At 44.0% G+C, this 144179-nt stretch overlaps 1 protein-coding gene across 6 annotated transcripts; it reads left to right on the plus strand.

The window, feature by feature from the left end:
• Positions 1-14561: 14561 nt before the first annotated feature.
• On the plus strand, positions 14562-118479 carry PIK3R1 (phosphoinositide-3-kinase regulatory subunit 1). Of its 6 annotated transcripts, none has more exons than XM_086960709.1 (15): positions 14562-14988; positions 81386-81478; positions 86666-86740; positions 90188-90319; positions 91022-91223; positions 91344-91423; positions 105772-105874; positions 107522-107620; positions 107726-107906; positions 108331-108456; positions 110028-110170; positions 111194-111370; positions 111478-111546; positions 112303-112473; positions 113782-118479. In XM_086960709.1, exons 1-15 carry the CDS (start codon positions 14643-14645, stop codon positions 113969-113971), a joined length of 2187 nt encoding a protein of 728 aa, XP_086816835.1. In that variant the 5' UTR covers positions 14562-14642; the 3' UTR covers positions 113972-118479. The 6 variants fall into 6 exon arrangements, with proteins under 6 accessions (XP_086816835.1, XP_086816834.1, XP_086816836.1 ...); XM_086960708.1 differs by lacking the exon at positions 14562-14988 and adding an exon at positions 77561-77795; XM_086960710.1 differs by lacking the exons at positions 14562-14988; positions 81386-81478; positions 86666-86740; positions 90188-90319 and adding an exon at positions 90574-90913.
• The last annotated feature ends 25700 nt before the right edge of the window (positions 118480-144179 follow it).

Below are 144179 nucleotides of genomic sequence, written 5' to 3' on the forward strand. Positions count from 1 at the left end.
AGGATCATTGTAGTATATGTATGACCAGTGTTTATATAATAATTTATACAGCTTTACGCTTTGCTACGTTTCTTTTATTTAGCATATACAAGTCACCCTGAGACTTAATTATTGTTACTATGTTCATTTTGGAGGTACACCGATTTTCTGCTTTTATTTGAGTTGGTTTTTTTCAGGTATTTCGAATGGAGAATTAGATCAATGTCTGCCACGCATTGTTGAAATTTAACTTTGTCAATTTTTAACATTGTGGTGATGGAGTCATTGATTGCTGGGTAGCCTGTTGACACTGCACACCATATTTCTTGTACCTGTTAACATACTTTTTTTGTGTTGTTACCCAGCTTGCTATTTTAAAATGCAAAATGCGAATATTCCACCACCATTTTTAGCTGAAGCTGGTATTCAAAAGTATAAACGGTGTCAGTGGTTTATATTTTTTTACAGCTATCTCATTTCTATTGATGGGGATACATTTAATGCAAGGAGGAAGCTGACTTTACTTTATAATTGCTTTGGGGCTGAGGGACAACATATATTTGACCATTTTCCCACTGCTATTTGCCCTCCTGACACAGAATGGGACACATATATGGAAGATGTTAATAGAATCAAATAGCATTTAAAAGATTACATCAGAATTATTGTAGAAAAGCATAGGTTTTTACCAGGACTCAATCGCAGTTCCAATCTATTGATAACTTTTTGGCTGAATTGAGGGTGTTAGCTTCAACATGCAAGTTCGATGGTAACCTGGATAATTATTTCAGGGATCAAACTGTGATCAATTGTTTTTATATACGTATCCAGCAGAAACTGTTATGCTGTCGGAATCCTATTCTCCAGGAAATACTAGAGATAGGAACTGAAAGGTCAACTCAGGCTTCAAAAGAATTGAACAAGGGCAAAGAAAATGTTGCTGCTGTACAAGGGCATGCAATTACAGTCAAAGCCAAATCTCACAATTCACTTGAGAAAGAATGGAGGAAAAGTGGAAGATCGGTCAATAGTTCCAATACATCCTTCAGGTGTGGATCTAGCAACCATTTGGCTAATTAATGCTAAATAAACACTGCCCTGCGGGCAATGAGCCTTGTTCTAAGTGTAACAAATTGTGGCATTTTCCAAAGGGGAGTGGGAGTGTGCAAAAGGTGGGGTTTATAAAGGAAGAGGAACCTCATTTGTGCTTTGAGCTAGAAAAGAACTACTCCACGGTTGTGTTGTCCATCAATATGGTGGAAATAAATCAGGGCAATGCGAAAGGTGGGAATCCCGTGTGTGATGTCTGTATTGGTAGGACAAAACTTAAAGTCACAGTAGATTCAGGGTCACCTATCACCATTGTTACCGACAAAGTTTACTATTTAGAGTGGCCTTCAATTCCATTGTTGCCTCCTGACATACACATTATTGCTTTTGGTGGTCATATATTGACTTAATGGGCTTCTTTGAAGGTCAAGTCATTGACCTTCAACACACAGGCTACAAGGTGTCAGCGACCTGCTTTGGCCTCCTTAGCATGATAAAAAGAATCCTTCCACTTCTTCCCTTTGAGGTCAAGCAGATAGTGATACAAGGCTTAATTCAATCTCGCCTTGATTTCAGTAATGCCTTGTACCTTGGGGCACCAGAGTATAGTCTGCAAAAACTCCAACGGACTCAAAATTGTGCAGCTCGCACACTGCTTGGAATTTCTTGTAGAGCCTCAATAAAGCCTGGTTTAAGAGCTTTGCACTGGCTTCCCATTAGGGAGAGAGTTAAGTTTAAATCTATGTGTATTGCTCACCAAGCATATTGGAAATCTGGCCCAGAAATCAGTCACTCCCTGATCTCACCCTACCAGCCCAACAAAGCACTTCGTTCTTCAAGTGCCTTCCTGGCTAAAGTCCCCAGGATTCAGAGAGCTAGAGCAGGAGGTCGATCTTTTGCCTATAATACCTCTAAATTATGGAACGCACTTCCCCTTCATCTGAGAACCAATTCCAACCTGTTGAGCTGTCGTAACAGCTCAAGACCTTTCTTTTTAACTAATCAGACCATCCTTGGATTGTCTCTCTTGAAGGCACTGTTCTAGTCTTAGCGCCTGGACGCCTCAGGGCAGCTGTAGCGCTCAATAAAACCCTTTTTCATTTCATTCATTTCAAATGTTGACATTTCTAGGGAGAACACTAGACATACTATTAATAACTGAATCATCGTCTGGCGATGATATGGCTCCAGTCCTGCATGAAGCCATTCCTCTAGGCTATCAAACGATCATCCACATCGTATAGGCAAAAAAGAAGGTAGCCTAACTGTTGTGTCCAGGCAAACATTACATATCACCAAAGTTGGCGACGTCTCCATAAAACATCAGAAAACAAAACAATCATCACTGGCCTAGACGGATGTATGACGGTACAACGTGTGGTATTACCACGCGTACCGTTACAACGCAGGTTTTACAACGCAAGTCGTTACAACGACTTGCGTTGGGGGGCGCTGGATAGTGAAGAGTTATTTACTATTCCAACTCCAGTCCCCGTGGATAGTAGGGAAGGTGTTGGATAGTAAATTAAACTATTCCCTATCCTAGAGCGCCCTCCAGCAAAAGTCCTTGTAACGACTTTCGTTGTAAAACCTGCGTTGTAATGGTACCGCGTTGTTAGAGTTTCGTTGTAAAGGATGTTCCCCGCCTAGACGCACTGAACTTGTATCAGATCGTCTACAAACCCACATACAACGCTGGACACATCCTAGATGTCATTTTTGCTAATACCTCTTTTGCTAATACCTCTCGTTCTTTTATTCGTTGCTGCCACGTCCCTTGGTATCCTGCCTGCGACAGCCTCATTCCGGCTGTTGGTCTTCTGTTCGTTCAATCTTATAATCAATTTACGAGACAATAGTTTGGGATGTTTTCTCCGTATTGTCGTGGCCTTAGGTAATCATGGAGGCAGATATTGTTTAGGCTTATTTTAGCCTGGTGGAGCTGCTAGTCCTACCTGTTGTCCTTTTTGCATTCTCTTGGTGTACGTGTTCTAATTCTAGGAATTCGCACTCTTTGATGCTATCCAATTATAAACTGCAAGATTTGGATGTGAACTTTTAGGTAAAACATTACTGCGGTGATCAACATCCGAATTCTGGGATCCTCCTACTACCCATCATCTCTTCGTGCTCTTGATATAGATATAGATGACTCATACCTTTGACAGTATATAATACTTGAACGGGGAACCATTTACAAGCAACGAAGCCTGCTACTCACTAACCTTTGGATGTGTTTGACCCACCCAATATTTAGTGCCCTGAAGAAGTCCTGCACTAGGACGGAATGCGTCAGCTGTACTTTGTGAAAAGTCATACAATTTGACTCAGTTTTTTAATCTACTGAAACTTTTAAGAACACCTGAGTTGGATATGGACCGATTACAAATGGAACTTTCCTGGACAAACTGATAGAAAGAGCAGCGTTTGTCCAGAAGGCACAATTCAATTAAGAGAATGCCATAATTTCAGACTTCCAAACGGGATTCAATCTAGGAAGAGGCACATAATCTGCCCTCCTTGTCATCTGGGATGACCTGAAGAACACAGTTGACCACAACGGGGTTGCTGCACTACTTCTCTTGGACCTCTTGGTTTCCCTTGACACGGTTGACCAAGACACTCTGAAACAAAGACTCTACAAAGCTGGCATAGAGGGGAATGCTGTTCACAGGATCGCATCATACCTTCGCAACAGAACTAATGTAATCAATACCCCACCTTTCTCATCTTTTTTACTTGAGTTTTATATAGCGCTGGCTAGACCTGGAGGTCTCAGAGCGCTTTACATAAGGACACAGCGAGTTACAAGTTACTGAAGTTTCACAGTAGTTACATAGCGGATAAATAAACAATACAGGAGTAAATTAGCGAACAAGAAAGTCAGGATAGGAAAGGCCAGGGACAGTAGGTAATCCACAGGGAGGAGACAGCAGTGGGGAAGAAAACAAGACAAATGTCAGTAATCCGGATGGGTACGGTGTGCCAGAGCCAATCTCCCCTTTAGCTGTCGGTGCAGCTCCACCGGGAAGCGGCCATGTATGCGTTTAGGGCTCCGCCAGAGAAGAGTGAGGATCAGAAATCTAGAAACCAAAAACTGGTGGTAGGCGCTGGCGAGGATGGTAAGGTAGGGGAAGAAGTGTGGTTTTGGTAGCCATCTTAGAGTCAGGCACGTCGAGTCTATTAGTCTACACGGCTTAGTGGCTAGTTCTAGTTGCCACCAGTTCTAAAGTTGGGTTACAAAGCACAGTGCCAAAAATCCTGGACGAAACAACACAACCCTAGTCTCAGAGAGGCGGCTGGAGGGGAGCCAGTGTAACATTATCAGGCAGCAACAATGATCTGGGATTACAAGACGCTTCTGTGAGGCGCTGGGTGTGTGCTGTTCTTTGCTCAGCCGGTGAGAACCAGCAGCTCTGGAAACCCAGCTCTGAGACACCTTGGAGTGGGTGGATCGGCAGCCATGCACCGGGCAGCAGGTGATAGCATGGGGAGCAGCAGCGTGTCTAGCAGCATTTTAGGGGGTGTTCGCCGTGCAGTGGAGCAGCACACAGCCAGTGTCTGTGTACTTTCAGGCCATGGTCATGGTCCCCACAATGGGTCTGGCCGTGAGGGAAGCTGCAGGGCAAATTCGCTGGCCCCTCCACCTCCCTAGCCGCACCTGTACCTCTCAAATGGCGCAGGCAAGCAAGGTCAGGGGACAATGAAATCCAAACCGTACTCCACAAAAGCAGGGGTCCCTCAAGGATTCATGTGTTGAAGGAACATGGCGGCGGCAGGCTGACGCCGGTCGCGGGAGCTCACAGCGGTACAGCACACAGCGCACGCAGCGGACAGATAGCATGGAAAGATGCAATGCTAAACTCTCGTAACTTACGCGGTGAGAGCATGATGCTTTGAACTGCATCTCAGAGAGATACGAGCCTAAGTTCTGTTTTCCTGTTTTCTCTTTCTCTCCCTATACACGGCCCTTCACGACGAAGCGCTAGGCCCCTGCAGTAGCGGATGGGCTGAGAGGCGGAATCAGCGTCGCAGGAAGCCGGCCCCGGCCCCGGCCCCATTGCAGTCGGGCGATCCGTGGAGCGCTGCAGTAAAGAGCCTTGGAGTGGTCTCTGGTGTCGGCCTCGGGCTGCCCTAGCTCTCCATCATTTTCGAGGCCTGACGAGCAATGTTCCCTCTAATTTTTTACCTCTGTGTGCGGCAGTTTAGGGTCTCTGTGTGCTGCAGCCATGGCTATGTGCGCCAGAAACCAGACCGCGCGTGTGAGCAGCACCAAATAACCCTCCAAACTTTTATCTTTTGTAAGTGCCTTCTCTTACTGGCTTTTCACATAACCCTTTTTTAGGTCTCGTGACATGCGTTGCACTGCACAGCAATGCTCGCGCAGGTCGAGGGACCTCTAGTAAGGGGGGAAAAAACGGGGTTTGGAAAGCTGCCCTAGGAATCGCACACGCTTGTGTGTGTGTTTTTCCTTTACTGGGCAGCTATTGGCCTTTGTGTGCGTCTTTTAATGAAAGACTACATGCAACAGGCCACAAGAGGGCGCATAGCTCCGCCCATGGCCTATTGGTGTCTATTACGCGCTTCAATAGGCCATGACTCGCAGTAGCGCGCGCACCACTCACAGGCTTTTTCTTTTTTTTAATCCGCTTTCCTTACAGCTGTGCGCTGGTTTTACAAATGGCTGGCTCTCTGCCACTCCCGGGCCCCCAAGAGCGCTGTCTCCAAATCTCTGGGCATCCCAGACCAGGGATTGTCCTGTAGGAACAAGCCTCGTTCCCCTGGCCTGGCTGTAGCCCAGAGGGAGAAGACACTGCAGACACGCCGCGGCCCGACCTCACAAGGCAGGTCAGCGAACTGTCCACAGCCACCGGAGTTGCGCCGCCATTCACTTGCGCATCGAAGTATGCACAGCCGGCAGAGTCAGGCAGGTCAGTGCCTCCATCAAGGGCCCAGCAACTCCCGTGACAGGGCCGTTCCCGGCCCCCTCTTCTCCGGTCTTCAGCCCGGCCCTCCATCGGCCACGAAATAACGGCCCGGGGGCAGCTCAAACATTATGAAGGTTCCGGCTTGGCTTATTGCTAGCCCCCGCTCACCTCTCGGCAGGGGCTCTCTGGTGCCCCATCACGCCTCCAAGTCACCCCCCCAGGCATCTCCACCAGCTTCAGGCAATAACGGTCACAGTCAAGGGAAAACACTCTAAGCCCCACAGACCATTCTAAATGACATAAAGAGATTCCAGATGACAGAGAGTCATAGAATGACATGGGAAGGTTCCAGATGACATAAGGAATACCACAATCTACATCAGCCCAATCGAGTCAGTTACCCTTATCACCCTCCAGGAAAAACAGAAACAGGTATTAACTTAGATCTCAGCAGGAGTTGAGGTCTAAGGGAGTGTTGGATTGTTTGGAGGGGGTAGGACCGACACCTTTAACCCCATATAAAAGAAAGAAAAAACCTGGAGACATAGTAAAAAATTAAAAGGCCCTATGGTAATTCAACCCTCTCAAAAGAGTACTCCCTCTCTTAAAACATATTTTAAAATCATGGAGCAGGTCGTGGGTCCTGGCACATGATCTGTCAGTGGAGGAGATAGGGCTTTACCTGTTCAGGAGCACAGCCCCCCACCCCTGGCACTTGAAAATCGTTATGCACCGCTAGGAAGCTTGGCAGACCCTGGGGTCTCTGAAAGCGCAGAGAAGGGACATGAGGTCTCCACTGTACCCACTGTGAGTCCGTCAAGGGATTTTTTCAGCACTCAATCAGGCCGATTGTCCTATCGGGGGGCTTTCGCCTTCCCTCACTCCCCACACGGAGAGCAGCTCACAGGTCCTCAGGGGTGCAGACTCAGCTAATAAAACCAGCGATAATGACAGTCTAAGTTTCCTGCTGCAGACATTAAGGGGTGACCTTATGTCCAAATTTGAGATTTCAGAAGTAAATCAGAAGGGCATTAATGATAAGTTTGACGCCCTGGAAGTTAAATTGGAGGACACGTGTGCACGCACTAGCTCACTCGAGCTTAGAGTCACATCACTAACGGAATCAATCCAAAGCAATTCCAAGGATATTGACTCTCTAAAAAATCAGAATCGGTCCCTGCACACGGACATCGAGAGGTTGGAAATACACGCCCACAGGAACAATCTCAGGATACTTAAGATACCAGAGGGTGTTGAGATTGAGGAAATTAAGGGTTCCGTATGCAAGCTGTTACGTGACGGAGTCCTTAAGGATCGACCAGACATAGATTTAGAGTCCGAGATACAAAGAGTCCACAGGGACCCTTTCAGACTGCATCCGGATAGAAAGGCCCCTCTGAAAATATTAGTAAACTTCCAGAGCTATAGTATTAAAGAACTAATCCTGGGGAGATGCTTAACCCGGGGCACTCTCCACTATCAGGCTACCCAATACCAAATCCGCTCGGACATCGGAGGGAGAACAGCACAAAGGCAATGGGAGTTAGGCTCCAGAATGCCCGAACTGAGATCACTTTGAGCACAGGTGCAAATGAAATTTCCAGAATTATTGAAGATAATGTGGAAAAATAAAATGCACCATTGCAGTCAGCCCGACGATGTTGATGATCTTCTGTCTCAGATGAGAGGGTAGATGACACACAGGGCATCGAATTTCATAAAGGGGGAAGGGTGGAAGACAAGGTAGGAATAATGGAGATGGGTGGCGGGTGAAATGCTTTGTCCTGATTGGGCATGTCAATCGGATTAAAATAGAGGTGAGGAGGTGAGAAAGTATAAAGGTTCAGGGGAAGGTTTAAGGAGAGTGGGGGTGGAGGGGGGAAAGGGAAAGGGAAAGGAAAAAAAAAGAAAGAGAAGGGAATTTTTTTTTATATATATATATATATATATATATATATATATATATATATATATATACAGATCCGGTTTGGATTTTTTTTTTTTTTTAAAGGAAGCAGAGGAAAAAAAACCATTTAAACACACACACACGACAAAACTATAGTAATATGTGGTACTGGTTAGATGGCTGTTTTTCTTTCTATACATCTTTCCTCTTATTCAAGGGGAGGAGGTGCTGTGCCGCTTGAGGGTTCCCAAAAGGCGGTCACAACGCCTAAACTAAGGGTGGGTTCCTCAAGGGAGGGAGGAGGGATGAGTGTGAGAGGAGGGGTAAAATTTGGAAAATTGTCCTCATACAAGACAAAAGAAGGCCTTTTTGTCTGTTTAGCTCTAGATGGAAGATATATATGGTAAGGACATGCTTTATTAGGAAATGAGTGGGTCACTTAGTACAAGATTCCTCTCCTGGAATGTTAATGGACTGGGCGGAAGCAAGAAGCTATCCCGGGTTTGTGATTTTTTACAGAGAAGTGATGCACATCTCAAGTTGCTACAAGAAACTCATCTTGAAGCTACCGAGTGTAAACAAGCTTTCAGTAGAATAAGCTGGGTGCAGGAGGTGGTATGCTCCAGGCAGAGAGGGTGTACGAGAGGGGTTGCAATAGTGGTAAGGGCAAGTAAGGGGATTAAGATAGAGAAATAGGATACTGATCAGTCAGGCAGATGGTTGGTAGCAACCGTAACTGTGGGTGGTTCTCCGATCACCTGTGTAGTGTATTACGGGCCTAACGAAGATAACTCTGGCCCGCTTCTGAAACTCCAGACCAGTCTGCTGCACACCTCAGCCCCAGTTATATTAGGGGGAGATTTTAATCTTCTACTTGATAAACAATTAGATCGGACCTCTAAAACAAGATATATCGTTCCAACTAGAACATTTCAAGTACTTAAAAATATTATGAAGGAATATAACCTGTCGGACATCTGGAGAATCAAAAATAATTTGGGTAGAGAATTTTATTTTTACAGTAAAAAGTATAAACAGTTCTCCAGAATTGAATATTTTTTAATAGATCAGGGTCTGGCTACAGTAGTAGGGTCCGTCAGTCATATCCCAGCAATTATTTCAGACCACTCCGCTGTTGAGTTGGTTCTTAGTCTCGGGTTAAAAACACAGAGAAAAGGTGGACCTTGGAAAGGACCCTGATGTTAGATGAAAAGGTCAAGGTGGAGTTGAATGAAAGAGCAGCCGATTTTTTTAGTTTTAATATTGGTACCTCCACAGAGCAAAGGGTTTGGGAAACCTTTAAAGCCTACTTAAGGGGGGTGCTGAGCTCCATGATGATTTATAAAAGGAAGGCCAGTAAGGAATTTGAACTAGAGACCCTCAAGAATATCAAGGAGAAGGAGACTGAATTGCAATCAGCGGTTTTATCGGCTACGGGGCTTATCCCTCAGCTGGAGAAGGAGTTGGTAAGTTTACAGTCGCAGTTTAATGCCAGGACAGATAAGATTACGCATGATAAGTGGGAGGCAAGCAAACTACAGAACTTTGCCAATGGAAAGAAATGCGGTTCCCTCGTGGCCTGGAAATCAAGATCAGAAAGGATAAGGAATAACATCAAGAGTCTGACACAGAGGGGGTCAGCGGTTTTGTTATCTGAGGATGACAAAATCAGAGAAGAGGCAAGGTCTTTTATGCAGGATCTTTATCAAGATGATACTACCCACAGACAAGGTGAAGCCAGGGCTTGGCCAGATAGCAAAGATCTACCTCAATTGTCCGACTCGGACAAGGTTTACTTAGCCTCTGACATATCCGAAGGGGAGATTAGGGACCAGCTGAGGAAAATGAGCAGGGGTAAAGCCGCCGGATCTGACGGTCTACCAATAGAGGTCTATATTAGCCTCGTAGAGAAGGCGGCGCCTGTACTGACATTTTTTTTTAATAACCTACTCATACAAGGCGAAAGCATTCCTCCATCCTGGTCAGAAGCGACAGTAACACTTATACAAAAACAAAATAAGGACCCTCAAAGAATAGAATCTTACAGGCCAATTTCGCTTTTAAATTCAGACTTGAAGATCTTCTCGGGGATACTGGCCACCAGGATGGCCAAAATTATCAAAACAATTATTCTCCCTGACCAGAAGGGGTTTATACCAGAGGCAGCTCAATGAGCTCACCTTTCAGGTGATCGGGGCAATTGATTTTGCGGAGGATAGGAAGTTGCCACTTACCATCATTGCCATTGACGCCGCTAAGGCATTCGATCAGGTCAATTGGGATTATCTATGGGCTACTATGATCAAGTTCGGCTTCCCATTAAATTGTATAGGAGCTGTTAAATCTTTGTACCAGAACCCGAGGGCGAAAGTTTTAGTTAATGGTGCCCTCACTGGGTGGTTTAATGTACACAGAGGTACTAGGCAGGGCTGCCCTCTGTCTCCCCTGTCTTCAATGTTTATATTGAACCTTTTGTGTGCTCACTTAGAACAGATGAACTCATTTCACCTTTTAAAATGGCAGATCTGGGTTTAAAAACAGCATTATACGCAGATGATCTTCTCCTTTACACCTCTAACCACATCACGGCAATCCCACGGCTATTTGAATTAGCGGAGGAATTTGGCAAAATATCAAGCTATAGGATTAACAAAGAAAAAACTGAGGTAATGGGGTGGAATAACACCAATGCCATACAGGGAGCTAAAGATCAGATGAGGTATTTAGGGATTCATATAACCCAGAAACTGACTGATCTACCAAAGGTTAGCTGGCAGGAAGTCTCAAAGGAAGTGTGCAAGTTAATATTAAAATGGGGGAGCCTGCCATTGAATATCTATGGGAGAGTCAATCTTATAAAAATGACGATACTCCCAAAAATAACCTTTTTGTTCAACACAATACCACTATCCTTCAATGCTAAAGATATTGCCATTCTTCAAGGGAAGATAGGATCTTTCATATGGGCAACAAAAACACCCAGGATAGCGTGGAAGAAGCTAAGGAGAGGGCTGAAGATTGGAGGTTTAGCCTTACCTGACCTACTCTCCTATTGTTACGCCTTCCATTTTAAGAATTTCAGACTATTGGCAAATAAGCTAGATTCATCCACGCTGGGCATGCTATTTAGAGCAATGCTACAGGACATACCACAGGGGCAGGAATTTTTCCTATATAAGTTTGGGGATCCCAAATTCTATAAAAAAAAAGTCTGGTTGAAGATTTTGTTGACTACTCTCATAAACTGGGGACATATTAGGAGAATACTGGGGATTCAATATTACACCCTACAGGCTCTGATTTGGGATACCCCGGGGACCCCTGATTGTCTGCTAGATCAACTCTCCCAGCCACTTAGGTTAGCAGGTATCAGACTGTGGGGAGATTTAAGCCAAGGACCATAGCTTATGAGCTGGGAGTCCCTTTCTAATCTTACAAATGGGACTTTGACGAGGCTTAAATTCTATCAGCTCACTGGTTGGTGGGCGACACAATCATGGGGCAGTGTAGAAGACACCAGGTTTTCTGATTCTATCTCCAGAGTAGGCCCATGGAAACGGGAGGTGTCCTTCTGGTGTAAAGCTTTCACAGAAGTAGGGGCCTGCCTAGTCTCTGAGCTGGAGAATCTTTGGAGTCAAGTCCTGACAGAAGACGGGGAGGATACTCAGAAAATCTGGTATGATTCCTATACCCTGTCCCAGACAGTGATTAAGCCAGCAAACCTTAGGAGGAATCACCTGTATACCACCTACAGAGTCTATTGGACGCCGGGGTAACTATCCAAGATAAGTACGGTGCCATACCATTGCCCTAGATGTAAAGAACTGGCTGCGGATGACCATCACATGTTTTTGGGTTGTCCAAAGATTGTTCCATATTGGGCCAGGGTATGTGGCTTCCTAGAGGAGGTTCTATAAAGACCAAATGAACTTACCACTACCCTGGTCTTTTTTGGCCTCACACAAAATTGCTGTATAAATTCTCACGCCACAAAACTGCTATTCTATGTGATAGTTATTGCCAGGAGGGAAATCTGCAGGGCATGGAAATCAGAGACCCCACCAACATTTACGGAATGCCTGAGAAATATTATTTTGATAAGTCAGTCCGATATGACCTGTGATGAATCTAGTTGAGATAAGGTCTGGGCAGCCTTGGAGACCTGGAGGATAAAATAATCTTAGTCCTATGATTATGCCAGAGGTCCGTTGTCCAGTCCTCCCTAGTAACTTGCTTTCTATCTAGTCAAGAAAACGGGAGTGGGACCAGGAGACAGCCTTTCCTCTGGGCGAACTCTGTTTGCCAGGCACAGACATACCCAGGGCGGCCATCGTTTTTGTCAGTGCAGATGGCATGGAGTGACCCCATCTAAAGTTTATCAAATCTGATGGCATGTATGAGGACAAAAAAAATGTAGAAAAGAAAAGATTGGGAAAAAAAAAGGCTCTATCATCTCGACCATGCTTTTCAACATCTACATGAAGTCACTACTGGGACTGATCAATAAATTTCACCTCACATGCTATAACTATTCAGATGACACGCAAATACTCCTTCAACTGGAATGCCCAAAGACATTGGAGACTCGACAATTTTCAGTTGTCTCAGAACGTGGATCAATGGATAACGTGGAGCCATCTCAAATGTATTGCTTTCAAAACAGAAATACTCATATGTGGGGATTGGAAACATTATGACCCACTCGCCGCCTTGCCTGAGGATCTGGGAACACCGCCAAAAGTATTTAAGGAAGTAAGAAACCTCGGAATGACCATGGACTGAAAGCTACCAATGAATGGCCAAGTGGACAAACTAGCAAGATCAAGCTTTGTTACTTTAAAAACTCTGCGGCGAATCTTCCCCAATTTAGGATTTCCACACAAGGTCCAAGCTACCATCTCCTGTGTTCTGTCCAAACTCAATTATGCCAATAACATCTACCACGGTTCTCCTTTACAGACCATGAAAAGACTACAGTGGAATTGGAGCTTGGCTACCAGACTAGTCTTACATATACAACTGCAAGATCACATCTCCCCTGCCTTGAAAGCCCTGCATTGGTTACTGGTTGCCAGTAGATCCACGTTCAAGCTGCTTTGTATCACCCACAAACGGGACCGCTCTTCATCAGGTAAAAACTCGCCAAACACATTCAACAAAGGAACCTCCGCTCTAGAGTGGCACCTCGCCTCAAAATACCAAGATACAAGAAAAAAACCATGGATGGCACACCCTTCTCTGATCAAGAAGCCAAACTATGGAACTCTTCACCCTCCAACATAAGATCCACAGATAATAACCACCTTGTCTTCGGAAAACTACTCAAGAAATGGCTTCGCCACACATAAGTAAAATACGCAAACAGAAATATACAGCATATGCTTCGGTATATAAGAATATACCTCTATCAATATATCCTCTACCTCCGCTCTCTCATTCATCCCAAACCCCATACCACTACTATGATCCCCAAAATAACCTTTTCTGGACTATTCCCTACTCTACCGCTCCTTGCATCATCTCATACCTCTTTTAGTATTCCAATCTCCCAAAACAAGCCTTTCTAAACCTTTCCCCCTGACTCTTCTTCCTCCACATCCCTTTAACTCATCCCAAGCCCCCTCCTACAGCTATGACCTCCAAACAAAACACAAAAAAATGTCTAAATCCTTCCCTAACGCAAGCGCTATGTAACTGCAAACCTTTTTTTCCCTCTTCTATCCCCCCACTATGCTTATAACTAACATATCCACCACTCAAATTACTTTCATATTTCACCACTAATCTTTTATGGTTTCCAGAGTAGCGTGCTACTGCCGAAATAGCGATTCGACGCTTCGTCAGGGGTATTAAGCACTATATTAATGAAATTACAATACAATGCCATTATGCTCGCTGTAGTTCACGTTATTTCCCACCAGCCCTCCTACTTCTCTTTTGCTTGGCCTCAGGACTCTGCGTGCGCCCCTCCCCCAACCCTCAGCCGCCACTTAGGCGCCGAAGCCGGTCAGTGAACTTTGCGCGCAGTCGCAGAAGCGATCTCCGTGTTCGAACAAGGACAAGTTCGCCTTTGCCACCCTGAAAGGAGCCTCTCGGGCATGGAAATAGAAGAAAGACTCCCATGGCACGTAATCTTCCGACCTCTGCCCCTACACGATTTCCATCGTGAACTTAACTCTTACCTAAACTATTAAGTAATAATTAAGAAGGACGGAGGTAGATCGTGATCTTAGTCGTGTCGAACGAAAAAAACTATTTTCATCATGTTGGTTTGTGCCATATAAACGAAAACAATATATAGACGTTAAGAACATTCTGTAAATAAGGGTTTGGTCTAACGAAGCAGAACTAAAGAGATACAGACATGAAAACCTAATATTCCCACGCAGGTTGAAAACGAAAAAATGAATCAGGAGATTGGAGTGCAACGCATGCAGTGCATTGAAGCAGTGCACGATATCCGCCCAATATACTTTGGGTAACACACACACCCCGCGAGTTTCTTGCCGTAATATTTGATGAACATATACACTCCGCTTGCGGCACGCTTAGAGTATTGGAATAGACCGGTCTAATGCCAGCGGTGTTGCCACGGCGCCTGCGGTGACGCGGCGGGAGGCTGTCCTGTCCTCTTTCTATGATCATGGTGGTTGCGTGCCTGGCTGCCGAGGGAGCGTGCAGCTTGGGCTCAGCGAGAGGCAGCGGGGCGGAGCCGGCGCACTTCCCTGCAGCAGTGGACTGAGCGGCGGCTGGGATTGAGCGGCGGCCACGGCACCACCATGAGCGCCGAAGGCTACCAGTACCGGGCGCTCTACGAGTACCGGAAGGAACGCGAGGAGGACATGGACCTGCGACCCGGAGACGTGCTGACGGTGACGCGGGGGGCGCTGCTGGCACTGGGCTCCGAGGGCTGCGAGGCGCGGCCCGAGGACATCGGTTGGATCAGCGGCTACAATGAGACCACCGGCCAGCGGGGAGAGTTCCCTGGGACGTACGTGGAGTATATCGGCCGCAAAAGGATTGCACCGCCCACTCCTAAGCCTCGGCCACCCAGGCCCCCGCCCCAGGCCCCGACGGGAGCGGCTGCCGGCGGCAAGGGGGACGGGGAGAGCTGCGAGCCTCCAGGTGAGACCAGAGCCCGGTGCTGCAGAACCGACTACAGTGCATGGAGGAGGGGAAGGGTGGCGGGGAGCGTACAGTGCAGTCAGTGGGAAATCAAGACACTGGAGCAGCAACGGTGAGGTTTGGTGGACGGGGGTGACGGTTCGTGGGGGGGTTAACAATATTTTTTTAAAGTGCAGGGCAGGTTCTGTCGAGTTCAGTAGTAGTTTGATAATCTAGCATTCCACCGACGGGAGGTTAACGGTTATTGCAAACGGCACACAGGAAGATAACTTTAAGTCCCGTTCTTCCAAGGGCCTGCTGGCTGCAGTTGTATCATGTGACAGACACCCTTTTATCTGCTGCTCCTTAACTGAGATCAGCTGGCTCTCAGGTGGCATCTGCTTCCTGGATCTCCCTTACCCTCCGGGGTCACGCTGGGGCTGTCCAGTGCTGATCTCTGCAGGTGGCTGCGGTCACCCCTGCCGCTGCTGTCAGATGGACACAAAGGGAGCTGTGTCTGCTGGCAGCGTGCAGCACAGCGCCCCGAGCAGTGCTCAGGCGTGCATGCTTCAAGAAGAGCGCCTCATTCATGTGAATTAGTGGCGAGCGTTGTGGGAACAGGTGTCCAGGGATCGTAAATGTATTCTAACTGTACATGTGTTTGGTTGTTCTAGCCTGTGTATGTTCTTAACGCCATCGGTTGGGTTTTGAGTGTTGCTGCTATCGCCTCCTGCATGTGGTGTCATTTTTAGGTCTCGCCCTGGAATTCGCATCCGAAGGATGCGTCCAGGGCGGAGACTTATAGTCGGCTGACACGGGGGAATGAGGGACACAAAACTGTGACGAGCGTGGATTGAGCTGCGTGCACGCGCGTCAACATTCACGCATGCGCACATCACAGCCACACGCATACACAGCACTCACGCATGCGCACATACACACGCATACACAGGCACACCCCCGTCACCTACACGCATACACAGAGACCCCTCCACACACACCAGCCCCTCTCCTCTCGGCTCCACACACACGCACACGCATTTACACTTACACAGACACGCAGGCACCCAGACAGGCAACCCCCCCCCCTCACACACACGCATACACACAGACTCCAGGACACATACACATACACACACACATGCACGCTCACACACATACACAGTCCGCCGCCGCGCGCGCGCACACAGATGCCCCCCGCCCCCCCCAACAAGGCGACGCCCCACTCACCGGCATCCTCAGTGCAGCGGCTCCCACCGGCAGCAAGACTCTTCTTCCCTTCTTCGGCACCGGGGCGCAGGGTAGGCTCCTGCCTGCTCCGGTGCGCCAAACAATCGCGGCTCTTCCGTGGGAGGCGGGGTAGGCTCCCGCCCTCCTACTTCCGGTTGTCCCGCCCGGCCTGCCTGACTTCCTGGTAGAAGACACGGAATGTTCATGGCAAACAGACAGACAAAAAGTGTCTTAAGAATCTTTCGTGCGCCGGTAAAGTCATCGCGGTGCTGACCAGCAGAGGGAATGCACAAGGTAAGCGGCTCGCAAGGAGGTGGTGGGGGTGTGAGGCGAGGGACGTGATCTCGCTTAATTTAGTTTCGAGTAGAGCCCCCTGCCTCCCTCAACCGTGCCCCCTCCCCCGCTTGAAGGGGCCTGTACTATGCCCCTGGTGCCCATTTGGTTTGTATTGTAAGTTCGCAACTCATTATATAACACACGTTAGAGTTGCTCCCTGAGCCTATTCTTCAGGACATTGACACAGTTTAATTCCCTCACAGGTGGCCCGTGTGTGTGTTAATGTGTGTATATGACGTTGCACCTGTAGTTGTGAATGTACGCACGTCTGACTGGCGCGGAGGTGTGCATGCATACGTGTGCATCTATCTCTGGATGCGGGCAAGAGCAGAAATGTCCTCTCTCTATGTGTGCTTCAGTGGCCAGCCACTACTGCCTCTCCAAAGGACTTGCGGATTGCCTTGTGTTGCGATCAAACTCACTTCCGGATTTCAGTAACGCTAGGTGTTACCTGCGCATTATCAGGCAAGGCCTTTCAAGGGATGAGCTCCGGAGCTCATCTTTCTAACAACACGATCCGGCTGGAGCAGCGGGGACGGCTGAGGTGCTGAGAGGACTCGGTGCATCAGAACACTGATGCTGCAATGCAGGTTTTCTCTGAGCACTTACAGTCACTGTCACAACCGGCTTTCGTTTTCACTGTTAACAGCACATATTTCTTTTACAAGTGGGATTAAAGGAGGTAGGCAGAGGACCGTGTTCAACAAAAAGAGGGGACACGTATTGCATGCAATCCTCCAGAATTGGCACCGCTTTTACAATATACGCGCTGCTGTGATTTGAGGCCCTGTTGAACAGCTCCAACATTCACCAGACATCATTTCCTTCATGTAGAGACATGAAGAATGGCGGAGAGGGAGTTTTGAATATGAGGGACTATGTTAATGTAAAAAGGGCATAAAGTACACCCTGCCGTAATTCTGGTGCAGAGTGACTGCAAATCCTCCAGTGAGCCCACACTGAAGGCCAAGATTTGTCTGTGAGATACGGGAGACTCAGGGGCCCTCTTCAAATTCTGCCTGTGGGCCCCCTCCATTTTGCATTGCGTCATAGAGTGTAATGTGCTGTAGGGCACAAGGCGGCTGTCTGCTGCACATGGTACCTTTGTATATTTTCTTGTCTAGAACCAGATATTCCTTAATACTTCCCGGAAAATCTGTTCTTCTCGGAGGAGCTAGTGTGTCACCGAACAGGATGTGACACAGGGGTATCGGAGCTAGGGGAGTCAGAAACGCTAACATCATGGAAGGGCCTTTAATGGTGCAGGTTTGATGATGGAATACCTTTCTGCTCTTACATTATTTAAGGAAATGTGCTCCCTGTGCTTTCCAGTGAGGAGTGTTGAGTGTCCGGTGTAGTACAGAAAAATGGACATGCATCCTCGGATCAGATTGTGGCAGCTAGACATGCAGCAGAAGTTCGTTGTCACTCGCTTCCATTTCTGCACATTCAAGCACCTTGGACCGGAAAACGTACGCTTGTCCCTAATGTAACAAGCGCGAGGCCAGGTGCTGCAGCAACATTACAGTACTCCATTGCCGTGGGCCCAGAGCCATGAACTAGGTTTAAACCTTCTCTAATCTCAGTTCCTTCGTTAATCAGATGCACCGACCAGAGCCGTAGCCTCCATTAGCGCAGCAGGAGCATTGGTGCCGGGGTTCAGAGGCTCTATGTAGACACCCAAACACACACACACGGAGTGACAGTGAGTGCGAAGTGACAGTGAGTGCGGAGTGACAGTGAGTGCAGAGTGACAGTGAGTGCAGAGTGACAGTGAGTGCAGAGTGACAGTGAGTGCAGAGTGCGTGCAGAGTGACAGTGAGTGCAGAGTGACAGTGAGTGCAGAGTGACAGTGAGTGCAGAGTGACAGTGAGTGCAAAGTGACAGTGAGTGCAGAGTGACAGTGAGTGCAGAGTGCGTGCAGAGTGACAGTGAGTGCAGAGTGAGTGCAGAGTGACAGTGAGTGCAGAGTGACAGTGAGTGCAGAGTGACAGTGAGTGCAGAGTGACAGTGAGTGCAGAGTGACAGTGAGTGCGGAGTGACAGTGAGTGCAGAGTGCGTGCAGAAACAGTGAGTGCAGAGTGCGTGCAGAGTGACAGTGAGTGCAGAGTGACAGTGAGTGCAGAGTGACAGTGAGTGCAGAGTGACAGTGAGTGCAGAGTGACAGTGAGTGCAGAGTGCGTGCAGAGTGACAGTGAGTGCAGAGTGACAGTGAGTGCAGAGTGACAGTGAGTGCAGAGTGACAGTGAGTGCAGAGTGCGTGCAGAGTGACAGTGAGTGCAGAGTGACAGTGAGTGCAGAGTGACAGTGAGTGCAGAGTGACAGTGAGTGCAGAGTGACAGTGAGTGCAGAGTGAGTGCAGAGTGACAGTGAGTGCAGAGTGACAGTGAGTGCAGAGTGACAGTGAGTGCAGAGTGACAGTGAGTGCAGAGTGAGTGCAGAGTGACAGTGAGTGCAGAGTGACAGTGAGTGCAGAGTGCGTGCAGAGTGACAGTGAGTGCAGAGTGACAGTGAGTGCAGAGTGACAGTGAGTGCAGAGTGACAGTGAGTGCAGAGTGACAGTGAGTGCAGAGTGACAGTGAGTGCAGAGTGAGTGCAGAGTGACAGTGAGTGCAGAGTGAGTGCAGAGTGACAGTGAGTGCAGAGTGACAGTGAGTGCAGAGTGACAGTGAGTGCAGAGTGACAGTGAGTGCAGAGTGACAGTGAGTGCAGAGTGCGTGCAGAGTGACAGTGCGTGCAGAGTGACAGTGAGTGCAGAGTGACAGTGAGTGCAGAGTGACAGTGAGTGCAGAGTGAGTGCAGAGTGACAGTGAGTGCAGAGTGAGTGCAGAGTGACAGTGAGTGCAGAGTGAGTGCAGAGTGACAGTGAGTGCAGAGTGACAGTGAGTGCAGAGTGACAGTGAGTGCAGAGTGACAGTGAGTGCAGAGTGACAGTGAGTGCAGAGTGACAGTGAGTGCAGAGTGCGTGCAGAGTGACAGTGAGTGCAGAGTGACAGTGAGTGCAGAGTGACAGTGAGTGCAGAGTGACAGTGAGTGCAGAGTGCATGCAGAGTGACAGTGCGTGCAGAGTGACAGTGCGTGCAGAGTGACAGTGCGTGCAGAGTGACAGTGCGTGCAGAGTGACAGTGAGTGCAGAGTGACAGTGAGTACAGTCACTCAGCACCACCACATTATCAGTCAGAACCACCACAGCATCACTCAGAACCACCACAGCACCACTCAGCACCACCACAGCATCACTCAGCATCACTCAGCACCACCACAGCACCACCATAGCACCACTCAGCACCACCACTGCATCACTCAGCATCACCACAGCCCCATTCAGCACCACCACAGCATCACTCAGCACCACCACAGCACAAATATGTTCTCTCAATGTTTCAAGCTTTATTACAAATGTCACAAAAAGATGTTAATATTTCACTTCTGTTCTTGGATTTTGTTACAATAAAATACACTGAACATAATCTTCACAAAAGTTATTTACAAAAGTTTAAGCTATTGCCATTATAAATTACAATCACTTTTATTAAGTATTAAAAAAAATTAAAAGCCATTGTTATTTGTAATATCAATACATCTAAGTCACGTAAATACAAATGTTGCATTACAAATGCTATAGGTGTCACATTTGCGAAAGTTATAACTACTGGCATTGTAAATGACAAAGCTATTAATTTAGCTATTTTCAAAACCAACACATAAATGAACGTTTGGTGAATTTCCATTAAAATATTTGACTTTTTTACTAAGATATTATTATACTGTTTTATGCAAACAAAATTTAGATACTGCATAAATAACTTTAATAAAACATATTTTATATGAAGCTTTTTATGTAAAAAAAATATATAGCATAAAGCAAAAAACAATTGCCATTTACAATGCTAATAGCTCAAACTTAAATAATGCGAGACCTATTGCATTGCAAATGCTTGTTTTGTTTGCTTTACGACAGTAGCTCTCCCTGCTCAAGCAAGGCTTTCCAGTCACTGTAAATCTACATTAACGGGAAGCTGAGCTGTGCGGGAACGCATGTGTTTCTCATGGTGCCAGCCTGTTCTAGCAGGGCGTGTGATCTTGTTGGTGTATGTCACGAAGGGTAACCTTTCACGAACGACTAGGCAGTTTCGAAGTAAATTATGCATGACACGAAGCATCAGGGGCCCCGCTACTCCGGAGCGTGACAGCTTCTGAACGTTCCCTGTAACGCAGCCTTCGGTTTTCGGACACGCATTTTAAGTTGTATGGACTCTTCCTTGGAGATGCCTGAAAATCAGTCATTTCGCTTCAATTGATAGTTGTAAAATTGTGAACCTAACTGCCTATTATAACCCATATGCTTCTTAATGTAATTATGTACGTTTTCGTGAGAGCCTTAGGAGGTTAGCACTATAATAGGTTTTTTAAACCTGTCTGTCTGTCGTACATAAGCAGTGTTGTTTTCGAAATGTGGACTTTTTTTCGTTTTGCTGACTTAAATTCCGGTCAACATTATGAAACGAATTAATTAATCTCATGGAATTTTATGTGCATGGACATGTGCTTTGGATATGAATTCTAAGTGCCACCTAGTGGAGAATTATTGCACATGTTAATATGCCATAAAGTAGGTGACGGTGTACTGTTAAAAATCGTTCTTGCTGATATTCGTTTTTCAAATACTACCTTCTTTTAAAACCCTTTCAACCTGAAGGTTGGTATTACATCTTACGTCGCTAATAAGGAACATCCCAGACAGAGCTGACAGTAAAGGTGGTTGGTGGCTTATATTTGTTGAAGAGGTCTCAAATGGTCACAGGTTTGAGTCCCGACTGGTCAACTCATCATCTTTCCTAGGTTGATATTGAGTACCATAAACCTCGATTATTCAGCTCCAGGATATAAAAAGAGGTTATCCCAAATATACGTTAACTATGCCAGTATTGCCTCATTTAGTTTGTCGTTGCATATCAGTGATGTGATGAGTAATTATTTATATTTATTATATATATATATATATATATATATATCTAGTCAACATGTTGGAGAAACAGCTTGGTGTGGCCAGAAGATATCCCGTTCTTTTAAATTGTGACACAAGATAGAATCGCCCAGTAAGCCCATGAAGATGAAGCTTCTTTCTTGCAATGTTGCAATCTCTGTTCGTAGACGTTTTTGTCTTCATTTCAATTGCATAACTAAACAGAGCCTATGTTCAGCTGTTTTTCTTTCTTTACCCACGATGGTACCAGATAGTGAAATTGGTAATAGAGTATGAGGTGCTGGGATTGTGTATGTTACAAATCGGTACCTAATCTAATGACATTGTAACTCCATTGCATAAAAGCAGTGTCCAAGCTTGAAATGGAATGTTTCCAATTGAGCATTGGAAAGATCAGCAACCATTGGAATTCTGCACCACCCTGCTCTTTGGCCAAGCTCAATCTTTTTATAGCTGATGTTCCCACTCTCATAACTTATTTATTAACGCTATGAAAATACTTTCCATAATGGTTGCAGATTTAATGTGTGCAGTTAGATGTACAAGACTGCCAACCAGGGACCTTTTAAAAACATTTTGGATTTAGGAACGTAAGCAAAACTCTTAGAATGCTTTACACATGCTTGTCATTCAGGTGGTCGAGTATGAATCCTTGATCTATGAGATCAGCTAAAACATCATAAAGATAGGACTTTCTAAAACATAATAGAGCTAGCCCTGCTAAAACTGCTGATTGTGGTGCACAGGATCAACACCCAGGACATTTTCAAATGTTTACTTCTAGCTAAGCCTCAAACTTGAAGGTTTCCTTAGTCAGGTCATTCTTTTGGATAAAAGCTGATCTGTGAATTTCTGGTGTCGATTATCGTGGCTGCCAGATTAATATCCAAAGAAAATGTTTTCTGGCGTATTTGCTTCAATAAACTGTTGAATCGGTACTATATACACATACAACCCTTTGACAAAATAACTTCCCTTGATTTTAGCTTGCATCCAGTTGCTAGCATATTTAACAAATGCTTACGGCGTATGATAACTCTTCATTTGTTCTATGGGAAATCAATTTTCAGTGGGAGATTGTATTGCCTTATAATTCAAGGGTTAGTGTTTTGTTTGGCTTTCTAGCCAACAGTAATGTGTCAGTGGTTCGAAATTTTGATGCAAGCTTTTAGCACATTTTCATGGTTTACGTGTCCCCTAGCAGTGCGTCTGGAGGTAACCCAGCAGGGGCTTCCATTCCTGAGTCTTACACTTTGTCAAGCTGTGGTGAGCATTTAAGTACCACTCAACAACATTTGTAGCACTTTTCTAAGGTTATTTCTGCATGTGGGGTGAGATGACAGTGTCAAGCAGCCTGTTACTTCCTCCTACCCAAGCGCACTGGCTGAGAGCCGTAAAGTAGTAGGAAATACTTTTAGGTCGATCCTATTAGACAATTTATGCACTGGCTGTTGCGAGGCATATTGTGGCTTACCAATAATATAGAAGGTCTTTGAGCCTACCCATTGCTTACCATTGGTTGGCTTTCAAGTCACTCATTTGCCTGCTTCTGATACACGTTCCAGCGTGTCAGTCTCATGGTTGACCCTCCTGTTGTGTATTCCTGCTTTACCATCTATTTTATTGCCTGTCATCCCTATTTTCACTGTTTCTATTTCAACCACTATTTATTTTCTTCTTTTAAGTACTTTTAAGTGTTTTCAAGCTGTTTCCCATGTGTACTTCTCTCCCTTTGCACTCTGTGTTGCCAGAAGGCTTCTCATTGCCCCCTCTGTGTTTTTGCCCCACCTGCGCCCCATTCCCCCCCACTTATTGTTCGACTTTCCACCCACACCCTTGTATTGCTGTTCCCCAATTCTTGTATTGCTTTTGTACCTCTCGCCCCCCCATGTTGCTTTGGTGTCACCCCCCCCCCCCCCCCCCCCCCCCCATCCACTTTTGAGTTGTTTTGGCGTCCACACACTCCAATGTATTGCTTTGGCACTCACTTGTGTTGCTTCCACGTTTCCCTTCCTCCTCTGTGTTGCTTCTGCACCCCCATTTGTTTCTCTTAAACCCACCAATGCTTGCTTAAAAAAAGTTTTTGTTTATCTTTAGTTACCTATCTAACTCAGATCGGTAACAAAAAAAGTGCCCATGTTTATCTTTTCTTTTAACTTTATTCACAGTGCCTAAATACCATTGGCTTAGCCAATAAAAAGGTCACAGGGACGAGACCCTTTAGTTTTGTCAATGCTTGCTTTAAACATGACCCCCTGCGCTATTGCTCTTCAGCCCTATAGTGTGTGCAGTTTTCGGTTCACTACAAATTCCATCACCCAAGTGCAGAACTGGTCTTTCCTTGTACTCCCCTGATGCTTAGAAGGGCTCGAATCATGTAGACTGCTTCGTCTGTTGGAAATATTGTATGATTGGCTGGTACTACTTTTATTTTTATTATTGAACCAATAGACTTTTGCAGCCATCTTGTTTTGTTGAATACGTATTGCTAGCTTTTCCCTGTCAACCAGGAACATTTACATAGAAATTCAGTACATGGGTTGCATCCACAGAAGTCTGGCCACAACTTGAGAAAATCTCATCGTGGCAGAGTGAGTATAAACGTTTGGGCGATAAATCACATGGTGTCTCTCGCAAGGGTGCAGTGCAAGAGCTAAAGTCGTAGCATCACATATTTGCAGTCTCTGGGAGTCTTCACATCAACAAGGTAGTTTGGCTCTATTATTTTAACAGTCTTCCAGGCTCAAGGCACGGGAAGCTAGTAATTGTGCTGTTAACTTCTTTCACTGAAGAGTTGTAGAGCGTTGTTGTTCTTTGTAGGTAAACTGATATTGTTTATTAAAGTGACGGTGAGCTCAACAAAATAAGATAAAGAATGGTTGGCTTCCACATCCTGACCAATAAAATGAGTTCTCAGAAAGCACAAGTTACAGTAAGAACCCCTGGTACTTTGTGTGTTGGGTGTACTCCTTGTGGAAAGAGCAGTATGGCATAATTCACAGGAAAGTTATGCATTGGCTGAATTTGTCTGGCTGCCACTGCCCTCTCCTGTAGTGGGAGGCATTACGGTGTGGATAACACAATAACCGGCCCAAAGTTGAAGATGGCTGGCTGTAAGACCCTAAAATGAATGTACATTACATCACACTATTCAGAAGGTCTTCACTAATCCCAAACTGTAAAAAATATTGCCTGCAACCCCCTCCCAACACACAAACAGAAAAAGCCTTATGTGACATCTACAGGCGTCAATTTAAACATCTGTTTGAGTGAAGTTCCAGGTAGTTCAGATTATTTTCCACCTATACTCGGTAAAAAACCATTGCTAATGATTTCCTCATTTTAAAATCCAGTTCATTATTAAGGTAGTAAAACCATTTGATCACATGTTAAGCACAGATAAAATATTTATGTATGGTTTCTAAAAGCCATCTTTCAGCTACACTAGGGATTAAACAGCGGATGCATAATTTGTAAAGGATAACTTTATCCTCACACGACAATTTTATAATCTCATTGTGTTACTGATATGTACTTTTGTACAAAGTTCAGGATTATTTTGGGGATGGGGCAATGGTGATGTTTAAGAAATGATCTCTACTTGGTTGATCTGTTTCTTTTGTCTCAATCACAGAATTTGTTTCTGATAGACGTTAAAATCATGATCATGATGTTACTTCTTTCACCTTCCGTGCATTTGCTTATTAATTGGGATCCTAATTATTGAACGGTTTTGTACTTTTAATCAACAGAAATTAACATTGCTAGCTTGCTTGTTGTTCCCCTTTAAGGAGCCTTTGGTTTTGACAACAACAAAATTGCCTTCTTGTAGAATAATTTGTGATATGTAGCGGTCCTGTTGATCCAGTTGGGTTCGAGCTGTTGGTCAAGCTTGTGCCTGTAGTTTAGACATTTTTTTTGTGCCTTTTACTATACAATTTTTAACAGCAGTAAGGTGTTTATTGTGTATTTTGTAGTGTTGCCCGATTGTTTTCCATTTCCACCCTGCGCTTGATATTTCTATTCAGAGAAGGAGATTATAGCGTTGTATGCACGCGTCTCCTAGTAAGGTACATGCGCTACAGTGTCAGCAGTTATTGTGAGGAGCGAATCATTGGATTAGTAATACATACTTGCCCTTTCCATATACGCCCCCTTTTACCATTTCAGATACATTGGCATCGGTCTGTGTGCCCTCGGAGTGGACTTGGCATGGTTACCGCTTTTTACCTGCCTCTGAACGGGCGGTGTTTTTGCCCAAGTGTAGCTCACTTTTGTGCAAGCCCTTACTATGCAAATCACCAATCAGTGTATGGCTGATCTACTAAAAATCAAACTCTAACAAAAAACGCCCCCAGTTCTGCAGATGAATCTAATTAATTGATCAGTTATTTACACTAAAAATAGCGATTCTTCTCAGCCACATTTCTTTAACCTTTCTGAGTTATTTAACGCTCGTGTCCTTTCAGAACGGTGGTGTGGCGGATACCTCTAGCCAGAACAGTTTCATTGATTTTTGTTTCGAATATATTGCCTAATATTAACTGTGCAGACTATAAATAATTCATAATCAGTCGTTTTCTCCATTTGAAAATGTTTTATTCCATTTTGCTTGTGCATTTCGTATAAGAATCCACGAATTTTACCACTAGCAAAGCATGTAATGTCTCACACATTGTATCAGTAACGCCTCCTCCAATAAGCACATCGGATCCTGTTCACGTTCCTTAACCTAATTTTTCGTCTGACTCACTAAGGTGCATCAGCGAGATCTCTGTGCAAACTCACTCAGCTGTACTTGAAATAATGTTGGTATAACCTCGCCATGCAATATTTATTAGGGCGGTTCAGGCAGGAGATTATTCTGGAATATTCTGCACTAGTCCGAGAAACCAATATTTTTCGTTTATACAGTATAGTTGTTTCTCCTTAATAGCAAGCCAGGCGCTGTCTGTATTCCAGTTTTTTTCTAGTGTTGTACAGTTTGACAACATTCAGAGCATTGAATAAGATATCCACATTTTGACTCCAGTACCAACTAACTTCGCTTCCACGAAGTACCATGTGTGCACACCTTTTCCCTGTATAGTATTGCATAGTATCTAAGGCCTCTCTGGTCTGAAAGTTTGATGGCCATTCAGTGGAAGATTTCCATATAATGATAGTGTAGCATCACACACGCCACCCCAAGTGACCTCTGTTCACCAGCGCTGTTGATAACCTGTTCCTCGGGTTCCTAACCCAACTCTCCCCTTTGGTAGTCCGCTCACATTATGTATCTGAGCTATGGGTCACCTGTGTGGTGGTGTGCCATGCTGTATGAAAGTGGGCCTTACTAATCATGATCTTTTGGTTTATTCTGGCCTGTTCTGAGGTTGCTCTACTTTTGCCCCTGCCATAATAAAGTTATTTGCACTCGGTTAGTCGTTTTCCCTGTGCTCTAATGGTACAGTTCTTGTACAAATACTCTTGTCTTGGTTTTACTTTTTCATAGTGGGCAATGATCATCTCGTATATTGTCTTTGCAGGCCGTTTCGTCTCTTTTTTTTATTGAACGCATGAATTTGCACTGCAGCTGTCAGCTGATTCTTTTACAGCTGCCCGCGCCTATTGTATGCTCTACTTGCAGAACAGTGTCATTTGTGTTGCCTTTTGATTTGCTAGCCGTCAAGCCCCGAGGTTCATCATGGCTTATGCAAATCATAGCTGCATTGTGCCTGGGGTGAGCAAGCATTACTCCGTATTTTCTTTCTTTTGTGGACGTATCATTCCCCACATAATTTTGTGTCAGACTTCTGGAGATGAGGCTGCCTCAGTGATTGTATTCAGTAGTTTGAGACGTCAACTCTCTCTTTTGGCTTAGGTCAGTGAAACATGTATCTGGGTGAGAAACATCGACCTAAACAAGTTTATTTAATGGTAGAAGATCGTTAGTGGTGTCTAATTCCAGTCTTTGCAATGATGTTTACATTCACTTCTATGTTTTCAAAAGCGCGTTATGCCGCCAGGATTGATATGCATGCCCACTTCAGAGCAAGTCAACGAGATGCGATAACTGAACCCAGGAGTGTAAAATCGCATTGAGTGAGATGTTATGGTTTTGCCTGGTTTGAAGGTTTGAGGTGCAAAGTGAAACTTTCAGATCCGTTTTGGTTTTTGCCAAAGTAATTGTGTAGCTTTTCTCCATTGATTTCCAGATTTATGACATTGGGACACAGATTTATTGCCTTACGTGTAAAAGTGTGCTTGTGTGAATAAGTATATGATCATGTTGTACAGCTTCTAAGAGGACGCCAGTTCTGGCTTTAAATTAAGTTCCAGTGCAATACTCTTAAAGTGCTGTGCTAATATATTGGCCTTCCAGTTGTGCAAGTCGTATAATATTCGAAAGTGAGGGTCTATGCACAATTTACCTCCACGGTTGGATCCACTTGACCTCCAAAAATACTAAACTGAGGAAATCCACTTCAAAATGTACAGTAGAATATTCTCCTATAAAGTTGTCTAACCTGTTGAGTAATTTACAAATGTTTTACAGTGTTCTCATTAAGCTTCCCCATTGTCAGTTGACTTCTGACCAACATGTATTAAAACATATCAACTTTATTTGCATACACAGACTGACCTATGAGTTCGTGGATTATCAAAGAAAGGTTCCCAAATTTGCTAAAATGAGCCAAATTAGACTCATGCTGAAAAAGCCAATCAATCATGAAAACCCACTACACGCTTTAGACTGGTCTAGTACCTCAGTAAAGCAGCACCAATCGGCTAAAATCAATCAATCAATCAATCAATCATCGCATTTATATAGCGCACTACTTACCCAGTGGGTCTCAAGGCGCTGGGGGATCCTGTCATGACAAGGAGAAGGTCTTGGGCGACATTAAATATGTCTTATCAGATAGAGCATTGAAACTTTCCCTCCTAAAATTCTGCATCACATCCATGGCTCCTTGTCACTCTTGACATTTCTATTGGTTTGCATTTGAGAAAATCGACCTCCAAAAACCAGCTAATCTTTTGGAAACGTGATATCAAGTGATTTGATTGTTTTTTTCCTTCATTCATCTCTCACCAATTTCAGTTGTTCAGATCAGGATATTCACTTCAGCAAAAGTGTTGCTAGCATATGGTGTTTATGAGGCTTAATCACAGCACCTACTTTTGAATCTTAAGCCTTTGAGCACTTTTATAGAAGTTTCTATTGCACTGCAGCAATACAGACTTCCTTACAAATGGCTTGCTGAAACTTCAATTCAAATGGACAAACCGCCAAACGTGCAAGTCAAACAACCTCCAATCCCTACTTCCACAAGCAACTGAATTCTTACTCATTAAACAGAGGTACAGAATAACTTCGCTCATTGAACGTTCTTGACTTCTCACCCTTTATATGATCCCTTACCTTAACACTAGACTCCACCCTGGCTTTAATCACTAATATAAATAATGTAACCAGGTCGGCTTGTTACTACATATTCTGAAGAAGATTGAACCTATTCGTTCATCATTTTCTACGACCATCGCATCTTTATGAAACTCCCTGAAGCTTGTGTCACTGAGGCTTGCAGCACGGAAGAAAACCATGAAAGAAATAAAATACACCAACTGAATTTGAATACAGTCAACTGATAATCATGCACACACCCAGGGTCACTTAAAGTAGTTGAGCAAATGTGGACGAATAGGCTGATATTATATGGTTATCTAGAATTAAGGTGGGTGGTAAATGGCAATCTGCAGCTTCATGAAGGAAAACGAATGGATAAAGATGTTAGATTATCGTAGTTTAAATAAAATAATAGTTTTCTGAAACACGAACTTCTGGAAATGTGAACTATTGGGTTTCAGAACGTATATGCAAAGAACTTTGGTCAGGAAAGGTCTTTTAGTTATTAAGCGTAGACCTTAAACGAAACCAACTGAAACATGTGCTTTGTTCTACTAAATTTTCTGACCAATGTAACTGGCAGAGACTCCATATGCACAAATGAAGTTGAGCATAATGAAGTCTGATAATATCTACGTCTTAGAGAGTCACCAGCTAGGAGACTATTTAATATATAGATAAAAGACTGTGCAGTAATATTTGTAGCCGGTTTTATATCCACACATTGAATCCTGTAGTAATGCTGTTCTGGCTCTCAGGTCTATACGCTGTGTGACCTTAATACAGTAGTTACAAAAGACCACTTGGGCTTGATTGTAGAACTTGATTATTACGTACCTGTGGGCGATTATGTGTTCAGCCCTTGTGTTTCAGTGATAACTTTTACAATGATTAATGTGTGGGTTTTACCCACATGTAATCTTGTTCTAATAGACTTTGGCAAAGTACTCCAGGGTTACCCACGGGGCTAGGGTATAATTGCTTGAGCATCCGTTAAGTCATAGGGATAGTTCCATGCACAGTTGTCTTCTCCAGTGAATTGTTTTATCTATTGACAATTTGGATATAAAACTTTTTTTTAAAAAGGGGATTGAAACACACAGACCCAAGATAAATCATTGGATGTGTAGATAGATTATTTATCAATATTGGCCAGGATGTACTTTATGTTCCCCTAAAGATGAATAGGCTTTTGTGATGTAGCTCAGTGTTGTGCCATGTGATAGTTTTTTCAAGGACACGGTGACCCAGCACAACTGTGGATTGTCCTTAAATGTATGTACGTAACATGTACATTTAATAACTTAGTGTTGCGTTTATTCCCTTTCATTTAGGTTTTTGGTTCAATACAGAGTAGTGCAGCTTTCTGAAGATGATTGTATTTATGTATTTATTTTAATTCTTATGAATTAGCGTTAGGAGCCGCACATGTTCTCCCACAATATCAAGCAGTAAAAAACGACGCCCCTGTTCAAATGTCAGGCAAAAAAGGGTCTCTGTTGATTCTGCCTATTTTCTCGAGGGAGATGGAGCTGGCTGTTGAGTTCTTTTTGCTTTGCCATGACTTTAATTTATTGCCTTTTGGTTGGCGGATTACACCTTTTTTTCTTCTGCTCTGCTCAGGTCTGATGCTTCATTTCGCTTGGGGCCTCAGTCGCTGACCAGCACTTCAGTGTAGTGGTCTCTGAACCTGTACGCTTGCTGATGCATGTTTTTTTGATTACTCGTTTCATCAGTTGTTTAATGTGATCCATCTGCTAACTTGTGTGTTTAGGAGTGCCGTATGTCTGTGCGCGTCCATTTAATCTTCAAACAGCTGACCGTGGGTTTCCGTTGAAGGGACCGTTCGCGCGAATTTTTAAAGTGGGATTCGTTTCCTGAACTGCTGGCCTCGTTGGCTCATGGGGACGGGACCTTCTGTTGTCTGGAGTTCTGCTAATTTCTTTACCATGAACTTAGGAGAAGCCAGAGGCACCGACAGAGAGAGCGGGGTCTCATTTACCTGAGTGGTTACCGGGTGTGGTGAGGCTAATTCCTTGTGCAGGACAGGTATGAAAACCACTCTGCCTGTATTGAGTAAGAACAAACGAATTTGACGCCGCCACCGCCGAGAGTCACTTACCTGCAGCAAAGACACCCTGCTGAATTGCCGCCACCGCCAAGGGTCAGGAAGGCACTTGACACCGCGCCGCCGCTCCGGGGGACTACAGCTCCCGGCAGGCCACGCGGCGGCGCGTCTTGGGTGACGCACACGCGCCGGGAGAGCGCCAACAGGGGTAATAAAGGTCGAGGAAGACCCGCGTCGCGGGACGCGAGCGGGACGCCCGGGGCGAAGCCCGCGCCAAGGGCGGGCCCGTTTTAGCCCGTTCTAGACAGTGAGAGACTGGACTGGGCCATCCCTCTTACTTCCATCCTCTAAATTGAACAGTGGCAAGGTAAAACACCTTTACATCTACAGTGTAATTGGACCATTTTTTGCTACTTATTGCTAGGGCCTTGTTGCCAACCATTGTTTGTTTACTATGTCCAAACAAAAAACGCCTGTCACCCCGGCTAATACCATGCATAATTACCTGGTCCAGGTAGTGACAAAAATTAATAATAATCGGAGGTCCTCCCTAGGTATGGGGGATTCGCCACCTTGTGCCCAAATCAACCAATCAGGGGTGTCTCAGTCTGTAATTGATGATCTCATTGCCACCGACCCTAGTGAAGACCCAATTGAGCACTTAGATACTAATGTTTCAATGACCTCTACGGACCAGCAACTTGACCCCCTTACAGATCTGATCAACTTAGAAGACCAAGATAAATCTGTAACAATTGAGGAGTCAGTTATAGAAAGCAATACCCCCCCAACACCGGTCCCTGCTCCAAGAGCAAAAAAAGGGATCACTAAGGCGCCACCTAGAAGAGGCGGCCTACGCTCTTCTAAAAACAAACCTGTAACCCACCTAGACGAGCAAGAGAAAGAAAGAGGATGGGATAAGGGAGGAAGAGTATGAAAATGAAGAAGGGGAGGACACCCTTTTAATTAAGCTCATGGGTACACTAGAGTCCAAACTGTTAGGTTTAATGAAACCCCTCATATCAAAGGTTGACCAATTAGTTACCAAGGTCAACAAGCTAGAGTCCCTGTTAAGGAAAACCAACGAGGGGGTGGGGGAAATACCAAATCTAGTTGCATCTAAAATTGAACAAATGGAGACTGCGGGGAAATCACTAGGGGTGACCATGAATACTGGCCTACAAGCTTCTTCAGATCAAGTCCGACAAACTAGCCCTAGGAATGATAATACCTCTGACATGGCCCTAGTTTCTGATGCAGCCCAACTAGTGGGCAACAGCATTTCTGAGACCCTAAACCCAGAATCTGCCCCAGTTGAATTAATTGTTGAAGCCTCGCCCCTTATTTTAGTACTAGCAAACACACCCATGCTGAAAACTGGTCAGATCGAGTCTCCAGATTCCTTAAGAAACAAGGCTCTCCAGTGGCTGAGTAGTAACATGCATATATCCCCCTGGGGCAAGGAAAAACTATCAGACGATCTGCTTACAGCAAGAAGAGTTAGGTGGATAGGTACTAAGCCAAAGAAATTTCAAGGGGATTGTGTGGTCTTGAACTTTAAGGGCCCCGAGGTTCTGCCCGATGTCCTACGGAACATTCTCCCCCCACAACGTAGGACAGCTGAAATAGTTCCACTGACACTGGATTTCTTCTATAGTAGAAGAGGTCTAGTAGCAAAGCCGAGTATATTAAGAACTAAATGGACAGTAGTGGGAAATAGAAGGGCCAGAACCAACCCAGCATGTGAGTGGGGGCTAAGCTTGGATAATCAATATTCTGTGTTAACGGACTTGAATGAGTGTGATTGACTCGCATGTGTCTCTCCTGTTACCCTGAATATGCAGTTGGGCCAAGGACATGTTAAGATTTCCATGTTAGACGAATCTACACTAGCCCCAGATGTATTTTGTACTTCCTTCTTGGAAGAACAAAATAGAGCCCAGGTGGAACAGGAAAGAACATTGGAGGAAGTTGAGTTGTCCTCGAGATTGAATAAAAATGTAATACTAGGAGTAGACCCTGCAGAAACATTAAATATTCCTGATATTGTTCAGACATACTCTCAACAGGCTAAACCGCAATTATCAATTATTTCATGGAACATAGCTGGAATTACTAATAAGTTAAACATCCCAGATTGGGTTGATTTTATTAACCAGTACGATATCATCATGTTCCAAGAAACTTGGTCGCTTACACCAATTTTCAGGCAAGGGTATCTGAATTTCTTTGTCCCGGCAATAAGCAATAGAGTGGGACGTCCCTCGGGGGGCCTGATAATTTGGGTACGCCAAACTTTGAATTGTTCGGTTAAGCAAAGGTCTATACCCTCTAACGACATTTTGGCACTTGATATTACCTGGCAAAATGGTCATCAGTTAGCCCTGTTTAATCTGTATTCAAGGGGAGTAGCCAGGGGTAAATCATCAGAGACCCTATCGTGCCTCGAGAATAATATTGAACAGCTACTAGACCCCACCCATATAATAATAGGCGGGGATTTTAATACTACCTTCGAACCCTTGGGTGAGGAGGATAAAGTCCTGGCTGAAGATGAGGATACCAAGTGGGGTATACCCCAACTAGATATCCCTGTAATTAGGAAATGGAGCACGGTAGCAATACAACTGAAAAGTTTTTGTCTTTCAAGAGGACTTAGAGCAGCAAATGGTCGGACAGTGTCAGATTCTATGGGGAAAAATACCTTTGATAATGGCAGATCGGCCAGTAGGATAGATTACATACTCCTGGACGTAAGGTTCTGGGATAAATTGATAGATATGGAAGTGAAGGTTAAGATTGAAAGTGATCACAATCCATTGTGCCTGACACTACATACCTACCACGACATATCTGAGTATCCTAGAGAGGATCATATGGTTACGCAGGACCTAGTAAGTTCTAATAACTCCCGATACTTGAAGTGGAGTATGCTCCTAGAAGATCTCGCTAAAATAGAGACTCTAAAGAAAGTAGTGGTGGGTGAAGTTGCTAAGATTAAGTCCCATTTTGGACAGACTGATTTTATTGACTATATGATGGCTGCCCATGAGATACTTTTTACCACAATCCAAAGTTTTTTCCGTAAAAAAATCTCCACAAATAAAATGAAGAAAGCACAAGAAACCAGGGGGTGGTATGATAAGAGCTGCAGGGCAGCTCGAGACAACCTTAGTAAGGAATTAAGACTAGGAAGGCCTGAAGCAGTAAGGCTGGCGAGAAACCAGTATAGGCAGGTCCAAAAATCAGCTAAGAAGCGTTGGGACGAGGATTGTTGGCAAGAACTTAAGGAGATATGTGCCTCCAAGGACTCTAAGCGCTTCTGGGCTTCAGTAAAATGGGCAAAGGGTGGTATAGCACCCCAACCTGTTAATAATGTCGCAAAGAACAGTTGGATAGAATACTTTCAACCACAGTATGCCCGTAACCCTATGTTTAATAATGTTAGCCTTCCTCCACAAGTTTACTACAAAGCACCACTATTTGTTGAGAGGGATGTGAGTGTTGTACTAGACTGTGTAGCAGGGGGGAAAGCTCCAGGTATGGACGGAATTCCGGCTGATATTTTTCTATCTGACCGGAAGTCCTGGTGCACCTACTTTACAATGTTGGCCAATGCAGTGGCTATGGGAGGGAAAGTGCCTGCCTCATGGAAGGGAGCCGAAATAATTCCCATATATAAAAAAGGCGACCGATCCCTGGCTAAAAACTACAGACCCATTAGTTTGATCGACACAGCTCAAAAGTTAATGGGCCGACTAGTGCAAAATAAACTGCAGCAATGGATCGACGAAAATAACATCTTGTCATCTTATCAAGCTGGGTTCAGGCCCCTAACTAGTAGCGTCGACCAAGTCCTCCATTTTCTAACAATTTATTGGAGAAATGTCACCTTGAAGAAGGGGACATTGTATGCAGTTTTTGTAGATTTAAAAGCCGCTTTCGACCTGGTCCCCAGGGAAAAACTTTGGCAGACCTTGGCGGATGCAGGCATAAAACAGGAATTGCTCACACTCCTTGTTCGCCTACACGAAAACAATTTCGCAAGGATACGATGGGGCAAACAAGGAGAGGTAACTGACTCCTTCCCGGTTGAACGTGGGGTAAGGCAAGGGTGTGTCCTAGCGCCAACTCTCTTCTCTATCTATATAAATGGTATCGTTAAACATCTAGAGAAGATTGCTAGTGACGCCCCTGTAATAGCCGGCTCTCGTGTACCAGTTCTCATGTTTGCGGACGATACATTATTACTTTCCCGCACCCCTAGTGGGTTACAAAAAGTAGTTGATGCCTTTGGTGTATATTGTGACGAAAGGGGCCTAGAATTAAACACTACCAAAACGAAATTCATGTGCCTCAATCAACAGTCCTCTTTTAAGGGTGTAATAAAATACAAAGGAACACCCCTAGAAAGAGTGGACTCTTTTTCATACCTAGGTATCACTCTGCAAGAAAACATGAGCTGGAAGCATCACATAACTACAACCCTTCTAAAATTTAGACAGCTAGCAGGTGCCATCTCGCTAAAACACCGAACCTCACTGACAAAGCCTGTGAACTGTGTTATGGAAATTTATTCTATGAAAGTCCTGGGGGCTTGTTTATATGGTTCTGAATTATGGGGTTTCTCAAACTTGACCGAACTGGGCCGAGCTGAGAATAGGTTTCTAAGAGGGGTCGTAATGGTCCCCCAAAGTACACCAACAATTCCGTTAAAACTAGACCTGGGCAGAAAATCAGTTGTGGATATAGCGAGGCTTCGGCCCCTCCTATATTGGAGGCGAATTATGGTGACCCCAGAGCTAGGCCACTATGCAGCAGCATTGATGGATGTCATCAAATTCGATCGTTTCCATACTATCCCATGGCTAAGGGAGTTGCGGGGACTACTCACAAAATTAAAATTGGACCACCTATGGGACAACAAAGACCCAACTTGCTTTCCTTCTAAGGAAAAGCTAAAAGATCTTTATTGGGAAATGATATATCTTGCAATGTTTAGTGACAGTACAAGCGCAAATCTAACATCTCGCTTTTTAAATCTAAAAATGTACCCATCATATGAATGTTTTTGGGACCTAATTGAAAAACCGTATGATAGAAAACTTTATTTTCAATTTCGCATTGGTACATTACCTTTAAATGCGTTTAAGAAGCATTGGTCCCAGACATGGGATGAACATTGTCACCATTGTAATGAGGAAATTGAACACATCTCCCATTTCCTGTTTTGTTGTCCACTGTATTTGACCCCCAGACGTAAGTGGCTAAAACCGGTATGCTTAAAGTTGGGAACCCGAAGCCAATCTGAAGCCCTTAGGATACTTGAATCAGACTGTACAACATTATATGTGGTTGGTGTAGCAAAATATCTGGCGTGGTCGTGGCTAATTCGTACCCGATCACTATTGGCTACTGTATTATAATGAAATTATGTATATCCTTAAATTATCTTCTTGCGACATACAGCATGTTTTTTTAACCTATGGAATGTGTCCTTTTAAATTGTAATAATGTGTTGTAATTTTATGACCTTTTACTATGTATTATTCGACATCTAATGTTTAATATGTATTTTTAGAAGTATTTTTATAAGTAGTATTTATTGTATAGGGCTAGGTGAATGCTTTTATGACAAAATGTCGAATAAAGCTTACAAATTGCAATTGTTTACCATGAAAAGTAATTTATTTTGTGCATGTGTGTTCATACACGTTTTCCTGTCGTGAATCGTTGCTGGTTTGTACTGGTTGCAAGTTAAGTTGCTGGCATTTGTAACGGCGCACAGTGTGCCAGTGGAATTGCATTGTAGTGATTTTGGTGCTACAATAGTGATTTTTCAGTTCATTCTCTGCTACCGCAGAATGAAACCCGAATTGGCATGTGAAAATAAGCTTTATTGACTTCTAATCTATTTGTCGCCTTTGTCTACCGTGACAGCAGATTTGTCACTTACCTATTGTTTGCAAAATCTTTTTAATATACGTGGAATGTGCTTTGACTGCGCCCATAAGAGTATTTCTCGTGCTTCGTGCTATTGGCAGTTTGATCTATCATTCTCAATTATTGCACACACAATTCTTCAGCGTATGTGCTTTGTATAAAGTAATAATTTATTTATTTAGTGTTTTCACTGCAAAAAGTAAAACAATATATATTTTATTCAAGACTTTAAATGCAAGCCAGACCTATTGTGTTTGTCAGTGGTTGTTTCTCACAGATACTGGCATACAGTTGTTTGAAGTTTTTTATTATTATTATACAAGACTATGTTCACCAAGCTCTCGATTTATTGACCCACCTGCAGATTGATTCCTGCTTACCGTTATGCTCCTGTAGTTTTCTTCCCCAAATGTTGCTTGGCACAGGTACATTTCACAAGTGTTCACCTTTCTTCATATTTTCTTGCGAGTACTCGAATACCTCCTCACACTAGTAACTCGTGAGCATTTCGCTTAGATGGAATCCTTAACATTTCCACCCACGTGAAGCAATAAAAAATTCAAAACAGTTGATGTCTAGCTTTGCCATAAACCACTCCGTGATCACCGTATTTCTGCTAGAACGCCAGTGGTACTCGCAGTGCATTGATTGTACTTTAGTGTTCACTGTTTTATATTCGATGTATAGGTTTACCCCTCTGTCCGCATGACCTCGTTGTTAACGATGATACCGTTTACCAAGTAATAAATCTCAAAGAGAAAAGCAGGATTGGCAGCTAGGTCATCACCTCTCTAATCTCAATCAGGGCACATCATCTCTTTCACTCTGAGACAGCCTTGCTCCGTCGTCATTTCATGTATAATATTTATACGTTTTAAGACCAAACTAGTATTAAATATCGATGTATAGGTTTACCCCTCTGTCCGCATGACCTCGTTGTTAACGATGATACCGTTTACCAAGTAATAAATCTCAAAGAGAAAAGCAGGATTGGCAGCTAGGTCATCACCTCTCTAATCTCAATCAGGGCACATCATCTCTTTCACTCTGAGACAGCCTTGCTCCGTCGTCATTTCATGTATAATATTTATACGTTTTAAGACCAAACTAGTATTAAATATCGATGTTGCCTTACATTTAATGGGGTTTGTATTCTCGTTTTATGTTTTTTTGTCTTCTTTTTTCTGCTCTTTGCCACATTGCAGTACTTTTTTTATACTTCTGAATTATATAAAAGGAAGGTGAAAGTAAATCTGCCCATCTCTAAAATCATCCCTTAAACCGCTTCTTTGCAGCGCTCTGCTAAGTTGGTTTGCTGAACGTTCACACGCCCAGCATCGTTTGATGAATTCCCAGGACACTATGTCCAGCTTGTCCATGGTCCACTCAAAGAAGTCTTTGTTAAACATTGGCTGGATGTCCAGTGCGCTCTTAGATGAATATAACCCAAGAGCCAAAGCGCTAGTGCCAAATGCAGCTGCAGTCTGAAACCCTGCCTGATAGTGGTGTCCGTTGATACAGGCCAGGCGGATGGATGGGTGGCGGGGGACAATTTAAACCAAAAATGCGATGGCCATTGTACAGCTCTACTCGAGATTTCTAGAAATGTGAGCATTATATTTGTAGGAAAAACTTCAAAAAAGGCAGCAAGCCCCCAAAAGTTTTTTTTGTCCAGGAAAAGGTCCTCCTGCAGTTGCTTCACCAGACTTTGGCCTTTCATTGTCATTTTAATACGTTTAGCCATTAAAAAGCCAGTCTGTAGGCTTTCGATGTTACTTTTTTGATCTTTAACCTTTTTTTGAAGTGCTTAGTTTTTGTTCTATTCTTTTAGATCACTTTCTTGCTAACAAATCTAGTGTGTTTTTAGACCAAGGGTAAATCTCACATGTAATGGTTTTAGTCCAAGCCCTTACTTAACCTTGGCATCAGTTGGTAAATTTTTGTTTTTTGGCTGAAAAAAAAACCACTTTGCTCTTTAAGTGTTTTATTTTTTAGCTTCTTTAAGTGTAGCTGGTGATTGACTCCCTATTGATTTACGACCCCTAATAAATGTTTAGTCTTAATCCTGTGGTGCTCCATAATGTAGTGTCTAATCGAGGGCTGGAATTCCACACTATTTCATTTTATATGAAGGTACCGTTTGATGTTGTTTTGAAGATCTATATTTTTAAAGAACACTACATCAAACTAGTAACAGTCCGTTAACTCACTGGTTGACTATATGCTTGCCTTTGACCCTGTATCGCACGCTGTTAGGATTTTTACTAGGTTTGAATTATATAAAGTACCACATACAAACATATTTCAATGCATGTCATGCTTTAATGTATTATTGTTTTCATTATGACTGTAAAATAGGACATTGAAGCTGTATATTTGTTGACAATGTTTGTGAGTAACATAAGTACAAAAACACTCTGCGGGCCGGTGACGTTTTTTGTTCCCAGAAAGCAGTTTGCCTGACTGGGATTTCAATAAGTAATACGTTTATGCCTGGAGTTTCCTTTAGTTTAACTGTCTGTCCAGCTATAAATTACTCTGTGGATAATTAGACCTACTGCCCAGGAATTTTTTAATGTTCACTTTATGGAAAGCGGTTTATTTCAAAACTAACTTAAGATGGATTTACTCGAGTGTGATGGCATGCTTCTCACTAAATCGCCCTGATTTGCCTGACCTTTGTGGTGTTAACACAATTAGAGTGGCGATCAAGAGAATTCATGGTCCTCTTACTCTGCTAGTAAGTTGGGGCACTTCTAGGCTTAGGATTTAGACTGGTTTAGCAGGCTGAAAGATTCTCTTGTCAATAATTTTTCCACCACTTAAATTAATTAGTTGGGTGTAAACGCACTTTCCTACTAGGTATTTACATAAACTGTCACTGGTATTTTCTAACCCTGGGTATTGCATAGACGTTTCACCTCCTCTTAATCAGCCTACCCCATTTGGACCATACGAATCGCACTGTAATCATTTTACCCTCTTCCCAATTCTAAAAGCTTTACCTAGGCTTCTTTTGCTACTGTTTATGACTTTTGTTTCGCTGTTCCCCCCCCCCCACTGTTGTGCCCCCTTTTGCCCCTTTCCTTTCTGTGTCCCTTCCCGCTTCCGCCGCTGCGTCCCTGTGCCCCCGTTGCCCCATTTGCTGCCCGCTTCTGCCTTCCAGCTGCTCCTCCCTCCCACAGCCCCTCATATGGAGGTCGCGCGGCAGTGAAGGGAGTGACCTTGGACCCTGTCATCAGGCAGGTCGCCCCCCAGTCGCCACACGGTCCTCCTGTGATGCCTGTCCCCGCCTCGCTCTTGCCGCTGCCTGGGTTGTTGTGTGAGTCCTGTTACCTTTGATTCTGCCCGTTTTTACTGTTGCACTGTTTCTTTTGCTACTGTTTATTTGACTTTTGTTTCGCTTTTTCCCCCCACTGTTTTGCCCCCTTTTGCCCCTTTCCTTTCTGTGTCCCTTCCCGCCGCTGCGTCCCTGCGGCCTCGCCGCCCCGCTCCCGCCTCACAGCTGCTCCTCCCTCTCACAGCCCCTCGTATGGAGGCCACGCAGCGGCCGGGCGCAAAGGGCGCGCCGCTGGCAAGCCAGTCTGCACCCGTCTGCGCCTGGACCGCGCCCATCACCAGAACCCCTGGCCCACGCCGAAGCCAGGGCGCCCGACTGAGATACGACACCACTACCCTCAACGCACTCAACACCGGACGACCACCCGCCTGCTACCGAGCAACCCGGAAGCGAACTCACGGACCCTTCACCTGCCAAGCCTGCAAATTCACCTGCCTCCCAACCTACACCCCGCCCGTCGAACCCAGCAACAACAACCACCACCTCAAGTGCATCCTCCTCAACACCTGCTCGTCCACAAACACGCCATCAGACTCTGAGACCTCCTCCACACAACAGCACCGGACGTCGCCTTCCTCACGGAAACCTGGATGAACGCCTCCTCGGCCCCCGACATCGCCATAGCCATCCCGAACGGCTACAAGATGACCTGGAAGGACCGCGTCAACCAAACCGGAGGAGTAATCGTCATCGTCTACAGGAACACCCATCAGCGTCATGACCAAAGCCGAAGACACACTCTCCACCGCTGAACACTTCCAGATCCGCACCGACCCCAAAACCACACTCCGAGGAACCCTCGTTTACAGACCCCCGGGCCCGCGCACACAATTCAGCGAAACCATCGCCGACTTAGTCAGCCCGCACGCACTAACCTGACCAGAATACACCCTCCTAGGGGACCCGAACTTCCACCTAGAGAACAACAACGACAGCAACACTACCACCCTGCTCGACAACCTCGCCAACCTCTGACTCGAGCAACTGGTGAACACCCCCACCCACTATGCCGGCCACACTCTGGACCCCATCTTCTCCGCCAGCAACCACGTCTCCTTCAGCCCCTCCACCGGACTAACCTGGACCGACCACAGCTCCATCCATTTCACCTACAAGAACTCTTCAACACAACACCGCACGCTACAGATCCCCCGCAGATGCTGGAGCAAAGTCACCACAGACCAGCTCACCACATCACTGAGCCAGAACCCACCAGCTGACACCCCGACACCAACGACGCAGCTCACAATCTCGCACAGTGGATCACCAACTGCGCCGACAACCTCGCTTCGCTGAAGAACCGCCCCAGGCAAGACCAGCAACAGGAAAACTACATGGTTCACCTACGCCCTCAAAGACTCAAAGAAATCATGCCGCACGCTCAAAAAAACCTGGCACCACGAACGGGCAACAGAAAACATGACCGCCTTCAAGAACGTCCCTCGCAAACGCCACTAGCTGATCCGCACCACCAAAAGGACATCATTCAAAGAGCGGCTGGACAACAACACCCACAATAGCAAGGAACTCTTCAGCATTGTAAAAGAGCTCTACAACCCCAACGCCAGCCACAACGACATCACACCATCACAAGACCTCTGCAACTCCCTCGCCACGTTCTTCTACCGCAAGATCGCAGACGTACACAACAGCTTTGGCGCCCAGACTCCGCCTCCAGTCTCCAAACCAACGACCCCCACCACCACCCCAAGCGACTGGACCCCCATCAGCACAGAAGACTCCACCCTCGTCATGAACACCATCCACTCCGGCTTTCCCTCTGACCCTTGCCCCCACCACATCTACAACAAAGCAGACGCCATCATCGCACCCCACCTCCGGAACGTCATAAACAACTCCTTCACATCAGCCTCCTTCCCACAGAGCTGGAAGCACGCAGAGATCAACGCCCTTCTGAAAAAACCCACAGCTGACCCTAAAGACCTCAAGAACCTCCGCCCCATCTCTCTTCTTCCCTTCCCCTCTAAAGTCATCGAAGACTGTCAATAAACAGCTGACTGCATTCCTCGAGGCAAACAACTCGCACGACCCATCCCAGTCCGGATTTCGAGCCAACCACAGCACCGAGACATCCCTCATCGCAGCCACCGACGACATCAGGACCCTGATGGACATCGGGGAGACAACCGCCTTCATCCTCCTAGACCTCTCATCCGCCTTTGATACCGCCTGCCACCGCACCCTAATAACCCGCCTCTACAACACTGGGATCCAAGGAAAAGCACTGGACTGGATCACCTCGTTCCTCTCCAACAGAACCCAGAAAGTCTGCCTACCCCCCCCCCATTCCGCTCCACGGCCACCAAGATCATCTGCGGCGTAGCCCAAGGCTCTTCGCTCAGCCCAACCCTCTTCAATATCTACATGAGCCCCCTCGCCGCCATCACACGCAAACACAACCTCCACATCATCTTCTACGCCGTTCACACCCAGCTGATACTCTCCCTCACCAAAGACCCAACCACTGCCAAAACCAACCTCCTGGAAGGAATGAAGGACGTCGCGGAATGGACGAAGCTCAGTCGGCTGAAACTGAATTAAGACAAAAAGGAGGTCCTCATCCTCTGACAATCCCCATTCGCCTGGGACGACTCCTGGTGGCCCACTGCGCTGGGCACCGCACCGTCACCCACGGACCACGCACGCAACCTGGGATTCATCCTGGACTCCACGATGACCAAATAAGTCAACACCATCTCATCCTCCTGCTTCAACACCCTGCGCATGCTCCGGAAGATCTTCCGGTGGATCCCCACCGAAACCCAAAAGACGGTCACGCAGGCCCTCGTCACCAGCCGACTGGACTACGGGAAAGCCCTTTACGCAGGAACCACAGCCAAACTTCAGAAACGACTGCAGCGCATACAGAACGCCTTCGCACGAATCATCCTCGACATCCCTCGCCACAGCCACAAATCGGCCCACCTGAAAAACCTGCACTGGCTCCCTGTCCGCAAGAGGATCACGTTCAGGCTCCTCACCCACGCACACAAAGCACTCCACGACATGGGCCCTGAATACCTCAACAACCGCCTCTCGTTCTACTCTCCTACCCACCAGAGGATGATCGTTCTCCTACCTGGCCGCCAAGACAGGGAACTCCCTCTCCGCTCACCTTCGACTGACCCAGGACCATCTCACCTTCAGGAAACACCTCAAGACCTGGCTATTCGAGCAGTAGCCCCCCTCTCCCTTCAGCGCCTTGAGATCCTCGCGGGTGAGTAGCGCGCTCTATAAATGATTGATTGATAGGCTTTCATGGGTTCTCTAGCATTCACACCAAACTCTTTATTCAACCATTGTTCCTTTCCATTGACACCAGATACAATCGTTGAGTGAGAAGTATGCTTTCTTAGCACAAAGTTCCTAAAGCAGCAGCTTGGTGTTGAACCATAGAAAAACTTTGCTGCATAGAAGTTCTTTCCTGTGCACCATTCTCTATCATCCATGAAAATGCCAGCTTTTAAATTTTTTTTTATTGTTTGTGTGTCAAGTGAATCACTTGCCGCTACTTGGTGCATCACTTTACAAATATCTCTTGTTAGAATATGTACTATATGTAGAATTCTAGATGGGTAACTGAATTACAGAGACGTTTTTCACTGAGGGTTCTGAGCAATTCGCTTTTTACCTATCTTAAATTTTATGTATGTCCTAAAATCATCTGCCCTGGCTTCCAACTTCTATGCAGGGCAGAGAAGTAATGGGGGAGATATGCCCTCTGACTGTATCCTTGATCAACCCCCACCCTCTTCATATTCCCACCCTTCAGCAGTTATGTTTTCTGCTTTCAGTCAAAGCAGACTAGCAGAGCTACGTTGACCAGCTCTCAGTGAGACCTGGCAGTGGACGGACTTTGACATCACAACAGTGGTTTACCTGTTTTGTTATCAACTGTTGCTATGTCTTGTCAGTGGGTTATGAAATTCACACCCTAAAATAATAAATAGAGGCTCTCTACGAGAACCATACATAACAAGAAGACTTGTAACCTGTATCTTCACAAATACATTGTTAGTACCATGTTAAAGCTGTTCAGGTCTGAACGATGCAGGCAATACTGGAAAAATATGAATGCGGATGGGACATAAATATAGTTTATGCGAACAGGAGGGAAACCATAGTAAAGACCACAAGCAAGATTCTGTGCTTGTTAGTGTGTTGTGGGAGCAGAGCAGCTGGGCCCTAACCATGTTTTTGTAAACATCCTAGCACCAAGCAAAATTTTTTGTAAACCCCTAATGTGCATATTAAGTGTCTTAGGTGTCTAATCATCTAATTGGTATTAACACATGACAACAGTTCAAAAGAAATGTTGAAATCCCCATCAAGAAAGAAGTGCATCGTCTAACTTTCAAAGCAGCTACACTATACATTCAAGTGCATCACATACAAGACAGTTGGCGCAAATAAACCTGACTTGCTAGGCACAAGTGGTAACACGCTCTAGCGGCTTACGCCCCGATCCATGGCAACCGAAAAGATCTGAAGGCTCACCATCTCTTCTTAAATTTGAGCCTTGAAACTACCCGTTTGAAAATAGTCTACAGCCAGACATAACAAACAAGAATGGTCCACACTAAACGAACAAGAATGGTCCACACTATGGAGCTCGGTCTCACGTAATAAGATATTTGTGGTCCTCTCACAAACAAAATATTGGCTACTACACAAGGCTTTTTGGACCCCTTCCCGATTATTCTCATTTGGCCTACGGGATGACATGTTATGTTGGAACTGTAACAAGGAAACATGGGATTTAGCACATCTTATCTTTCAATGCTCACTACTCAAACCATTCTGGGAGAAAATCCTTGACTTTATAAATGGTTTGTTTGGTTGTATGCTAACAAAAGAATTTTGCACCCTACCCATGGAATTTATGAGCACAGACGTGAGAACTGAATCCGATAAAGATCTACTCGACCTGCTACTAACAGCAGCAGTGAAAAGGGTCCTTGCCAACCGGTAAGGCACAAGTAAGACATCTTACAAAGGCTGGATCACCCATCTCAGAGGAGCGGATAACATAGCACTGCAGAACTCTCCCTGGAAACCGGAATCCAGAAGGATGTGGAACTCTCTCGACACGTACCTAGACTCTTATGAACCTCCATGAAAATAAGATAAGCAGGTGTTACACAACCTGGTACCCCCTACGGACGCACCACTGAGACAATTGTACTTAACTGGTTTAACCACTGTTGCCTACTCTAGGCTGCCGCATGGGGGGAGGCCTACCAACACCGGTCTGCCTGTGTGCCAACATCTCCATAGAATGCCAGAAGTAATTGATAGGAAATGTAATTCTCTCTGCCCTTCTCTTACCTTCTCTTTCCTCCTTTCGCTACCTTTTTCTGTCTGACTCTTTCTTTTTCTCTTATCGATATGGGGGTTAGCTAAACAAATGTCACACACTGTCTTAAGACACCGATGTATAAACTTCACCTGGGACAACCTATGCTAACCCTGTAACAGAATTGCTACAGTGTTCTTGTATAACCTAAATAAAACATGTTGAAATTAAAAAGAATATGTCTTGCCCGTAGCATATCCTCACTCCTCATGTAGTTCATGGCGTTTCGCTTCTACTCCTCAAGCACACACTCCAGTTGTTCTGCTATGCCTTTGTATTACTGCACACAACCTGCTGTATACCATATGTTGCTACTTTCTTGCACAAAAAGTCCTGATCCTGTTTATCTGCTGTGTGTCTCTGCTCGTGTACCTGAGTCCCTTGAGCGCTCTGGAGCTGGGTCCATGCCGTATATATCACTGCTTTCTTAGTCATAGTACCGTGTGGGAAATAAACAGGTTTCACAAGTTGGAGGCTAGCTTATACAAGAAATTAATGGACACTGTCGGCTTATGTTTCTTGCCTTCACTACATTGTCCCTGGAGTGTTCAATTTATGCTTTTTGTAGCTGATAGCTGCCTCTATTGGTTTTTGGTTGGCATAAGGTGGCTTTTGCCATTTTGCCAGTCTACTGATGGCTAGTTGGTTTTATATTTCTACCACACTTCAGAGCAACCGAGTAGGTGTTGTTGCACATGCATAGTAAAGCAGCTGTTGCTTAACAGGGTAGGCGGAGTGAGTGTGCTGCAAAATGTTCACACTATTGGATAATTGGATATGTACAAGTTAAAATCTAATGATTGAGTTCCTGTGCATTGTATTCTAATTATTCCATTCCTTGTTCATTTACAAATCCCCATACTTTGATTGCTTCAGTGCAGTCACTATTTCTCGCAGCACATTTATTTATTTATTTATTTTATACAACTTGTTAAGCGCACAATTACCCGAGGGTGTCTTGGCGCTGGACAGAAGATCGAAAAAAGAACTAGGGATGTAAGTGAAAAGGCTTAAAATTATTGATTAAATAACCAGGTTTTTAGCTGTTTCCTAAAAAGGGTTAATGTGGGAATGCTCTTAAGTTGATTGGGAAGGGCATTCCATATTTTTAGACGTGGAAATTGCAAAGGATCTGTCTCCCCATGTGGCCTTTCTTGTTTTAGCTATCTCCAAGAGATTTGCTTTTGAGGATCTGAGAGAGCGACATGGTCTATAAGGACAGAGAGTGTGTTTTAAAAAAGTGGGGCCTTTTTGATGGATGGATTTGAAGGCTTTGCACAGAGCCTTAAATTTAATTCTTTGCCTCACAGGTAGCCAGTGAAGTTTTCGGATAACATTTGAAATGGGTTTAAATTTAGGTGTTCCAGTGGCAAACCTAGCGGCTGCATTCTGTAGCAGCTGGAGTTTGTTTAACACCTGTTCTTGTGCATTAAGCAGGAGAGCATTGCAGTAATAAACTCGAGACATGAGTAGTGTGGAAATCAAGGTTTTGGTAGTATTTACAGGGAGATACGGTTGTAGTTTTTTTGATAATTTTTAATATAAAAAATGAGGCCGAGACTATGGAAGTTGCTTGATGTATGTAAGAAAGTTTATTATCAAAGATCACTCCTAGGTTCCTGACCTTGGTGACAGGGACGGGCGAAGGTCCGAGTTCTTGGGGCCACAAGGTGGGGGACCAACTAGGAGTGAGCTTATCAAATACCATGACTTCAGTTTTGTCTGAATTGAGCTTTAAACAATTTATGCTCATCCAATTACTAATGGCCAGCATACCCCCTTGGAAGTTATTGGCTACTTCCAGTCCGTTGTTGTTAATGGCCAGGACAAGCTGCGTATCGTCAGCATAAGATGTAACTGCTAGACGATTAGCTTTAGTGATCCTCGCTAAGTCTGCCACATAAATGTTGAAAAGTGTTGGACTTAGCGAGGATCCCTGGGAGACACCACAGGGAAGATAAAAGGAGCAAGATGAGTATCCGCCCATGGCCACCAATTGTTCCCGGTTAGATAGAAAAGAGGAAAGAAGGGAAGTGGCGGTATCAGATACTCCTGATTTTTTGACACGGTCAAGGTTGGTAATTTGAGTCTTCCATGCCAGAATTCAAACTGATTACCTGCATGTCATCCCATTTGCCAGCTGTGAAGGTTCAGCTCACTGAGTCATCCTCAGTTTTTATTTTTGTAAACTTTGTTAGACCTCACTGCTGTTAAGTACTCCCACCTTACAGTTAGTTCCATTTAATGGGTTTAATGATATGTATTTTTATTTAGCATAATTAAAAAAGTCTTTATTACCAATATAGTTTCCTTCCTAGCATTGCTATGGGCCGTGGTACTTTTTATAATTGTGATAGGAATTAACTCACATTCTCCAGGTAGAAGATGTGTCCTTCAGTTACATTTGGGGCCTTTGTCCCCTGATGCCCGCATTGTTTGGTACCTTTGCCTCTTGTGCCCAGCACCCTGGTGAAATTAATCAGTTGAAGCTGCCTGGGGGCATTCTAGGTGTCTGTACCAGAGGAACGCTGTTTTGGTTTCACAAGAGTTGGTGATCCTACTGAGGCTTGCTTTTCATCACGAGTCCTCTAGGGTGGGCCCACTGGCTATAGGGGAAATAACTCTTTCTTAATGGAACTCCCACTGAATGTTATCCAGTGAAATGCTTCATTATCAAGTTCTTCCTGACCCCTGCTGCGACTTCTTTCCTTACAAGGGAGCACTTTTTAAGTAAAAGGGTTGTTTCCCTTTTGCCTCCCTCTCGTTTTTTGTACATGCTCTTGATTACATCAAGTATTAAAGTGTTTCCATATACTGTCTTACTTTGCCTACATCATCGGACAGTGGACTCCCTATTTGAATCCTCTTGCCCTCAGATTTGGTATATTTTTGCAGTGGTATTGCCAGTTCCCAACCATCTAGAATGCACTCGGCTTGTGCTATCTGGGCACACATTATCTCCCCTGTTGTCCCGACTGGGTCCACGGACTGTACGTGATACCAGGCCTCGGAAAATCATGCTCTGGGCAAAATTGTCTGCTCGTCCGTGCCAATAAGGTTGAGTTCACGTTCGAATTACAACGCCCTAATATAATTTCAAACCCAATGCAGTATGTATGTAATGTTAAACTAGGATCTTGTCAATTTTTAAACGTACGCACTATTGTTATAAGGATTTCTGGGCTCAATGGTAAAAAAATGTTTTGGGGGCCCCAGATTGGAACAACTTGACAATTTAGTACCCCTTTTCTGCTAATTCAAGAGCCAATATGGCAGACTAAATAGAATTATATGTTGAAGTTTGAGATGGACAAAGGGATAACCGTTAACGTTCTCAGGGCTCTTTGGGCAGTTGCCCACGCCTTAGCACGTCTGTGAACGTACGTATTTATCATAGATTGTAACATGCACACAGAAGGTAGTGGGTTTATATCTTTTGCTGCGTTTAGTGTTGACGTGCCCACATTACGTTTATTTTCTGTTACCTCGTTAACAGCTTCCATAGAAGGGTTAGCATGTCACAGGTTCTTTAACTACCTCCTTCCCATTTATGCAATCAAGCGAATTGTTCCTACCGCCTATACTAATATATGCATCAGTGGAACTGGTCTTCCCCTCCCAGCGATTGAACTTGTTGCTTCTATAAATATCCGTAACCTTGTCGAGCCTCCATCCGTGTGTAGCACATTCTTCCTGTCGGCGCTTGGCTGTTGAAGGAAGTGACTCTGCAGTGTGGTGCGGTGCTGGTTTTGATTGTAGAGCAGATGTGGAAATCCCCGCAAGCCAGCTTTGGGCACGGTGGTGACATTCTGCATGCCTGCAACCGTCCCGAGGCCGCAGCCGGGTGGGAGATTTCAGCCTGGTTGCTGTCGCAGTGTGTTTTACATTTCTTAAACCGTACATAATCATGGGGGCGGGTCTGCCTGGTGATTTGAGCTGGCTGTTGCAGCAGGATTCCTTCCGTATCGCTCTCTGGTTAATGTGTTTGTAGCTTTGGCGAGAGAAGTTTGTAGGGAAACTGTTCTTTTTACATTTTGCCTAGTTTTTTCTTAATTTTCACGTTACTTTTTGGCATTTTGTGTTAGTTGTGTTCCTTGGTCATCTCTGGTACTCTTCATTTTTGGCCTGGGGTTTTGCTTTATGCGCGCAGTCTTTTTTTCAGCTTGTGCTTTGCAGTGGTACGTGCTGTTCCCAAAACCGAAATCAAAGATGAACTTGGGTTCCCCTAGGCCACTTTCTGCTGGTTGCGCAACCTTTATCCTTGTCGTTGAGGAAATCGTAGCTGCTACTTACTAGTTATCTACTGCGATAAAACGTGTGCTTATTATAGTCATGCACTTCAGCGGCTCGGGCCTATTCGTATCCCTAGGTCCATTGAGAGAGCAAGAGCTCCACCTAGCGACAGAAGTGGCAAACGGTCTCATATCGACAGTAACTAGCCCAAGGAAGTACATACAAATGGGCATTTGCTGAGAATTGGAGGAGCTGCCTTTTTTTTTTGTTTCATTTGACTCCCAGTGATACATCAACAGAATCTAATGATGTATGTTCACGTTCTTTAGAAGCGCATCAGCCTTTAGATGGGAATTTTCGGTTTTGCGCTCCCTGCATGTTATAAAGTTATTAAAATATCCTGCTAGTCTTTCTTTTTTTGTTTATTTCTTTAAATCTGCCTGCTACCGCCTCCCTCCGCAATGGCTGAGGAGTAAGCTATACTATGTACCTGGACTGCTGTCCCAAATTCATACGTCAAGGCGTATTTTGAAAAGTAATTAACAGGCATAATGTTGGGCAATTTATACCAACTTTTTCGCACTATCAAAAGGAACCTTACTGCACTTGTTTAACGATTTAATCTTTTGAGCATCATTTGCTCCTCTAGAAAAATTGTGCATATCTGTCATTTTTATGTTAATCGATGTGAAGAGGGCACTGTTAACTATATGGGTGTACTAGCGCTATGAAACTGCATTAAAAGACTGGCAAATAAGCCAGATTATAGTGTATGAAGCCAGGTTTTTAGAGCCTTTCTGAAAGCCAACAAACCGTGTGCAGCGCGGCGGGAGGTGGGGGGCGGGGGAGTCTAATGAGAGGTGTAGTATTCCATAAACTGACTGCCTTTACTGAGAAGAGTATACCCCCTGGGCCGAGGCTCCTGTACTTCGGAATGATGACTAGGATCCCTCCCGAAGAGCTTAACAATCAGACCGTGGCATAGCACAGGAACTTTTGTTGCAAGTAAAGAGGTCCCGTTTCTAAAAGGCTTTGTGCACAGTACAGAGGGATTTAAACATGGACCTCCTCTACTGGCAACCTGTGCATAGCATCCAAAGCTGCAGAAAGAGACGAGAGCCATTGTAATACCAGTCTGGCTACTGTATTTCGACTCTGTTGTAACATATTCAAAATTAATTCAGGCCTCAAAAAATCTACTCGCCCATCAGGTCGAGCTACTGTTCTGGCGAGTTGACAAAGAACATCTGTTCTGTTCAGTTAGAAAGTGAGGGAGCAGTAAAGTTGCCTTTAAATCTTGTTTGTATCTTGTCACATTTGTTCTGTGCTCAGAGACAGAGGTCAGAAGTCAGTTTACAGCAACTTTTGCTTCTTTGACTGCAGAGTTCCAGGATTTTGTAAAGTGAACTGTTTGACCTGCTGTCCAAAGTGTGACATGAAGGGATGTAGGGTCCAAAGTGTGACATGAAGGGAGGTAGGGTATCAGGTTTTTCCTAACACACATTTAAATAGCTAATAAGTCAACTGTACAAACATTTCAAAATATATTTCAATAGTTGTGAAAGCCCATTTTTTGTACATTTGTCTAATGAAACACACTTTAATAGGGCGCAAAACAAATCGAACACTGTACTTGGTGATGTGCAAATGATAAATGTTTTTCAGAAACCCACTAAAACCTAATTTTCACAAATTGTTGTTGATATACTATAGCTGCATGGTAGTGGGATTTTATTTTGCCATTTCTTGGAAATGTCCTGTTTTAAATAACAGTATGCCACCACATCATGCTTTAATAATTTATTTATTAAAAAATAGTGTTTAAATATGAACAGATAAATATTCCTGCCCTGAGAGCAATGCTATTAGTAAACAGATAGGCACGTCTGGGATAATATGTACCCTGTATGTGGGCTAGATTATTACACATGGACTAAAAGTTTAGTCTATTTAATCAAACAAGACGTTTGTTAATCAGAAATGCGGAGCTCAAATATTTGAAAGTGCACTTGTATGTGAGAATGAAGAAAAAGGCGACTCTATATAATATTTGCCAATGATTACACAATTTAATACCAGTTTACTGGTCAATGACATTAGTTAGGTCGAGTAGATTATTCAAGTTACTCGTCCTGCAGTTCATTTTTTTACGATTTCCCGAGGCCTAAAAATATATTCAGGGCCTTAAGAATAGAGAGTTGCAATCATCCATTCAACTTAGAACGGTTGGCTCAACAACTACTGTTGCGGCAAGTCAGGCAGGAAAGGCAAGATCTTCCACAAGACATGCAAAACATATAGCTGACAGCTCATTAGCATGCCTGATAGACTGTTTTCTCTTCCAAGTGGAAGCCTAGATTCTGAACTGACTCACTTGGCAGAAGTCCAAGGATAAGGCTCGTGCACGGCCCTTGTTCATGCCTCACAGTGCTTCCATTTGGCCTGCATTAAATTTCAAAGAATAAAGCATGAGGCAACTGGGAACATTTCTCATGCATTGGTGGAATACGCCAAATGGGTGAGGCACTGAGTATTCAATTGAAATAATCATTTGCCCATCATCTGCATAGTTCATAAAATTCACTCCATGTGATCTTACGAGCTGAAACAAATGTACAAATTAAAGAGGGTGCGACGTAAGACAGAAGCTTGTTTTATGCCCTGTTACAATGCCTTAAACTATACAATGGAGTGTACACCACCTGATGAATGTCCTCCAAATAAGATCTACAATCTTGCAAGACAGACCCTCCAATGTCTGCCTTAGCCACTCGAGAGAGTAAGATGGTGTGGGCCACCGAATGAAATGCGGCAGAAATGTTAAGTAATAAAGGAGCAACAAAGTGACTCTTGTCAGCCAGCATTCTCAAATTGAGTAGTACAGAAATTAGTTTGGTCTGTCTCATGGACAGGGAGAAATCCAGACTGGAATGGATCCATAAGGTAGTCACGTTTTATAAAGTAAGCTGCCTGTTGACATGTTTGTCCAAGATTTTAATAGAAATATCCAAACCTGAGAGATTGTAGTCACATTATTCTTCCCCCTCCTCTCCTACATCCCCCGCCACTCCTGCCCGGTTAGTTACCAAAGTCCAGCATGTGCCAGTCTTTAAGTGCAGTCCCAGCCAGATTCAGTGCTTCAAGAGTGCTGGTCAACTGTGTTTTTATCCACGTCTGCCCAGATGTTAGTAACCCAATAGCAAGAAGACTGCATGTGATAGTAAATAAGGCTTAATGGAATCAGCCGATGAGTTCATGAAATCGGGGTAGGAGCCTGGAAGACTTGCACAGAAATGTAGCAGCAGCTGGGAACATGCCAACAGAATACAATTACGTCATTCTTTTAATGTATTTTGTATTGTCTTAAAGGCAATCGGGAAAATGTACAATGCGTTCGGAGTTATTGTCATCAGTCGTCTGCCCTTTTGGGGTAATGCTAACTTCAACCCCTCACTATTTCTCTGCCATACCAGCCTTTTGGCAGGAGGCGTTCTATTGGCTTTCTTGGCTGTTTTCTTACCTTATTTACTGAGGACGACGTTACTCCATGTTGGTTTTAATTTCTTCAAGCCTTGTACCCAGATCAATTCTATTTTGAGATGTTGCTAGTTTAGTCTTCAGATTTGCTTGCACACTCCACAGCGTCTTTTTATACGATTTTAAAATAACTTGCTGCTGTCTAAGACAGTTTTGGATATATAAGGGTAAGAAAGTGAGGTAATCCTGAGGAATTTAAACACAGCCACAGTCTCTTTATTTCTTTCTCTCTGTCGAGCTCTCTCTCTCATCGCAAACCTGGTTGTTTCACATTCTGTTGTGTTGACTGTGACTCGACCTTCGGAACAGGTAGTCCTATCTCACATTTTGCCGAATGTGTGCAGGTGTGAGCACACATTACTGTTTGTACAACGCTTGAACTGCATGTGGATTCTGGATTTATTGGAGCATATTTTTATGTGCATTGAGTTTTTAAGTGCCTTGACCCCTTAATTCCTCGTGTACACAGTTTCCATGTAGTCGTTTGGATTGAAACCTGTGGTAATTTGGTTCATTTGGAATTTTATACTGTAACTTTGTTTTTGCTGTTAGGCATTTGTTCTTTTATTGTGAACTTGCTGCTTGCTGTTTTATGTACTTTAGCTGCTTTTTTAAAAACGCCCCTACACCCATTGGATATAGTTCGCAACATAGAAAACCCCATGTAAATAAACAGTGCTTGCGACATAAGGCGCAGCAATAGCGTTGCTTTCTCCTACAATGTAGTGACCAATCTCTTTAAAAAAGTGTAATTGCAAAATTGTATGGCCAGATGCATGCCCCGCAAAATCTTTCACCAAATGAGAAATAAATACACTAACTACGGCCTGCAATATAAATATTTCCAACTTTATTTTACTGCAAGGAAACATGAGGTTTTTCACAGCCGCAGTGTTATGGAAAAAAAAGAATTTCTAGCAGCATTCTCTCGATGTTTTTAACTTTCCCGTGACTGACTTTTGTGCATTCCGACAGGTTTTGCACACCTGACACCTTTTTCTCCAACTGACAAAATGGCAGATAGTTCCCTGGCTTGAATCGAGTTTTGTGGGTGTTGTGCAATTCATTACATAGCAATGTAGAAGTGCAGGTACTCTCTAGATGGAGTACCTGTTTTCTCCCAACAAGTGCCAGTTCTCTCCCATTAAATGTATTGAAACAGTGCTCCGAATTACAGGTATTCAGTACTGGACAGTACCTGCCCGGTTAAAGGACTGGTTTTGTGACAGTTAAGTTACTTCCCTCCAAATGAGGTTTTGTAATTGTATACACAGTGTCAACAGGGTATATCCCAAGTGTGTATCGTGGAGCAGTCAGATGGAGTTCTAAATTTCCATAGATTCTTATAAAGTGTTGTGGAAAAGACCACAAGTTTAACCAAACTGGTCAAATTTCCTACAGTTTGCAGGGCCTCAAATTCCCATTTAGTCTAGAGCTTCAATCTGATCTTAAAACATATGTTGCCCTTTGGGAATGATAGGCTGCATCAGTGGTTCCCAAATGTTTAAGAATTGCAATACACTTTTTAGAACGATAAACTTTCACAACCCGCCTACCTTTAATGGACAGGAGGAGGGGCGATTTATTTTAATGTAAAGCATCGTGTAGTAGCGCACTGTGATTTGCAGGCAGCAGATTTTCTATTGAAATGTCCACTAACTTTGCAAAGACATAGAGTTTTATTGATAAAAGTATGTAACATACAACACTCAAATGATAATGCATGGAAATGGGGTTTCTGTGATTATTTAGAATTTGCGCATCACCAATTAAGTGGGTTTATTTTTTTTATCCTAATAAAATCTGTTGCCTTCACTTTTAAGAATTACAATAAAAGTGTACTTCATTTTTGCTTTTTTAACTGCTAAATAAATGCGTTTAAAATACAGGTAATTAATTTAGTTGTTACAAAAATATGCATCCTAAGATTATCACACAATTCACTTTAAAAACTCCTCATACTTTGCAGTTTGAGAAAGAAAAGTAAATGCTAACCTCGTGTCAAAAGAATAAGCGACTGCTTTTTTGAAGCATTGCACATGTGACAAGACAAACACAGAATTTAAAGGCTTTTTTTTCTGTTTTGCTTGGACTTTCATGGCCCACCAAAAATCGTCTTGCAACCCTGAGTTTGGGAAACGCTGGTCTATATGTATTTTTTTGCTACCACCACCTTTCTGTTTACATACTTTACATTTAAGATCATGCTTTAGTCCAGCAGTTTTTAGCAAGGTAATTCACACTTGGCTCTCATTAGGTCACCTAAATTTCAGTTACAGACCAACCCTTGCCAGAATTGTGCTCTGTCCCCTATTTGTGGGTAGGTGTCTTAAATAAGGGGGTCGTTTTTGAGGTTTAAGTCTACTTGGTTAATAATGTTAGACATCATCTCTTGCCTCTCCTTGCACATCGTCCCCAAAAGGCCCTTTATTATGCTGTAGAAGAGTTCTGTTTCTGGACAGGATAAAACGAAAACTTCTTTGTGTATTGTAGGTGGTTGCATTTCTCACTTTTCAATGCTCTGAAGCAATAGCTCCCAGCTATGTTCAAATTAAGGTTCTTTCTTTACCTGGCAAACCATGGTGGCATTTGTTCTCTTTACAGTGCCTTGCCACTAACCAAGTCGCTTCCTCTGGTTCACTCCTCTCTCCCCCAAACGCTCTTCAGTCTCCTACCCTCACTATGCAGTTCACTGAACAGGAAATGGTTTTAACGCTTTAATCCATTCTTGTATCTGCCCCCACAATACCAGCACTGCAGTACATCGTTCTAAAGGTGTTACCAGGCAGGTTTTATTAGTTTCTCTAGGCTCAATTTATCTTGCATTCCTGTTTGCTTTCTATATTGTCTGCAGTCTGCACAGGGTAGAGTTTGTACTGAAAGAATCGTTGCGCTTGTATCTTGCCCACTTTTAACCCCTTCGATGCTGATGACGAGCTCAGCTCGTCATCAGCCACGGGTGACGTGTGCGGATGACGAGCTGAGCTCGTCATGTATCGCGGTAAATGGAAAACAGCCGCACAGCGCAAAAATCACCGCAGCAGCGATGCGGTTAATAAAAGTGTCACTGCTGCTAATGCTTCGGCGGCTCGCAATGGGCTAAAATGCCAGGTATTGCCAAGACCGGAGAGAGCACTAGAATTCAGCGTTGTGATGTAAAATGACAAGTCTTACCAAGTAAGTGCTGTATTGGTGGTTTCTGGTATGCTATTAGTGGGGGATGTGAATATCCGCATTTACCAAGGAGGGACAGCAGTTTTGGGTCTACGCTAGTAGACCTCTTAATTATGCGACCCATAGTTTTGAACAGAAGGGCTCCCAAGAAGGAATATTACAACTTAATGGCACTTTCTCACCTTCCGATTTGATCCCACTGCGTAGACGTCTAACTGAATTGTGTGCAATCATACACAATCTGTCCTGTAATTTTAATAACCATTCTCTGAGGTGAGCCTGTGTGTGTACCTCAAGATGCATACTAACTGCTTCTGTTTGGGTTCAAATCACACTCATTTGATCATTGCCCTCAACATTTTAACTTGTATTGCTGTGACCAGAAATGATCAGAATTGAACTAGTATTTATCAAGAAATTACACTTTTTTTGTGTATGAACAGTTTTGGGGGTAGGGGGAAAAAACACACGTTGTCATTGCTGCCCCATAGGAGGCGTGCCAAAGAAGCAGCAGTGCCCGAGTGGTTAGGGCTAGAGGCCCAGACCCAAAGAGCAAGAGGTCCAGACCATACTCTAAGCTGTCAGTCTGGATGCTTCATTGGGAGCACGACGCCAATTGGACTTTTGTAGACCTTCATCATATTCTGCCAAGTGGAAGACACATACTCATTTTGGCAACACCATTTGGTTTACTAATCAACTTTTCCAAAATTCTTGTTTTGATATATTTTGTCAGTTCCACATTCTTTTATGTATTTTGTCCTGTTTACTGAATAATTCGGTACCTCTAGTTATAGGTTTAAAAAGTCTTTGATCTGATGATGTGTTGATGTGTAAGGTCTGTGTACAAAAACTTCAATTACGCAGCAGCGTATCTGGGTTATAAGTACATATTTTAACTTTCTTTTTGGCTCTTCGCCTTGTTCTCATGAGGATGTGCTGTCATATGCTTAATTGTGCAAAAGCAATATGGTTATTTCTTCTTTTATATTAAAATATATCTGTAGTTGGTGGTTTTTGGGTCATACGGAGTGATTTCTTTCAACCTCACCTCTAAACTGAAACCGTTTTCTATTTCAAGTATCCATGAAGATGCTGAAAGTTGCCCAGTTGCAGAAAGCTTTGCTTGGACCTCAATGTGCTTGTATTAGTTTGTTGTGCTAACGTTTGCTTTTTCCTATGTTTTTTCCTTCGCTTCGTTCTAATAAATATACTGCCCTACAGCAGCTGAACTCCAGTCCCCTAAGTTATTAAAAAAAAAAAAACGTCCACCGGAACTTGTTTGTCCTTGATGTTACGTTGATCAACATTGCACAGCCTCTGATATGATTTTTTACATTCGAAGAAGGAAAATCTTAGAAATAGTCGTTTCTCTCCTTCTCTTTAGATGTCTTGAATACAGTGCGAGTCACAGCTTGCTTAGGGAGCAATAGATGACCCCATTTCATGATAAAAAAAAACTAGTACCTGGGTGTATTGTGGTCGACACTTAAGCCCACCACCAAATATAGGAGCTGATCTATAAACCTGTCGATGAATGAACTAAGGTTTGACATGTCACATAGGTTGAGGTGCAGAACTGAGGAGGGATGTGCATGCAACCTGGATATAAAAGTTGTACACCCATTCTTTGCAGGGATTGGCCAAAGACCTCCTTTACCAGCCTTTGTACTTGAAGTCTGCTCGAAGAGTTTTCTCTCGTTTGACCCTATTTTTGTTAATTGGTACATATTTTCTTTGTCTGAACTGGTTGCTTGATCAGGAAATGATGTCTAGAGGACTTTGTCAGCTGAGTAAGGTTACTGCTTGGATGAATGATGAAGCTGGTGAATATGACCTAACAGTGTCGCCAGTATATAGCAGTTGTTCAGGAGACCATATTTAACGATTTTTTTTAATTTAGTATATTTTACTATTGATTTTTTTTTCCAGCAGGAAACTTTGTGCGTACTCTATAGTACTCGGGCAAAGCTCTTTCAGCAAGTGCCACCAGACAGCAGGGCTGCTTACTTGTGTACTGGTAGCGTAGGAGAACCTGCTCCAGCACCTTCTGATTGTGTTAATTGGACGCCTTAGAGTTAGGTTTGTTAGGACGCCTGGTCCCAGTCCAGAGTTTCCTTTCATTTTCGCCCAGAGGTTCGTCCTAAAAGTATTCCACGGAGACTAAAGATTGTAGTGAGGTTTGCTCTAAGACTAATGGGTCAGTAGAAAGCTCACCATTATCCTCTTTTAAAGAAGCTGTAAGGAAGGGCAGGGGAACCTAGAGCAAAAACATCACGTTGTTGAAACGTTTTTTGTCTTCCGCTGAGGGAATTGCATGTCCTACGCTTGTTCCTCATTAGGAGTCCATGCATTTGATAACAAGATGTTTTTTTCTTGTTCATCTTCCCCTCGTTGGTTCATTATGTGCTGCAGTTCAGGGATCCAGTGTGGTCCAGATCGTTCTCATGAATGGGCTTTTGATTGTAGGACCTCCTTCTTTTTCCTTTGAGGGAGCTCTCCCGATCCAAGGTAGTCATCTCTTTGATACTTCATCACACTTGGGGGCTTGGCAAGAGAAAAGGGGCTTCATTGTAGTTAGCAGTACCAGGTGTCTATACCAATGTGCTGTTGATTTTTCATTTAGTGTAAGGATATACTGGTGCAGTCTTCCCCTGATAATTTTAAGGGGTATTTTAAGTTTCCTTCCTCAAATTAATAAATCACATTTTCTTACCTCTTGTTCCTTTTCAATCGTAAAACCGGCCCTTTGTTAGAGTAGACTGTTGAGGAATGTTTTCTTATAAAAAGCTACCTTTTCAGTCCGATTCATTTCCAGTGATGAGTTATGTTGTAGCAGACAAGCCAGTTTTTTTCTGTGCACCTGAAATGATGCATGTGCCAGATTCCATCAGCGAAGTCAGGCTATTTATTGCTTTAATCAGGCATGGCTTTGCTGGTTATCGAAGTATTTGTGGCGCCACATCAGTTGACGCTGTCATGCCTACTAGTGCAATGGTGACCTGGTGGCTTGGTCACTCCTTAAGCCTTGCTGTTTTTGGCATTTTCAAAGTGCTCGCCTGGCATGAATTATCATCGCGTTGAATGACGTAGACACTTAAATTGCCTTTTGAGAATTACACTTTGAATGGTGGATGGGGAAAGCATTAGTGCCCTTTTTGATGGCTCTCAAATACTGTAAGTTACCCTTTTGTGAAAGCTAGAAGCAAATAGGATCCTATCCTTACCACACAGTTTTACGGTTGTGACTGTTTGAGATTTCTGACACAGGAAGACAAAAGTGCAGCCTAATGTTGATCATCAGTATCCGAATGGAGATAAGGAGCATGTGAAATATGAACAAAGACCCGTTGTTTTCCTCGGTCTTGTGACTAGTGTCAAATGAGAGAAGTTTGGCCTTTGCAGGAAACTTTATCTTGCTCATAACCTGCTTGCTTCAATGTTGGGTAACATGCGCCCTTCTGGTCTGTGGCGCAAGTTGCTTATACAACACTAAATACTACTGTGTATACATATTTTAGATACGTTGGGCAATGATGCGTATTCTTAACCGTGAAGTGTGTAAGTTCATTGCATGTGGTATGCGCAAGATTTCTATTGCACCGAGCATTTGGCCTCTCGAGCCAGTCTGTCCAGGAGAGCCACATTATTCCAGTTGTTTTCAGGAAATCCTCTCCACGTAAATAAGCGCTGTTTTTATATTCTTTTAATGTAAACTTATTTAGAGTTGGAAATCAGTAATCATCGGTCCAGACCCTCTGGAAATGTAGTGGATACCCAGCACTTTAAATTAATAAATATTTGTTGAGGTGAATTAATGCTTTACAACTCCATATCCATTCTCACAAAAGTAGAATGAATTAGGTCTTTAGTCACACGTATTGGTGCGGAACCACTGAGTCCAGTTCAGACAGTTGATATAAAGTGATGTTTGTGTATTATAGCTGTGACGTAGTTCCGAAGGTTTGTTTGACCAAATCTCGCGCCAGCTCTGCAGTCATAAGCCTGCACTTCTGTCAGTGCAAGCACGGTTGTGAAGCGTGCAAGCAAGGAGTACGCAAGAGATGACTTTTCTGTATCTAGACAAGAAAATAACAAACCTTCTCCTTCTGAAACCTGCAGAGGTGGTCTGCAACCTTCTCTATTTATTGAACGAGCATTGAATATTTGCTAAATTAATAGTTCTGTTTTTAATGTAGGTCTTTGAATGTTTTTACAGTTTACGTATCCTGTTCAGGTCGAGGCATATAATACTGTCTTGTATTGAGATACATTCAGTGGCTGCTGGGCATTTACTACCTTTCTATCCTAAAAAACAAAATAGTGCACAACCTGCTAAGAAAAATGTGAAACTGTCAGTATTTTGTTCAGAGAAATGCATCTGCAAGTTTCAGTGCAAGTATTAACATGTGTTTCATTATTAGATCGCCTGGGGAGACTCCTGTATAAGTTGGCAAATCTTCTTATTAAAAGCAAAGCTGGTCTGCTGGCAGGATTACAGCATGCCAGAAAAAATGGGCCTGTGCTGAAGGAGGAACACTATACTGATGTGTGCCTATATGTGCAGGGAAAGAGAATCAAATGTGGTTTCAATTTGATGTACTGGGCCGAGGGTGATAACATTTCGAAAGTGAAGTGTCTTTAGTATTACGGGAGACTAATGGAAAAATATCGCTTTTGCAGTTAGTTCTGCGTAGTTCATTATTAGCTGGAGCGTATTTCGTGTTGGGATTTCGTGAAATGTTATCCTTTTCAGTATTTTTTTGAGCATAGCACTCCATTTGGAGTAGCATTTTTTCAGTTGTAGAACAGTCTGTATATCTGCGTCTTGCCTGCAAGCACATTAATTTCTTGACATAGATTTGAATAGAGGTGGCGGCACCTATCTTAAGCTGTGTCACAAACTAAGACAGGCCGAACCAGGTACACTAGAATCTCTAACCTGGAAAGAAATCAATGAAACCAACCCAGGGGGAACATTCGGCCGCCTCTTGAATGACTATATTCTCCAAATGTCAGTTGCCGAATTCTGGGCCCTTAACCCCAGTCAGACCGTTTTTTTTAGAGGTGGGTGAGCCACTGAAAGCTAGAGCCAGATCCCTGGCTCAACTCGAGCTCCTCTTAGAACCTCTAGCCCAAAATGAGCCGAACTTTCACTGGAGATTAAGTGCATGGTGGTTAGAGCGGTCGTCCATGTTGTAACATGGGGAGCCAGGCCTGAATACTGGCCTCGCCCCAACATCCTGCGAATCCCAGCAAATGCCCCTTTGCCGAAAAGACGTTTAACTTAGTCTCTGTTTAGTTCGAAGAACTCTCATGTCCGTGGGCAGGTTAAATGCTGTGTCAAACTCCCTAAAATAAAATGTGGACTCTGCTTGCCACCCACGCTCTAACCTAATCCTAAAAAAAAATAAAAGACAAAGCATTATGCTTTCATGTCATAAATAGATGACCCATCTAGTGGCTGAATTGCATATTGTGAAACTAGAAAATCTGGGATCAATCCTGGCTTGAACCAAATTGCGTGATCTAAGGCTAGTAATTAATTTCTCCTGGCCTTTTTGTTCATTACCACATAAGAAAACAACTTCTAATATGCGAGTTCAAATGCACTGCCCAAAACCCCTGTTTGATTTAATTGCCATCTATAATAAGAATCAAGGTCACATATAGGGTACATGTGACAGTTGGATTGCCTCTTACTTAACTAATAGCATTGTCATAAGAGCAGGGGCAATAGTGTTGCTCAGTAAATGTTTGAAATCTCACATTTCATAAATACTTTTCAATGCAGAGGATGTGATATACTAAGATGAAATACATCCATGTGTTAAAAGAAGTAACACTTTTTGCAATTTTGAAGACACCATATCATTCTCCAACATGTATGTTGCATGATTTAAATACCAAGTATATTCGGGGCTCGGCTCCTGGAGCCAGAGCTGACCCTTTGCTTGGCCCTTCCTGTTCTTTGTCTTCTCGCCACCTCTAGATTTGATGAGCACATGAACGTGCACACTCTTGAGATCCAATGAAGCTGTGTACCTACTACTTGCAATGTCTGCTGGTTGGGTTGCCACACTAATTGTCCTGGGCCCTCCCACCACATTAGCCGCACCTATTTAACTTGTATGTCTTATCGCATCCAAGCCGGCCTGCCAGGTTAACCCCTTCCATGCTGGGCCGTTTCTGCCGCTGTGCGGTAAACAAAAGAACAGGGGCGGGCCATGGCGAACCCCAGCCGTCATCAGCACACGAGCGCCGCAGAGCGTGACGGCTGGGGTTCGTCACCAGCATGGAAGGCGGTTAATGTCAAATCTGTGTTTATCTCTTCTGTTTGGGTTGGGAAATGGCCAAGACCCAGAAACCATGTCCTCTCCCCTCTCCTTCATTTTATATCGCTACATAATGTAGTGCTCTGCTTGTCACAGACCAGTGTATGCATTGTGCTACACTTTCAGCTGCCTCACTTTCATGAAACGTAACTTCCTAAAATGTTGCATTATGTAAAGCAATCCACTATCTGACTTTAGCATTCTACCGGTGTCACCTTTGTAATACTATGTTATTTTCTGTGAAGCGAGTGACTTGAAACGTTCATTTTTAGAGACCTGGAACATAGTGTTTGAGTAGGTAAGACATTTAAACAATTTAAAAAAGGTAATAAGCACTGATCTTGAGTGCAGGCACATCCCACTCGAAAGTAGAAAACCTTCAAGTTAATTGTTAGTGATGAGTTTCCCAAAGTCATGGGCTGGGCTTGAGGAACAAGTGTCTTTGGTGTCTGAGAAGAGGCTTTACACTATGTCTTTTTAACCTGGAAAGCTAATGCTTTCCAGCTCCATGCGAGTATGTTTTTCTTGTTATTGTAATTCTAATAGTTGTGTTTTACTACTGTGTATGATTTCACACTTTGATGTTTGAACTTTGATCAGATTGCGATGCACCTTACAGCTATTCGGTTTGCTATTTTTATTTGTAACTTGTTGAACTGCTATTTGAAACCAGAGATGGCATTTGATTGATCAGCACTTAGCAAACTGTGGCAGTTTTGTCCTCGGGTGCACTATCCAAAAAGAACGTTTTCTGTAGGCTCTTAAAACTGAATGTTAGCATGTCCATTGGTTGTGGTGGGTCGCAGCAGCTACATTTTGTAATTGAACATTTCACGGATAATTTCAGTGACCTGGTGGTGCCCGTTGACTTTATAATGCATGTTATGTGACTGGAGGGCCTGGCCTGACCTGTAGGAGTTTAGTCTAGCCAGCAGACTATATTTAGGTTCTGTACCCTGACCGTCTGGACACCTTTACCACTCCTCCTCCCCCCGCTCGGCCTTGGTTCGTTCGCATGTGGGTTTCTTGTTGCAGCCTTGGCATCTCGGAAGGCAGCCCCTCCTGTCAGTAACCGAGGAGGCGCTGCCTGTGAACACACAAGGCCCCTAGAGATCGGGCCCAAACCCTTTAGTACCTGGCGAACTCAAGAAGGAACATTGTGTCAACGAATGAGGCCACTGAAGTTTCAGAATGTATGAACCATTAAATGGGTTTATTGCCTCTCGCTGCTTCAAATGAAATGCAATGGATTTCTCAATTTCCCTTTGCATTTTGTGATTTCTTCTATTTCATTGAAGTAATTTGCAAAATAGGACTTTCATCATTAAAGATGCCAGCAGCTTAAATACTAAGCCAGGCAGAAAGGAGCTTCGGCGCTAAAGTGACCATTTCTGGGTCGGCACTGGCCTTTGCCACCAGGCACAGACTGTGGCACATTGGGGTAGAATATTTTGGGTAGAAGGTTGGTGAGGGATACTTTTGTATGTGGAGGATGGAAGGTTGGGAAGTGACAGTTGCAACAATTGGGAGTGCTGGCTGGCATCGCTCTCTATGTAGAAGTATTTTGTTTTCGCATTTTACGAATAAACCCTGTTTTTGTTACAACTGATTTGACCAGCGCTTATCAGACTCCACTGAATCCTGAGTATAGGCATTGCACAGCTTTTATAACACATGAGGACATGCTCTGTTTCGTGTGGCAAGTGCATCTGCTGTGCTCCAGTTGGAGATGTCGAGGGTTACTATCGGACATATCTGGTGCAAAGGTGTATCAGGACGACATTTTGATATTTGGGAAGGCTCAAGATGAGGGAGGCTTTACATGCTGTAATGAAGAACGGTCTATCAGTCAAAGGAGAAAAGTGTCATTTTGGAAAAAAGCACGTGGAATACCAGGGGCATGTTCTATCCAGGGAAGACGCTCGTCCTAAAATCAGCCATGAATGCTCCAGAGCCCAAGAGTAAAGATCAACTCATGCCTTTTTTTGGAGTCTAAGTTTTATTATCGGTTTGTGAAGAATTAGACATCAAATGTGGAGATCTTCCGGGCCTTGCTTAAAAAAAAAAGTTTCATTTTGTTGGGGCTGGTGCACAGTGAGGAGTTTGCAGTGATCAAGAAACATGTTGTCAATGCACCATGTTTAAAATTATTTGTAATGAGTGTGGATAGTACACTATCTGTGGATACAAGTGGTTACGGGGTTGGAGCGCTATTGTCTAAGAAGAAGGATGGTAATGAGTGGTAATAGCATATGCGTCTTGTACTCTGATTACACCACAGTTATCACGTTTAGCTTCAAAGTTGCACATGTATCATCATGGTATTGTACATGTTCCTGGCAAGAATAATTGTGTTGCTGTTGGTTTACACACACATGAAAAGGATGAGAGTGGGTGTGGGGTGGAGTACAAGTTTTAGGATGTGACATGCGGTAGGCGAAGTGATGTGTAGAATGGGTTGCAGTTGCTTGAGGTGAAATGGATGAAATGGGAAATGATGTAGTTCTTTTGGGTGTTAAGTTAATTTATTGGTAATGGATGGCCATCGGAGCGGCAATTACAAGGGGAGTACAGCACATTTTTGGAAGGTAAAAAGGAATTATGCAGTGGTATTGCCCTGAGCCGAGATAGGATTGTACCTCCAATCGGAATGCATGGATGTAGTGGTAAGCTGGGTCATGAAGGCCCTGGGAGGGTGGAGTGGTGGGGAGGGTGTCAAGTACCAGGAGGAACATTAAAGAACATTTTTGGTGGCCAGGGCTGGATGGTATGGTGGATCGTTGGGTGAGGGAGTGTAATGCAGGTCAAATGAGCAACAGGGTGATTAAACCTGTGGTGGTTCCTTTACGAACAATAGATTTACCTGAGGCTAATGAATGCAATTGATTTTATGGGGCCATTCGCCATGTTACCATCTGAGGAGCTATTGTTCTCATTGATTATTATTCTAAGTGTCCGGAAGTACATATGGTTGGTAGTGTGACCACCGAGGTGGTTTTTTATGGAGGATGTTTTTTCAAGGGAACATGTACCAGAAACGTTAGTATCTGATAACGGTGTGCAGCTCAGATCTGGTAAAATGAAATAGTTTCTAGAACAGTGTGAGATCAAGCATGTGAGGGCGTCATTGTATCATCCCAAAAGTAATGGCCAGGTTGAGCAGGTCAAAGAGGCAATACAATTGGCACCTACGCATGGGTTGTCATGGAAGAAAGCTTTACAAAGTATGTTATCATACAGGAATATAGGCAAATGGAGTATTTTGGTAGGTCAGTATGTGTGAGTGAGGAAACCCGGCCTGGTGTAAAAGGGAGCATCTTGTTGTCTCATCCGTTGGGATTGTAAGTGTGTTGAAAGGCGCAGTAAGACTTGTGGATGGAAGTGTGCACATTTGGAGGCCGGGGAAGGTGAAGCCGGCCCGACCCGATGGGGGCCCGGGACAAACGTCACCCAGAGGTGGGAAGCTGCCCTCCTCCCCCCCATCCCCCACCCCCCGCCCCCATCCCGGTGGCGCAAGCCCGCGAACATGGGGCGACCGCAATTGGTCGCTATAGGGCAGGCTCTGCCTCCCCACTCAGGGGGCGAGCTTCCAAGCCGCGATGGAGGTCAAGAAGGTGGCGACTGGCCCCACAAGGCACATACTCCCCCATCGCACAAGGAGAGTACCAGTCGTTAGCAAGTTGAAGCCTACCACTGTGGAAGCAGTAGCACAGGTATTTTGGGCCCCTCCCCAGATATTGGTCTGCTTGAGAGCAGATAGTAAACAAGAACGGACTAAGGAACTGTAATTGCAAGGACAATGAATGTTTAAGCGGATTGTTATGCATGACCATGAAGATTTGAATATGTATAACCTATGTTTTTAATAAACTGCGATCTTTTAAGGCACCAAACAGGTTGTCACTGGTGTTTGAAGGCTACGAGGGATGCAGTTGCTAAAGTCTACGGGAGGGGGAGGGGACTCTCCTCTTGGGAGGGGTTTACGCCATGTCCGTTTGTGTAAGGGGGCTAGAGCACATGGTGGTTAGGAGTGGAATTTTCAGGAGAATGTGAGTAGATACTTGATCGGCCAGGGAATTAACCCAATGTGAGGGTGAATGGGAGGTGTTGGAGTCATGTGGTGGCAGGTGGTGGAACTTCAGTGTTCCTGAAATGTTGGTACATCGGAGTGTGAAGGAGGGGAAATTGCCAGGGCATCTTAAAAGAGTTAATGACTGAAAAGAGAAAATTGAAATGTCTAGTGATTCTATTAACTTGTCTTAATGATATACAGGGGCTTAGTTCAACCATTGTAATGAACCTATGTGTGTGTGATTGTATATTTCTGTATCTATATTTCTATATCTATATGTATCTATATATTTATCTGTATATATCTATACCTATATCCCCTTTCTTTCGATTTTGATTGTTATGTGTTGGGGGAAAGGTGTGTGGGACATTGGGGTAGAAAGTTGGGGGTACGAGGTTGGTGAGTGATAGGTTTGTATGTGGGTGGCGAACGTTGGGAAGTGACAGTTGCCAGAAGCAGCAGTTGGGAGTGCTGGCTGACTATGCAACTAGAGCCACATTTCGGGGGGAGGTATGGGGGTGCAGGGGGTTCTGCTATCTAAATGTCGGGGTGGGATGCTAATTCTTTCAGTGATAGTCAGAGTGGAGATGCAGGGGCTCTAAAAAGGGGTGAAAAAAAACAAAGCTAAGTACTGAACCTGTCTCAGCCCGGGCTGCCACACACGACGCCTGTACAGTAGGAGTTTGTTTTCGTATTTCATGAATAAACTTTGGAAGGACGTTCCTGCCTCCGTTTTGTTTGAGCCCTTCTTAACACAGGCCCTTCGATAGTAGCACCAGAAGTCCCCGACTTTTCTAGACCGAGCGCCTTCGTGGAGGTGAAAGCGAACTTTCCGTCACATGGCTTTCGTGTGCGTTACTGTTTGGCAGTGTTGTCGCAGCCGCTTTAGCAGAGAAGACTCGCTCTTTTTCATCCACTAACGCGTGAAATCAGTTATCCCAGCCCTGCCAATACTGCATTCTGAGACTGCCCGGAATGTGCCCTCTGCTTTTCTGAACGCTCAGTTAACGAGCAGCGTTGCTTACTTTTAATCCATTCTGAAGTAAAAGTAGGAAACGTTAAAAAAGAAAATTAATTCTGTGAATTGTTAGGTTTCCTTACAACGCAGCATTCTTTCTGCTTTTACTTACGGGTCTTCAGCTAGAAGCTGTTAAAAGTCGGCTCTTTTAGAAACAGAGCGTTGTTGTATCCTGCCTGGTCAGGATGCACAGATCGCCATCAGTACAGTGTTTAAATGGCACTGCTCCAGCCATACATCCCTGGCAGAGGTTGCTCAGTCTTTGAGGGCTTATTTTTGGCCCAGGTCCTGCCTTTTCCCAGGAACTGCCCATGGCCTGTAGGGGGAGGCATACCATAATCTCGCTGCTGTCTACCGCAGATTGCTTTTTAAAGATTATATGGGCTCTGATTGGAGCCAGCGGAAGCCATCTGTTGCCTTATTTATAGCTCCTGTTTCTAAGAAGTATATTCCTTGGCAGAGGGAAAAGTGTGTCTGACAGCTCATAATTCATAAAGTTACTGTGCACAAAACTCAGCTTCGCTGTGATTCTTGAAGGGCCTCGCTAAAGACCGAATGGTCTTTACAGGCACTTGAAATCAGTGAGTGCAGTAAGGTACAGTGAGTTCTCTTCTTGGCAATGGAGCGTGTGCAGGGCAGTAGTATCACGATAGCGGCTTATCACTGTTCGGAATGTCCATTTTACAAAATCCTAGTTCTCAGGTTTTAGGTTTGACTTCCCTTTTATTGCCTGATTGCTCATACGCGCCTTAAACCACAGCCTTAAACACAGCCCAGTAGGCGCTTCCGGCATAAGTTGCTTCCTTGCTTTTGAATAGAAGAAGGCATAACAGACAACTGATTAAAATGCTTTTTGATAGTATTCTTTACTTTGAAAGTTAATAGAGAAAAACTTTTATGATAATTTTTATCGAAATAAAGCCTTTTTGACTTGAATAGAGAAAAACCTTGTTTACATTTGTATTATCAATTTGTGATCACCGAGAAGGACAAAATAGATTTTTTGGGGGGCAACCGTAGCATTTTTGGCTTGTATAGCTCAATCTTCCTAGCTTTCTTCTACGGAAAGATTTCAGTATGCATGTCATAGTGTGGCCTTCAACATGAGATGGAAAAAAAATGTCATACACATGTGGAAGTGTTCTAGTTGGGGGTATACTAAAATATGAATAGTGTGGAAGATTTTAGTCTCGGTAAGTCTTTTAATGCTGTGTGCCAGCAAGAAACTCCGTAATAGAAAATATAATAAAAATGTAAGCCTCCTCTTCGTAGCATCTTCGACCAAGATCTTCTAATGTCTGTGAAACATACACACGCATAATGATGAACTGGCAACTGTGAAGTGTGCCTGTAAAAGTGAGACTGGATTTTAAACAATGTGACCAGCAACCTTACATGGCTATTACCTTGGTGGCTGAACTGTCTGTAGTAGACTTGTATAGAGATGTAAATTGTGGGTTAGAAGAGTAGGGTCAACGATGAAAGGAGTGCTTTGTACGGGAGTAGAATCCAGCACAGACCATTCTGCATGGGAGAGAGACTTGTGCCTTACTGTATGCAATCTGGTGAGACATTTTAACTCTCATGGTTTCAAGTTGGCTCAATTTGGCTAAACTGCTTTGAAAAAGGCCAGGAACATCACGTGGTAAAAATATACATTGTATATAATCAGTAAGAAAACTCCGGTTGCTGCTAGTCCGCTGTGGTATCCAGAATGATCATACACGAGGTTCACTTATGTATTTAGTCTGATATTAGCAGAAAATACATGGTCTTCGGCAGCAGGCCCTTCCAGTGGTACAAGAAACCTTTACGTTTCCTTATCCAGGACCCCAGAGGGCATTCTTTTGGGACTTCCAGAATGGAAAGTTTTCCCGCTATATTCAGGGAGAAGAAAGGATAATGGTTTCAGCATGTTTCCCGCAGCAGTACTCAGAAGTTGGACTCTGAAACATTCAAGCTTCTCTAGCCTGTTTGTTGTCTGTCTATTAGTATATAGTCTGTGAGGATTAGATCTAGCTGAATCGCTTCAGTGCAGATATTGGGCTGTGGGCATAACCCCTACTGTGAAAAAATGTGTGGTATTCTTAGTTCAACCCTTTCGAATTTTTGTACTGGTGCGTTTGTGCAGATCATACCTGTGTATTGCCTGCTTCTGCGATTCAGTTGTAAATATGTTTAGTAGCTCACGGATTTTTGTTGTTGTTGCTATATTCAACATTTTTTTTATTTTTTTATTTTTTTTTTTATTTCCATGCTCTGAATATTCATGACCTGCACTATCTAACACTTTCCTTGTAGGTTAGGTCACCATAAACCTCTTTTTCATGGTACGACTTTTTGGTTCTGCAGTGCAGTGGAACCTGAAGAGTACATTTGGTAGGCAGCGAGACATTCTTCACGACCAAGTGCCTTTTTCATGATAACCAATTCAACCCTTTAACTAACTACTTCAGTAAAAAAAAAGTCTCATTTCATATACTTGTGTGCCAGCACAAACCCATTTAATCCATACTAAGCAGTAGTTCACAGCTTGAGATTGGGGTTTGAAATACTAGAACTGAGTCTTTACAGAAACCAAGTGACAGAATAAAAGTTTGTGTAAATATAACCATTAAGACAATCTATTGAATCCCTTGTTGTGTATCTTGTTGCCTTTAAGCAGCAAGATCTGCACTTAGAAAAAGTGATTCCTAAATGTACCGTGTGATGAGATGTGATGATGAGTAGTGAAGTAGTCAGACCCTCCTGGATTTTGCGGTTTGCCGCGAAATCAGTACTTTAGCAAAAATGCCGCTATTTTTTGCAAAAATGCCCGCAAAATCGTCAACTTTGAAAAAAAAATCCATCCAATTCTGCACAGTTCTATCTTATTGATTTGAGGGACTCCTTGGCTTTTAAGCTCTCCCATCTTGTTGACTAATGTCACGGGAAATGCCTTATGCTCCCTGTTAGGAGCCTGAAATGGGTCCGTTAGTTATCTTCGGTGCAGAGTGGGTCACCTGCACCTTATTCAAATAGTATCCTCGGGAAGGGTAGGAAGGGTGTTAGCCAATCACCACTGTTACTTCAGTGGGCCAGTGACTCCCCGTAATAATCTCAGGCCAGATACAGTAGGCCCCGCCTGGTTCTCACCCCCCCCCCCCCCCTCCCCCCTCCCACACGCTCGGAGCACTTTGTTCCTTTCTCAGGCGCTGCCCCTCGCAGCCCTCAGTCATACGGCCTGCGCCCTTTCAGGCCTTACCTGAGAAGTACCACGCCACAACTTTACTGTGTCAGGCTGTTTGTATCGGCATTTGCTTAGGGAGAGGTCATGCCAGTCCCTTCAGGCCTCTCCGCTGTTAAATCTCCAGAGCTGAGTCTCATGAGCAGCACTGTTGCCGGCTCGTCACTCACAGCGCGCCCCATAATTGCCTTTCATGGTCCCAGTGACTGCCGCTCGCCGAGCCCGTTTTCAACTTCGCCACCTGCCCAGGCCTCCTCTGGGCATACCAATCGGAGCGGCCCCCCTTGACGTCGCAATGTCTGCTCTGGTCTCTGCTGCCTACGAGTCTCCTAGGTGCCACTTGTCCGGCACTTGGTGACCAGCGCCATCCAACCTCATAACGCCATCCAGTACAGGGTTTACGCAGCAGCCTAGTCCCAACTCCTCTGATCCGCTCGCCCGGCTGGGTCAATTCCTTCTGCTTACGGGGTGATCATCAGTGTCGGGCAGCTGTCTGTATGTTCCTTAGTCTATCCCTGTGTTTGTATCCCATGGTACTCGTTTCAAGAGGACGGATTAAGGGGTTGGATCCCCAACCGAGCAGATCGCAGCTCTTTCTTGACCACCAGAGCGCCTTAGTCCAAGGGCCTCATTTCAAAACTTTCATTATTATTATTTATGTTGTGTTTTAGCCGGTAATCCAAGGATTTCGCCATTTCAGGCTGAAAATGAATGATTATGAGTAAAATAAAGTGCCGCAAAAATGCTGCAAAAATCCATATTTGTGCCGCTAAATTTCCAAATTTGTGCCGCTAAATTTGCGAATTCATACCGCTATATCTTGGGGGGGGGTCTGAGTAGTGCAAACAAGCTGTTGCCTCTGCCCTTTGACATTACTCTGTAATCCACTGGTCTAGTTTTGCCTTTTCTAACTTTATTCCATGCCAGCCTTCATGTGCTACAGACGAAATACTTGTTAAATTCTGCACTGCAAGTACTGATATCTATATTTTAAAGAACCTTTGCACAGCTCTTGTAAACCCAGTCAACTGAAAGGGTGTTGAATTCTTTACCTGTGTCGACTTTGTACCTCTGAAATCATCGGAATCTTTCCCTGCGGGTTCCTGCTTGGAAGTATTATTTTGGACATTACACAGAAGACTAATAGAACTGTTCATTTAATGTGGTTTACACCTTTCTGCTTCTATTTTGAGTTTACCTCCTAAGGTCATCGCCTCTGATCTTTTATATTACACAAACGAAAGAAAATGGCTGTCAAAAATGCAGTTTGCATTTAACGAAAACTCGATTTAGTGATACAATTTGGAAAGGCGGCGGGCCACGTCTCCCGCAAGGTGACAATAGAGGGGACAGCCTCGTGACTTTTTCCATCAGCCAATGAAAGCAAAGTTTTGTCTTTTGGGGCCATTACAGAGCAAATGCTTCCCCTCGGAAGAAGCACAAGTCACACCTGGGTGCTTCCACTGGATTTGGAGTGGGGCCTGTTTGAGAGGGCTCATAGCTGCTGCGCACCCTCTTTCCTCCCGCTTGGCCACCCATATACCGTCCCAACTTTGAGAGCAAGAAGTTATTACTTAATAATTCATTTTTTCAATGTTGTAAGCAGAGTTGCAGGGCTTACCTAACGTAAGCAGTACAGTATGCTGCAAAAAATGGAGTAGGGGCCGCAAACTTGATAGCCTCTGGCCATAGAGGATCCTGAGAGGAAAGGTAGGCAGCCCATTTATCCTTTTAAGGACAGTTGGTACCCTGACAAATGGGGGTCTGCTTTTAATCTCTCCTGATCTAACGGCCGCACAAAAGAAGATTTGCAAGGGGGCTGCAGCCCCACTTTAGAACGAGCACCAGATGTCGGTGTGCTACGGAAAGTATTGCATTTCCGGCTCTCTGGCTTGGTATTCGATTTAGTGTCAGCGGTTAGATTTTGACACGGCGTTGAATACTTAAACGGCGGGTAAATGAATCGTACCCGAGTGCCAGTAAGTTTAATAACCATGCAACTCTTTCTCTTAACCAAGAACTGTGTGGTTTATTTTTATGTTGCTTGTAGAATCATCAATGATTGGGTTGCAATAACCAAGGCTTGGTTTAGAAATGCAAGGAGTTGATAGCAGAGATGGCAGGATGACATTTTTTTTAGGTCTCTGCCTGACGTTCGCATCGCATTCACTGCTCTAGTCATACAAGCCTTCTTGGAATCGATACGGTTCCAGAAGCCTTGTCCCAGCTCTGCCTTCAGCTTTCATTCGTGCTTGTCGTTTGGCGTCACGAATTATGCCAAAGGCAGTGCAATGATTGCACTGAAGGCATCCCAATCATTCCTTGTTGCCACCATGTCTCCTTTTAGGCACACCAACCGGGATTGGATCTTTTACCCGCAGCATTACACTATTGCCTTTAATTACTGGGGAAGCACTATTTGTTTTCCCTTCCATCTGTCTATCTCAGAGACACGTTGCTTAAATGTTGCTGTCTACCAGAATACCAATCGCTTGCCCTGTTTCGACCTTCTTGCGATTTCGCCTCTTTCCCTTTCAGTTCCTGTCACGCTGTAATGTCGTCTATCCCCCTTCCCTCCACATCATTCCCACAAACAGTTATTTTATTAGCGTGTGGTATGCATTTTTTTATTTAAAGTTCTGTGCTCTTTTTAGGCATTTCCTGTTGCTGACCAGACCGATAGTTGGTTGCTGTGTCAATGATGTGGCTACAACTGTACATGGTGCTAGAGCACATAAAGGTACCGTTGTGGGGCTTTTGTGTTTACTCCTACGCTGCGTCCTTCGACGTAAACCCCAGCCAAGGCACAGTTGTGCTCAGTGAAAGAATAGCCCCCCCCCCCATCTCCTCCCCGATCCAGTAAGCAACCCTGCCCCTCCCTTTGTTGGCCTCGCTGTGCCTACACTTCTGCTCTTTTCTTTTAGAGCTGCTGCCCTGGGGCAGTGACACAGATGTCCCTCTGAGACAGAGGTGTGGTTTTAATCTTCAGAGCCTGTCTCTCTCTATCTCCCTCTCTCTAATACTCACTCTCTACTATTATATTCTCTTCTCCTCACTCTCTACTACTCACTCTACACTATTTTCTACTCTACTACTCTTCTCTACTACTCACTCTACACTACACTATTCTCTACTCTACTACTCATCTTTACTACTCTCTCTACTCTTTCTACTACTCACTCTCTACCACTCTCTCTACCACTCTCTACCACTCTCTCTCTACCACTCTCTCTCTACCACTCTCTACCACTCTCTCTCTACCACTCTCAATCAATCAATCATCGTATTTATATAGCGCACTACTTACCCGGAGGGTCTCAAGGCGCGGGGGGGGGGGATCCGCTACTGCTCGAACAGCCAGGTCTTGAGTTGCTTCCTGAAGGCGAGGTGGTCCTGGGTCCGGCGGAGGTGGGTGCGGAGGGAGTTCCATGTCTTGGCGGCGAGGTAGGAGAAGGGCCGTCCCCCTGTGGTGGCTCTGCGGATGCGGGGGATGGCGGCGAGGGCGTGGCTGGTCGAACGAAGCTGGCGTTTGAGAGCGTAGAAGTTGAGGCGGCTGTTGAGGTATCCTGGGCCTCGGCTGTGCAGGGCTTTGTGTGCGTGGGTGAGGAGACGGAAGGTGATTCTCTTGTTGACCGGGAGCCAATGCAGATCTCTCAGGTGTCCGGAGATGTGGCTGCGACGGGGGATGTCCAGGATGAGTCGTGCTGAGGCGTTCTGGATCCGCTGGAGTCTCTTCTGGAGTTTGGCGGTGGTTCCGGCGTAGAGGGTGTTGCCGTAGTCCAGACGGCTGGTGACGAGGGCCTGGGTGACCGTCTTCCTGGTCTCGGTGGGAACCCACCGGAAGATCTTACGTAGCATGCACAGGATATTGAAGCACGACGAGGAGACGGCGTTGACTTGTCTGGTCATGGAGAGGGAGGAGTCCAGGATGAAGCCCACTCTATACTACTCTTGTTACTGCTCTCTACTTCTCACTCTACACTACTCACTCTCTACTACTCACTCTACTACTCTACTCACTCTTTACTACTTTACTCACTCTCTACTACTCACTCTACTCCTCTACTACTCACTCTCTAATAATCACTCTACTACTCTACTCACTCTTTACTACTTTACTCACTCTCTACCACTCTCTCTCTACCACTCTCTCTCTACCACTCTCTCTCTACCACTCTCTCTCTACCACTCTCTCTACCACTCTCTCTCTACCTCTCTCTCTACCACTCTCTCTCTACCACCCTCTCTCTACCACCCTCTCTCTCTACCACCCTCTCTCTACCACCCTCTCTACTACTCACTTCTGCTACTCTCTATCTACTACTCACTCTGTTACTCTACTTCTCACTGCTACACTCTCTTACACGCTCTGCTACTCTACTCACTCTCTACTACTCACTGCACTACTCTCTGCTACTCTCTACTCACTCTACTCACTACTATCTACTACTCACTCTATTACTCTCAATTACTCACTTTGCTACTCCATTACACACTCTACTACTCTTACTCACTCTACTACTCACTCTACTACTCACTCTACTACTCACTCTACTACTCACTCTCTGCTACTCTCTACTCCCTACTCTCTACTACTCTCTCTACAATGCACTCTACTGCTCTCTACTACTCACTCTATACTACTCTCTTTACTGCTCTCTACTTCTCACTCTACACTACTCACTCTCTACTACTCACTCTACTACTCTACTCACTCTTTACTACTTTACTCACTCTCTACTACTCACTCTACTCCTCTCTACTACTCACTCTCTAATAATCACTCTACTACTCTACTCACTCTTTACTACTTTACTCACTCTCTACTACTCACTCTCTATTACTCTCTACTACTCACTCTGCTACACTCTCCATTACACACTCTACTGCTCACTCTACTACTCACTCTCTGCTACTCTCTACTACTCTCTCTACTACTCACTCTCTACAATGCGCACTACTGCTCTCTACTACTCACTCTATACTACTCTCTTTACTGCTCTCTACTACTCACACTACTACTCGCTCAACTGCTCTACTCACTCTACTCACTCTGCTACTCTAATACTCTCTTCACTACTCTACTCACTCACTACTACTCACTCTACTACTCTCTACTACTCACTCTCTACTACTCACTCCTACTCTCTCTCTGCTACTCACACTACTACTCAACTACTCACTCTCTACAAATCACTCTACGTATGCATATATATGCATTTATATATATGTATGTGTGTGTATATATATATACATACATACATATATAAACATATATATATATGCATATCTATATAAATACAAATATAAATGCATGCATACATATACGCATACATATGCATGTTATGTACTTGAAAGTTTGAAAAACACTAATAAAAGCAAAGCTAAAAAGCCACCTAATTACAAACAGAATTGCTTTAACTTAAACGAGGGCGAGACCTATTGCATTTTCAATGCTTGTTTTAGAACGTTCTAGGATTCCAAGCCCAGACCAACGTTTCCTATAGTGCAGGGAAATTCCACTCGTGCTAAGCTGATCTCCTTTGAAGGCTTCGGCATTCTACAACCCAGTGTTGGCTCGTTGGTGGGCGCTTCAGGCCGTCGTCTGCGCTGTTGTCTGGAGTTGTGATCCTGCCGCGCTGCTCACCAGACCCAGGCTTTATTTGTGCCTGTCCTGGCATCGGGCTTTACGCCCGGGGATTGTTCGGACACCAGTACCCGCCGCCGCCTCCTTGGTTTCTTTTCAGTTTGTAGGACAGGCAGCAGTGGTGGGACATACACGGCCGTAATGTTCGTGCAATCATTTAGTATTCCCACACAGTACCGCATAATTCGAACTAGGGTTGGCGAGCCACTTGAGCCCAGCAATGAATTCCGCCCCTGCCCCACAGACCCCATCTCTCAGCATCGAGGGTGCAGCCCGGGGATGAGCCTTAAAAGCATCACCGATGCCACCCGTGGTGACGAGGGCCGGCTTCACATACCCGCACGCAGCCAACTGGACGATCCGATAGGCCGGCCGCTATTTTTTCTCACACCTTTCATCCATCAGTGATAAGGAACCGGCTCGGGTGTCTTGGAAACAAATATCCAAGCTTTAAATTTCCACATGATGCTGCCAGGTACTTACTCTAAAATATCTCTTTCTACCGAGAAGCGGCTCCTCGGAAAGGTGCAGCTGTGCGCGGGTCTCATCTTGCACTTGTGAGCCCTGCTGGCAGCACTTCAATGCCAGGTATGCTGTGGCCTCCACACGCCGCCGTTGCCGTGGTGCCGCGGGGCCTGCCCATTGGTCGCCTCTGCCGGGGTAAAAATAGAAAGGCAGGGAGGACGAGCCGCCATTCGCGCCTCTCGCTTGCAGTGCAGCTCACAGACCCTGCCTGGCCAGTGCGAGCCCCCCGCTTCTGAGAGACCATGATCACTTTAGGCGAGAAACTGATCCTAGATTGTGGGAAAGGAATCTGCAAAATGTCCAAGCTTCTGAAAGGTGGACTCTCCGCTCCCAAACTCTGCACCGCCGTGCAGCATTCACCAAAGCAGAAAGGCCTTTCCAAAGCAGGTACCCAGGCGTGCTTGGCGCTCCGAAGTGTGCTTGGGGACAACGTGAACGTGCTTCGTTGCATTGTGCCGGTGACTGCTGCTTCCTGCGGGAAGCTAAAGGCGCAGAGGGGACTCCATTTGTCATGGCTTTAGTTGGGGATGTAGTCGAAGTTCATTCACTTCGACGTTTGCCAACGGAAGGCTTGTTTTCCTGCTAAGCTGCCGTCGTTTCCTGGCTGGTTTGTTTGCCGGTTTGTTTGTGTGTGTATGTGTATGGGTGTCATTCACAGACCCACTTTTGATGCTGTAAATCCGCACTTTTGGAGTCCAACTCGCTGATTTTATGGAGTGCCACTCAGCTTGCCAAAGGGGGAACCTGTAAGGTGCACTGCATCTGGATATAAGAAGTTCCCGATTCAAAGGCATTGAATTGAAATGAAGGATGCAGATGAATTGGATTTAAGTTAAATAACGAAGAAACCCTACTGTTGTTAATATGCTCCTTGTTTTACTGTTGTAACCTATGTTAGCAAGGTGTTTTCAGCACCCGCCCTCCCCCAATAACCCAAGCCGATTACATGTCCTGTAACTTTATCATAAGTTTGAATAATAGTCTCTTCTGTGTCGTAAGTTCTGCTGTATATTTGTAATTATCAGAGCAAGTAACCATTTTGGATTCAACACGGTCAACAGAATGTCTTGAAAGCTACTCCGACTGTGTATGTAATCTGATCATATTCTTATGTGACTCTACTTGTGCTGGAATCCCTACCGCCTCAGTTCAGAACATGTTATGTGAAATCTTCGTGTGATCACAGAATTTGTAATTGGTTGGAGAGGCGTTTGAAGGGGTTTGGTTTTGTATGGGCCATTCCTGCAGTCCTGTTGAATTGAAAGTATTGCTGTTCCTGATATGGCCCCTGACATGATGGTGGCCATTGTTGCCCTTTACTACATGAGCCGCTGATTATAATTTTGCACATACTGAGTGTAGCAGGGTTCTGCATAGCTGTTCTCGTTTGCTAGTTGCTAGGGGGCCCTATTTGTGTGGAGACCGTTTTTTTTCTCTAACCCTGCAGGATTGGTCGCACGAGATTTGTCGACATTTGTCGAGTTTATTGGGTTTGTCTGTAGGTTTGTGCAGTGAACCGAGGTTTGGGGGCCAAGTGAGTCTCGGTTTGCTGCTTGATTACAAGTTATGTGACCAATGGGATGATCCAGTTCCAGGCACCTTGGAATCCTAAGGTACCTCTGCTTGGGCAGGCATGCTTTTATTATTAAATGGGGCGAGGCTCTTTTGGGGGTTCCTTTTCCCACTAGTAGGGTCCATTACTACTTCAGTTGGTTTACATCATGTTCATCACTCAGTTTGTAGTTGCAGCAATTCACCCTTTAGACTGATCTCCTTTAAACCATAGTCAACTTCTTGGGTATCAGTGGGTGATGGAGTGCTAATCACTGCTCTGTGCGTATTAAATGTGAATTCTTACGGACTGTTACCATTTTGAGTTTTTTTCCTTTTCTATTCCCACAATTCTATACTTTCCCAGTTCCTGGCTTATAACATTTCTTCGCTTTTCCTCTCACAAGCCTGAGTACATGTTCCCAGTCCACCCTCTGATGTGCACTATATTATTTCTTAAGCTTCCGTCCTTTTACTTCATAATGAAATCTCCTTGCTATCTCTCTGCATATTTTCCATGGCCTGGATGACCTGGTGACCTCTTTCCTGTGTTCAATTGCATTTTACTCGCTTGTTGGGATATTGGTATCACAGTGGTGGGTTCATACACTGGTAGCCTTCTAGAAAGAAGTCCAAAGTCCATCAATGTGATTGGCTCGGCAGGATGTGTGACGTTTTTCAATTTCTAATCATGCTCGGTTTTTACCATACTCCTTGACGCAATATAAATCAGTAAGCATTTCTTGCAATTGAACTGCTGATAATCCTTATGATTTATATTGCCTGTGATCACAATTTTGTCCTAGCATAAAGGGAGGCTACCACTTAATTTATTTAACTTCCCCAACTTTATCCTGGGTCATGTATGAGACATTAATTTCGTTAAATTCTGCATCCAGTTCGTCAACTTGACGGTTTTATTGAAGCAAATCTTTGCTGCATTAAATACAGCTTTTAGCAGGTCCACGCAAGGTATACAGCAGTGCTATACGTAACACTGTTGGAATCGCAAATGTTCATACTTCTAAAGATTCAGACGCAGTTAACAGCATTGCACTTGCAATACGTCCCCATGAACTCAAGATATACGTTTGTTCCCCTATAAGACTAAAGCAGAGGTTTGACACTATTTATTTATTTATTTATTTTTTAAATTTCTAAAGCGCGCAAATACCTTTCGGTGTCTCGGCGCTGGAGTTTGCAGATTGCAGGGGTTCCACTGACGTCTTACTGGTTAAAGAGCCAGGTCTTAAGGTGTTTGCGAAATGAGAGTAGTGAGGATTGATTTTTGACAGAGGAGGGGATCAGATTCCATAATTTTGATGCTGCCACTACAAAACGTCTATCTCCCCATGATACTTTTTTTGTGCATGGGATTTGAAGCTGTTGGGCCGAAGAAGAACGTAGTGTTCGGCTGGGTTTGTACAGTTTGAATGCTCTTTTGAAAAAATTAGGTCCATTATTGTTTAAGGCCTTGTGAATAATACACAGCCTGTGTTGACGTTGTATTCCCGTGGACAGGCCATAGCCTCTTCTAGACTGGCACATCGTCTTTGCTACAGCAGACTAATGATTTTAGCGTAGCTCAGCCCCAAGTGTCCTCCTTGGCTAATGGCAGCATCTTGCAAAGGTGTCAAGATTTGCAGCTCTCCAGTGTTTCTTCGTGTAACGTTCTATGCTGCACCTATATAAATAAAAAACGCACAAATCGGTGAAAAGTTTGCCAGTCTATACCATTTACCTAGTAACCCCAGTATTAGAAATACTGCTCACGTCTATAAACTGCCCGCCCCGCCCGTTCCTTGTAGGACCAGTGCTGCTGTTTCTTTGCGTGGACCTTTCTGGTAATCCGCAGACCGCCTTTTCCCAAAGCCACAATGCCACAAAGTCCTTGCTAGCCATGGTCGGTGCGCGCTCCTGCAATACGCAGCACGACTCTCCGAAAGCTGCCCTTTAATTGGTTCAAGTAGCACAGGCGTGGGCCCAGCACCAGGGCCGCATCAGTGCTTTCATTGTTCGGAGTGCTGCTGCGCTGTGAGTGTACGGAATGTGTGAAGAGCAGAGACCCCAGCAATCTTATATTTAAATTGAACCCTCATCAGGACAACATACAGTGATGTTTCGCACCACACGGGTGCTTTTTTTGTTGTAATTAAATGAAACGTTTGTACGGGTGAACAGCAAGCTAAAATGACAAGTTGCCTGCCTTGTGGCCTGTATACGTGTTTGGCTCCCTCCAGCGGCCTAATGGGGAAACTGCTTTTTTGCTAATAGACACAAGTATCAAAAACTGATTTCAGTTTTCACATTTGCTTAGTCTTCACACGAACTAAAGATTACACACTTTGTAAATATGAGGTTTCAAGTTGTTTGTAAATGCACTTGAACATTATGTGATTTAACTTGTTTTATTTTTTATCCTACAGCCTTTTCGTTGCTAGATATTACGGAACAGTTTTCGCCCCCTGAGTGTGCACCTGCATTCCTCATCAAACTGTTGGATGCCATTGAAAAGAAAGGTAAATGCACTTTGAATTATGTTTTTTAAAGTTATTTGCCTTGAAAAGTTAGCTCCCTAGACGCTGTTATTTTTTGTAGCATTTAACTAGAACTATTCTACTGTCTAATTGTTATTTCAACTTTATTTCGGCTAACATTAGCCATAAAAGCACAAGATAAAAAAAATTGTAATCTGCTGTTCTTTGGCATATATCAGAGCAGAAGAAGGAGCATCCGCTCTTTTTTTTTAATACAAAAACCTTTTTCCTGGTGCGTCTTTTGAGAAGTTGCTAGGTGTTCTTTTTACCAATAGATTATTTGGTACCTATCCTCCATCCTAACCTGTTACATACACATTCTCGAGAGCTCATTCCATACTCAGTAGCACTCTGGCTTTTACCACTTCCAGCTGCTTTTGGCCTATATTTTGTATGCAAGGGTTGCCCGACGAGCACCTGACCGCATGGGTGGCCTCCCATCTGGGAGTAGTAATCGACAAGGACCTGCCTTTTTTGCAGAACACGTTAAACCCAGCTGTACAGCAGAATTCCCAATTCTACATAGTCGGGAAAGGCCCCCCTTTCATAAGATCTGCTGCTAGAAAAGGCATAATGCAAACGCTGGTTCTATCCAGGATAGTTTATTATATTTCCTTATAGTTGGCCTACCTAAATATCTGACCCTCTGTTTGCAAATGTTGCAAAAGCAGGCCGGGGTGGAAGTGACAAAAAACTCTGCGAACTTCCGCAAGTGGTGGAGTGCAGGCGAGCGAACTGCCGCTCACGCTGATCTTCCTGCCGCTCACATAGATATTCTACCTGAGCAGCAGCTCATGCTCACCAACTTACAGTTGACGAGGCTGAAAAAACTCAGCTGCACTACGCGCATCTCCGTTTTCTGCACTCCACGATCTGCGCAGACTGCAGAAAACTCTGTGAATGGAATGGAGTTCACCACCCAGGCCTATTCCAAAGGCAGCTGCTAGTTTGATTCGGGGATTATGGAGAAGCTCACATATCTCTCTGCAACCTCGATCTCCCGACTGGTTGCCGGTGCATTAGAAATACGGCATTTGTTTACATGTGTAAACCTTTCCACGATTTAAGATCAACGTGTCCATCGCTAGTCAAGACCTAGAGATTTGTGAAATCTAGACAAGGGAGCCAGTCCTTAGTTTAGCCATGATGACACTGGAGGCTTGGAGCTGTTTACCTTTACGTTTCCATCCCAATCTTGTGATCAATAGAAGGCAACCCAAGGCCTTCCGATTTTTACATCATCTTTAATCGCTGGATCGAGTGATGTACAAGTTATTCTTTGTCCCTGTTTTCTGTCTCTGCTGTGTACGAACGCGAGGACTTCACTGCTTTCCCTCAGAAGCACCTGGACCCATCTTTCTTAAGTACCTGTTTGCGCTCTATGTATGGTTCCAATCAATCCTTCTCCTTAGACAACCATGAAAGTATGGTGTTGAAATTGTAATTACTTTTCAATTTTCCGTGGCCCAAATGGAGTGACCACTTGATATTAAAAAAATATATTGCACATAAAAAATGTAGTGTATGCAGCTACTCTTTGTTACTGTCATTGGACTAGTTTTCAGTCTCGGAAAGGCACCCAACCTCATAAAACCAAAAAGCATCCAAAAGGGAAGCAGCCATTCTTTCCTAAATGCTGTCATTTATACTCATTCTGCCCTTGTCAGTCATTGTACCCGTTCCTTATGGGATACCAGGCATGCACACTTTTCCCTCTGCAACGAACCTCTTTAGCATATGTGAGATGTGTAGGAGTAGTTATGTGCATAGTTTCAAATGTATTTTGTGGCATGTGTGTGTGTGGGGTGTTGACAAATGGAAGCATCGTGACGCTATGTTCTTGGTTGGTGTATGCTCCGTTTAAAATCTACTTGGTTATTTGGATGTTTGTTCATTGCCTAAGTTATGGTTAGTGACGCGTCATCTACTTATAAAGCAAGTGCATGTTGTGACACATATAAGCCAGAACTGGTCTTGTTGCCCCTTTTCTGTCGGACAATGCAAACTTCTGTTAGGCTGATGCTTTAAGCGATGCCTCTCAGAACTGCCTTCAAAGGCACTAGTTCGTTGATAGAAAACCGGTTACTACATCCCTAACACATCTGCATAGACAAGCTACATGTCTGAACAATACATGCATAGCCATTGCATTATTTGGGTGATCCAACTTCGGTTGTATTTTTAACATTTGCTTGCTTCATCATTTACAAATGCCAGATAATACTGTACCGTTCCTTTCACATCAATGCAAAGGAGATGGGTGAAGTATTGGGAACATCATCAAGTCTTGCCTGCAGCCGTGGGGTCAGAGAATCCAGCATGCTTCTGGGTTGCAGCTTTTGGTGGTGCAAAGAGTGACGGGTGGAGTCAGGGGTGACGAGACTGTAATGCAAACCTACAACATGTGATGAATGGTGAGAGGTCCGATCACCAAGTTCTCTTTAGTTATGTAGGCAGCGTAAGAGGTCCAGCATCAGGAGTCAAGAAACCTGTAAACCTGGGACGGGGCTGAGCCATGGGCTGTGGCAGGAAGAGAGGTGTGCCCTCCAGGGTGATGGGAGACGGAAGCTTGCTAAGGGCTGCGAAGAAAGGTACCAGTGGATGATGGACAAACACTGATCTGGGGCTCACTGCATTTGTAACCCACTGCTGCAGGCCTGATTTTTGAACTTGGTACAAAGACATCTGCGTTAAAAATACAATGTATATAAAATATATGGCTGCTTTCCACTGTTCTTGAGAGGGCTCTGGTGCTTGTGGGTGGGGCAGTAGAATGATGATAAACAAAGTTGCAAGGTTTGTCGTCTAAAGGTCTACCATTATGACAGGATGGTGGGTGGACACTTTCCCTGCGGTGTACCACTTTAATTCTGACGCATTCTTATAGCGTGTGCCACTTTAAAGTATACAATAATATACTAAAGCCTATTGCGATCCTCCGAAGATGACCTCTTTTTCTTACATTTAAAAGCACACAAAAAAAGAAAAATGCAAAAGTGTGGTAGATGTTGATGGGCTAAACACTGTCCACTACTTTCTACCTTGAGTCTTTTGTCGCAGCTGTCAATGCCCCTTGATGTAGCAGTGGCGTGACTCCATCAGAATAACGATTTACAAAAGGGGGTGGTGATGAACAGAGTGTCTGAGTTAAACAGACCACTCTTACCCAGTCCAAAGATCAGGGCTTGATCCATCACCGTTATTTATCTCACTGCCCCATCCCAGCTCAGAACTTGGCTATATGCAAATCAGTCTGTCCCTGGCCCAGTGCATCATGGGAACAGGGCAGACTAAACTACCAAGCCAATTCTTCACCAGAAAGGAGACAAGCTACCGGGGACCGGTTTCTGGCATTTCAGCCTTCTTCGGCCCGGCTTGCTTGAATCCTGATGGAGCAGTGAGAAAGGGACTCATGTCTGAGTATACCCTGCCACACCTATAGTGGCCAAAAACGATTTACAAAAGGGGGTGGTGATGAACAGAGTGTCTGAGTTAAACAGACCACTCTTACCCAGTCCAAAGATCAGGGCTTGATCCATCACCGTTATTTATCTCACTGCCCCATCCCAGCTCAGAACTTTGCTATATGCAAATCAGTCTGTCCCTGGCCCAGTGCATCATGGGAACAGGGCAGACTAAACTACCAAGCCAATTCTTCACCAGAAAGGAGACAAGCTACCGGGGACCGGTTTCTGGCATTTCAGCCTTCTTCGGCCCGGCTTGCTTGAATCCTGATGGAGCAGTGAGAAAGGGACTCATGTCTGAGTATACCCTGCCACACCTATAGTGGCCAAAAACGATTTACAAAAGGGGGTGGTGATGAACAGAGTGTCTGAGTTAAACAGACCACTCTTACCCAGTCCAAAGATCAGGGCTTGATCCATCACCGTTATTTATCTCACTGCCCCATCCCAGCTCAGAACTTGGCTATATGCAAATCAGTCTGTCCCTGGCCCAGTGCATCATGGGAACAGGGCAGACTAAACTACCAAGCCAATTCTTCACCAGAAAGGAGACAAGCTACCGGGGACCGGTTTCTGGCATTTCAGCCTTCTTCGGCCCGGCTTGCTTGAATCCTGATGGAGCAGTGAGAAAGGGACTCATGTCTGAGTATACCCTGCCACACCTATAGTGGCCAAAAACGATTTACAAAAGGGGGTGGTGATGAACAGAGTGTCTGAGTTAAACAGACCACTCTTACCCAGTCCAAAGATCAGGGCTTGATCCATCACCGTTATTTATCTCACTGCCCCATCCCAGCTCAGAACTTGGCTATATGCAAATCAGTCTGTCCCTGGCCCAGTGCATCATGGGAACAGGGCAGACTAAACTACCAAGCCAATTCTTCACCAGAAAGGAGACAAGCCCTGTTCCCATCATGCACTGGGACAGGAACTGGGACAGGAACAGACTAATTTGCATACAGCCAGGTTCTGAAACTGGGATGGTGCAGTGAGCTAAAAAACGGTGTTGGATCTAGCCCTGATCTCTTGACTGGGTGAGAGTATTCTGTTTAATTCAGAGACTCTGTCCCTCACCACCCCTTGTTGTAAATATCCATCAGAATAAGGCAGCGCTCCTTAGTGACACGCTGTACGCATGCACATTTGCACACCAGTTTGACGAGGGTGTAAACCTTCGGAGCCCCCGAGGTTAGAACAGTCTGGTCAATGAGTGTGGGCATTTCTACGCCTCCCTCCACTTGCGAAGCTTACTGTGCCTCAGTGGACCCCGGGGGATCCCAGCTTTACCCTGCTGATAGGACTGGCAGAGGGCTCTAGAGAGATGCCGCGGATTCCTGCAAATGTAAACATTGGCCCAGAAGCAGCTGCCCGAGTGGGTGCGGATGTAGAATCGAATAGAGGTGGCTTTGCTCGACATACTCTGATGAGTGGGTGTGAAATGGTGAGGGATTTTTTTAAGGTAGGAAATAGGCATAAACAGTGGTTCGTGTTGCACGTGGACTGCACTCTTTCCCTACAAAACCCAGCGACAGCAATCTGGGAAGAAAGGGGCCTGGGCCGCCGTCTGCTTCCAGCTACTGCAGCATTGCTCTGATCTAAGGGCGGCTCACATGAGTGTTCCTGGTTTAAACTGAATAATACGACGATTGTATTGTTTTAGATCCCGAAGGGTCTCTGAAACCCCGTGTTCTCTTTTATTGTATAGGATGGGACTCGCCAGCACTTTACAGGACGCAGGGGACGACCAGTGTGGCAGACCTGAGACAAGTTCTTGAATGTGGTGAGTACCTCTGCTTCTCTTAAACTTCAAGGCGCTCCCAGCAGGCTGCAGTGCTTACAGTGTTGCATGTTACAGTGCTGATTTGTGATTTATTTATGACCGGCTTCCCTGTCCTTCCTTGATTTGAAAAGTGGTTTAAAATGCTGTGCAGTCTGGATTATTGTCGGTAGGTGGCAGCGTTGTGCAAGGATGGGATAGCGGTAGCAGCAAGCGACCGCATGTCACGGCTCTAAAGGCCAGCATGCTTTTCGCTAGAGAGCTAAGGCACATTCAAAGTAACAGGAACATAAAATGTCCGATGGCGTGAAATTAAAGAAGCCTTGTATTTGTTGAAGAAGCGTCACACAACGGTGGTATGCAAGTCGTGATTCAGTGAGGCCGCCATTCATCCCTGATTTGTTTTCGCCCCCGAGCCCCATAGCTGCTTCTGGTGGAGTCCTGGCTTCCGGGGTGCTTGCAGAGGGTGTCCGCTGGGCGCCGCTCTTGCACTGGGTGCACGACTCTCCAGGAGCTCGTGTCGTGGGTGAGGGTGCCGGCTGCTTCTAGTATCTGTGTTGGTTCATAATATTTACACCTGCAACAGCGAGCTGTCAAAGGTCGCGCCACTGCTGCCCGAACGTGTGGGCCTACACTCGATTGTCAGCACTGCAGCAAGTGTTTGTTGTGTCCACAGGCTAATGACAGATGTGTGCAAGGAAGCCTGGCAGCCACGCTGCATCGTGGTTTCATCTCACGTGGCGCTACGTTTTCACCTTGGGCGGAACAAGTGGAATTTGCCTAGAAAGATTTTAAAGTTCACAGTGAATTAATCTCGAAATTGACAATATTTCTAAATTAAGTTGAATTTTTGTTTTTAGTGTTGGAATTAATCCGGGGTTGTGTTGGTTAACTGGAAGCCAGTATGCCTTAATCTTGTTGGTTAAAGTAGTTAATAAAGTACACTTTGAAAATGCGCATTTTTTTCTTGAAGTGCATAAATAAAGATTAAATATTGTTAATTGTCCCAAAACAAAATATGAATTCGAGTCTCTATCGCTGCATGGTGGAAGTAGCATGCTTGCGATGGTGCTCTGCAGAACGAACATGTCTCGGATCGGGTTCTGTGTGTTACTGCCTTATGTATGTATTATACATGTGTTAAAACAGAGCCAGGCAGAACGTTCTCCAGTAAATCGCTCTTAGCAGCTCCTCTGTTACCGTACAGAATCCCACACTTCCTAGATAATACTCCAGAAGGGCCACAGGTGGAATTGAAGAGGTTGGCTCTACCATTAACCTCCAGCGCAGCCTATTGGCTGCACTTGGTCTGCTCAATCCAGGGCACGCCTATGAAACCAGAGGTGTGCGCATCCACATTTCTAACGAATGCAAATGGTATAAAGCAGTGGGTGGGTCTTGGTCTGTTGACTTCTGTGGAGACCCCACTTAATCATTACTGAAAACCGGGGACCCCCTCTGAATCTTTATGGGAATCCGGTACACCCCATCGAGTCATTAGTGGAAACGGTATCCCCGGCCTAAGCAATTGCCATGATTTGACCCGCAAAAGAGTACATAATACAGGAGCAGGCATTTTTCAAAAATACACGATGGAATATATTAGTTAATTCAAAAATCTACTTTTTAATTTTAATGGGATGGTTGGTACTTTCCTAAATTAAATTGAGCCAATCCTTTGTCCATACTGTTTTATTTGATGCAATTGCACCGCTGCTCCCACGATTCAATCTGAGGGTTCCAACTTTTGTTTTAGCCCTCCATATCAAATTTATTCATATTTACTGGACTTTTTTAAAACTTTGACATTTTGCTTCTTTATTTATATATCCTTTATTGATCTATTAATATGTGATATTCAAAGCAGTAGCAGAGCCTCTGAGTAGGCATCATGGGTCACAGGTTAGGAACTGCTGGCATAAAGCATTTGTTAAAGTATCTTTGGGATCGGACTTTGTGTTCCCAATTACAGTAGAAACCTAATGGGTTTTACGAACTTCTCGCCGCTTTAGGAACCTCGATAGGCCTAAAATAGTCAATCTTGCTGGATGGCTGTCCAACTCGTCTTAAGTGAGGCGTAAGCGTTTATTAGACTGTTCTCGAGTTAATGTGCTTAATTAATAATTTGGACGCCAGTTATGCAAATACCATCCAAGTACAAAATTCACAGATGTTCGTTGGTGGTCCCCATACTGTAGCCTTTTAGTTTCTACAGCTGATGTATTGTTAATCATTTCTTGTTGTAATGTATTTACACTCAACACATTCAGCCTGAAGGGTCTCTGGACACTGTTGACATATATATCGCTGTTTTTCTTATCCAACTTGCACTTATTTTATTAGCCTTGAAAGAATAATCGGATGAGTGTCCCTGCTAGGATCAGTGCAATCGCTATCAGTAGTGCAGCCGCACTGGAGTCCAGGAGTGTGAGGGCTGACCGTTGTTGGCATTAGGGCTCATGGCACACTTATTACACCACTGGTTGGATTTTGAATTTGTCCTTGGGGGTGAAAGATCTTCATGTTGAATGTTTTGGTCCATTGAGGCACATAACCTGCCTCAGAAAGTTAAGTTTATTGTGATTCACAAGGTGTGTCTCAAGGCCTTGCATGGGTTTTGGAAGTACGCATGGTAGCTATTTTGAAGCCTGCAGTGCACCCTGATCCGCTGAACACAGCAAGTACACTTACAAGGTAAAGCTGAGCTAAAATTGAGATGAAAGGAGCATCTCTCCAGACTGCCCAAGATTCAGTTGTTTCAGCCCATCTGTATAATGTCTTCAAGCACTTGTGGTCATTACAGCAATACATCCTAAAATTGGTGACCGTGGTCAAGAACGGATCCTGGTGTCACTTGGATACCACACTTCAGTACACCTGGCCTCTGTGTACAAGAGCATCCTCTGTCCGACTGGTCCAAAGCCTAGGGGATCCTGTTGTGTTTTGATAACCAGTACACCTCTTCAACCTGGGCCACTACAGTAGGCCAAGAGCAAACACCAGGAATCAAGGTTGGCATCTCAGTGGCACAGACTTTTCAGATTGGGGCCCTAAGGTAATTACAAATGCCCATGTGCACTGTAACTGTGTACAGATGCTCCCTCCTTAACACCTGTTAACGAAATATGGCTTTAATATGGCTCTTTTTAAGGGTTTACTACTTTCCTTTCTGTTTGTTGTCTGATTAAACCTCTTGTGTGGTATGAACTATGGGGTACTCAACTCGAAGAACATCATGTGTTGTCACTGCATGTACCTATAGGACAGTAAGTAGCTGAGTAAGGTGATAGAAAGTTGCTGTGACTTGCATTGCAATGCTTCTGTTGAACGGCGTAGTCTCATTGATGAGGTAATTGCAGATCTCTCTTCTTATTGGGACCGTTTGGACAGATGTAATCTCACTGAAGCATTTTTTGTGCCTATCTTGACGTCTTTGTTCCTTAATTCCAGATTCTTCTTCGATAGAGTTTGACCAGCTTGACCTGCCAACTTTGTCAGACGTTTTAAAGCGGTACCTCCAGGACCTGCCGAACCCCATCATTCCAGCCGCAGTTTACGCTGAAGTCATCTCCACAGCCCAAGGTACCTGTGAGGGAAGAGCCGTGTTCCTTCTCATAATCACGGTTTTAGCAATGGCGTCAAATATTGTTCTGTGCTTCTCGTCTTGCTGCGGCTGCTGGCTTTGACATGGGCAGTGCTCTCCTTGGCTTTGAGGACGTTGAGCTGCCAATGGTTAAAGCTCTCAAGGATTTGTATGCAGAGAAAGCTAATTGGTAACGTTTTTATCAGTGCTGGCAAGGGCGATGCCTCTGATGGGAACACTCTGTTCTCGGGATCTGCAGCCGGCCTGGGGACTGGTCCGGGGGCCTGGCCTGCTGCAGGCCCGATGGAGGCTTACCTTTGAGAATCGAGGCCGCGAGCGCGCATTTTGTCACATTTTCAAGGAACAGGTTATAGTGGTTAATAACCTTCAGCGAGAGAATACATCCTGTCTCCTCTATCGGCTGCATCTCCGAGCTGACCAATCCCACGTGACATGAACCAGAAGGCAGGCGTCTCTGAATATTTTGTGGTTTACACCAAACGCCTCTTCTGTTTCCATCTGACCTATTATCTTTGGTGTCTCTTATGCTGAGAGGGCGCTCTGTTCTGGGGAGTGGCTCTACGAAGATTAGGGTATTTTCGCTTTCCAGATTTAATAGCCTATAAAAGAACAGTGATTAGTTTCTGCAGATCGCTGGATATTATGTGTCAAAAACTGACCTCGTGCCTGTTTGTTCGCAGAACTGCAGAACTCGGAGGAGTGTGCGCAGCTGCTGAGGAAATGCATGCGGTCTGCTAGCGTCCCTCCGCAGTACTGGCTCACCCTGCACTACCTGCTCAAGCATTTCTTCAAACTGTGCCACAGCGCCAGCAAAAACCTCCTAACAGCAAAGGCGCTGGCAGACGTCTTCAGTCCTCTGCTGTTCCGACCCCAGACGCCAAGGTACGTGCAAACCCTGATGTATCTATGTAGTGTGTCAGGAATGCTTGGGAGTGAATCTTGTTGTATCATTTGATTTAAAAGGATCGATTTTAATAGGGGCTGTTTGTTCATGTTTTGCAGTCCTGAAAATGTTGAACACCACACCAAAATTCTAGAAGTTCTAATTACTAGTGAATTGAGTGAGGCGCAGTCTGCACCAGGTAATTTAAGCTTTCCATATAATTGCACATTTTTTTCTAAAATATTCATGCATTTCAAGAAAGTTGAAAGTTTGAGCTGCCAGGGAGGTTCGAGGCAATGCAGCCGTTTTCATTGATATGTCATAGAAGATCGCTTATGTGATATATATGTTCAGAGTAGGTTTGGGGTGCAGGAGAAATTGTTCAGTTACCTCTGTCTGTTACTAAAGAGGACATAGATGTATACGTTTTACCGGCATTGCTATCAGAACATTGATTTTATGTTGAGCATTGCAGAATTCATCCCGTTTTGTTCTTGGCTTGCATCGACAGGCTTTGCTTGTTAGCAGTGCTGTCGTTTTAATTACTAAATAAAGTTTAGAGAACCACATGTCTATGCAGTTAAGATCTTCCGAATGAGATAATGGGGTTTGAAAGGTGCAAACATGCAGGATACAGACTCTTACCTAAAATGGTACAGAAATGATGTTTCCGCTGACCAAAGGGTTTAATTTTTGTTTATAAGAAAGCCCTCCCAGTGACCTCTGAGCTTGTGTGTTATGTTTTTTCAGTGCTTGCTGCACATTTTCCAAAACGTATTTCTTTCTGGTTTGGGAAGTTCAAGCGCATAGTTCATCTGTATTAATGTTAAATGCCTTTGTTTTGGTAACTTGTGCTGTGTACAAAACTAAAGCGTCTACTCTGTGCTCGTAGCCAGAATTGGTTAATGTACCTATCCACACATGGAAACTAGAGCTTGCCTGTTTGCAGGCTTGGGGCAGGAAGTAGCATGATACCTGGTTGGTTGTAACTTAGTTTTCAGATAATTGGAGTATTTTCTTTAAACGCGAACATGTTTAATGTATAATTCTGCATGCAGATGTGTTCTGTGCCTATAACACCAGCCTTCGTATAATAGTTGATTTAGAAAGTCACCTTGCTGACATATCCAAGCCTTCGCACCGCAATAAGTTAGGAAGCAACCTGAACAATACAGTTGGTAACTTGTTTTAAACGTACGGAGATGAGGCAACCTATGGGTTGTGAGAAGACGTTACACTCTAGTGTATTCTTTTCACTTCTGATTTGAATAGTAGGTGTAGAAGGAGAGCGGTAAAGTAAACTTGGCATCCCAGAGTGCTAGTGTGACAACCTATCCCGAGTGCTGGCTTATTCTTCTTCCTCCATTTCGAAATGTTATTATAAAACAAGGGATAGAGGCCTGGGGAAATTGCCATGCATAGGGAGAATTTTAACCCGCAAACAAAGAAAACCGATGAAAAATTGAGTTACAGCATATTTATTAGGTAGATTTTCTGAAGTCACCCCAGGCAGCTCTGTCTTGACGGCCTTTTTAGAAGATGACAGAGAGGGCATGAGCCTTATGTATAAAGACGGGGCCTTGCCTTCCAGTAAAAGGCAAATCTCCTTGTGTCGTTCAGGGGTCAGGTGGATGCCTGCCTAAATGGTGTCAAATCAAGAGATGAGCTATACTGAACCACATTCAAAAGATGAGAACAAGTACAGCATTCGAACCAAAACTTTACACTGCTCCAACATTAAGGTTGAAGCCAACTTTGAATTCGTCCCAGTGAGCAGCGATCCAAGTACTTTTAGTATTGCTAACAATACATGCCCAAGTCCTCATCAAGTGAAAAAAAAATGATCATTATTTCTACTGTTCATGCATCGGTTGACCCACAGACCTACATAGAAGGTGCTGTTCGAGTTCTGAACAGAAGAGTGCTGTGCACAGGGACTCTACGGAGGCTGTTGCGTGGACGCAGGCATGCAGAATTAGTGCCCTGCCCTCATGCTTAGCACTGCTGTTTCTGGTGTACCGCCCAGTAGCAAATGCTAACGGAAAATTGCCTGTAGACTAGCATTACCATAGCTGTTCAGCTGAGTAAGCTTTTTGAGACTAATTTGGTGCTGCTTATGTTGCATATTAGAGTGCTTTGAAAAACAGAAGATCTATTGGGAAGTGGGCCGCTTCAGCCAGTCAATGACCGTACTGCTGAAATATTGATTACTTTACTACTGCTTAGATTACGTAATGTCTAGTTTCCTGCCGTCTTCATATTCTATAGCTTTTCTCTTGTCTCTGCATCTGCCTATATATTTGTTCGAAACCACTGCACTGTCTTGTGTGAAGTACCCCATTTGCTGATACATATGACCTCAGACTAATAGAACAGTCCGTTCCACACACAGACTCCAATATCATTGCAGCGCGTGTTAAGATTCATTAGTTGTAGCCCCCTAGCAATCTGGTTTGTAAAGGGTGTATATATATAAATTTCGATATAGTGATCACTTGTTAATTCGTTTGTTCAGCCCATAAGGCTTTTTTCCCAGCTTTCTTTTTTTGCAGTAGGAATTCCTTACCTGATCATTCTCACCACTCTACTTAAAGTAACAAACCTGCCAACCTTTGTTTTATTTGTGTATCTTACTGCAAGCCACTCAAAATGCATCTTCATTGCTTACCTTTATCCATAGTGTCTTTCTCATTGCTAAAGATCTGTTCCCTTTTCACCCCTTCTATAAACAAGAATTGCAAAGCCTACAGGTCTGGTGTTGGCGCCTGTCTTTTGCCTTTGTCATTGCTTATGTTTATTCATAGTTTTTGCAAAACTTCATTGATGGGAAGCTGAGGGCCTCCTCAGTCTTTTTATAAAAACATTTGAAGTCTAAAAGCAAAACTAAATGTATTTCAAAAAGTACACATTGCCCTAGTAGTCTCTAGCATTAAAGGGAACTACTTGGTGTGTGGATGTGCTTCTTATGAAAGAGAATAATGCTGTCACTCATGGTGTAGTTAGCCAATGGCTGAAGTGGGCTGACCCCACCGCCCCATGCTGTAAGCAGCATGCTGTTGTGGATGGAAGAAGAATATAAAGAACTACAGGCTAGTGGATGAAGGTGGGTGGCCAAAAGCACATATAAATGAGTATACGATTTATATTATGTTAGTAACACAAGACCTAAAAAGCACACTGCTTTAGCATCCATGTCTGTTTTGATCTGTGCACATGCTAGGCTCTTTTTCACAATCCCATCACTATGTAGAAGTCATGGTAGAACGTGATTTATGTATTCAATATCGCCTCCTGTGCAGAATGCATTTTACACGCATACTGATCTGCATCACGCAGGTAAGCTGTCTTTCAGCACTGCACAGTCACAGGGAGCAGAAGGTGATGGCCCTTCAAGCCCACGTGGAAGGGCTGAGGTCACTTTAGCATTAAGATGGGTTGATATTTCGCAATTCATTTTCCACAGACACGTTTTGCTAATTCACTGGAAGTTTAGTAGGGCTGGTGCAATGCTTTGTGCATTTCAAATCGAAATAGTCTGTTTTATGTCCGTAATATATTCACTATTACTCTGATTCAAATAGCTGCCCCGTCACACCCAACTTCTCTTTTTTCCTCGAAAGCAGGGACCGGAGTGGCTGACCTAGTCACTAGGAGCAATTGTATTGCCCTCTCACCCTTATGACATCAAGCAACGGAGATCATAGAGTGAAGGGTCGGTCTGTACACTAATGCCACTTCTAATCAGACCCCAGTATTGTAGCTGACTATATGTTGCATGCAGACAGTTTTTAGGGCATCATAAATCCAAACTGAGGTGTAAGAAGGATGTGGACCACTGGGTTGGATCCCAAAACTTAACAGAGGTGTTGGTTATAAACTTGCAGCACACCTAAGCCTTCTTGGGAAATGTTGTTTTTAAATGGTGCTCAAAGCACCTTATGGTTCAGGCTATTATTGTGAGAAGGCAATGTTTTCAACTCTGACCTTGGTTTCTTGATAGGCGTGCAGTCCAGATTGTGACCTGGCAGTGTTGTCAGCTCTTGTTTGCTTCATTATACCTTTACAGGATTCGAACTCTTATTTGACCTGCGGAACTAGATCATGTATTGGTACCATACCGTAGGCATGAGCGATTACACTAAAGAAGTTGCAGAGAGCCTTGTAAATGCACTATAGGTAAAGGGGACATTCATTAGATTCTCCAAACTTCCATGTTGTCTTAACAGAATAAGTCCATTATGGTCTCAAAAGATGTCTTCCAAAACGATGTTTGGATTAGTTTGAGAAACTCCTCCGATGCACATAGGTATCAGTTTCTGAAGAGCGGTCCACAGTAAAATATCCAATGCAAGAGCGGTAAGCAGTGGAGCCGGGCACGGCTCGTGGAAGTCATGCAATGTGTTGAAGTGCTGCTCTTCAGTGGACCACTTTTCAGACCCCAATATCTCAACGCTGCACGTGCATCTGAAGCATTTCTCAAACTATTTCACTAGTGGGTCCAGCCAGTTGTTGTTCCTGCGGTTGGCGGGAAGGTGCTGTGGGCTACCACAGGAGCTAATTTTGTATCCAGGACAATATTTAACTGTGTTAAGGCCTGGTTCCAGTTACTGTTTGTAGTCTGATACTGACTGTTTCTTAAGGAATTCATGTATACTGATTTCTAGGCATTCTCTCAGGCATAACTTGTGTCCTGATAATGATCCCCCTGTGCTGTTAGGGATCGAAACGTCGTTGACTCTAGTACCTTGACTTAAATGGTTTACTCGTTATTTTAATATGAGCATAGGTACTATGTTGTTGTGGCTCACCCACTGTGTGTACTTCAGCCACATACTGTTCAATGCCTGAGTTATGATAGTCTAAATGACTTATTTTGACATATATTTCCCACTTCTATATTTCTTATTAATTTCCTCGATTCTAACAGATACATTATTCGATTGTGACTGTAGAACATAGAGACCATTGTATTTCTTTGTAGTATTACTTTATATGCCTTCTTGTTATGGACCCCTGTTCCTGTAGAAATTTGATGTTTTTAAACAGCAAAACTCTAAAAACTCAAGCCGAAGGTTTCAAACAGACGTCAGTTTTACCGTTTAGCCTACAGCAGCATGTAAAAAGATTAGGATTTGAAAACTGGGGGAGAGATCTTGGATGTACTCTTCTTAGAAGAATCAATCTCGAGTGGGGCGCAAGTGAGAGTATGCTCATAGTTTGGGGTAATACATTTGTGCATTGGACCTGGCCTTTAGGCTAGGGATGTCAAGAGTATGGCCTGTACCTGTTGTAATAAAGGGGTGAAGATTACTTATTACACATTGAAGCAATCAGTTTGCCCCTTGTGTGACTAAATGAACAGATCGAGATATTTGGCCTTGACCTGAAACTTGGGGTAGATGTTTTTTTTTGTTTTTTTTTGTTTCATCTAGCCTTTTCTTCTAAGCAGGCCCCAACTTCATGAGTTACAATGCAGAATTAAATTAGAGAAAGAATGTTTGCTCCAGAAGGCCTTGCTGTAGTTGATGGACTACAGACCGGAGTTATTAGGTGAATACTCTTCTGAAATCATGAGTCATTGCAATATTACACTCCCTGATATTAATTAATTTTAGAAATCTCAGCTACTGTTGCCAGATCTTTCCCAGTCTCATTTTTGCGTTCAGTCATGTCTAAGTTCTATTTCTGAGAACATCTCATTTTTGTCACTTTTGTGACATTTCATATGGAAGTATTGTATCAATCTTGAATCTGGACCCGGAGATTTCTATTTTGAACAAAGTGGCATTTGGCCCACCATGGGTTTTAAAAACTGTATAATTGAAGGGTGTTGGGGAGAAAAGAAAGCATGTAACCACCAATTGTATGCGGAGTCTTTATTTATTTATTTTAAACTACTTATTATTGAACAGTGGTCAGAATTCACAAACATGTTCATAATAATAAATTGCGTTACATGCGTTTCCAATGGCATACATTTTCTGGTATACAAAGATGATGTAAAAGCAGCAGTCCCTTTGGAGTCCACGTATCCCAACTCCCCATCACTGCCAAATTTTCTCCCATTTCCTGTGGCATCCCCGGCTTTCATAGATTGTCCTTCCTGCCGCACAGCACCAATCCATGTCCTTTTTTTAATGAGATTTCTGGCTGCGGAGTTGCCCCACATGCCCCTGCAATATTTCTCTTAGTGACCATTGCAGCCACCAGTAACCAGATTCTCTGATAATTAGGCCAATTCGGCTCCCCGACACACACAATATATGCAACTGGCATCTATGGGGACTTCTTGCTCTAACACTTCGGACATAAACCGAACCACCTTCTTCCAATAGTTCTGTATGATCGGGCAGTCCCATAGGATGTGAAAAAAAAATCCTGTCTGAGTACACCCCCTCTGACAATCCTCGGTTAAAATATGCCCAAATTTAAACATTAGTGTGCTGGTGTAGTAGGACCTATGCAGTATCCGCAATTGGACTAGTCTGAATCGTGCCCGGATTGCCGCCTCTCTTGGACTTTGCACTGCCTCCACCCAATCATCATCCTCTAATAATCCCACCTCGGATTCCCACGCCTCTTGCACCTTGAGTAGTAAGTCAAGTGAGTTGTTGACCATTTTTATATATGTACAGGACAATGCCTTCTCCGGAATTTGGTCCAAGAATAACTTGTCTGCTAGTGGACTATACTCTGGGATCTGATCCCCATCCTTAAGGGGGCTGCCCAGCACATGCTTCAATTGCAGATTTTTATAGTGCTCCGTAGGTGCCAACTGGAAATCTTTCTATAACTCTGCAAACGACAACACTGCCTGTCGCCGCCTCACATCCCCTAAGCAGGCCATATCGATTAGTTTCCATTTTGAGAAGCCCTGTAGTCGACCCACCATCCAAAGCACTCTACTGACCCACAGGGGAGTCTGTTCAGTTAGCCGGCCCTCCCAGCCCAAGAAGTATACTGTCTCTTTTGGAGAAAAACAATTGTGCTTGAATACCTGAGACGGCGTTCTCCAGTCTCTTATCCCGTTTCTCTCCCAGAACTCCTAAACCGCGTTAATATCCCGGTCACTGGTAAAGGATGAAATCATACCGGCCCTGGGACATACTTATTGCAGGTTATGTAATTAGCAGCCATATAATAATTTCGTACACTATGGACATCAAGACCGGTACCGTATTCATTTCTGGCAGTATCGGCTATCATTGGCATTGTCTGCTTTTGAAGCTGGGATATGTCTGAAGTGTTCCCAGATGTCTCGTAGATAGGGCTGTGGGTGGTGGAGCTCTGCATACTCCTCAACTCGCTCCCTAGAGAGGCCCGCATTTTTCATCCAGTGACTATCCGGTTGTTTCTTTCCTATCAAAAGTAATATTCCCACCAGGCTTTTAGTCCATTTCAGCACAGTTTAGTGTCTCTCGTGAGGGCTATCAGTCGGGTGCATTCGATCCTGGCTTCTGCTATCTCAGTTATAATAATGAAGACATCCTTCCAGTAGTGGCAGATTGGCGGGCATTCCTATATGAAGTGAAAAAAGACCACAGGTTAGCATGGGCATTATTGGCACTGCGTCGAGCTCTCTCCGTCAATTCTATGCAGATTTTGTGGTGCGCAGTACAGCCTGTTGAGGAACTTTAAGTGGAGTTGTTTGTCTATAATTGATCGATATGAGTTTAGTTTGGGGGCAACAGTATCGTTGTACATCTGCACCTATATCTTGCTAAATATACATTGTCCACTTCTCTAGAGCTCTGTTTTCTATGCTTGTGCATATTCACAAGTAATTTGACTTTTATCACTTTTAAAGTTCCTACTGTCTGGTATTCAGCCATTAAGATTATTTACTGCTCTATCAAGGTACATTTGTGGATGTCCAATTCAGTTTTATTTTTATACCATTGTGTTAAGGCTTCCACCCCACTCACTCTGGCGGGGAACAGAATGCCAGCATGGGGCAGGCAGGTTCTAGTTACAGCAAAGACTGTTCCCATGAGGAGCAAGGGTCAAGGCTGATTTGCATATCGCTGAGCAAAAGAACAGCGGATTAAACCCAGATCTCTTGGCTGGTTTGATTTGTTAAGCAATCTGTCCATTTGTTGGCGCAGCATTTCTAGTTACAAGAGTATCACTGAGGAGGTAAAGACTCTGTAGGGCCGATAACCTATTTGTTACAGCCAAAGTGGGCTCTGACCTCTGTAGCCATTTGCAGTCCATGTGAAGTCTTGAACAGTGCATCCAAGGGTAGTTATCTTTTTGTTGCTACCATAGCTTGTAGGTGTCAGTTTTGTTTAGATGTTGTATTGTCATAACCATAATGCCCATTGAACTAAGGTTTTAGGGTAATATCTAATATAACAAACAATGGCTTTTGGACATATTACATTAGTACTTGCTGCAAAGCCCCACCTACTGTTTAATACACTTCTGTTGAAAAGTTACAGTTCATAGCAGGCGTTTGCATGCAGTCATCCATAATCAATGGCTGACAACCTTGCGTAACTATTCCTGTGATTGAAAAATGTTCACCTTGATCTCTTCAACTGTGCTTGCGACCTTCTATGTGGAACACTTGAATATTGACTTGAGGATTTTTAGAGGAGTCTGGGAATAAATAAGGGTGATAAGGGTTTTTTAATCCTGAAGGATCAGCTATTCGTTCATCATGCCAGTCTTGTGCAGAAAGACCAGCTAACCAGTGAGGTACACTTTTACTGACCCCCACCCCCTTTTAAAGTTCCTGGAAGAGGAAAGTTGATAGTCCAGTGGGTTCTGGTTACGGATTTTAGCTTCAATTCTGCTGAACTACAAAGTTAGCACCATAGCAGTTGTGAATCTGTATTTATGATTCAAGCGCACATTCTGTTGAAATAGCAACTTTGAGTCTGAATTTTGACCCCGTAAATGGATTTGCAGCAAAATTGGCAGCTTCTTGCCATAGTCCGCTAAAGACCTGCATGCCAATTTTTGTGAAGATCCGTGGATAGGGTAAACATTTTATGGGGTTGGGTCAGAAAGTGGTGTGTTCCCATTTTAGCTCCACAAAGGAAATTCTGCTCTCGCCTACAGTAAAAAGTAATAAAAAAGATTTACACCAAACTTGGCCTGCAAGAAGAACTATTCTCAACGTGTGCTTTCGTTGGTTCTGTGTAAAACCTTTCAGTGGCTTTGGAGAAACAAGCTCAATAAAAAAAAATGCCCAGTAACTGTGTATCACTGCCGTTCAAAATCGCAACTCTGAAAATTGCGGTTTCTATCAAACACATTTGAATTTTATTCTCAATTGTCATTAGCAGAAGACGGGAATTCGTTATTTTTTTCCCGCCATCATAAAAAAATAATAATTGTTATGCTTTAGAAAAAAAATTCCACAGCAATAGGATAAACACCATGCAAGGGCCAAATCCCAGGGTGGTGCTGACTTGCACCCAGAGGAATGGGAATATGGGCAAAAAAAACTGTTTGCTGCAATAAAATCAATTTGAATGAAAATCACGTCACATGACCGCCATTTGTTGGCAACAAAAAGTCACTATTTTGTTTTGAAAACTGCAATGTTTCACTAATACTAAAGAAAATCAATTATTCCCGTTTGAAATAAAAACAATTGGGTAGGAAAAATAACCAAAGGGTGTGCTTGGCACAACGCGTTGGCCAGGCCCTGTGATCAACCCCTGCTGCCCATTGTCAAAGGAATGTACAGTGTAGGTTGGGATGTGTGGCGAGTGGGCCATGCATAAGGGGGTACAGTAGTGTCTCTGTGCTTATAGGACCAGGATCCCCCAGCATGCTCCCCGCTCCCTCCTGATAACTTGGGAACCCACATTGAAATCGACAGATTTTTGTGGGTGTAAAAACGGCCATGTTTAATATTTGCCATTTCATAAAGGGGCCTTCCATCTCGCATCTTCCATGCAGAGCATCCACGCAAGGTGCAACCCACCTGCGCACATGAGGAGTGGGCCCCCAAACCTCTGATCCTTGTCTGCCCTCTCCAGGGGCCCACCCTCAGACCACCAGGCTGACCAGGGACCCAGGAGGCTCGTAACCTGGGGTCATATTTTACAGCGGAGAGCTTACCATCCCCCCCTCAGTGCTGGCCTAGGGAGTACGCAAGGCGGACTCCCGTCCATTCCATAGGTCAATTTTACTGTTCCAAGGTCTTTCTACCGCAACACGCCCCTCCAACCTACTGAGCTAAAGGGACGGGTGGGTGGGAGTTAAACTAAACAAGGAGGGAAGAGGGAGACGCTCCTGGGAGCCCACAACCGGTCCGGTGCCGCAGAGGAGGAAGAGACTGGGGTCCCTGCCCCAGGAACCTAAAAAGGGCCCCAGTCCTTGCCCTCTGCACCACCGGAAGTGCGTCACTTTATGCCCTGGAAGTACTAAGCGGCCGATCGCCCCTTAGGGCTGACCGGCCGTCCCTAAGACTAGACGAGGTAGGGGGCAGGGGGGCCTGGTCCTAAGTGCGCGCTTCTCGATGCACGCGCTTGGCAGAGTTGAGCCCTGTGGCTAGTCATCCATGCATAGTGAAGGATAACAAATTGAATTATAAAAAAAAACTAACATTTCACTAATTTAAAATGTAAAAAAAAAGGAAAAACCTTTTAAGTAGCGTTACGGCTCTTGCATAAACCAAGTACTGAAATGTGCCTCTTGTGATTAGCGATTAACACAACCCACGCCATAACTCGTCACCCAAAAATGCTGAACAACCCACTTTGCCAAATACATAGGAACAAAAGACAGACTAGAGAAAAACATGGTGAGTAAAGTAAGATATGGCTTGTGTTTACGTTGCTAGAAGGCGAATTTCAGTGGTTTCGTGTATTGGAGTTATTACTGTAATGTTTGTGTTCTGTTCTTGAACGAGTCATGTTGTAAGATCTCCGCTGTTTCTCCATGGTCTTCAAGCACCCTTCAGTTTAGTAACAATTACAAACAAGCCTGTTGGTGGTTTTGAATCCTCCAATTGGCTTTTAAATATAAAAAGTTCCACTTGGACAACAGTTGCCACTGGAAATGAATAACTCCTTTTATATTACCTTAAAACTCTAGGCCAGACGAGGTGGAATACCCATGTGTTTTTAACAGCTTCCGAATGCTGTTCGTTTTGTTCCTTCTGAAACTGCCTGCAGGAAAAGTCTCAAGACTTTTTAGTGTCAAAACTTGTTGTCCGAGGTTGGGATGCTGTGGTCCTTTCTGTGTCAAATTCCTATTGTATCTTTCAAATTGGAGGTTTGACGTGTCTTGTTAGAAAGCTTGTTCTTCAATGGCTGGTTTAATCTCTGTGTTGGGCGTTCTTGAGGGCCGCCAAAGTCCCCCGGGAGCAGAGGGACCTGTAGCACGTTTTCGATATTGTTCTGAAAGGGGCAGACTTGCGGCTGGGCAAGCGGTCTATTTTTTGCAGTTTGAGGTCACGCGTTTCCTGCCCTCGGTGCCTTGCGCGGCCGCTGGTTGCTTGAATATTGCGCTGGGAGGCTATTTTTGGTGCGCGCACAATGGCCTTCTCACGTAGCGGCCTAAAAAGAGCCGGCCCTGCATTGGCCACTTGTGAGCTGATGACAGCTCTTACTTAGGCGGGCTCTGCCTCTGTCGCGAAACCTCCCCCACATGAAATCCCTGGCTCAGCAAATATTTGAACCTGCCGAAGTTAATCATGAAACGGAGATCTTATCTGCGTCGGACGTGCAGGCTGCCGACTCATTTTTTCTCCGTACAGTACTTGAATTGCCTTCACTTTTCAATGATTAACCTGGTCGGAGAAGTCTGCTTCCCGTGCGCCGCCCGCAGCTCCAGCCTTTAACAGCCGGGAGAACTGGCAGTGCTGCCTCTGTGACCGGCATTCGCCAGCAGGTTCCCTCGGGAGGGCTGCTGGCCATAGTTGTAAAGAAGAAACGAGCAGTGTCAGAGCTGGACTGAGCCCTCTGTTGTTAATTGTTCCACGTATGCGCATTGGTGCCTGGATAAATAAGTTCTGAAGAAAGAAGCATTATCCATGCATAATTTACTGAGTAAGTTTATTTCGTTTCTGCAGCTGGGCTGGTGCAAGGCTGCAAGTGAATGCAGTGGTTGCTTGCTGTGCCTGAAAGTTGGGGGTTGTACTGTCGTTTGATCTGTTCAGTTGAACTTGACTTCCTGTCAGACGGGGCGCAGTGGAAAATCCCTGGTGCCAGTGTCTTGCCTGTGCCGGTGCAGTGCTTGTTGCCGCAGCCAGCTCGACTGGTTTGGTTGAGCATTAACCTGCTCCCACAAGCGCGGCCCTTCGGAATCTGCTTTTATTAGGAGGCACTGACGGAGATTTAACACTTGATTGACCCAGTTTTCTTCACAACACCGACTTGGGTTGCACTTTTCCAGCAGGTTATTATAAGATGTTTGGTGCACATGCAAATTCGTCTGTTATTTGTAAAATGTGTAGTCCTCGCCAGTAAAAATAGTTGATGTTATTTCTGTGGTCACGCGCCGATGGCTTGTCAGCGGGGTTAATGGTAGCTAAGAAATGATATATTTTCGTGCTCGAGATTTATTGCATATCTGCACCAAGACCGTGGACTAGGGCAGATGTAAAAAGCAAGACCACGTTGTTGCATGGAATGTGGAGGTACTGGTTTGTAGAAGACCCATATTGTCTGATTTGTTAAGAGGCTTTCTGGTGAAAATTAGATTTCCCTAATATATGAGCACATAAATATATGTAGAGTAAATCTGCTATCGACTCTTGCTGCTTTAAAAACGAGTTGGCTTGGTTGTGTTGCAGTATGTTTTTAACCGTAGTTTAACTGCGTTCCGAATGAGGCATGAACTTTAATGGTGATTACAATTCGCGTTTGCTTGTAAGCATTCTGCTGTTGAGTGTGCTGACACTGAGTGCAGAGGTGGCCTCAGTGTGCCGTAAATACTGCCGGAAGCCCCTGTCCACGTCCACCTTGCATCGGATGGGTCGGTGTCGAAGCCTTTGTTATGCTGCCAGCAGTGGAATGTACCATTCTGCCCGAGAAGGGTGCGGGCGAGTGAAGCGCAAGTGTTCTCGGAGGCCAGGAGCCGGACTGCACGCCTCTTGTAAAGGAGGCTGCTCTGGGCTCTGAGATTCCGTCAGGCAGAGGAAGTGAGCGGGAGGGGTCGGCTGCCTCCTTGCCGGCTCCATTGGTCGGAGCGCATGATGTAATAGGTTACAGTGCAGCCAGCCCCTGGTAGCTTTTAAAGTGCATTTCACGCGAGCATCACAAAGGGAGCCGTGTGCTTTACTAATAACGGAGCTTAGCTGGTGAACCGGCATCAGCATGTACACCACGGTGTTGGAGATGGGCGACCTGGAGCGAGATTACCACAAGGTGGAAGCGCATTGTGGCACCGAGCTGATGTTTTACATAGAGATGGACGCCCCAGGTAAATGCGGCGCGATTCCCGACCGCCTCCGTTCATGCTGCACAGTCTCGCCGAGCTTCACATAGATCTGCATTGTTCTTTTGTCGGGAAATAGGTGTGCTTTGTTGCACATTTGAGTATAGAGAAATGGACTGTTTTGAGGGCAATGGTGAAGCATTTGTCTGTATAGATTTTATGGCTTAAGTCGGGATGACTTTCCTTCGTGCATTTTCTAGTTCTTTGCTGACCGTGTGGGAGCACATTGATTGTGTGAACTATTTGCTCTTTTCTATAAAAAAAAATGCATACATTTCAGAAGCGATTGTTGGTTTCGCGGTGCAGTGATTTCTGCACCTATGAAGAGTTTGTTTTTTTCCACACCTATGAAGTTTTTTTCACGATCTTGTCCCATAGAATGATTGCACGTCACACTTTAGAAATGTGTAAAAGGAAAAATTCGCTCTTTTCTTGGATGGCATCTCTTAACAGTCATAAGGTGCCATTTGTAATCCTTTGTAACCTAAGAACATGAATATTTATAGGCAGTGCTGCTGAATATCTAGCGCATGAGGGGCAGGTTCTTTAAACAGATCACTGGAGCGAACATTAGATGTGCTCCCCTGCACAGGCTACTGGACGGCTGCCCATTTAGTGGCCTGCAGTCTTTTACTAACACATTACCTCCCGGATTCTATCCAAACTTATAAACTTTGATAGGGACTTTCTTCTCTGTTGGACAAAATAGAATATTTACATCAACCCGAACACTGGTAAGTTACAGTGACTGTCTGGGTCTCCCATGGGCTGTGCAGGAGAGCAGAACTAATCCTCTATGAATACATTCGCCGAGGTAAATCTCGCCTTGATACCTTGTAATTTGTGTGGATGGGGGTGGAAAGAAACGCCAGCATGTTCAACGATTCTACTTTTTTTTGGCACCTTTTATTTGATCAAATGAAATGTTTGAATCCATCTCTGTTCGCTTAACCTACTGTACTGTTGGAGACCAAAGTTGTGAATTGAAGACCTTGTCAAATGGAGCTGACTTGGAGTTACTTGAACCTCGATTTATGTTCAAGAGTGCATGCATGTGTACTCCAGAGTGATACACGCATCTGTTGTGGCACCATGAGTCCTGCTCCTCTAGACACATGCATTGAGTTTCCCTTTTCTTCTTTGCAGCCTTGCCTCCAAAGCCACCAAAGCCCGCTGCCCTACCCAATAGCGGTATGAATCACACCATGAGTTTGCAAGATGCTGAATGGTACTGGGGAGATATCTCACGGTAAGAAACCGTTAACTTGACAGGCTTTTGCCTTGCCTCCAATTGTAGACTGGAATAAAACGTTGATATCATTTTAGAATTTCTGACAGCATTCTATACAATCCACTAGGGGTGTGGGAGGAGGTTGCTGCATTGTGGATTACCATGCATTTTTATCTTGGCAGCAAGTATCTGGCACAGTTTAATGGAGCCGCCATGCTGCAGCCAAACAATTCCAAGTTTGTGGCTTAGTCTTATCCTATTTTAAATCTGAGGCAGTCTCCAACAGCAACAATACTCTACCTCCAGAAGTAGTTATAACTGTATTGCGGGCAGTATTCATAATTAGAGTCTGGAGTACAGAACTTGAAAGTGCCTTTAAAGTATGCCTGCATGAAATATAAATTCCATTGGAGAAATGTTACGTTGCGTGTGAATTTGAGGTATTTTCACCTATGGGAAACGGCTCATCAAGAATATTTCTTGATAAGATGTTTTTGCTCCAGCCACTCTCCTGCTGGGATGTTGCATGACATTTTTACATAAACTAAAAACGACATTTCGTGCTGCTAGTCACTTTGCATAATTTCGTGTGGTATCCTTGTGATTTATCTTTAAAATTATGCAATTTCACACACTCTTCTTCGAGACAATTCTTTTAAATATAATTTTTATTCACTGCTTTTATGCCATCTCTGATTCGGATATTGATACTGAGAGTAGTGGTTTGCCCAGGATTTGAGCAAGGAAGAGCATATACGAACACCCCAGCCCTGCCTTTGGACTGCTACGCACTCGTCTGTGATTAAAGGGGGAGGTCTTACCTAAAAGGCGAGTTGCATTGTCCTGCATAGGATTTCTAGGCATGTTACTGGCAAGTGAGACTTAATTGAGCTGTTTGTACTTTTTCAGTTGTGGGAGTAGGACTCTGAATAATACTTTTTTTGGAGGGACATTACTGTTGCTGAATTGTACAAATAGACTGTGGGCTATTTTCAACCTCTACTTCAGCTTTCGGCATAAGTGAGAGAAAATGCCATAGCACTGTGCTGAGCAGTGCTTCTTAGCCCTCTGCTCCACTCGTATAACCTTGGCAGGATGCTGTCTCTTAATAGTGAGGCCTTGCCGGCTCTCCCTCTTAAAGCCACAGGGTGGCAGATGCTTGCCTGTGCAGTCCACACTCTGAAATTGCATTCCTGGCTACTGGCTACACTCAAACCCATGGAACCCATTCGACGCTGGCTTTTTTTTCCTTAAAAATGTCATGACGTGGTAATTATATCAGAACATTTTTTTTTATTTTTTATTTTTGGTATTTATAAAGCGCGACACTCATCCCATGGGATATCACGGCGCTGTAAGAAAAGAAGACTACTGAAACTGTGCTGGGGGGTTAGTTTTTGGGAAAGAGGTGAGTTTTTAATTTTTGGCGGAATTGGAGGTAGTTAGTGGTGTGTCTGAGGTCCACAGGTAACTCATTCCATCTTTTAGCCGCCAAGTATGAGAAGGCGCGTCCACCAGTCCTGTAGGGTCGCTGTGTCATTTCCAGAGTATTGTTTTTTTGTTTTTTAAATCGAGTAAGTAGCTAGCAGTAGGTGCTATTGTAAATTAATTTATTTTATTTCCATCTAATAAAACTCATCGTGCATTTTTTTTTGTTTTCTTCAGGGAAGAGGTAAATGAAAAGCTACGTGATACAACCGATGGTACGTTTCTGGTACGAGATGCTTCAACGAAAATGCACGGGGACTATACACTCACACTCAGGTACGGTCTTACAAGCTTGTAGAGGCATTGTTTTTATAAGAAAGGTAAACTTTAACCTAAGAGATGTTGACTTGCTGCTTATGTTCTGTGTGAATTGTTTTACAGGAAAGGAGGAAATAACAAATTAATCAAAATATTTCATCGAGATGGAAAATATGGCTTTTCTGATCCGTTAACCTTCAACTCTGTTGTCGAGCTAATAATCCACTACCGAAATGAATCTCTCGCTCAGTACAACCCTAAGCTTGATGTGAAGTTGCTGTATCCTGTGTCCAAACACCAACAGGTACAGTGCCGTTTTTTCACACTCCATTGCCTTTTTTAAATAGGTCAGTGTTACCATGCTCATGGATCAGGCTCACAATTGATACATGGCCCTTTCCAAACCGGTTCATATTAAAAGTAAATTATAAGCTTTAAAAATAACAAAAGCCAGAAAGTTGACTTATTGGAGTAATCACTCGCCATTGACATCTAATGATTCGTAGATAACCAGTTTAAGTCCTGGCAAGGCCATTTCAGCCTTCCATCCATCCTTCTGAGGTCGTAAATGCCTTGATTTTCTCTATAAAAACCCATTAGATTCTACCTGCTTCTAAGGAGTCCCTCGTTATATGCCTTAAAACAGTTCACTTAATAGTTGTGCTTGATAACGTTATTCTTAAGATAGGGTGCATCTCTTAACTTCATTGTTGCTTTGGTATTTTCAGGACCAGGTGGTGAAGGAAGACAGTATTGAAGCAGTTGGAAAGAAACTGCATGAATATAATCTTCAGTTCCAAGAAAAGTCTCGAGAATATGACCGACTGTATGAAGACTATACAAGAACTTCTCAAGTGAGCCTTTATCTCTGTTTATTGGTACAGTTTCAAGGGTACAGGATCTTCGTTCTAGTTCTTATGAATAAAGATGGAGCCTGGGGACAGCAAACTGTGTCTTCTTGAGAGTGGGGCTGGGGGATAGCAGGGGTGGAGATGCTACTATAGTTGGAGTGTCATAAGAAGCTGTTATATTTTTGCGTGTGTGCATGTGTGTATTATCTAGGTAGGTCGCTAAACATACACACAATCCCAAAATGTCTGAGCCACAGTGGCAGCGATATGCAGCAGGCGTAATTTAACTGTAATTATAACAAAATGCCCTGCTCACTCTTGCAAGAAAATGTATACACTTGTGTTGCTGTCAAAAAAAGGTATTTTACTCCAAAACTTACTGGCTGCATCACCTGACTCCTTCCAGCACTGACCCTAGGACTGGTTTCTCCCTCATAATTGCTCATCAGCCAGATGTGGATGGCACTGTGCTAATCCTTTGGTTAGAAACCGACATGTGAGGACAGCAGATTCAGATTGTGGTGTTGTAGGGTGCTCCATATAAAGGAGCTGCTCTCCACCTAAACATGGGAACTCACCAAAGTTCATTGCTTCCTTTTTTGCATAATTTATGCAACACTCCGCCTGAAAGCGTATTGTCTTCACTTATAGAAGCGCTCCCTTCTGTCACAAAGTTTTGCCTCTCTGATGTGCTAAGTAGAGTGAAACATATGACCGGTGTTATTTTTATCAATTCCGGGTTGGCTTGGGTGATATTCTGCCAATCCAAAGCTATAATACGGTGCCCGGAGTGATAAAAGGTTTTGTAATTTTTCAGCTCGGCATGGACGGCATTTTCTAGTCGTATGCTTAATAACTTTGCTATAAAAATAGCATAATGCTTTTGCCACTCTAACTCCGCACGGATGACACTGCCTGCTAATCCTCTGCTTTAAAAACTATGGCAGTGAAAGAAACATTTGAGGTGAGCAGATTGAGTGTTGGTGGCGTTGAAGGGGGGGCTCCACATAAAGGAGCTACTCTCTAGCCAAATACACACTTCTTCCATGCGGGGGCATAATTAGAAACGATGCTAATTTATTGTGCATGATACCCCATGTCTCCTGTTCAGTTGTTCCACGGGATCAGTTTGTGTGGTATTCTCTTTGTGATGGTATAGTCAGCATAACCTTGTGGATGATTAGTTACTGTCGGGAGATTTCTGCAGTTCGAAGTAACATTGACAACTAAGATGCTTGTTGTCCCTGCCTTAGATTTCTTTGGTACAGAACTGTTTAATTCTGTATCTTCTTTAGTACAAACAATTGGGTCATGACTTCCAGGCTTCTCTTGATAAATGAGGAAGCCTCTAACTCCATGCCTGTGCTTTCCACATTGAGGTGTTCTTGTTTCTAAGAAGGAGGGTTCTCTTGGGATTCTCTGACTGTATTGCCAGTTTGACGTTCTTACACCAGCCTCTAATACTGTTGTCAAGAATAATAGTCAATTGAAGTCCCAAATGTTCCAAAAGATGATTGTTTTTCTCACGTCTCTGGTATTCAGACGCACGTTAATGTACTTGCTTATCTTTCCAGGAAATTCAGATGAAAAGAACTGCCATTGAAGCATTCAATGAAACCATTAAAATATTTGAAGAACAGTGCCAAACCCAAGAAAAGTATAGCAAGGAATATATCGAGAAGTTTAAACGTGAAGGAAACGATAAAGAAATACAAAGGTAACCATATCAGTCGTAACAGAAATGTATAATCACTGTTTCATAATGCTAGTAAAATAATATGCAGGTGTGCGTTGCAAGACCACATAATAGAAAGGAATAGACACATAGTTATAAGGTTCGAGGCATGTGGGCTGCTAAATTCATATCTGTGCATAAATCGCGCCTAGTGTTGGGTCCGGATTCGTTTAATGTGATATGTTTGGCTGCATATAAGATGTAGAATTTGACTTAATTTGTTCGTATTAGTGGATTTGAATATATCTATAAAACAATACGCACCACGATTTCAGTTGTCCATGAATTTTGGCCTACTGAATGTGTTCTATTTTCTCAATTCTGCATTGAACGAATCCCATGTGCCCCCCTCAGTCAATTTCCTCCCACCTATAAAAAATGTAATCTTTCAACATACATGTCTATTGTGTGTTGCCAGTTTTTGCGACTGTCCCGATCGCCTCAGATCCAAACACAGGTGGTTATTTAAATAACTAGAGTTAGCCTTTTTACTAGCTTGAGTGACCAGTGATGGAGATCTGTGGTAGCACAGAATTCCATGAATAGGCATACAAGGATGATCTTTTGAAAGAACCAGGCCTAAAGGAAACGTGGCGTTGGTCATTTTAGTTCTGTAGAGGCACAAGACACATTATAACTCAACTTAGATTACAAGTAAGAAAGTAAATTCAGCAGTGTCTTTCCATTCAAACCACACTTAACCTCATGCGTGCTAGCGTTATTTTGCTCGCACGCTGAGATTTTTAATATCACATGTTCCATGACGAGCTGGGCTCGGCATCAGCGTGCGAGGAGGCTACGTGATGACGAGCCCAGCTCGTCATCAGCCCCGAAGGGGTTAAGACCAAGGTTGAAAATGTACTCAGGTTTTGTTGGCGCTGCGACCACAAACAAAAGACTGTGTTTTATACAAAGGACTCTAACTTTGCATGCTTGTGAAATTTAATCGCAGTTATTGGATGCTTATGACATAATACAATAAATGACTTGATTTTTCTTTTTCAGGATCATGCACAACTACGAAAAGCTGAAGTCCAGAATTAGTGAAATTGTGGATAGCAAACGAAGGCTCGAAGATGACCTCAAGAAGCAAGCGGCGGATTATCGCGAGATTGACAAGCGCATGAACAGCATTAAGCCAGACCTCATCCAGCTGAGAAAGCTTAGAGATCAATACTTGATGTAAGGGGGTTTTCACGTGCCCATATGATTGTTATGAAAATTTGTTCATACATTTGCCTGTATTTACCATGCCACCTCACTTCCTCACGTGTTTGTTTCACTTTTAGGTGGCTAACTCAGAAAGGTGTTCGCCAGAAGCTGTTGAATGAGTGGCTGGGCAATGAAGTCACAGAAGAGTAAGTGTCTGTAGTCTTCTTACAGTAGTTTGTTCACTCCTGCCTAGCAGTGGGTCAGAGGAAGGATGTTCCCTTTTGCTTAGAAGTAGTGTCTGTCCTAGATAGTATAGCAAGTGGATGTGATGGTGAGTGACACAGGTGAATCGGCGACCAGGGAGCATACAATGAGCTTGAACATGTTTGCAAAACGCAATAAAAATGAAATGATTGGATATAGTCGGCACACCTAAGAACTTCGTTTTTCATGAGCCATGACTGGAAGAGGAGTTGGCGTGCTTGAAATACATAATAATTGCAATAATGTTGATTCAGTGACTTTAGTAGAGAGTTATCCCTCATTAAAACTAACATGCATCATGCAAAAAGTTGGTAAAAAAATGATCACCACCAAAGCTGATGCAAGCTAAAGGATGCCTATGCAGGAGGGAGTGCTGATTATCAGTCTCTTCAAAGGACAAAAGAAGGGGCCTAAATACGAGGCAGTTACCCACTGCGAGTAAGGAATGCAATGGGGCAACGAATGCTAATGGAGTGTTGAGCTTATCCTCGGTGGCTTGCAAATGTTTTTTGTCTTGTGTATTGAAGCGTCCTTGTTGGATTAAGTCAGGACTCTAAAGTTACTGGAAAGTAGAACAAAGCACTGCATAAAACGACTAAATACATAACAAAATAAAGAGCTGCCTAGTCTTAGGGAAGACTGGAATGTTTTACTGCCATAAGTTTCAAGTCATCACAAAAATGTCCTTGTTTCTTTAGCCAATACTCAGTAGTGGAGGATGACGAAGACCTGCCTCATCACGATGAGCGCACATGGAATGTGGGGAATATCAACCGAGTTCAAGCCGACAGCCTGCTGCGGGGGAAGCGAGACGGAACATTCCTGGTGCGAGAGAGTAGCAAACCGGGATGCTACGCCTGTTCTGTGGTGTAAGTATCCTGGATTTAATCCTCAGTTGTGTGTAGCTTCACTTAATTTTCAAAACCTAGCGATAGGCACAGTTTAGGGTGTTCAGCATGTGCGAGGGGATGACCTGTGAACGGAAACAGAATCAGGAAACCTTCAATCTTTGGGATCATGTTGTGGACTCTGGATGTCCATTTCCTGGTTTTGAGACGTTTTGGGCCTTTAGAAATCCTTGTTTAAAGTTTAACAAAGGGTGAGGACTGGTCAATTTGAAATGGAGTTCTAGAACATAATGGGAAGGAAGGCATTCTACTGTCTGCATAGAGCAGTAACTTTGATTCCGCCACCTGGCAAGAAGTGAATAAGATAGATTTTAAGGAACTGGAGCAGAAGAAGCTGCAGTTGAGAGTATGGACAGAAGAATGCAGATAAAGATACTCTGGAATTAAGATGGACGCAGTTGTGTGGGTGCGGGATTCCTGTCACAGGGTTCTCCTAGCCCAAGTAAAGTGATACCAAAGTCCATAGTGCCACACATAAGCCTAACTATAGTTCAGAATATACATTTAAATGTATATGGTCTTTAATAGCGCTGACTCCACCCAGTCAGGATGCAGTGCTTTGTACGGTCAGAAATCTTTACCGGCCCACCTGGAATCAGAGATGGACAGCCAGCAGGATATAGTTCAAACCAGACATGTGGAGTAACGACTGGCAATTGACCATGAGAGGCAGCGTGGTGTTGAAGAGTCCTCGAGTCTGGTTGAGCTTACAGTAAGGTTGATAAAGCAAGCAACGGATAATATAATATGAAGACAAATTGCTAAATCTAGATTGAGTAGACTAAGAAAGTGGGCGAAGTGTTTCTGGAGGCAGGGTCCAAAGAGGAGTTAGAACACAAAGGAGGTTGAGTTCTGTTTTGAGAGATCTGTTCACTTCTGATCTTCCAATCTTTCAATTGCTGTGGTGTTATTGTACCTTTAAATGGCCTCCCAAATCTTGTCAAAGACAAATTAGCCAGACTCCCAGGCCATTAGCTGAAACAGCAGTTCTCTTCAATATTTGTGCTTCCAAACTACAATCCTGTATGCTTAGCCTGTGCTGCGGATGCAGAGTTGCCCCCATATACCCACACATGGAAGGCGGCCATTAGTGCTAGTCTGTTTCTTAGCCTGTAAGTTTTCTCTAGAGCGTGATGAGCTGCCGATTACTTTTATAATGTTCTACTACGAGTTTCAGTGTATTAGTAACTTTGTTTAGTATCATTTATGCTGCAGTAGCTCAGCTCTTACACTGACCTGTGCTTTTCCTTTTTCATGTTTTCTCTTTAGCGCGGAGGGCGAAGTCAAGCACTGTGTGATAAACAAGACTCCCAGTGGGTTTGGATTTGCAGAGCCTTACAATTTGTATGGCTCGCTGAAAGAACTGGTGTTACACTACCAGCACACGTCGCTCTTACAGCACAATGACTCGTTAAACGTCACACTAGCCCACCCAGTATATGCACAGCAGAGGCGATGAAAGACTTGAAGCGCTTTGTTGAGTTCTAATTCAAACTTTGGGGCCTCCACGAGGAAGAAACCCGTCCACCCATTGAGCGCGACTCCTGGATCGGAGCTGCAGGATCAAAGCAGATGGGATTGGAGATTTCATCCTGGCTTTGGGAGATGGACCAGTGTTAAGCTGTGAATGTAAGTGTCTGCTCGAACGTGCTTGTTTCCTGGAAACAAAAGGAGGAAACGCACAGCGAGAGAAGAAGATGCTGAAATGTATCTTCCTTGAGGAGACTTTGGAGGCCTTTCACAATGGTGCTTGTTTACTCACTTTTGGAAGCTTTACAGGCCCAGGCCAGGACTTGTTTCTGTGAGCTCCGTCAGAGGATTCCTCCTGTGTACACCTCCTCCGGATCCCTGCTTGTTCCAGATACACAGCAGCATCGTGGATTGGTTCATTGTCTATTAACATATGTAGCAGAATGGCACTTTTCGTTTGTAAGGGACACTTTAAAGGATCTGCAAGGCTACAGTCGGCTGGAAACAATTGCTCTGGTAGCAAAAGTGCCACGAAGTGTTTTATTTAGACTTCAAGACAAAAGCCTGTTTTTAGAGCCTATTTAAGACTGAAGAAAAACAGGAATGGCATACAGTATATCAAATATGTACATAGTACTGGGTGGCTAGCTATCGAATAGATGGAACTTATCAACACCATACCGTGTCTATTTTCTTTCTGTTTTGCTAAAGGCTGAATCCCTAGACAGTGCTATGCAATGCCTATTATACTTTAACCTGTACCTCGTTTCAGTGTATCAATAAGATAAGCTTTCTTCTCTTTTTCTGTTGCCTAAATGTCTTTCGTATGGTTTTGTTAATGTTCTTTTTGTATTTTTACCTAAATGTACATGCCAGTATGAAATTGGCTTTAAAGTGAAACGTTAAATCTTTACAGTCTCGTCATGTAGATAACCTGGTTAACACAGCTGAAGTGTTAGTTAAAAAGCTCACAAGACCTATTTCTTTCATTAAAAATATAATCAGACAGAGCCTGGAAATCTGCAATGCTCCCCAAACTGAGCATTTTATTAGTAGGAGTCCAATTATATTTGGGTGAGAGTATTTCAGATAATGGTACTTCAGTGTTTTCCCCCAGAGTATTGGTAGAATATTTTCTAGTTTATCTACTCTTGGAAAAACATGACATCCACAGTTTTTTTTTTATATATATGGCTTTCAGAGCTCTTAGCCATCCGGAGACATATGGCAAATTGTATTAGAGTGTATATGAATAATAATAAAAAAGGTTCAAAAGCGCTCTTTATGTTCAAGAGAAATTGCTTACTTCCCTTAATCACTTAATGAGTGTCTCTCAACTAGCCTCTGGCCAGAACTACTTTAGGTGATGGGGCTTTCTCTCTTCTATGGCTAAGCAGCGACCATATCGGCATCATGAACAGATGTAGAGCGTAACAACCTATGTGGTTGAAACTTTTAAATACAATGTTAAGAGAATTCCAGCTTCAGGGCAAATTTGTTTGGGGTTTGGCCGTTACTCCAAGTTAAATCTTCAACATTACCCTTTGTTTTTTCTGCTCCTGTGGAGCAAGATTACTATGTAAATGGCAGATTTAGAGATTTGTTACAAACTCTAGTGGATGCTCTGTTCTTCTTAGAATTCGATTTTTAATCAGCTTAGCAAGGATTCATTGAATCAACAGGGGGTTCAGTCAAATAGAAAAGCAAACTTATTTCAAGCATTAACTCAGTTTTGCGTGCTTTCTACTGAATTAATCAAAGTTTTTTTAATAGAAATACTACCAGACAAAGACCGATGATATACATTTTCCTTCAAGCAGGATTTTTGCCATAAAAGTCTCTCTTGAATCTGGGAAAAAGTACTTTCGTAAAAGCTTCCACATTATTGACCATATGCATTAAGGAATCCTTAATAGCATGGGTAATTCAGTAAAGAGGAGTTCAAAGGTTTAACTGTTTTCACTTCAGTTTGAAGCTTTTATTTACTGCAGAAACTTTGTTTCTGAAGAAAGGATGTACTTGTTCTTGAACTTTTTCACACGTGGACTATTTTCCAAAAAAACCTTTTCTGTTCACTTACCAGAAGTCATTGTTAAAAGAATGTAGGGCAACAAGATAGGTGTTGGTTTTACAGGCTTATGTTTGAGGGACACCTGCTACATGGGGATGCAGCTTGCATTGCACCAGTCAGTGATGTTGACATTTTGGCTCAAACGATGAACTTTTTTCACAATTAAGTTTGTTGGCTTAATGTTGCTCTCTTGGAAATTAACTTTTACAAAATGAATGCTCTGCTCTCGTGCTCATGCGTAAGTAGGAAGAGCTCAGTTGATAATTCATGCATAGCGACTTTTAATATTCTACTCATTATTTTTCTAATATGCTTATAAATGCCGATTTACATAGCATTAGAATGAATCGAAACACCCCTCCACTTTATCAGTGTCCCACCTATCTTTGTTTCATAATTCTTTGATTCTTTAAACAGTGATCAGTTCGGTATATATTAGCATGTCTTAATAAGGTAACACGTGGGCAAATTGGTTGTATTAATTTGACACCTGTTTTTGTACACTGCCAAAAGAAATTTTCAAGCAATTTGCATTTGTCATAAACAAATATTACGTGCATTTTTGGGGTACACTTGGTTCTTATGATCTTGGTAAGGAACTGAATTGTAAAGAATTTTGACTGGTTGAGTGACACATCCATGTGCATAATGTTATTTTTTTCTGCAGTTAAAATGGTTCCATTCGGGTGGTATTTGCTATTAAAATTATGATATGAATTAACTGTATATCTGGAACAAGCTGGTACATTGGTTCAAGGAGGACTTTGCCCTTGCACAATCTTTAAGGAAAGATGGTATGGTCTCCTTAGCTTCGAAGACTGTACAGAATATGGGTTTTCATTTTTTTGGTTCCACTTAAAATTTGGATCTACATTTGACCTGTGTGACATCATGCTGGACACTGGTCATAATTGTCTCTGCCCGGTTGTTAGAAAAGACCCTTACTGCTGTCACGGATGTCTTTATTTTTTGTCACCTGTTAGGTTTATTTTTAAATATCAACTTAACCTGCTAACATCTTCACTTGTAAAACCTAGCGTTTAATTGCAATGTGTGAAACCACAACCTATATTTTAGAAAACACACCTATTAGAACTTTGCCCTGATTGTATGTGACCACTTGCAGCAGCACTCTTCTTACTCGTCTGTGTATCTCCCAGAGGCACTAGCTGTAGGCCAAATGGCATCGCTGCCAGAAGGACAAGTTAGACTGTAACAGTGATCTACACTACACAAACCAAAATCAACAGTTTTCCAGCTATACATGTGAAAGGGGGAAAAAGGCTAGGTCGTGTAAGCGCCCTGCATGTAGTCTTACCATACAGGTTCCAATAGACTGCAACCCCATTAACGAAAGAATTGGAAATCTGGTGAAGATAACGCCAACACCAACTCTGTTGTTTTTTTTTGTATTACAAGCTACTCTAACTCCCACAGTTAAAGCAGTGCAACTGGATAAGGCTGCTAAACTTACTACTGGTCTTCATGCTGCTTCAGCTGGCATATCTTTTTTTTTGCTAAATGTGCTCAACTGCTTCTTACCTAAACCAGTGTATTTGTTACACGTGCTTATGCAGCTGTAACCATCCATTGTAAAGGTACCTACTGTTTAGGTTGGTCAGCATACAAACTGTCATATCATTTATGATAGCTTCTTTAATAAGAGGTTTGACAGAGGCAGGAACTGTGTGTGATTAGCGCTACTCATTCAATATCAAATCACCTGACTGAACATGCTTAATGCTTACCCAGATAAGCTGTGCACCAAAGTGAATATGCCCCACTGTTGGAAAATCAAAACTTCTGTGCAAATAAGCTGTAGTGGCCATGTGCTTGGAAGGATATTCTACAGATTTTCCTTTTTTGAGGAAAATGTCTGCTGTTTGTAACATAGTGCTTTTGCTATGCATGGTATTCTGTTGGGAAGGCAGTCCTGAAACCGTTCAGGCCCGCATTGCTCATTCTTGTAATGGGCAATTCAAAGCACAATGCCTCACATGGGACAAAATTCAGAATGTTGCCAAATTTTGTAAACAGAGATAATCGCGAGTCTAAAGCATTGCTAGTGAACTTTAACTTGACGTGTGTTGGTTTATAAACTTGCATTACATTTGTCACCATGCGACTGCATTAGCTGCCCAAGATGCTGCTATTTTTTTTTTTTTTAAATCATGTTCCAAATAAAAAACTGTTTTGTTTGTTAAATGTTTTTACAACATTAAAACCTACTTTGTTTAAAAAATAATAAATTGGTCTTGTTGGGGAGGATAGGACGGTAAGCTGTAATTTGCCTTTACAAGGTATTGAAATTGTGCCTCCTTGAAATTTTGTTTGAGCTATAGCTTTGATAAAGCTCTGTCTTGTTTAAGTTGCTTTCGAACATTGTATTAGGCCTTCAAACAGAATAAAGGTTGTTTTGAAAACAAGCTTTGTTTGCTTTAATGAAACTTTTTCTTGTGGAGTTTTAACAGATTAAACGTTTATCTGGGGGGTTTATATCATTTGTTTTTTTACACGAGTCACATTTGACCAGCCCTTAGACTACATTCCTATCTGGTTCCTGCCCATTATTGCATCTTGAACAAATCAAATTCTGGTTAAGCATATACGTGAAATATGTGCATATGGAAAGAGGGCTATATACATGAACACATGTTCCCATAGACACAGAATGGGCAAAACCCTTTGATGCATCTAGCCCATAGACCGAGTGATACACTTAACATAGAACCTATTGTTCTGAAGTCTACTTCTAACCACATATTACTCACCTTTAGAATTCCATCAGGTGCTAAACTGGATCTGGAAACCTTTTTGGATGTTACTCCCACATGGTTGTGCTTTTGGACGCTGCTGCAGCCTAGTTCTAACTCCAGAAGCAATGCGCAGACATTTTTTTCCATGCTCTTTTGGGCAGATCTGTGGCTTTGCTCCAGAGCATGTTCATTTTTCACATACATCTAAAAGGCTTGACCTGAAGAGGACCTATTTGGAAAAAGGGGAAGGACCAAAAGAAAATTGTTCTTTTGTTAGAAGAACAATTTTCTTTTGGACCTTCCCCTTTTTCCCAATAGGACCTCTTCAGGTTGATTGTTGATAATCCTCATTTTGTTTATATAGATTTAGGTCTAGGGGACCAGGAGTACCCCCTTCCACACCAGTGGAGAATCCCTTACTCTCTTAGTATTTTTTTCCTTTCCCTTCCCAAAAGAGTACAGGCTTCAAGCCAAGACCGAAGCAAATGTCAGTCATGGACCCACATTTCTCTCCGTTTTTGGTATGTCTGTTCCAAGCATGATTCAAAGTCCTGCTACTTTCTCCCTGAAGCATCCTAAGGTCACCGGGGGGCAGTAGGCAAATTTGTATGTTGCTGAGTACAAGAAAGGAGGCTGGTCAATATAAATCCAAGGCCCGTTCCTGCTCAAAGTCCCAGTCCAGGCCTTTGTCCTTTGTTAAATCCAGGGGCAATTTTTGGTGAAAACCCAAGAAGTCCAGACGGGAGTCCTCTCCCCATTGCTCCCACTCCAGGAAAAGATCAAACAGCACAGTGAAGGTCATACTCCAACTCCATTCCACAGTTGGAGCAGACATTTCCTGGGACATTTTCCACTCTGCAACAGGTAAGGTCCTTCTAAAAGGCTATCTTGCAGCTTTTCCAAATGATTCATTGTCCTCTGGAGCAGCATCAGGCTCCGTGGATCCGTCAGACCTGAAGTGCAGGGCTTTCCCTGACATCAACTGACCACATTAGTGATCTGAACACCCTCCCTACCTCGCCTCCCCTCCATTACTGAAAGCCACACTGGTTCAGTATGGTCTGGCTCTGGCACCAAAGGCTCTGGTTCCAAATTCGAAACCAACCTCACTTTCGCAGAATTTTTCAGCTGGATCTTGACAGTTTTAGTTATGAGATTGCTAAAGTACAGTCTGTGGTGTAGGATGACTTTGTGGAAGTACCTTTGCCTCAGTGCCAGTATTTTGTGGCCATATTTGGTTCAGATTCTTATGCAATAGAAGACCTTCAGAACGTTACACGTGATGAGAATGATGCGGCCAATTTGTTATTCCCTCATTATACTGATGGTGACCTGTATGGAGACTTTTAGAGTGCTAGTGGTTTTGATACCTCACCAGAGACTGAATTGGACTTTCTACTGTTGCCTTCCCACTGAGGTAGAGTGCAACATGCAGCCTCCCTAGGGTACCAGTATGGACTACTGCTTCAATCACTGAGTAATCATTGTTAAACACCCGGATAGAAGATTGGTCCTCAGGAGTCTCTGATCTTAGGTTTCAGTCTGGCTTGAGATAAACCAGAAGCAGGTTCCACCTCTGAGCAGCTGTAATGGAAAAAGCAAACCTTCTGATGGTTTTTCACAAAACTTAAGAACCATTACGTAACCGTGAGATGCTGACCGGAAGGTGTGCGCTAACATTGGTTCCTTCTTTTCCACACCTTTTGAACTTGGATCCAGAGCGCTATTCCCTTTTTGTCAGTATATACATTTATTCCAAAACATTTTTTCCAGTGTGCAATGGAACAATGACCCCACCAAAGAATACAGGGTTCTAACTGTGCCATGACTGGCGGAAACATGTTCGTGGCAATGCCACACATCATGTGCCTATGAAGAATGAGCTCTCTGGCACCCAAAGACCGTGTGGAACCGTGAAGGGAAGCTGGATGTTTCCAAACACCAAAAGAAGTCACAAACCTCTTGTAAGTCCCAATCCTGCTACAAGTATAGCGTCCAGAATTGTTCCCACTCTTGAGGCCATTTCTGCCATAGTTCCTTATCACTGGCGAGGTCTGATTTCAAAATCAAAGAAGCAGCAAAAAAGTTGACGGTGCACTCAACCCTATGTTTATATTTGGGAAATTTGTTAAGCGCACATATACCAAAAGGTTTCTTGGTGCTGAAAGGGAGGGAGAGACTTCCTGAGGGCTGCTAACAATAAGCTAGAGTGAACAACCATGTTTTCAGTTTTTTTCTGAAATTAGTGTACTCTGGTATAAGTCTAATATCTATTGGCAGGGAGTTCCTGAGAGTGGGGCCATGGACAGAGAAACTGGAGCCACCCGTTCTCTTGCGCATGAATCTTGGAATCCTTAGTATAGCCATCGTGGCCAATCTGAGATTCTGTTTGTGTACCTATCTTGAGATCTTAGTAGAGATGAATTTGGAGCCCTTCTCACAGAGGGCATTAAAGACCTTGCAACATGTCTTGAACATGGACAGCTGAGTCAACGGGAGTCAATGCAATTGCTTCAGAAGTGGTTTAATATGACAATGTCTTGGTTGCTGAAGGTAAGAAAAAGGGGGGAGATACCCTAATGTTTAGAGAAGGGAACCGGGTGAATAAACACAAAAAAGTCAGGGTCCCTAATCAACAAACTAAATCTATTTGGATCATGGGCTTCGTGTAATGCTGTGATATAAGCAAAAAAACAAAGATACATACAATCAGACAGTCTCCAATAACCAGAGTCAGTACCACATGGAAAGCTAATGACAAAATATATGGGACATATAAAATATATTGCATAAAATTACACAAACAAGTTTAAAAACTTATATTAAAAATACAATTTACGATCATATACATCACAAGAAAACTAAAAAGTCTAAGCTGGACTGTTATCTAGAGTAAGAAGTCGCTAGGCTTAGATTGCACTAGATGTTTGCAGAAACAGTATTAATAAGTGTAGTATTACAAATGTCTCTTCGTGTTTTAATTTTTGTATTTATCTTTATATAAAAAACTATTAATATTGAGTAGGTTCGTTGGTGCCTCCGATATATTATTGCTCTGGTTTTAGGCATAAAATAAGAGGTCAGAAAAGAACTGGTACATTCACAATGCCAGCTGATGTGCTGTGATTGGAGGTACACAATCAAGAAACGTACCAGCCGATTTTAGATTAAAGCGGCAAAAGAGCTGATCATGGTGCTGTGATAGTTATGGGACCAAATTTTTTTTAAGAAAGACTGTTTAAAACAATCCAGCCTCCCTGCAACCAACGAACAACTTCCGGGTCAGGACACAGGTTGCTAAAGGACCAGCCTGCCCGCTTGATTTTGTATTAGCTGTAGTCTATGGGTCTGATTTTCAGGGAGCCCCAAGTAGATGACGTTAGCGTAATACAGGCTGGACATGATCAAGGCCAGCATAAGCGTCGTGCTTGCTTCCCTGGAAAAAAAAAAATCACATTTTCTTGAATGTCCTCAGATAGTACACGCAAGAGGAGGTGGCCAGGTTGATCTGTTTGTGGATGGATAGTTTGGCATTGATTGTGATCCCTAAACTTTTAAGCACATTTTTTAGAGATGGGTGGGGAGCTCCGTGCAGATGTCCAGTGAGCTGGCGACCACTGATCGTCTTTTGTTAGAAACAACTTTCTCCGTTTTATCCGAGTTTAGTTTGAGATAGTTAAGACACATCCAGTCTTTGATGAAGAGCATAGTGCGTTGGAAGAATTCCTTTGATTCCTCCGTCTTGTCCATTGGAAAGATCAGCTGCATGTCGTCAGCGTAATTGTATACCTTCACTTCCCTGGATTGCAGAGCATGGATCAGGGGGCTAATATAGATGTTAAACAGGTGAGGTGAAAGAGATGAGCCTTGTGGGACCCCACGTGTGCTGTTGACTCAAGCTGAGGTGAAAGAAGGCAACCTAAGGGATTGGGTGCGTTCCCCTAAAAATGAGAGCATCCATTCCAGTTTCTTATCCGTCAAACTTGCCTCTTCCATTCTATCTGCTAATATGGTGTGATCCACGGTATCAAATTCAGCGTATAGATCTAGTAAGACCAGGGCTTGTGTGCACCCCCTATCTGCACCCTCTTTCAGATCATCCACCACACTCACAATTTTTTTCTTTCAAAACTTTTTTTTTGTGTGCATTCCTCATACATATGCATATTAATCAACCATCACAACAATTCAACCCCTACAGAGGTCTTCACGCCTCTGCCCCTTTTGTTCTATTCAACACAACTACTGTGATTTAGTAGATTACTGAAATGTCAACAATCATTACCTGCTATTTTGCTTATCCCCCAACTCCTATCCACCACACTCACAATGACTGCTTCGGTGGAGTGTGCTGGTCTGAAGCCTGCCTGATGGGGGTCTAGGAAATTGGTGCCTTCAATGAAGGTACAAAGAAGGTTTGCAACATGTGCCTCCAGTATCTTTGTTGGATAGGGAAGGAGTTCTATTGGTCTATAATTGCTCATCCTGCTTTCTTTAGCAGTGGGACAAGTACTACCTCTTTGAAAGCGTGTGGGACCACCCCTTGCTCTAGAGAAGTGTTGAGGAGAGTAAGATCGGTATCCGGAATCAAATGAGAAGATCTTTTTGTACCCTGACAGGACAAGGCTCATATGGAGAACCAGATTGTAGCTTGTTTCTCAATTCTAGCAGCCAGTCCAGGGTGACCTTTTGAAAATGGGACAAGGTTATAGGGTTCGTAAATAGCTCATGTGATTTCCAATCATGAGAGTTGGAGGCAATAGAATTTTGGATATTCTTAATTTTATCGACGAAGTAGGTGCTCAAGCTGTCACACAGGACCTGAGAGGGAGTGATGGTCCGGGTGAGACGGTCTGCACGGGATAGTTCTCTGACTATTTAAAAAAAGTCCTTTTGATTTGTTTTCAGAGCTCAGTACCCTGTTAGTGTAAAAGGCCTTTTTTGTCCCCACAATGGCTGCCTAGTACTCCGTTAGTGCTTTATCATAACCTTTCCTTTCTGTTGGTGAGTAACTTCTCCAATTTGGAGAAGTGTGGCTCACTGGTTAGAGGAGGCATACCCTGAAGCAGAGGTCGGACCCGGTACCAGGGTTCAATTCCCGACGCGGCAGGGTCTTGAGACCAATGGTCCACGTACTCGATAATTCTCGCTTCGGTGCCCAGTCTAATCACGGGTTCACACTATGCAACTCTGGGCATTAAGCTTGCTTAATCTCCACAACGGCCCCCCCGCGGTGGGATGCCTAGCTTTCACCTTGGGGATGCCCAGTACGGGTTATCTCACAGGGAAATGCCAGGACGGTTTCCCAATGCAAGGGCTGAGATGCCCTAGGGTAAGTCGAGCGCTATATAAGAACACACAGACATACAATTTCTTTCCACTTGGCGGGTTTCAAGTTTTAGTAGTTTTAACTCTGCGGTGAACCAATAAGAGGTTTCATGCCGCCTGGCGCCCCACTCTTTCCATTTTAGTGGGGCATGCATCTCGCATGCACGTAATTGCCAGTTGGAGATAGCTCTTTAACATTGTCCGTTATTGGTGGGATTGTAGAATTCAAGAAGTTTAAGAACTCTGGTAGGCAAACACGAGTTCAATTCCTAGTTAGTTGTTTCATGTTGCACAACATTTGTGGTATAGGTAGGCCATTTATAGTAAAGTGTATTAGCTGCTGATCTGACCATACACATGGCCTGATCATTACGTTACGAACCATGAGGTTAGAGGTCCATAGGTGGTCTAGAGCGTGCCCTTTAATGTGGGTGGGTACCATTATGTGTCCTTCAAAGTTTGAATTAAGTAGTAAGTCTGTGAGCTCCTTGGAGCCCTGGCTCCCCCTTCTTCTGTCGACCAACAATTCAGGTCTCCAACTACAATATTGTTTGCATAATCTATAGTAAGAGGGGACAGGAAGTTTGCTAATTTAGTGACAATCTCCAGTTGCAGTAGGGGGTCTATAGATCAATGTGCACACTAGTTTCGATTTAGGGAATATTAGTTTGAGTGTGAGGCTGTCTACTGAGGTAAGTTCAATGGGGCAGTGGCGGTGGCCGAGAATTATTTTATGATGATTGCTGCTACCCTATCGAACCACTCTCTCAAAAGAGAAGTCAGGAGAATTTTGTGGTGCCGACTGATTTTGCTCCTAATCACGATGGTGATACCTCGACTAGTTTTGTTGTACCACAAATTTCTTTGGCCATCCGTGAAGCCGCAGCACTTATAGGCCTTTAATGAGGCTGTGCTATGCATTTTAGCACTCTTCTCTCTCTGGCTCGCCTAAGGGCTGTAAGGATCTGCAAGGGCCTTCATTACGGTTACCATTGGTGGATCCGTCCTCTACACCATCTGTGCCCCCCGAACCTGCTTCTGGTTTTACACCGACTCCTGTGCAGACTTCTATTCTGGCTCTTAAATCTGCTTTGGTTCCTCCTCCTCTTGTGTTGATCCTAGCATTGCTGGCACTGGAGGTTGAGCCTTGTCAGACTTTGTTGCCTGACCTCAAGCTGTATTCTCTTCAACCCTGACTGGAAGATACATTGATTCCACTCCACTCCTGCATACCTGGTTCCCTTATGCTCTGACTCAGAAAAACCACTTTCTCTCCCATGAAGCCTTTCTCAAAAATTCTCAAACTCCTTTTTCTCCTTTTTGGTTCAGATTCTTGTTTTCCAGATAATATCTATACAGACTTTCAGGAGGCCAGTGGATTTGATAGCTCCCCTGACTTAGGGTTGGTTTCATCCCTTTTTACCCCTATAGAGGAGAGAGCATCATTTCCAGTTGTGATTAGACGTGCAGCAGAGGTCCTGGACCATCGCATGCTTTCAGGTGTCAAAATAAATACCCTCACTGGATGTTTTCTCCCTGGGCCAGCCTCCTCTGAGCACTTGCTTCCATTTAATGAAGCCCTGACTGTAGCACATTTATGTCTACTTAGGAGAAGCCTTGCTTTTACTACACCTGTGAATAGCCAGGTGCCACAGACTAGCACCTGTAGACCCAGGCATTTATTTTACTCCGCTTCCTACTCCCTGAGAGTTTGGTGGTCAAGCATCCACCAGCAAAAGTCAACCTTAATGCTTTCACTCCAGACAGGGAATCAACAAGGATTAAGACATTCAAGAAGTGGATGTTCTCTTCTGCCAGCTTGCTGTTGAGGTCAGTCAGTGTGGTTTGCCTCTTAAGATTGTATGGATTGAGCCGGCCTATCTCCTAGAAGACTCTGAATTGAGGTCCAGCTTCCAGCCCCCTTGTTCAGTAAACATTGTCTGAGGTCGCAGGGCCCTATATAGGCTTCTATTGGATGCTACATGTGTGCACTGAATGGTGGTTGTATCTGGTGTTTCTTTTGGATTAGGGTTAGTGTTCTCATTGGTTGAGTATTTGAGGGTGCAGATTGGATCCTGGATTAGTGATTCTATTGATGTAGGGCTTAAGGTTAGTGATCTGATTGGTGGATAGATTTAGGGGTTTAGATTGGTTCCTGGGGCTAGGTTTTCTATTGAACTTGGGGTATAGGGTTTCCTGTATGATTGGCTGCTGAGTCTAGGTTGGGACTAGGGCTAGGCTTTCTATTTGGCTTAGGGCTTGATGCCGGATTGGTTGCTGGATCTATGGTTGTGTTTGGCTATAAAATGCTTCTGTCCTAGGCTTAGGGTGTGTGTGGTTATTGGTTGGGGTTAGAGTTCCCATTGGCCGAAGGGCGCACCTGATTACTAGGGACATTTAAGGCCAGTGTTCAGGGCGTCTCAGCCCAGTCATTGAGGCTAAGGGTGAAGAGGATAAGGGCAATTGCCTGTTGATGCCAGAAATGCTGCTCAATTTCGAATACACCAGTACTTTCCCCCACCCCCCCATCCAAAACCAGAGTAACACACTTGCGGCACTGGTACATGGAGTTCTTGTGTGGTTCACCCCAGTGGGTGCAAGTAGGTACTTGTTGAACTGATACATATCCCGATACATATCCCGGGTTTTTGGATATCGTCCGAGACATGGCTCGGGATAACTTCCCTCATCAGTAGAGAAAATAGTTTGGGGTGGAAGAGAAGGCCACCAAGCAACCGTCAAAGGCCTCGATGCCCGAACCGGCACGCAGGTGCGTCGTCCAGGAGCTGGTCAGCTCAAAGCTCAAGGAGCCAATTTGTAGAAACAATCTCAATGGACCGCACACCGCTAGCCCCTCCTCCGGATCGCCCCTAGGGACTCTGGTACATGGAGTTCTTGAGTGGTTCACTCAAACTAATAAACTAACCTAATATAAAGTTCAATGTCATCACCCACTACAAAATTCCAGAAATCAAACCTATACACCGTTCTATCCCAGGTACCATACTTTTACATCCATCACCTACAAACAGTACACAGTTCTATCCTATACCACTAACCAAATCCACTCATCAGTAACACAACTCAAATCCATACCATGCTTAACTATGTCTCATCCAGACATGCACTCCCTGCTCCAATTACTCCTAACAGACCTCTTTTTGTCACTAACAAACCTATACTCCACCTTCTATCATTTCTACAACAAATTTCCTCCTCTTCTTTCTACCACAGTAACAAAACTGCACAACACTTACACTCCACTGCACCAGACATATTACTTCTTGCACCAATGAAGTCTAAGACAAATACTCAACTTTACTTCATCCCTTCTTACACACAACATACACTACTCACAAACCCATCACCACCCCCTTTACTTTACAACTTCCTCTCACAAACAATACTATACAAAGAAATCCATCTTATAAAACAAATACATCAGCATCTCATTTCACAACTCCTCAAACAAAACATCACACACACCAGCACATTTCTCACGTGCAACACCTCATAATACTTTCCATCACAAACTACAAACATACACCCACCTTTCAGACTACACAATTAAACCAACTCCAATACCAAGCTTTCTTTCTTAATCCACACCTAACACATATACAGCAACACAGCAAGTCCCTCTTATCCATTGGACAATTTAGAACCTTAGTACATGACCCACATGCTGCACCATCACCCCAACTCATACACCTTCTGCCCTAAAAAGGTGCAAACAAAATAAGCAGCATGACACTCCTCCCAACATTTGCTTCTCCAGGTCTAATCCACAACAAGGTTACACTACAAAAACCACACACCTCACTAACAGTCTACCACCATCTCCACCACCCTATACAGATAGACTCAAAATGCCTTCTTAGCCTGCTGGACGAGGAACATGATACAGAGCAGCTACCAAATTGCTATCCTCACAGCTAATACCAACACTAAGTACACACCTGCTACAAGCCCACAAAATACTGCTCACTCTTCTACAAAACAAAGGCACACTATCACAAAAGCCCATTCTCCAAACTGTCTACTAATAAATGCTCGATTGCTCTCTAAAAACAAATATCACATCTATTACCTTCTCACTGACGCAAAACCTGACATACTATTCATAACTGAATCATGTTTGGGGAGATGATATGGCTCCAGTCCTGCATGAAACCGTTCCTCTAGGTTATCAGACTATCACCCAAAATCCCATAGGCAAAAGAGGAAGTGGCCTAGCTGTTGTGTTCAGACAAACATTACATATCACTAAAGCTGACCTTGTCTCCATAAATCTTGTGAGGCTCTTTTCACCAGATGCCATCCTACACCGTCTTCCTCCTGTAACTTCCTGGTGCATAACACCTTCGATGCTTGTGACGGAACGGTTCCGTCACGAGCGCAGGTTGGGCTGTGCTTATGACGGAACCGTTCGTCACGGCCATGCCAGTTATTTAGAACCTTTAGCACAGCGCGAAAATTTGCGCCGTGCTGAAGGTGTTAAAAACCACCTTTATTGCATCCACCTATCGACCGCGGAACAAATTCAGTTTGGAACGCTTAGAAACACAACTAAGATCCAGTACAGATCTAGACACAACTTCTGTTAAACTGTGAGTGCTTTTGATATACTGATGCCATTAAAAATGACGCAACAGAACTAAAGAAAACAAGCTTATTGAAGAAATACAGAGATAAAAGAAATAAAACAACAAATTAGAAAGCTACAACGTGCCAGACTCCAAACAACCACCAATTAAGTCAAGCTTCACCGACAGAAGCTTAACATATTATACAAGTCCGCTATAAAAAAAAGATAAGAAAAGGTTCTATTGAGACAAAATCAAAATGCTAAATGTGCAAATAAAGAATTCTATAAAATTCTCAATGAATTTCGTAAACCAAATTGCATAGAAGGAGCTTGTCCCGTTATTCAGGATTTCACAGACAAACTGGCAACTCATTACACGGCTAAAGCAGACACATTGGACTCCTATTTAAGACAAAGCACTAGCACCAACCCTTTTCCAAACCGCAATCCAAGAATACTCTAACCCAGCCTCTTTGTTCCTTTCAACACATTTCACATGATGAATTCATGGACCTGGTCAGAGCAAGCAGGCCTGCCGGCAGCCCTCCTGACCACCACAAACCTTCAACCGAATTCTTTTTAACAACCTTTGCTGCCACACCAGTAAGAAGGATCATCAATAATTCCTTAACTGGAATATTTCCAGAAGAACTCAAAAAGTTATGCATACAGCCATTACTGAAGAAAACCAACTTGGACCCGCTGAACCCTGACCACTACAGACCGATTACAAATGAACCTTTCCTGGGCAATCTGATCGAAAGAGCAGCATTCAACCAGATGTCACAATTCATTGAAGATAATGTCATACTTTCAGACTTCCAAACAGTATTCCATCCAGGAAGAGGCACAGAAATTGCCCTCGTTGCCATCTGGAATGACCTTAAGAACACAGTTGACCACAACAGGGTTGTTGCACTACTTCTCTTGGATCTCTCAGCTGCCTTTGACACGGTTGACCATGACAATCTGATACAAAGACTCTACGAACCAGCGTATTGGGGACTGCTCTAGACTGGATAAATCTTACCTTCGCAACAGAAGGAATGTTATCCATAACCCCCTTTTGTCGTCCAAACCGTACTTCACGAAAAGAGGGGCCCCTCAAGACTCCATCATTTCACCCATGCTTTTCTGCATCTATTTGAAGTTATTACCAGCAGTGATCAATCGAGTCACCTCACTGCATCTTTTTGAAGTTATTACCAGCAGTGATCAATCGAGTCACCTCACTGCATCTTTTTGAAGTTATTACCAGCAGTGATCAATCGAGTCACCTCACGGCTATAGCTATACAAGTGACACACAAATGCTCCTTCAACTGGAATTAACTATGGAACTGACACACAAATGCTCCTTCAACTGGAATTCACTATGCAGATGACACACAAATGCTCCTTTAACTTGAATGCCTATATGACATTTGAAAGTCACCAATTTTCAGTTTTCTCAGAGCCGTGGCAATATATGATGTGGAGCCATCTCAAATTGAATGCTTCCAAAACAGAAATGCTCGCGTGGCAACTGGAAAAATGATGACCCACTCATCACCTGGCCTGGTGATCTGGTAACATCGCCTAAAGTATCAAAGGAAGTGAGAAACCTCAGAATGATCATAGACTCAAAGCTATCAATGAATGCCTCAGTGGGTACACTAGCAAGATCAACCTTTGCTACTTTTAAAACACCAGGCTTCCATCTTTCTTGTTCTGTCCAAACTTGATTATGCCTAAAGCCTCTACCACGAATCACCTTTAACAAGTGTTAAAATACTACAATGGATTCCAAACTCTGCTGCCAAATTGCTCTTAGATATAAAGCCGCATGACCACATCTCCCCTGCCTTGAAAGCCCAAAATAGGTTACCTGTTGCCAGAAGATCGATGTTCAAGTTGCTTTGTAACACCCACAAAGTGATACATGGAACAGGACCACTCTTCATCAGGAATAAAATCAAACACATAAAACAAAGAAACCTCCGCTGTGGAGTGGCACCTCCCCTCAAAATCCCAAAGTACAAGAAACACACTATTCCTTTTCAATTAAGAAAAACAGAATAGCATGTCTACCACTCAAATTAATTTCATATTTCCCTATACTAACTCCCCCCGCCTCCCCTTTACTCACCCCCTCACCTTCCCTTTACTGACCCCACAAACCTCCTCTCTCGGCTATAAACTCCGTAAAAAAACCAATTCTAGACCCTTTCCTCTTCCTACTCAATCCAAATAACTAACATATCCACCACTCAAATGACTTTCATATTTCACTATACTTTTTCAACACTAATCCTTTATGGGATCTGGAGCAGCATGCTTCTCGCCTAAAAAGTTTCAACACCTCGTCTGGTGTAGTAAGCGATTTATAAATACAATTATAATACAATACATTATACACACTTCCTTTGGTACATGGCTAGTGAGATATTACTGGCGGTCTTGGAGCTGTTTCGGGCCACTTTGGCTCAAGCTATTCAATATGACCATCCATGATGTAGCTAAATATGCCTTACAGCTGGCCTGGACACTGCTGACTGTTCAAGGGGTGCGGTGGGCACTACTGTGTTTTGCCAACACAAATGAATGCAATCTACTGGCTTTTCTGGTGATGTGAGTCTCTAATGGGTATACCATACAATGGGCTTCATCACTGGTGAAAAGGCCGACTCTGCCCTCAAAAGCTTTAAGGAAAGCAGAGCCACAGCACATTCATTGGGCCTTTCAACCCCTGCCCAACAGTTCCTTAGTTGCTCCAACCAGAGGGTTGGCATGTAGAGACTGCCACTGCCAGTCAATGTGCCCTGTCACTCCAGTACATTCATGACTGGTACAGTGATCAAGCATGTCACCAGGGACACCACTCCACCCAGCCTTTCACCTCTGTTGTATCAGCCTCCAAGTCGCTTTAGTTTGCCCTAAGCATTACACAGCGACCTTGTGGAAGGCAGGATCAGATATTTTCTCCCAGGTTGACAGGTCATTACATCCTGCAGATGGGTCCTCCAGATAATCCCGCAGGGCTATGCCCTTCCATTACCTTCCAACCCACATCAACTTCCGCCCACATCAGAGTGGCCTATTCATCTTGCTGCAAGAGATGCAGAGTGTGCTGGCTAATGAGGCCATGAAGAGGGTGCTGGCTTTGGAAGCAGTGTCAATTTGTTAATCCTGCTATTTTCTCGTACAAAGGCCTTCTTCTTATCTTAGATCTGGGCTATGATCTTGATGTTGCAGCCTTGGTCCTGAATCTCAGTGTGAGATGCTCACAAACGTCTTGGCCTTTCGGCTTTATGCATCCTGCATGCACTTTGCCACATGGCGTATGCTGACTCTGTAGAGGGATTTAAAGTATCAGCGGGCCCACCACCAAGGAAACATGTCTGATGGTAACCACGTTTCAGAGGAGACTGCACAAGATCTGCAGTGGTAGCTGCTCAGTCTCAGCTTGACAAGCGGCAGACTCCGGTCCAGAATTGACTGTGGTGCAGATGCCCACGGTGGAGAAAGAGTTCCACATAAATCTGTTGGAGTTGCGGGCCATCTGTCTGGTATTGAAGGAATTCCTTTGTTTTCCATCAAGATAAGGCTGGCGCAGATGCTCAAGGACGACACCGCCATGTGGTACTGCAACAAGCAGGGCAGAGCTGGATCTTGCCCAGGAGACACTGAACCTCTGGAGTTGGCTGAGGCATCGGGCACAGGGCCGGCGCTAGGCATGGGCACTGTGGGCAGCGGCCCAGGGCCTCGCGCTCTGCCAAAGATTAGGGGGCCACCCCATCAGTGTGAAAGGCCACACTTTCACATTAGCCAACCTATTCTTGCGAGGCCCCCTGCCCCAGCTGATCATATTACATCATGAACTTGCTGGCGTGGTGACATTCCCGGGGGTGCAGGGGTGGGGGAAGGTACAAACTGAATGGGGGACAGCACAAACTGAATGGGGGACAGCACACCAGCTGGGTCAGCAATTATCTCGGCTCAGTGTCAGAGGCAGGCAGCGCCTCAGTTAAGTATCAGCCATTGTAGGCCCTTTGTTTCCAGGGGAAGGCAGACACAGGTAAGAGGAGGTGGGTGATGGGTGGAGGGGGCAGCCAGATCAACTTGTTTTTGACCTTTCTTTGTGTATAAACTGTGTGTTGTGGGAAGTGTGTCCTTACTGTTTCATGGCCCTGGGGAGGGGGCCCCCTCCCTGGGCCTTGAAGCACTGGATCAAGCTGCAAGGTTCAGGTGTGGGGGCCCCCTTCCCTGGGCCTTGTAGTAATTATGCAGTGACCGGGTAGGGAGTTATTCAGCTGGTGCGAGAGGCCCAGTCCCTGAGGCTTAAGTGGCCCGTTTTTTTCCTCATTTATGTTGAGGCTTGCTCTGCTGCTGAGAACTCGAGAGGCCTCAGCAGCTTCTTCCACTGCCCATTTTCATATAAATAATTCGTTTTTCGATTTGTCCTTGAACAGCAAAAGAACTGAATGGTTTTTGGGATTGATTTAATATTAAATGTTCAATCTTGGTGCTCCATGTAAAGCAAGCATTTGCAATGCAATAGGTCTCGCACTTAAGCGCGTTTGAGCTATTGGCATTTTAAATGACAATGCCTTTTTATTTATATTTTGGGTTTTTAAACATAAATAAAAGGCATAGTCATTTACAATGCTAATAGCTTAAATTCGCGCAAATGGGAGACCTATTGCATTGTGAATGCTTGTTTCCTTCTGGCACTCCGAGCGCCTAAATTCGCGCAAATTGGAGACCTATTGCTTTGTGAATGCTTGTTTCCTTCTGGCACTCCGAGCACCGCAGAAGGGAAGTAAAACTACAGGTCCCAGAACGCACATGTGTGAGGCAACTATAGAGCTCTAAGTATCTGCTTGATGCCTGCCCACTAAGTCTAGTTAAGCATATTAGTTTCACAGAGAGCCAGTGATAGCACTGTCCACCTTTTGGAGCTGAAATCATCCATAATAATTACTCCGTGAGAATTATCATGGCATGCTCATCCTCCTGTGTAACCTTTGACCCACAGTGTGTCCGCCTTGCATGACATCTGGCACTGCAAGTGAGAGACCAACTTCACCTCTCTATTAATTTTTGATCTTCCAAAGACTCATTTTGCAGTCATATTTAAGTATTATGTCCCTTGTGGTTCTCGCTGAGTCATGGATTAGGAGCCTGTGGTCCCAGACCAGTTATCTGATCTGCATAAATGAGCTTTGCCTGAGGCTTTTTGTCCGTAATTTAAAAAGAGAGATGTCTGACAATACCATCTGCATGTATGTATTAAGCGGGTATATCGCTCCTTGGTACGGGGCCTGTCCTTTCACCAAAAACACACAATGTAGCATGCAGCCTTTCAATAAAACAGACAAAAATTAACACACCCAGCCAGCAGTGGTCTGCAGTAGTTTATTTATAGCAGGCAGAATAGTTTCAAAGAGCAGAGCAGTGAGTGCTTAATTTGTAACAACATAAGTGCAAGGGCTCTCATCAGGCGGTCACTGCAGCTTGCACCACACAGTGCCCTCGCCACACAGCCAATTTTAGTAACAACACAGCTACTAACCATCACACTACTGCAAGCGCGATAACTTGAACTATTTCAGGCCTCCAAGGCTGTAAGAATGGCTTGGCTGGCAGGTACGCCTGGCAGGTCTGGCTTGTCTGCGTACCGACCAATCACAATGCTGCCATTGCAGCCTTGAGATTGGCTTAGGGGAGGGAGGCTTCCTGTTCTGTTCCTGTTGCAGGAGAGCAGGTCAGGAGCAGAGACGACGCGAGACCTGGGAAGGTAAGTTTATTTTATTTTTAAATTACGCCCCCGCGTGCAAACACCTACATGACCCCCCACTCGCGCATCAGGCCGGCCGCGATTGGATGTTACATGCAAATTCAAAGGGCCTCACATCTTTCTTTTCGCCCGGGGCCCCAGAAATTCTAGGACCGGCCCTGATCGGGCATCTCCCTGATCATGAACCACTTGGTGGGATCTTTAAATGCTAGGGCACACCAGCTCAGCCACTATGGCTGGCAGATCATGAATAGTGGTTGCATCCCAAGGTTGGCGCAGGATGTCATTCGACAGTGGAGAAAGATCTTTTTGCCACCGTCAAGAATGCAGTGTCAAAATGTCTGGTCTTAGGATTTCCCATGAATGCTATCTCTCCGAGACAAGTTCAGGCTATAGTAAAGCACGAGACTCTGGTACACCTTTTCTCCACTGCCTCCCCTACCCAAAGCTCTGAAGTTCATAAGGAAGGACCGGACCAAATCTATCGTAGTGGCTCAAGATTGCGCCAGAAGTGTGTGATACCTGGAACATGAGGACTTGTCCTCCTATGAGAAAACCTCTTCAGAAATATATTTTGTTGCAGCAGCAGGGCAAGGTTCTGCACCCGAATCTACTTCATGTGTTGAGATTGAGTCCCCGCAGTTGACTGCATTTGCTCTACTTCCGGAGGTTGTGGATGTCATTCTTGCAGCCGGGCATCTCTCAACACAGTCTATTTACTCTGGGTTCTGGGACAAATATGTGGCCTGGTTAGGAGACAGCAATACAAGCAAAACCCTCAGATGTTATACTTGTTTTTTCTTTAGCCTGGCAAGGTTTTACAGTGGGCACCATTAAAGATTATTTATCAGCCTTTTATCTTTCTTTGGACCAACTGTCTGTTTAAATCATGTGATGAGGTTCATTAAAGGTTTGATACACATTATCTCCTACCCAGTTTGTGATGCCACATTGAGGGTTTAATTTGGTCCTCGTGTTCCTCATTTGAGCCAATGCATGGCTGCTCCTTGGGTCTTCTGACTCTCAAAACCAACTTCCTCATCTCAATCACTTCAGCTCATCGCATGTACGCAATCCAGGTTCTCTTGATAGAGTGCAATACACCATCTTTTTTTCCAGACAATCTGGTGTTGTGGAACAGAGCCTTCTTTATGCCAACAGTCATGACCATTCCACATTGAGCAATCCGTCCCACCCCCAAAGTTCTTTGCTCTGCCTCACCTCTCGACAGAAGAGGAGAGACTTTATTGACTGGACCCCAAAAGAGCCTTGAACTTTATTGATCGCATCTAAGACTATCTGGTGTATGATCAGCTTTTTGTAAGGTTCTCGGCAGCGAAGAAAGGTAAGCTGGTACAGCACAACTGTCAAGACCATCACCAAAGGAAGAAACTAGACTCAGTTGAAGACAATCTACTTTGCTTAGTTCTCTGGACAGTACTCCAGACACTAGACTCCCATTGTTCGAAATGGAGGCTCTAGCTGGCTAAGGTATACACCCAAGCCAGGCAGACTCCACCACTCTAGTATACACAAATGAGGTAACCTGTGCTAACCCTCTGGTAGCTTGGGGCAGAGCAGGCAGGCTTATCTAAAGAAGCAGTGTGTCAAGTATTTGCACAACACACACAGTAACACAAAGAATACAACCCAAAAGTCTCCACACAGGTTTATAAAAATAGTCTTTGTATTGTCAGTAAATCAAGACCAAAATTATAGAAATCTAATAAGTACTGGTTCAAGTAACACATTAAATACAAGATTTACTTTTCAAGTTCTACTGGTTGAAATGATCACATTAAATGCAATATTTCACATCAGTCAGGTCAATACTGTGCTAGCAGCACTTATGACCGCTTCTCCTTCTACACTCACACCAGACATCTCTCATGTGCCCAACTTGCCCTGGTCACTGTCCCACAGATATGTAAGAACACAGCTGGGGGAAGATCCTTCTCCTACCCTGCTGTGAAGACATGTAACTTCCTGCCTCTGCACCTCAGGCAGTCACTATTGCTGACGCAATTCAGGAAGGACCTCATGACCTGGCTCTTCACCTGAACTGCAGACACCCCCTCCAACCCCCCCCAGCACCATGACACTCTCCCAGGTGAGTAGTTGCGCTTTATATGTCTCTGATTGATTGATGACCAAGGGGTGACTGATGTGTACTTTTTCCTCACTGTGGTCGGAAAAACTGTGCTGAATGCGACACTCTGGATAGGGCTGTGAATGGGTCCCTAGGGACTGGGGTATTCCAACAAAGATTGGCTGCCCGTTAGGGGCACGAATCGACATCCGGGACCTCATGACCCTGACTTCCGGGCAGATTTGCAGGGGACAGGCAGGTCACCCAGGACTGTCCTCGCCTGGTTGAGGCAGTTGCCGTGGTTTTCACAGCGGGATGGCCAGAGTAGGATGTTCCTTGGGCATAGAAGGTTGATGATCCTTGTGCCTCTGGCCATGCCCTGATCACCAGAGCAACCCATCCCAATGAAGTCGCACTGAAAGGTGCTGCAGAGGGTTTAAAATCAGCGGCTGAGAGTTGCAGCGCGAGACGGACTGACTGGAGCACTGATTGTGCGCACGGCTGCAGGAGGGGCCGAAATCGGCATGCACAGCAGTGCCACATGGCTAGGTTAGGCCTAGGAAGAAACACTGCCATTTTACATCTACACATTTTTAAAGTTGCCTTCTTTTTTCACACACTGACTTTTGACACACATTTTTTTGCTTACATGACGGTGCAGGCTTAGTTTCTCTGAATCAACATTGCCTACAATTGCACTATGTAAGTACACTATCACGCCACCTTGAACATTCGGTACAAGGCCTGAATGTATATTAGGTAAATGTTGTTGTTTATTCGTCTATAAGGAGACAGCACTATCACAGAGACAATAAACAATGTTATCTTAACATAGAAGCATTAATACTGTTGTTATAAATACATGTGCATTTCCATATTCTAATTAGAAGAGCACTCTGCTTTCATTGCGAGGTCATCGCTATTATCGGCCGTTCAGCACAGCTGATTACTGCTATTTACCCTCCGTGAGGAGGAATATCCAGCCTGTGACCAAGGTGGAGCCCTACATATTTTGCATTCAGGTTATAGGAATTTAGATCATCCAGTAGTGGATTCTTGGCAGAAAGCTTGCCCTACGCACCTAGATTAGGGAATGAATGTCAGAATACACATTACATAGTACTTATATGCCACTATATGTACACTGTTTTAGCACAATGGTGAAATCATTAATTCTCCTCATTGTCCTTATATTGCTAATCACATTTGTCTACATCTGTCTATTAATCATTGCAGCACAAACATTTTATGCAAGAATTGCAATGGTTCAATAAATATTGAAAACTCCCCCTCGGTGTATACCTTGTATATTTCTCCGAGAGCGCATGAGTGACTGAGTGAAAGCCTTCTAGATCTGTTACCACGATTTCTTGGGGTCAAAGTTATCCTGTCCTGAGGTTGCCAAAATCATTTGTTACCTTCTCAGGTCTCGGGATACTCGTTGTGTCACTGTGACCTAGCAGGACTACAGGCCAACATATCCTGAAGGAGTACATGGAATCAGTCTAGTGTCATCCCAACGTTTATGTTGTCCAAAAAATAAATAGTTCCTACTGAAAAGTGCAAATTGTGTGACATGGCACTGCAAACGTGGTAGATTGGGTTCCTATTTAATGGATCGCTTGATTAGTTGTCTCATGCATACATAGAGACCCCTACACACCACTGAACTGGAGACGCCCATGGTGTTAGGGACAATCCTACTCTGCTGAGTAGGGAACATCTATGTATTGGCTGCGAGTTGTTTAAGCGTAAACACTTCAAAGGATTAATTCCCATTGTTTTATACTCTCTGTAATCCATTATGTCAGGAGACAATGACACTGACTCACTGAACATTGCTGAGAACTGCAGACATGTGGTTTCTCAGAAAGTATTAGAACATGGTCTCACGCTTATGGGTGGAGATGTTACTTTTGTGGTTGAGGCTAACAAAGCATAGAGGACAGAGGTGTTTTATTCATGTATTACATTCCCGGCAGCAGACATCACAACAGGGCTATTTCACAAATCCAAACAAAACAAAGTTCCAAATAGCTACACACCATACGAAGAAATAGTAATACAGTTAACATACCAAGAACACAGAAATTGGTTTGGTGCCCTATCACACACAACAGAAGATGCTAGACTGTCGCCTCAGTAATGAGGAAGCAACATGGCCAGTCCTAGTCGGCTATACACCTCATCCTAATGTTGATAATTTTTCAGTCGCACAATTGAGGGGACTATGCAAGCACTTAGTAACAATATACTGATGTTTGAGACAGTTCGTTGTGCAAACATTGACATTTAACCCTGCGTGGATTGTTCAAGCTGCACAACCACAATTGACTACACCAGGCATCAGCCCTCAAACATCAAATGCAGTAATGGGTAAGGTTCCCACCAGACAGTAGGATATTCTGTTTTGGATTGCACAAAAAACAAGTCTGCTTGAAGCTGTGTTTCCCCCTACAGGACCGCAGGAAAAACACAGAATATTAACAATTTGCTTGCCGAAGGGAATGGATCCCCCCTGTGGAAGACTGCACCATGTGGGGTACAGTCTTGAATGCAGTATATACCAAAACACATAGTACCTCTTCATTAGCTGTTTTGCAGGGAGTGCTTAAACACATTCAGAATGAGAATGGGGCAGCACCTGCCTTGGACTTGGGGATGATAGTCATGGGCAATTTTACAGCGGTATCCGCCATTATGTTAAGTAACATAAAGGGGGGCGTGGCCTAACCAGGTACCAAGATGGTGGCTTGATTACAGAGCTCCAAAGCAGACGTAATGTAATAGATACCTCGCGCTGACCTGCTGAAGGGATCTGAGCTCCTGAGTGCTGCCGCAGCCACCTGAAGCCCTGGGGCAGGTACGGAGCGAGCCTGGATTGGAGGAGATGCCCCTGACCCCCAAGCATGACGTTGCCATAGCGGAGGCCTGACGGTGTCCTCGGAGGCCCGCGATGACAGGAGTTGCGGGCAGGCCAGAGGGTGGGGCTGCCGCTGCAGAGCACAGCTGCCAACAAAATCGAGGGAGCCAGGGCTTTGAGGCCCATAGACAAGGACTGGCGAAAGCAGCGGCACCATGCAGAGCCTGCCTCGTGAGGTGAGTGGCAAACATTAATTTGAATCCTCCTGATAAGGGGAGCACCTTGCACTGCCTGATGCGACCAAACACGATGCCTGAGCGCCACAAGAGCTCGGAGCTATGCGGCGTTATCACCAGTGGCAGGCATTGGCAATTGGCTCCTGGCTGCGAGAGGCAGGGATGATGACTCTGGGTTGTGCCCTCGCTTACTCTAAGCATTCTACTTCCCCCTGCCCGTGCTTGATGTATGGGTGAAACCCTATCGGGCTACGGTTAATGCATGCAGTCTGACTGGCCCACCTGGGACGTGGTCAACTCGCAGAGTGCCTGGTGTTGCAGGTGTCCCCACCCAGGCCTCATACTGGTAATGAAGTAGCGCTCCAGCCTCCTCGCTAAATAGGTGGACTCTTCTCTTACTGCCCCATTCATGCTTGGGCTTCTATCCACTCATCATGGGCCGTGGAGACCCCAAACAGCGGCAACTCTCTTTTGAAACCGCGCAGAGTGTGGGGGGTGACTCAGCAAAAGGAGAACCACCAGATCGCGTCGAACCGCCAATCCCTGAACAACCTGCACAGGAGGGCACTGCTGCCGTAATGGCAGAACTGCGAGCCGGCTTCAAGGCCATCAACATGCCCTTTGATGACCTGGGCGCACACATTGACACCATCCACTGTCGAGTGGAGTGGCACGAGGCCTGCCTCGACACTGCAGAAAGACACATCTCAGATGTTGAAGACACACAAACTGCAATGGCCAAGCGTCTAGATCGCACGGAGCTCCTAAAAAACAACGGTGGAGAAGGCAGAAGACTTAGAGGCGAGATCAAGCTGTATTAAAATCCGCATAGCTGGAGTGTTCGAGACGGCCAACCCAGGCCCCATGGAGACATATGTTGAGCGTTTGCTGACTGAATTATTTTGAAGCAGTTGCTTCTCTGCCACATTTGCTGAGGAACGGGCCCACAGGTCACTGGTCGCTGGTCGCTATATCTGCCCCCCCGGCGCTCCCCCACGCCTCATCATAGCACGATTGCTTAGCTATCAAGACCGCGACGCTGCTCTGCGAAGAGCCAGGGAGGTAGGAGAACTGCAGTTTCAGGGAATATCATTTAGTACAATACACACCAAGCACAGGGGTTTGAGGCTATGCGATATTGCACTGGCTACAACATTGCTTTTATGAAGATAGCTTTTTTTTAACAGAATAAAAGACCTGACTACTCAACCATTGAAGACTCCTAACTTCCTTGAATGGAATGAATGAAATGTTGTAATTATATGGTGTTTATCCATAATTATTGTTTCCTTGGCTACTATACGATAAAGAAATAGATCATTTTTATACATTTGTAGAGTGCTGGACATTGTGTTATATCAGGGAATATCATTGTTCACTTACCCGGACTTTACACCAGTAGTGCAGGAGGCCAGGCGAAATTTCCAGGAAATCAAGTGAACCCTGAGATGTGCAAACATTCGTTAACTAATGTTATACCCGGCCGCCTCCACATTCAGATTGATGGCAAAACCTCCATCTTCGATACCCATGCAGACGCGACTGACTTTTGGATACGCCATAACTCAAATAAAGGCCCTTCCCCTGGAAAATGATCCTTGGTTGCACACCATGATTGGATTGCAAGTAAGGAACATATTAGGCACATGCAGTGGTCTCAATGGGCGCAGACCCACGAACAAATCAAGGATGAAGTGCCAAGAAAACTCTTTCTTTTCCTACAGAAGACGTAGCTACTGTTCTAGTCCTTTACGAATGCAGTTACATGTCAATTTACGAGCCATAGTTTTCATGTTAAGTGGCCCGCTCGGGGCGTTGCTGCCTCACCCCCCCCCCCCCCCCCAGGTGATCTCCTAATCCTTGTAACTTTGTCTTTCTCATTTTTTTGGGATGCATTGGGATTCACTGGATCCAGATTGGGTAGTTATCCGATGTGGGAGGGTGGCAGGGTGGGCTATTATGTTGTGCGAGTTTAAATTTGTTTGTATGTTGCAGATCACTCTTACACACACTGGTAAGGTTTTTCACGAACTCTCCCTCCAATTCTGGCTCCAAGCCGATCTGCAATTCATTTTGGACCCAGCTTATCAATTGAAGATACATAAATCTTGCTAAAGTAAAGTTAGTTTTGGATTCCAGGGTATTCCAAGAAATAAAGGAATTGTGTTCAATTAGCTCCCCCCAAGTTGTCAGACCTGCCCTTATTAGAGGAAGAGCTAGAACATCTGAGAGGCATTCTGAAGTGCCTGGAGAGTTCCAAATTGGCGCTTTGCAACTATAGTATGGTATACCTCAAATTCTTTTATTTGCACCCACACCTCACAGGCTGCTGACAGAACCTTAAACCTGATTTTAAAAAAATTAGGATGACCATATTTGAATAGAAAAAAGTTTCCTTCCTCCAGGAGATAATTTTTTAAGACCAGTAAGTGAAGGGGAATATTTTGTGCATAATCCATACGAAGATGTCTGGTGTTTTTAAAAAAGAAAGCCCAATGGTATAGTTTAAAATCCGGCAGGGCGATTCCCCGGTCAATTTTCTTTTTACGTAATTTTTTCCAAGCTATTCTCACAGCCATGGTTTTCCACACAAAGCCACTCAAATTGCTTTGCAGTTTCTGCAGCCATTCCGTTTTTAAATGTAATGATAGAGCATTAAAGATAAAAGTAAACTTGTGAAGAATAATCATCTTAATCAAGTAAACTTTGCCCAATATTGAAAGAGGCAAGTGCATCCATGGTTCTAATAATGCTTTAGTTTCCAAATGGAGTTTTTTTAAAGTTGATAAAAGCTATGTTGTCAAAGTCCTTGGTTATTTTGACACCCAGATATCTAATCTCTGGCTTTTCTGATGGAGAATTTATTTGACCATTCCATGTCATGGTGTCAGTTGTATCCTTATTCACTGAGTAACCAGAGATTGCTTCAAAAGTTTCCATTATATCCATCAAACAGGGTAATGATATCCCAGGGCTCGGTGTACATATCATCAGGTCGTCCGCATATTATGCTTTCTTTATTTCCCAGTCTAAATATCTGAAGGGGAGAATCTCAGTTTCTGATCTAATTCTTCTGGCCAATGGTTCTATGTACATGTTAAATAATAAAGGAGACAAGGGGCATCCCTGCCCAGTCCCACGCTCTATCTTTGGTGAAAGAGATCCATTTATCACTATTCTTGCTGTTGATACTTCATAAACTGATCTTACAGCCTTTAGAAAATTATTACCCAAATTGTTTTGTTCTATAACTTTGTGTAAGTACGGCCAACTTACTCTATCAAATGCTTTGGCAGCATCGATCATTATACCAGTAAACAGGGATTTTGTTGTGTCAGCTACATCAATTGCAGTGACTAGTTTGTGCGTTAAATCCTTCAACTGTCTACATTTCATGAAACCCTTTTGATTTTGATGTATAATGTCCCCAAATGTCATACTTAGCCTTGTAGCTAAAATTCTTGTGAAGACTTTATAGTCACTGTTTAATAAAGAAATTGGCCTAAATGATTCACATTTCAGAGGGTCTTTTGCAGGTTTTAGTATCAAAGTTATGAAAGCCTAATTCCATGAAGCTGAGATAGAAGCATGATTGAAAAATATACTATTTAGTAGCTTGTGTAAATGTGGGACCAAAATCTCCTTTAGAACTTTATAAAGTTCATTGGGAATGCCATCATGTCCTGACACCTTTACTCTCTTTAAACTAGAAATGGATTTTTCTACCTTTAGAATAGTAATTTCCTGATTGAACCTAATTTGTTGATTAGTGTTTATTCTAGGCAAGGGATCCTGGTCCAGCCACTGATCCAATTCTAATTGGGAGACCCTCTTATCTTCAGTATATAATTCTTGGAAGAAATTACCAAAAGCCTTACCTATACTAGAATTGCCCTCATGTAATTCTTGAGTAGCTACATCCTGTACCTTTTTAATCTAATTTCTTAACTATCGGTGCTTTGTCTTCCACGCAAGGAGTTTCCTACACCCGTCCCCATATTCATAATGAGCCATTTTACTGACTTCCCATTGCTCTTTAATCTTTCCCTCCAGGAGTTCTGCCAACTGCTCTTTAGCCTCATTTAGCTTATCCTACAGTTCGAGTTTTGAAGTAATATTTTGACAACCTAAAAGAGTTTCCTGTGCTATTTTAACCTTTTCCTCGTATACTTTGACTTCTCTTTTCCCTTCTTTTTGATAAAAGGCAGCATGACTTATAAGTCTCCCCCGAAAATAAGCCTTAAAAGTATCCCATACTATATCTGGCGCTGCAGACTCATGATTTATATAAAAAAAAATACAATCATTTCTTTTTTTAACATGTCTACCATTCCCGGTTTCCTCAAGAGTGTTCTGTCTAATGTCCATCTATATTCTGTCAGGTTTTTCCCTATGGGCATTTCTAACCTCACTGCTACGTGGTCAGACAAATGCTCAGGTTGATGTGTAACCATAAGATTGTTTTCCCTTAATCTCTTGTTCACCAGA

Source organism: Lissotriton vulgaris, chromosome 3_1, assembly GCF_964263255.1.
Source record: "Lissotriton vulgaris chromosome 3_1, aLisVul1.2, whole genome shotgun sequence".
Classification (NCBI taxonomy): domain Eukaryota; kingdom Metazoa; phylum Chordata; class Amphibia; order Caudata; family Salamandridae; genus Lissotriton; species Lissotriton vulgaris.

What these genes read in the sequence shown, in the direction of transcription:
- PIK3R1 (XM_086960709.1), top strand. Translation starts at nt 14,643, where the DNA reads ATGAGCGCCGAAGGCTACCAGTACCGGGCGCTCTACGAGTACCGGAAG. An exon ending in ACTATACAAGAACTTCTCAA is followed by an intron (nt 108,457 to 110,027) that starts GTGAGCCTTTAT and finishes TTATCTTTCCAG; the next exon opens with GAAATTCAGATGAAAAGAAC. An exon ending in TGCTACGCCTGTTCTGTGGT is followed by an intron (nt 112,474 to 113,781) that starts GTAAGTATCCTG and finishes TTTTCTCTTTAG; the next exon opens with CGCGGAGGGCGAAGTCAAGC.